The sequence below is a fragment of the Narcine bancroftii genome, chromosome 2 (assembly GCF_036971445.1).
Source record: "Narcine bancroftii isolate sNarBan1 chromosome 2, sNarBan1.hap1, whole genome shotgun sequence".
Classification (NCBI taxonomy): Eukaryota; Metazoa; Chordata; class Chondrichthyes; order Torpediniformes; family Narcinidae; genus Narcine; species Narcine bancroftii.
Window position 1 is genome coordinate 278331024 of NC_091470.1, and position 121896 is coordinate 278452919.

Here is a 121896-nt window from a genome sequence, read left to right on the forward strand (position 1 = left end):
CATTGCTGGAGGAGTCATTGGTAAGGTGAGCACTCTACTTAGAGCAGGACCATAGTATCGTGTAGGAATACATAGCATTCAGCCACACCCCTTTGGTCCAGGAAATCGGGAGTGTGAGTTGAAGTTCCTGTCTTGTAAGAGTGGGCTAGATAGCTAATATTACTGTATGTGTGTCATAATTGAGAAAGTAGTGGTCACTCATATTGGAGATCACTGTATCGAATGTAAATGCCTATATACAGTAGTTTTAGTATCAGATATAATTTTGTCTTTCCCATTACGATTTCCTGTGTATGGGAAAGATCATCCTTTGTTAGCTTGTGTCTGGAATTGCTTCTCTGTGAATGCATTGAATGTGACTTAAATCTCACATAACACCCTTGTGTGCTTTTAAATTGCACACGGTCTATTCCTACTATTAGCCCAACAAACCATGCCCACCAGCACCACAGGTCGATCAGCTTCCACATGGGTATTTTGTTCAAGGGATTGGGTTTCATTTGTTCACTGACTCTTATGTGGCGAGTGATTGTTATTCCCCAGCTGACCCAGATAAGTGCAGTATACCAATCTCCATCTGTGAGCAGGTAGTCCAAGGCCATCTGACTGCTCATACTGAAGAACCACAGCCTTCTTGTTGGTCAGCATCTTCACCACAGTGACCATTCATTCGGGTGCTCCTTCAGATTTACAATGCAGGCGGTGGCGTGCATTCTGGACAGCATCCGCTGCAGCATCCCATGGGTAGCTAGGGATTGGCCTGGCAGCCACACCTCCTGGATGTATTACTTAACCCCAGGGGAACACTCACCTTTGCTGCCCTGTTGGCTGCAGACCCTATCGTGCCTAGACGCTGTTCCTGCTCACACTCTCAGTGTGCGGACCAGTTATGGTTATAGCATCCGCATAAACATTCCCAAGATCTGCTCACCATTTGAGGATTCATTCTGAGAGTTGGAACTTTGCATTGGCCAGATTGTGTACAGGGAAAGATTTCCCCTTGAGCCATACACCCCCACTAATGATCACTGTATGTGTGGCCTGCTACTGATGTGGGGAAAAGTTGGTTGACAATCATTACCTCCCCAACACAGAAATATCAAAACCTGCAAAGCTGGACAGTTTCCCGCCAGAGTCTGTTTGCAGTGTTGGCAGGGATCAGTGTTCACAGCAATCCTTCATGTTATTGCCTCTGTCAGAGTATTCATAACTACTCAATACCGCCATCACTGTTTCCAGCACCCACATATAGTCATCCTGTGGGTTAGCATTGTGCAAAAACACCATGACTGCATGGGTCCAGTCGAAACTCATTGAACTCTGTTCACTGGGCCAAATGTTGTGTTTAGAATAGGTTTGATAAGCTCAAAGGGAACCAAGCTAGACATGTGTTATTAATAAACAGTGGTCTTTATTTATGCACACATGGACGTAGAATGAGTACTCAAATAAACGAGGGTTAAATTTCCATAGAACCCATTCACCCACAGGCATAGTATACTGCGTAACAAAACATTGAAGGTTTACCCATCCATCCATAGGCAAGGTATACATTGTAACTAAATGAGTTACATGAACCTGATCTTCGGTGTCACTGCTGCTCAGGATCTGGGACAGGCCCATTGCAGTCAGCTCTCCAGAGCTGCAGTTGGCTCGCAGCCTGGAGTTCATAAAATGTCATGACTAATGAACACGTACACAGCAATAATACACAAATAAGCACATATAGGGTGCAAATAAATCACTGTTAAATATTCTTAACTCCTGATTGGGAACATGAGGGTTAAACACAGTATTCATCTACTTTCTCTATCTCTAACAGACACAGCACACCAATAAACAGTAAATTAATACAGTTAACAAATATATCAAATAAACCTGGTCTCCAGCATCGCCCGAGGCTCCAGGCCTGGGATGGACCCATTGCAGTCAGCCCTCCAGAGCTGCCTGGAGTTCAGTAATGGTCTCCATGCAGCAGCAAGAGCAGAGAGCTGGTTTAAAAAAAATTCCATGTGCTGCTTTTTCAATTGTCTGTTAACTTTACCTATGGGCAGACCTAACTTCGATTGGGTCACTTTCAATCTCAGGGTCACTTTCAATCTCAGGCTCACTGGAGAGGTCACATGCCCATTCACCATCCACTTTCTGACCAGGTTCCAGATGGAGAGGTCACATGACCCTCCACAATCCACTCTACAAAGGTCTAAATATTAAATGGAATAACAATGAATTCTATAGAACTTATAATTTTTTTCAAATTGCAGGATCTTAACCCAAATGTTAACCATCCCTTTGCCTCTAAATTAGGTTAGATATTATTAATATCATATAATAAATTAGATGTGTAATATTACATGAAATTGTCTTTAGTCTGCCATAAAGCAGACAAATGTTTTCCATTAGCATTTGCATTGCCCAGTGCCACTTAAATTCAGAGAGAGAAGCAAAAGAAAGTCCCCTCAGTCACTGAATGTCCATGGATTTGCCTGCAGCTGCATAAGACTCCAGTTTAGTTCAAACCATTGGTAACACAAGCCAGGTTCCAAACCTCTGATATGATGAGAAAGCCTTCAGCACCCAGAGCCCTTCAGGAGACCCTCTTACTCTCAGCACTCCCTCTCAGATCCCAATTCCAATACCTGGTTTTCATGGGCCAGCCTCCGGCAGCCTGCAACCTGGTGTGTGTCCTTTGCCCTTATCACCTGCAGCCTGTGTGGGTTCTTCATCCACAAGCCACCAACAGCTCACAGCCACAGATCCCCTCGCTGGTCCACCACTGAGGTTATCATTCTGAGGGTTGTTCCCTCTGCTTCTCCTTCTCAAAAGGGGGGTATTCTTCGTGTTACTGGTGCCCTGTGCCATTCTACTGCTCCTCAGAGTCTTCAACCCCTCATGACCACTGCCAAACACAGGTGCTGCCATTTTGGGCTCAGACTCTGCAGTCACAGGATTTTAAATAAAACACCGTTGGCTCCTTTAACTAGCCGCTTAAAGCTTGTACAGAGTCTGAGCAGTAGGACCCTGCAGGGGAGTGCTGTGTCTCTGCTTCATTCTCTCCCTGGATCCACACCAGCAACAGCTTTACTGTTACAGCCACTCTGGCTGTGGTGATATGGTTATGTGCACTGGCTGGCCAACCCTCTGGGTGTCTTCCTGTCCTTGACTCCTCCCTGGTCCTTCCCATGTGACCCCGAGCCATAAAGGTCGAGTCCCCTCTCCTTCCCGCTCATTTTCCTAGCCTGGACCTGGGCCAACAGTCTCTAGTACAATAAAGCCTATCGTTCCCCTCAGCCTTTTGTCTGTGTTGTCATTGAGGCTACAGGTAGCGCCCAATACTGGCAGTGTGTAGAGCTCGTCGAAAGAACCAAAGACTTGTTGATCCAAACCAAGGCTTTTATTAGCAAAAGACCGGAGCTCTTCACAGGTGGCCGACCAGTCCGGAATGATCCGACCTGGCTAGGGACACAACCCTTTAAGGCCCAAACAATAGGTGTGGCTTAGCTCTCAGCCAATCGCTGTAAGCACAGTCTAGATACAGTAACTATATACACTATGTACATTGGTGATAGATCTGTACTATCACATTCACCCCTTCTTGGAGAATTGACCCGGGAAAAAAAAAAAAAACAAAAACGAGGGAGAGAATGAAAAGGAAGGGGTAGGTCAAGGACTGTAGCGGTCAGGGGGTCTGACCATCCGGCGTGACCGCCGTGGTGCCGGGATTGGGGTCGCTGGAGTGGTGTCACCAGCGGGCTCATCGGGTGCGACTGCTCCGTCACTCAATTCCCCAGTCGTTTTGTCGGCAGGGTGGCCCGAGTCATTGGGGTGCTGTTGGTCCTTCTGTTGCGGCACGGGGCCTGGAGCATAAGGAGTTGGGGGGTTTGCTGGGTCTACCGCGTCCTGAGCTAGGTCCCGCACCGAAACAGTGTCCTCCCGCCCGTCTGGGAACTCCACGTATGCGTAATGTGGGTTCGCGTGGAGTAGAGTCACTCGGTCGACCAAGGGGTCGTTCTTTGAGTGCCGGACGTGGCGTCGCAAAAGGACGGGGCCAGGGACGGTGAGCCATGCCGGTACAGTGGTTCCCGATTCGGATTTCCTCGGGAAAAGGAACATCCTTTCGTGGGGGGTGGCATTTGTTGCAGTACATAGGAGGGAGCGGATGGAGTGTAAGGCACTAGTGAGAACCTCCTGCCAGTGAGAGGTGGGGGTTATCCGTGGTTTGGATCAACAAGTCTTTGGTTCTTTCGACGAGCTCTACAATTTTATTAGCAAAAGACCGGAGCTCTTCACAGGTGGCCGACCAGTCCGGAATGATCCGACCTGGCTAGGGACACAACCCTTTAAGGCCCAAACAATAGGTGTGGCTTAGCTCTCAGCCAATCGCTGTAAGCACAGTCTAGATACAGTAACTATATACACTATGTACATTGGTGATAGATCTGTACTATCACACAGTGCCACCATTTTTTTTTGCTGCCTGTTCTTCTAACAGTTTATTGTTTGTTTTTTTCTAAGCCATGATTCCTTAATGACTTCCTGACATTGAGATTGTCTATGGAAACTCATTACTAAAATGGTGTTCTCTAGGAGACTCCAGCTTGTGGCTGATGGAGTAACACATTTTTTATGTTGCTCCTGAACAACTAACCTTTCTCCCACTACCTAACAGCTATTTTAATCTATAAAAGCTATTCTTTCTGGGAATCTTTTTAAATTTCTCTCTAAATGGCAGAATTGTGAAGTGGAAAGGCTGTTCCTGAACCAATGCAAGGGAAAAATGAAAGAAAAGGCTCCAAAGCAGAAGCTTCAAAATCTGTTGAAGAAATTCTCACAAGATTGGAAACTAAAATTGATAACTTGAACTTGTATTACACGGCACTGGATCGAAAGATTACAAAGTTTCAAGGGGTTTTTGAAGATTTAGAAAACAACTTTCAATGGACTATCAAGATCAGTCAGAGTGTATTTATATTTTGGAAAAGAGTTGATGCTTTTACAGAACAGTTTCAAGAGACTGCAGCTGTCTTGCAAAAATATAAACATAAAGCTTGATCTAGATAGCAGAAACTAAGGAAAGATTTTGTGTATTTTTGTATTTCTTGAAAGCATTGAAGCCTCTGACTCAATTAAATTCTTTACAGACATGTTGTTTGAGTTGTTTAAAGGAGTTTTGAGTAAACCTCCAATTCTGGAACAGGCACATCATGCTCTGAGATCAAAACTCCCAACCGAAGTTAAACCTCAACCTGTTATTCTCTGCCTTCACTATTTTCAAACAAAGGAAGCCATAATCAGAGGCTCACAGATGAGGTATGCTAAAATCTTGTGATATCTCTCTCCGCATTGTGGAAGATTATGCACCCGAAATCTTGGCAGAAAGAATGAAATTTAAATAAGTTATGTCTAAACTCTATCAAAACCAACTTTGTTTCCCTGTGTGGCTGAAGATTTCCCCTAAGAATTGTTCCCTAAATGGTTTATTACTCTGGATCAAGCTTGGCAGTTTCTGGAAGAAGGTGCATCTTCTCTGCAGCAACCTACATTGTTTCCTGGTTATGAGATGTAATCACTAAAGATATTTTTGGATTCATTCCTTACTTTCTGTTTTTTTTTTCTTTCTCTCAATATTCTTTTGTTTAAATAAAAAGTAATATGGGGATTTCTCCCTTTTTTATATACATAGTTTAATTTTATAGGTTGTTACCTTTGGTTATTTTATTTTTCTTATTATTTAATTAATGGTTGATATTGCACTGAGTTTGTAAAATGGCAATCATTTCTTCTTCAGCCTTGTAATTTCTAGATGGCTAATCTTGCTTTTTGCTGGTTTGTTATGCAGGATTCACTTTGTTTTGTCTACAATGAGTGGGAATGAGCATAATTTTGTAATTCATGTTTGGAGCACACCCAGCTGGAGATGGGGGTTAAGGGATGTGTAGCTTTAACTTGCTGCTCTCTTATTGAGTAGTTTTTGGGTTTGGAGGGATGGGGGTGGGGTTAGTTAGTTAACTGGTTTCTCCATTACAGTTCATGCTATGTTCTATTACCAACTCTGGAGTCTGCTTGTATATGCGCAACCAGCTTTCATTTTTAATTTTATTAATATTAATATGGCTAATTTTATTTATTGGAATTTGAATGGCCTTAATCATCCGATTAAATGCAAAAAGATATTTAATAAGTTTAAAAGATTTCAGGCTGATATTATCTTTATGCCAAAGCAAAGATACACTCTTGTAAAGAGGACTAATATATTTTTTTTAATTTTGGGTTTACAATTCTACTCCTTTTCTCAAGCTAAAGTTAGAGGTGTCTCAATTGTTATTGATTCCAAGGTTCCATTTGTCCATTTTAATACAATATCTGTTGTACCTGGAAGATTTTTTAATAGCTACTGGTTCTTTAGGAAATTCTTCTTCTTCTTTCTTCTTTGGCTTGGCTTCGCGGACGAAGATTTATGGAGGGGGTAAAAAGTCCACGTCAGCTGCAGGCTCGTTTGTGGCTGACAAGTCCGATGCGGGACAGGCAGACACGATTGCAGCGGTTGCAGGGGAAAATTGGTGGGTTGGGGTTGGGTGTTGGGTTTTTCCTCCTTTGCCTTTTGTCAGTGAGGTAGGCTCTGCGGTCTTCTTCAAAGGAGGTTGCTGCCCGCCAAACTGTGAGGCGCCAAGATGCACGGTTTGAGGCGATATCAGCCCACTGGCGGTGGTCAATGTGGCAGGCACCAAGAGATTTCTTTAGGCAGTCCTTGTACCTTTTCTTTGGTGCACCTCTGTCACGGTGGCCAGTGGAGAGCTCGCCATATAACACGATCTTGGGAAGGCGATGGTCCTCCATTCTGGAGACGTGACCCATCCAGCGCAGCTTTAGGAAATAAGAAGGTAGTAATGATTAATATATATGCTCCTGAATTTTTTCAAAAAGTTTTTAATTCTCTACCTAATTTGAATGAATACTTGCTGATTATGGGTGGAGATTTCAACTATTGCTTAAATCCTTTGATTGACAGGTCTTCTGCCATTCAGATGCTTCCAAATAAATCAGATAGTCATATGAACTCCTTTCTGTTGGATTATGGTTTAGTCAATATATGAAATTTTTACACCCAAATAAAAATTAATTTTCTTTCTTTTCTCATGTATACCATAAATACTCTAGATTTGTTTTAATTGATACATGACAGGTGCCTTTGAAAGGGAAATGTAAATACAACACAATCGCTTTTTCTGGTCATGGACCTTTAAAGTTTTCTCTTGAAATCTTCAATGTCATTTCTGGAGTTCAACCATGGTGGTTCAACTCCACTCTGCTTCAGGATGAGAAAATTATTAGCTTTATTAAAGATCAGATCTCTTTCTTTTTTCAGACAAACTCTACTGAAGGAATGTCCAATCTGATAATTTGGGATGCACTGAGATTGACAAATTATATTCTATGATGCCTAGTATGGATCTTGAAAGGAAAGAACTTCAAACTCTTCATGATTTATTGTTAACTTACCCTATTGAGAATCAACTACTTAAACTTAAATCTCAATTTTATTCACATGAAGAGAAATCAGGTAAGCTATTAGCTAGTCAACTGAAGGCAGTGGCATCTAAAAGACAAATTACAAAGATACGTAACAAGGATAGAAACTTTACTTTTGATCATGCTGAAATTAATAGTCTTTCAGGAATTCTACTTAGATTTATACAAACCTTAATTTCCCGATAATTCTACTTCAATGGATAGATTCTTGCAATGATTGAATATTTCCAGAAGATCAAAATCTGTTGGAAGCTCCAATTTCAGAGTTGGAAGTTTCCAAAGGTTTTTCTTCTCTTCATTCTTGCAAGGCCCCAGGTCAGAATGGTTTTATGGTGGGTTTTTAAAAAATAATTTATTAACTACTTGCCCTTCAACTATGTAAAGTATTTGAAAATTTCATTTTTTTCTGGGGCCTTACTGGGAACCTTTTATGAAGTGCCAATTTCATTGATTCCTAAAAAAAGATAACGATCTGACTAAATGTACTTCCTATAGGCCAATTTCTTTATTGAATGTAAATTTTAAGGTTCTTTCTAAGATTTTGGCCAGTATGTTGGAAAATATCCTTCTTTCTGTTGTATCTAAAAATCAGACTGGATTTATTATAAGCAATTATTCACATTTCAACATCCATAGATTATTGAACATTATTTATTTCCCTTTGGACATAATTCCAGAATGTGTAGTTTCTCTAGATCCTGAAAAGGCTTTTGACAGAGTAGAGTGGAACTATTTTCTGGAAACATTAGGATTTAATTTTGGTATGGGCATTATATGATGAATTAAATTAATTTATAGTACCTATTTAACTAATAGTAACAAATCCCCTTTATTTAGGCTATTTAAGGGGAACTAGACAGGATGTCCCCTTAGCCCCTTGCTATTTGATCTAGCTTTAGAACCTCTGGCAATAGCCCTTAGAGACACTCATGTGGTTGAAGGGATTGTCAGAAATGGAGTAACTCATAAGATTTTTTTGTATGCAGATGGCCTGTTAAAATAATAATATTACCTAAGTTTTTTGTATCTATTTTAAGTGATTCCAATTTTCACTCAAAGTATTTTTTTTTTATAACATTGACTCAAAAGTTTCTTCCTTTATATGGAAGAATAAAAACTCTAGAATTAGTAAATTTCATTAACAAAAATTGAAAAAAGATGGAGGTATGGTCCAACCTAATTTTAGATGTTATTTCTGTTTTGTTAATATTCATTATCTAACTTTTTGGATTTTTTTTCTTCTGACAAATTGGATTGTTCATCATGGACAGATTTAGAATTGAAATCTATACAACAGTATTCAGTGGCCTCTTTATTGGATACCTCTCTTCCATTTAATTTTTCCAAGATCAATAAGGATATATCTAATCCAGTACTCCAACATGTATTGTGAATCTGGTTCCAATTTAGGAAATTTTTAATTTAAAAAAATTTTGTTTTATCTCAATTATTTTTTTTAGATCATTAATAATTGATCAATCCTTTTCTATATGGAAAATCAAACTTTTATTTCTTTTGCAAATTTATCTAAGGAAGGTTGTTTAATGTCTTTTGAATAGTTGGCAAATAAAATTTGACTTACTAAATATTCATTTTTAAAATATTTACATATTAGAGATTTTTAATACCATATTACCAAATATTCCATTTGTATATCCACGAGTTCTAGTTGATAATATTTTTCAATTGAATCTTTCTCAGAAAGGATTAATTGGAATTGTATATGATAGATTATTGAAGTTACATCCAGTACTTCACGATAAGATTATATGATAACTTGAAAGACCCTTATTGGAGGATCTATGGGAGAAGATTCTTAAACTGGTGAATACATATAACCATATAATAATTTACAGTATGGAAACAGGCCATATCGGCCCTTCTAGTCTGCCCCGATTTATGTGAAACTCCTCTAGTTCCACCTACCCACTCCCTTGCCCATAACCCTCCAACCCCCTCACATCCATGTACTCATCTAACCTTGTCTTAAATGACAGAATTGACCCTACTGCCACTACCTCTTCCAATAGTTCATTCCACTCAGCCACCTCTCTCTGAGTGAAGAAGCATCCTTTTATTTTACTCCTAAGGTTTTCCCCCTAACCCTTAACCTATGACCCCTTGTTCCAATCTTCCCTACTCTCAGGGGAGCCTATTCACATCTACTCTATCTATTCCCTTCATAATTTTAAATACCTCCATCAAATCCCCTCTTAACCTTCTATGTTCCAATGAATAAAGTCCCAGTCTACTCATTCTTTCTCCATATTCAAGATACTGCAATCCATGCAACATTTTCGTAAACCTTTTTTTTTGCACCCTCTCAACCTTATTTATATCCTTCCTATAATTTGGAGACCAAATTACTCCAAACTTGGCCTCACCAATGCCTTAAACAGTCTCAACCACCCCCCCCCCCCCCAGCTCCTATATTCTATTCTATGATTTATAAAGTCCAGCATACCAAAAGCCTTCTTCACCACCCTATCTATATGGGAATCCACCCTCGTTATTCCAAGATCCCTCTGTTCCTCTGCATTCCTCAATGCCCTCCCCTTCACTGCATACGTCCAATTTTGGTTATTCCTCCCAAAATGAAGCACCTTCAATGTGCCTGACATTCATTAATCCATTTCAAAGTGGTGCATTGTGTTCACGTGTTCAAAGATAAGCTGGTTGCATCTTTTCTAAAATTAACCCTACTTGTGACAGATACATATCTGATATTGTTACTGGCACATGTTTTGGTCTTATCAATCCTTAGAAATCTATTGGAAATAAATTTTAATATTTTCAACTGCATTTCAGGTGGAGCTTCCACTCAATCCAATAACTGTTCTTTTTCAGGTTATTAAACCAGACATCGGGAGTTTTTCTGTACCTGTGCAATGGGTTGTGGCCTTCTCTACATTGTTGGCTAGAAGAGCCATCCTATTCAAATGGAAAGACTCTAGACCTCCAACATGTTTCAATGGATTTCTCATATTATGTCCTGTTCAAGTTTAGAAAAAAATTAGATATCACGTATTTGCCAGTGAAATTTGAAGCTACATGGCGACCATTTTTATTTGATGTAAATGCTTTTAATGTGATTAGATGTACTCACTCATTCAGATGAAATATAGTCTTACCTTTGTGTTTTGATCCATGGTATGAATCAAAAGCTACAAAAGATATGTAACCCTCAGGATAAGCTGTTCAGATGTGGGTTTTCATTTTGGTTAGTTTTTTTTTCAGTAGAGTAGGTTAGGTGGGGTGCAATATAATATTTTTTTTGTTTTTTTCAGCCAGTACAGTGGAGGGAGGACTGATTATTTTATATATACGTATATGTATATAAATAAATGAATAAATAGATAGATAAATAAATAATTAAATTGATGGATGAATGAGAATATATATATATGTAGATAGTCAGTTTCATTCCCATTTCTTCATTGTACTGTATTTATTATAAAAACCAACAAAAATTATTGAAAAAGATGGTGTACTCACAAACTCATATTCTATCTCTGAAGTATATTTATCATGATGTGACATCCAAATGCCCAGAACAGTGTATTTGATTTGGAAAGTAAATTAACAGTAATTAATTCAAAAGCAATATTTATTGAACATAACAAATCAAGTTCTTAAACTAGAACAACAAGGCAAATACAATTCACAAATTATTTATACCTGTGAACAAATATCAGGTCTTTATAATACATATTGCAAATTTATTATGGAACCACTGAGATTTCTTTGTTTATTTAGTTTGGCTATTTTCTTTGTAAGGCCTTGAATGTTGTTTACAACTAATACAAAATCGTATACTGTAGTTATTTTATTCTAGCTCAATAATTACCTTGTCTTGTCTATTTTCTTAATTTCCAGAACCTCCTTGAGAATGCAAAAGTTGGGTGGCAATATGCAGGTTTCAGACAAGTTGAGATTTGACAAGAAACATTAATGTTGGGATCAATTATAATATTAATGACAGATGGCAGAGGGTGTATTTTAAGGTTTCTTTAATTGGGAGCCATGATCTTGGCTAAATATATTAGAAATTGTAATCAGTGCTAGATTTGGATGTTAGAAGATAGCTGTTAAGGTAATTGAAAAGCTATGTTCAGGTGAAAATTGAACATAAAGTAAAAATACAAAATCTGGAAAGTTGAAATAAAAGCAAAAAATAATGCAAAAGTTCAGCAGGTCAGTCTGCATTTGTGGAAAGAGAAACAACATTTCAGGTCAAAGAACCTTCATCTGCAGAACCTTTCATCAAAATTTGTCCAGGACCTGAAATGCTAATTTTTCTCTCTCTGCATGGAGCCTAACCTACTGAGTATTTCCACCATTATCTGTTCCAGATTTACCAGGAATACTGGCATCAGATCATTTATCAGGTTATTTCTGTGATCCTGTCATCAATGCGTTTCAGAGAGAATAGATGCATCTTCATTGCCAATAATAGTAACTGCATTCGGTACAAGAATATCTTCAGTTCTCGCATCAGGACTTTCAGTGGAAGCAGATGTAACTCCATCATCAGCATGAGGTACTTCATTAGGAGCAGGCATGCCTTCACTGCTAGCTTCATCGATATCAATGGGAGTAGAAATATCTTCTTTACCAGAATCAGGTATTTCAAGAGCTGATGTACCTCCAATATCAGCACCAGGGGCTTCAACAGATGTATCTCTAATGCTGGCATCAGAGTCTCCAGCAGGAGCATATAAATCTTCTGCAATGTCATCAGGAGTTTTAGAAGACAAATACTCAGATGTGGCATCAGGAGCTTCAAAATGTAGAGGGATGAATTCAGAACTGGCATCTGAGATAATATCAGGAGTAGAAATAACCTGGGTAATAGCACCTGAAGCTTCATTGGGAGGAGAAACATCTTGAATGGTGAAATCAGGGGCCTCACTCAGAGCAGATACATTTTGGCTATCAGCATTAGGAACATCACTAGAGGAAGGTACATTTTGAATGGCAGAGTCAGGGGCTTCATCAGGAAGAGATATGTCTAGGGTATTGGCATCAGGACCTTCACTAGGAATGGATATATTTTGGGAGATTGAATTTGGGGCTTCATCAGGAGTGGATACATCTAGGATACTGGGATCAGGACCTTCACTATGAATGGATATATTTTGGGAGATTGAATTTGGGGCTTCATCAGGAGTGGATACATCTAGGATACTGGGATCAGTTCCTTCACTATGAATGGACATATATTTGGAGATGGAATCTGGGGATTTGCCAGGAATGGATATATCTTGGGTACTGGCATCAGGAGCTTCATGAGGAGCAGACATACCTTTTGTAGTGGAATCAGGGGCTTCTCCAGGAATGGATACATCTCGGGTACTAGAATCTAGGGGAGTGGCATCAGGAGCTTCACTTGGAACAGATATATCTTGGGAGGTGGAATTAGGAGTTTCACCAGGAGTGGAAACATCTAGGATACTGGCATGAGTGGCTTCATGGGGAGCAGACGTATCTTTTGTGCTGGAATCAGGGGCTTCATCATATGCAGCTATATCTTGGATGCCTGGGTCAGGGACCATTAGTTTGTGAAAACCTATATCAGAAACTTCAGCAAAAACAGATCCATCTTCTGAACCAACATCAGAGACTTCAGCAGGAGAAGCTACCGCTTCTGTGCCAATATCATGAATTTCAACAGCTGCAGGTATGTTGCCAGTGCCAATAATAGGGATTTCACCAGGATCATTAATGTCTCTGGTGCCAGAACCAAAGTCTTCAACAGGTGCAGATACATTTGTGGTGTCAGAATCAGCAAATTCCCCAGCAACAAATATATCTTGGGTCTCAGGTGTAACCTCACCAGATGAATGATTAATTTGTTGCTCTTCAGTGGAAGCCTCAGAGTCCATTACTTCTGTAGATAGAATAGCGGGTGTAGTAGGTTCAAGCGAAGGAGATACAGATAGTAAAGCTGTACTGGAAATAGTTAGTCCTTCATCTGAAATTATAAATAAACATAATAATTACATTTTGAATTAAAATTACATGATTTATTTGTTATTGTTTGTTTAAATAATACAATATCTTAATTTATTAATGATGAAGTTGTGACCTTCATTTTATGTCATTGAGTACCTGTCTTACTTTGTGCCTCTGGGGTTTTTTTTTAACCCCTATTGCTGCATTAGTCAGGAATAAACCTTAAGTTTTGTTAAGTAGCCCATGGCCAAATCAACCAGAATTTTATTGAAAGGCGGAGTAGACTCAATGGGCCAGATGGCCTCCTCCTGCTCCTATTTCTTATGTTGTTATGTAGCATAGGAATTAAAATAGAGAATATTAATATTGTTCCTTTGTATGTGTAAATCATAGCGCTCCAATGGATGTTGAGGATGGAGCGGAGACAACGCTGGTGGAAGCGTTCTAGGAGCCGTAGGTGGTGCCGGTAGAGGACCCATGATTCGGAGCCGAACAGGAGTGTGGGTATGACAACGGCTCTGTATACGCTTATCTTTGTGAGGTTTTTCAGTTGGTTGTTTTTCCAGACTCTTTTGTGTAGTCTTCCAAAGGCGCTATTTGCCTTGGCGAGTCTGTTGTCTATCTCATTGTCGATCCTTGCATCTGATGAAATGGTGCAGCCAGCGTTGTCTCTGCTCCATCCTCAACATCCATTGGAGCGCTTTCATCCCTAACGTCGAAGTACTTGAGATGGCAGAGATCGACAGCATCGAGTCCATGCTGCTGAAGATCCAGCTGCGCTGGATGGGTCACGTCTCCAGAATGGAGGACCATCGCCTTCCCAAGATCGTGTTATATGGCGAGCTCTCCACTGGCCACCGTGACAGAGGTGCACCAAAGAAAAGGTACAAGGACTGCCTAAAGAAATCTCTTGGTGCCTGCCACATTGACCACCGCCAGTGGGCTGATAACGCCTCAAACCGTGCATCTTGGCGCCTCACAGTTTGGCGGGCAGCAACCTCCTTTGAAGAAGACCGCAGAGCCCACCTCACTGACAAAAGGCAAAGGAGGAAAAACCCAACACCCAACCCCAACCAACCAATTTTCCCCTGCAACCGCTGCAACCGTGTCTGCCTGTCCCGCATCGGACTTGTCAGCCACAAACGAGCCTGCAGCTGACGTGGACTTTTTACCCCCTCCATAAATCTTCGTCCGCGAAGCCAAGCCAAAGAAAGAAGAAAAGAAAGAAAGAAAAAATGTGTAAATCATACATGAAGTATTTGCAGGTTTTGTTGCGTTTGTTGGACTTGGTACTTTTAACATGTTGTACACTAACCCAGGTTTAATTACTCATCTATACTGACTTAAAGATCATAATCTATAACCGATGTTGTTTGATCATGATTGAACATTCAGAAATCATACAAGAAAGTAATGCTCTGCCCTGCTATGCTTTAATAGGGTGACACGATTGGGATAGCAGTTAGCACAATGCCTTTACAGTGCCAGCAATCAGGACTAGGGTTTGAATCCTATTGTTGTAGCCGTGGCTGAAATGTTATATGAGGAACTGAACTCCCACTCTTAGTTACCCAGAGTAACGAAAACACAGACACAGATGTTTCCCTTAACACCGTGCTCTTTACTACAAGATCTCCAGACATTGACTAACATGCAAAATGGCGTAAACTATTTATAATATTTACACAATGCTTGTGACTTGAAAGCACAAGGCAACCTCGTGAGTCCTGGTCTCCCTGGCACCTCCCCCTTGAGTTGTTACTCATACAAGTGTAGACTTGGATGCACTTGGAAGGGCTTTACTGGTTTGCCAACTCTTTGTGAAGTTCGTACAGGTTCCTGTGGTGCAGCAGATAAAATCTCGTTTTCCTGTGATGGTTGTTCTTGGTTGGTCACTGGTTTCTGCGGTTCAAAAGTTTCCAACAGAGCATCCAAGTAGAGTTGCTCAGATGTCTCAGCAAGATTATTCGGTTGGTCGCAAGTGGTTGGCATGTCTAGTCCATCAGTCCAGTCCAACTTGCACATGATAGAGAACCTCCCTGATCTTCATCAGGATTCTCCCCTGCTGCCACTCACCCGACTTCACCCTGTAGTCTCGCACCAGCACACGTTGTCCATCCTGAAATGTTCTTTGTTTTGATCCATGCCAAATCTCTGAGTCCAGGTTCTGACTTTTGTGGGAAAATAACATCAAATGGTGCTCTAATTTTCCTACCGAAGATGTTTTCCGCAGGCGAAGTGCCACCAGGACTTTGTGGGTTTGGAGTGATCCTGTAATTTAACAAGAATGTCTGTAAGATCTCCTCTGTTGGACCCTCCCCCTTGGCTTTGTTTAGAGCCCATTTGAATGTATCCACAAAGTGTTCTACCTGATCATTGGACTGCGGATGGTATGGAGATGAGCGAATATGAGTCATGCCATATTGTTTGCAGAATAAATCAAATTTGGCTGCCGTGAATTGCATCCCATTGTCCGAAACTAATGTTGCAGGAGCACCAAAACTATTGTACATGGACTTGAGTTTCATAATTGTAGCTGATGCAATTGGTCAGGTTACCTTGATGATCTCCAGCTGTTTGGAGAATGCATCCACTATGATTAGATAGTACTCACCATTAATTGGTCCTACATAGTCTACATGGAGACGATTCCATGACCTACTTGGTTGTGGCCAGGAATGTAAATTCATCTTGACAGGGAATTTTGCAGCCAAGGCACATGTGATACATGACCGTATTAGTTGTTCAATCTGGTAATCCATCAGTGGCCAATAAACATGCTTCGTGCAAGGACTTTTCCGCGATTTGTTCCAGGATGGCCCCTGTGAAACTGTTTTAAGATTGCTGATGGCAGAGTCTGTGGTACCACAATCCTTTCTGCAAACAAACGACAGCCATTAGAGATCGTTAATGATCCTTGTCTTTTAAAAAATAGTTGAATTTCCATTCTTGGATAAGTTATTGGCCACCCTGTATGATGGTAATGCATTATTTCTTGAAGAATGTCATCTACGCTTGTTGCTTGTCTGACTCTTTCTGCTGTAACAGGCAGTGAGTTAATAATATATTTAAATACTTGGTTGACTTCTGCCTCTACCGAGACTTCTGCGACCAGAATATCTTCCGGCTCTGTTTCTTGTTCACTAGTGAGTCATGAAAATGCATCAACTTGTCCGATACTTGTAGTTGGCAGGTACTTAATTTTAAAATTATACCCAAGAAGCAGGATTGCCCATATTTGCAGTCGGTTTGCAATGTAAATTGGAATTCCTTTCTTTGAACCAAATACTGCTAATAGCGGCTTGTGATCTGTCAGAAGAGTGAATTGCCGTCCATAGAGCATTTTATGGAATTTCTTCACTGCAAAAACAATTGCTATTTGTCCATAGTTAAGCCCTGCGGTGGTTAGAGAGCATGCTGTGTGTGCTATGGCTTTTTGCTTCCCATCTGGGAATATATGTGAAATTACTGCACCCACCCCAAACTGTGATGCCTCTGAACCCACAACAATCTGCATGTTTGGATTGTAGTGCATCAAAAGAAGATTCGATTTTAACATTGCCTTAACTCGATTAAATGACTCTTGACATTTAGAAGTCCAATTCCATTTGCTACCCTGTGTAAGAAGCTTGTTGAGTGGATCACAGAGTTTATGCATCTCCAGAAGGAATGAACTCATAAGACCCAAAAATGAACGTAGCGTGATCACTTCTGTGGGTGCAGGCAAGCACCTGATAGCATCAGTGTTTTGTGGATCTGGACGCCGTCCATCTTCGTCAATGATGAAACCCAGATATTTCACTGATTTCATGAAAAATACGCATTTTTCTGGACGCACTCAAAACCAATAGTCTCTGATGCGGGACAAAATGCAATCAAGACGATCAAACAATTCACGACCGTGCACTCCCATGACCAGGATATCATCTCGATACACTGCAACTCCCGGAACACCATTCAGCATAGTCTCTATGATCTGTTGAAAGATAGCTGGAGCAGTCTTCACTCCGAATAGTAGATGGGTGTATCTGAATAGTCCTCGATGCGTGTTGATGGTCAGCAATTCTCTGGATTTGGTATCAACCTCCACCTGTAGATATACTTCTGTTAAGTCGATCTTCGCAAAGCATTTGCCCCCATTCAGTTTTGTGGAAAGGTCATCAGGCAATGGCAGTGGATATTGATGGTCGTCCAATGCTGCATTCAAACCAGTTGAAAAATCAGGACACAGACGTATGGATCCATTAGATTTCTTCACCACCACGATAGGTGAAGCCCATGATGAGTAGTTGACCGGTTCAATCACTTCTTCATCTTGCAGCCATTCCAATTCATGTTCCACTTCTTGTAGTGCTGCATATGGAACAGGCCATTTCGTCTTGAAAGTCGGTTTCACATTTGGCAAAAGACAGAATTTTGCCTTTGTTTTAGTGCACCGTCCGAGGCCTTCAGAAAATACCTGTGCGTGGCATTGCTTCAACTTTATCAGCAACTCTTGTACTGTATTTGCCGCTGTTGGGGTATGTACCACTTCCAACTTTTGACAAATATCATTTAGTGGACAGTCAAGAAGGTTCAACCTTTCGATCCAGTCAAGGCCCATGAGATCGAGGTTAGGACATTTTACCAAATAACATGATCCATTCCCTTCTGCACTGTTTAAGCTGATGGAACAGTCAACTGAACCTAACAACTCCAGGATCCCCCCAGAAGCGTTCCGTGCCGTGTGTTCAGTTGGAGTCACCTCTGGCTGACCAATCTGTTTTCATGTTTTCTTTGATATTATGGTTATATCAGACCCTGTATCAATTTGCAGCCTCACTGGAATGCTGTTAATGTGCACCTTGATGTATTTCCTGCATTTGTCAATTACCTTAAAAGTCGCTTCGATTGGTTTCACTTTTGTGTGTGAAGTTAACTTAACGGGTGTTTTCCCTCTGCAGCATTCTGGTTTGTGTCCTCGATGCTTGCATTTACTGCAACACTGCCATCTGTACTGGCAGTCATAAGTGTAATGCCACTCACTGCAGTTCCAACAGGTGCTAGGCGGGTCACACTTTTATTTGGTCTAGCAGGGTCTGCTGACTTGACTGTCTGTACACTGCTTGAAGATGAGTGTGCCGCTTCCACCATTTTGCAGTTGTGTTTCAAATTAATTAAGCGTTGGCATTTGGTGATTAATTTTCTAATGCTCATGTCAGATTCCTGTTCAATCTTCGCCAGTAACCACGTTCTGAGGTCTACATCTTGGTGTGACCGCATATCTGCTACAAAAACTAGACACTCAAACTGGTCTTCAGTCAGCGTAGAGAGTTTAAAACGCTCGCACTGTTGATTTACCCTACTCGCGTATGCCACAAAATCTCCGGTATCTTTCTTTGTCATTTTTAAACACTGATACCGAATGTTGAAGAGTGATATTTGTTCACCGAATATTTCTGCCATTACCTCAAGTGTTTCCCTGAAACTGAGCTCCTGGGGAAGTTTTGGCAGAATGAAGTTTATGTAGCGCTCATGTTCTCGAGTGCCTAACTTCCTCAACAACAGCCTAATCTTCCACGCTTCACTGAACTTGGAAAAGTCTACTGAAAACAAGTCTTCCTACTTTCTATACCAAGTTTCAAAAGTGCATGACTCCGAGTCATAATTAAACTCAGTGATAGAGTTCATTAATACGTCTGCAGAATTTGTTTTAAGTGCAGGCCCACCTTCCTCAACGGTTAAAGCTGCCAGCTGGTGCATTAATTTTGATTGCATGAGCTCAAAACTCTCTTGTTGCTGTTCTAGGATGGCCTTGAGCTGTTCCATTGGTACTGACATTGTTGTTAAATTCAATTATCCAAGGTCCTCGTCACCAAAATATGTTGTAATCGTGGCCGAAATGTTATATGAGGAACTGAACTCCTACTCTTGGTTACCCAGAGTAATGAAAAACACAGACACAGAGGTTTTCCTTAACACCGTGCTCTTTACTACAAGACCCCCAGACAACGACTAACATACAAAATGGTGTAAACTATTTATAATATTTACACAAAGGTTGTGACTTAAAGTCACAAGGCAAACTCGTGAGTCCTGGACTCCCTAGCATCCGTGCTGTCTGTAAGGAGTTTATATGGTCTCCCCGTGTCTGTGTGGTTTTCCCAAGGGGCTCCGGTTTCTTCCCACTGTTCAAAATGTACTGAGGGTGTAAGTTAATTGGGTGTAAATTGGACAGCACGGACTTGTGGGCTGAAATGGCCTGTTACTGTAATAAGTCTAAATCTAAGTTTAAAATTTTAAATATTTTAAAAAGCATTGCTTTTAATATTTTAATTGGCTCTTCCACAATGCATTGCAAGGGCTTTTGAATTGTATGAGGATTACATTATCAAAGGTTGCAGAATCTGTACATGAAATGCTTGATCTGTAGTCCTGATGACTGCTGTTATGGTGCCTGATAGGGTAGTTCCATTTTGAGGGTCCCAGAACATTGTACTTTTAATACAAATTAAATCCTAGATCGCAAAGTAATCACTCTAGACAGTACCATAAAGCTGTTGGTGTTCGCACTGTAACAGCACCAACATTTAAGTATTTGGAATTAACCTTCCAAGAAAATAATTCAGGATATGGATAAATCTTCTCAGCATTATCAAATTAGACAAAGATTCAAGAAACATTATAATCTTTTAATTGGTGCAGCGGCCAATTTTATCCATGTGTACCTTTAAAACAGATTGAATTTCCTTGTGCTTTACGAGTGTTTCTAAAATTCCCTTTAGTTTTCTTTGCAAACACCATAATGAGTTCCTGTGGTGCAACAGTTGCACACTTCTGTGATTTGCACTATTGATGCACACTGGATAAGTTAGGAGTTAGTCAGTCTGAGGAACTTCAGTAATAATTTCTGCAACTTTGGGGCAAATTTATCACTATAACTGTGCGTAATATTATCAGACCCTAAATGAGCCTCTCATTTTAACTGTACCTTTCTCTGTCCCCTGCACTTTTGTCTTTGTTGCACTATGCCCTGCACTCTTTGACTCACTGTAGCATGGACCCTGAACTTTGTTTTATCGCACTACCTGACTTGCCAGAATACCAAAGATTTATCAGTATCTCAGTACATGAGACAATAAACAATTAATTTAAATTTCTATGATGGTTTCTCATGTGACTAGCCACATTAAATAGTCAGAGACATACTGCAAAACAGACCCTTTGGGCCAACTTGTCCATATTGTAAGGTAAAACATCATGAGATGGGAATGTGTAGGGAGTTACCCTGTACAGGGCAGTAACAAGAAGGGGAGGTGTCCTTGTACTCCTGTTAGGTAAAACATCATGAGATGGGACCGGAGAAGGAGTCACCCAGTACTAAGGAGTAACAGAATGCATCCTTGTACTTACAAGATAAGAGAGACATTGATGGATTGAGAGGCAGGAAGCTAGCAGGGAAAGGATAGCAACAGTTTAAGAGAGACATTGATGGATTGAGAGGCAGGAAGCTAGCAGGGAAAGGATAGCAACAGTTTTAGTCATTGGACAAGTAATGATATGATGATGTTCTAAGCATGTATCCAAGGGTATAAAAAATCACCATTTTGCTGATAACGGCAGAATGCATTCTCCGACTAACCTGGTTGGTCGCAAGTGTTACAATCCGGTAATAAAGAACAAAGAACCCTGATTTCGACTCAGTCTGGTGTTTGTCTCACTCATTCATGAACAATGCAGACCTAACAATTTGGTGACCCCGACGTGATGGGTGAGTGAACACTGGACGACGGTTTCTGTTTTTTCTGACAATCATCTCAGCCGGCTGATAAAAAGGTCCAGAGAAGCCTGTTTTAACAAAATTCTCTTTTTTTTAAAATCTTTATGATTGTCAGTAAGAACTGGAGATCGGACAAATTAGACGACCACAATTGAAGGTCGCATGCCAGGATTGTAACACGTAAGTGATTACAGACAAGATAAAAGTCCTTAAGGTGTTTGAATGACATTTATTAAGTGCTTCGCAAGAAACTACTAGAGTTTAAAAGTCTTTATTGTGTCGTTGCAAAGTCCAATAGAGTGAGAAGGTGGTCTATAAACAATTGAGGACCTGAGTTTTCTGCCCTAAACTGGTTATTAAGAGGAGAAATCTCCCACGTGAAGGTTGGGCTTTGAAAGAAAACAAAGGTTCAGGCTTATTGGCCTCAATTGTATCTGAGAGACTGACTTATAAATGTCCGGTAGGTATGATAATGTCTGTACACTTGAGAAGTTAAGAATTTATTTCCCCAATTCGCCGTGGTGGAATACCACAGCAGACACTAGAGACCTTGAGACAACAAAAAAAGTACTCAGGGACGCCTGCCTGGTGAACAAGAACGACGACAGAAGGCTGCGACAGCTGTGTCCGGATCAGGTAGGAGATATTAATGAAAAAGTTGACAAACTCCTAAGAGACACCCAGTTTATTCGAAATACTTTTGATAAGTTAAATGAGGGTATTCCCAACATCACCAAGGAGATAAAGTTACGTAAATTCATAGATTGGTACAGGGAAACAGGACAAAAGTATAGCCCAAATATTTGGTTTTCTAGTTGTAATTTAACTTTCAGACCCCTTTGGGAAAACAGAGAGTGGAAAACGAGCAATCAGAGTATACAGGACAGTCTGAAGTCAATTGGAGGACAAGACTTAGAGACTGTTCTTTTAAAAGATATTAGTCATCCAGCTTGCAAGGAGACATTTTTAAAAGCAATTTTCGTTGACATAGATCCCCTAAACGGACAAGAACCTAAATTAAAACAGGCATTAGAAAGCGGTCCCGCAGCTATGGCTGTACAGTTGCCTGCTAAGACTTTTGACCAAGTTATTAAGGAAATTAATCAGGAATTAGAGGAGCGAAATACCAGTAATGCGGCATTGGAAAAACAAAAAATGCTCCGAAAATGTGTAGACCGCTGGAGGAAGAGGGGTTGGTTACCCGGGGGCACTGAGATGTTCCTGACAGGTGAGGAAAAAAAAATTTTAAAACGTAGAGGCTTAGATAAGCTGGAAGAAACAAAACACAGAAGGGAAAGGAAAAGTGCCTGTTTCCAGTTTCCAGCCACGAAGTGTCCGGGTTTGCTCTCTCCCTCCCTCCTTTCACCCTCCCCCCTCTCTCTTCTCTCCCCCTCTCTCTCTTCTCCCCCCCCTCCTCTCTCACCCACTCCCCCTCCCAATCCCAATCTGTGGCGGTGCTGCCCTGAAATCCCCAGGTTGGGCAGGGCAGAGAAATACAATTTGGTTTTAATTTTGTGCCCACAATTCCAGCTCCGCATCAAATGGGATCCTGTTTTATCCTCTCTCCCTCCCTCTTTCCCGCACCCCCACCATTGCGGGATCAGGGCAGACATTGTGGGCTGACGTGTAGCTCACTCGAGGTGGGAGGGAAGGAAGGAGTGATAGGTGGTGGGAGACCCAATCTGATCCAGACCAGTGATCACAGGATGAGAACCTTTTAAAACCTTTGAAACGAAAGTGTTAATCTGAAGACTTTTCTCCCAGTGGGGCCAGTGCAAGGCATTTTCTCTCTCTATCTCTTGTGCTCTGTGTATCTGCCTCTCTATCTCTTTCTCTCGCTATGCTCTCTCTCTCTCTCTCTCTCTCTGGCACCCCAGATGGGACACTGGAGTCACGTCCCTTATATTCAGATATTGAGACACTGGGGTGTGACAAGAACCACGGGAATAGGGACACATCAGACGAGGTACAGGCCCCTTTAATAAAAATAGAAGGGGGAGTAATAGATGTAGAGACCCCTCTAGAGTCCAAGAAAATAGAAAAGGAGTTAGAGATACAGAAATGGAACATTAAAAACTTAAACAGAGATATTAATGTGCTGGGGCAGATCAGTGAGGATCAAAAAGAATTAATGGTAGGTGTATTTAAGGAAGTGGAAAAGATAACTACAACACTGTCAGGAGAAATTAAAGCTGAAGGAATGGTAATAGGAGTAAAGGACGAAAAGTGTAGTACAGATGAGGAAACGAGATACGATCCACCATGGGAGGAAAGTAAAAGGAAAAGACTCGGGAGGGAGAAAAATAGACATGCCTACCTGGACATAGTTAGAACAAAAGAGAAAGATGTGAAACAACTAAACTATGGCCGAAAAGATTATCTTAGAGATGAACGTGACCAATATACCTTTGACCCTGAGACATTGGAAGCTGATAGGGACAGTGACAGTGACGAAGAAGAGTCAGAACAAGGTGGGATAAATAAATGCATGCCAAGAGTAAAGAAGGAGCAGAAATCCCCAAAATTGAGATATCAATGCCCATTACTGATCACGGGACGGGGAACTCAAAAATATGTACCCTGGTCACGAATGGACTTAGAGAGTTTAATGAAAAAACTACCTCAGTTGAGTAATGGGGCTAGTCCATGGATTTCTTGTTTTGAGCGAGAAACCTGCCAAGAACAATTAGCACTCGCAGATGTCAGAACTATCATGATAAAATTAAAGGCAGAAGGGGCCCTGAAGCAAATAGAGAGAATTGTAAGAAGCAGTAAATTGGGGGATGAAATAGAATTTAACCCACTTCGGAATAAATTTTGGGAAGCACTTAGAGAAACATTTCCTACACCCTATAGTTTGGATGCCTTGGTAACCCTTCAACTAAAGGAAGGAGAGACTGCACACGAGTATTTCACTCGAGCATGGGACTTATGGGAAACAGGGACTGGAGAAAGACCCGACCACAGCCCCTTAGGAAGGGCTCACTTTCGTAATGGGATAATAAACGGACTACCTGCTACGGTTCAAGCAAAATTAAGGGACATTGTGGGAGTAGAGACAATGTCAGAAGATTTGTGGAAAAGACACCTGACACATGCAATCAAACGACATCGTCAATCAGAGCATGCTAAGTCAGAAAGTGCGTCCCAGAAGGAGGTGGACAAAACAACCGATAAATTGGTGAGAGCCATAGAACATATAGGGGTTAAATTTGCGGCCCAACAGATAGTCCCACAGGTCATGGGGCCAGTGATAAATCCGGGACCCCAAGTAAGAAATGGTTGGGAAAGACAGCTAGGTACAATGTATAGAGGGGAACATGCAGTATGCTGGTACTGCCAAAATCCTGGACACTACCAGCGGAACTGTCCGGAGGCTGGGAGAGCAAGGGGAAAAAGATTACCCTCTATGAGAGGCTATCGGGGAAGAGGAGGAAACTTAAGAGGACAAGCAAGGGGTAGGGGTGGACACATTGATGGGCCCCAGAGAATCGGGGGGTGGCAGAGTGATCAACAAGTCCAGGCACCTCAGTGTAATGACTATATTGAGGAAGGTGCTGAATTTGATTATTGACGGTGCCCAGGAGAATCAAAAATCACGCCTCCCTGGGAGCCACCAAAAATTTGGGGGACGGTAAATGGAGAAAAAATTGAATTTATGGTTGACACAGGGGCAGCAGTTACGACAGTGATTAAAAAACCCCCAGGCAGCACATTTTCGGGCAAAACATTATCTACAATAGGATTCTCCGGGATAAGGGAAACACAGCCCTATACAGATAACATCGACATGACATTTGGACAACAAAGGGTTAAAACGCCTGTCCTGGTTGTGCCAAGTTGCCCCATTAATTTATTAGCAAGGGACATTCTTACCAAACTAGGAATAACCATACAATGTTCTGAGAAGGGCCTTCGGTTAACATACCCAGGGGATACAATAAGAAGGGAAGGACAGTTTATAGTAATGACCCCATCTAACGCTTCAGAAGACTCTGTGGAGGTTAGTATTTTCTGGAGTCGGCTACTGTATGATGAACCAGGCCCAGGGCTGATTAAACAGTTTTTTGAGTGGAGGGCCAGTATTCCACGGTATGGGGATTACCATTATCCACTAGATCCTATGCATGTTACATTAAACTACACCATCCACCCGGACCAGGAATATGAGGAGAGGTGGGACTCTCTAAAAGAAGGGAAGACAGAAACGATACATTGTCCATTTATCTTTGTAGGTAAGGAGGGAATAGCTGCTATGGTTGTCATGACAGAAGAACAAATGGAGTGGTTCTGCTTAGGAGTAGAAAGTGTGCCTCATGTGACCTTGGGTATTGCCAAAGATCATCACGCTCGACAGCTGGGTCCGATGGTAAAGGAAGCGATAGGGTGTGAATACAGGTAGACAGAAATCCCGGGATATTCCACCTCGGAGGGAGGAAAATTTGTCAGACTGAATATTGAAGCATGGGACCAGGTAGTGAATGAGAAAGTAGAAAGAGACCGAGCCATAGAAGGAGAAAATATTGATCACAGAGACTCAGACAAATATCTTTCTAATCTGAGTCCACATATATGGACAACGGGGCCCTATGATGTGGGAGTAATAAAAGGAGAGGTATTTCTAGAATTGGCCAACCCCGGGCAGAAACCAATATGGAGAAAACAATACCGCTTGTCGCCCAGTCAGGAGGAGGGTATTAAAGGAACGATAGAAGGGTTAATGGAGTCAGGGGTTTTAAGGGCGGCACCTGACAGTATGTGGAACACGCCCATCATGCCTGTTCCCAAACCGGGTAGAAAAGACTGGAGGATGGTACACGACCTCCGGGAGATTAACTTGGCTACCAAGACCATCGGGAGACCAGTCCCAGACCCATATGTAGCACTTAGGGCTCTGAGTCCGGAGCACGAATACTATACTGTCATTGATCTGGCAAACGCATTCTTCTGCTTGAATTTAGCTGAGGAATGGCAAGACTGGTTAACTTTCACTTACCAAGCACATCGGTACACATACACTAGATTACCTCAGGGTTATAAGGACAGTCCAGGACTGTTCAATCAGGCCCTTAGCGAAATCCTAATGAAATTAAAGCTCCCGGAAGATGTTACACTGATTCAGTATGTAGACGACCTACTATTAGCAGGGAAAACGCCACATGCGTGCCTGACAGGGCAGCCAAACAGGTTACTGGTTATCATGAACATATACAGGGGATGATTTTGAGGTCCCATAACAAAAAAAATGAATCTGAAACTAAGGAGACTTGTAGCAGATTGAATGACTACACAGATGAGTTTTGTGGAGGAAGAGTGCTGTACAACTGGCTCCCCGCTAACTGGGATGGTCGGTGTGCTCTAGTAACCCTTAATGCGCCAGTGCTGATTGTCAAAAGGCAGGAGGGAGACGAGGATTCCCTAGAATTGCGCCACACAGAGAGTTGGCTGTGGAGAAAAAGGAGGAGTGTTGGACTCTTGGGGCCGGGAGGAAGGAACCCTGATGGGGTATGGATTGATGCCATTGGCCAAGCCCGGAATATTCCGGACGAATTTAAATTAGCCGATGAGATTGCAGCTGGGTTTGAAAGCTTTCCTGTTTTTAGTGCAATATTTCCCATCACTGTAAATAAGAATGTTAATAGGATCAACCTTATTCACTATAATGTCCAGCGCCTTGCAAATTTGACCAGGGACGTTGTTGAGGCAATACATCAACAACTGTCAGAAACTTCCCTTATGACACTTCAGAATAGGATAGCGATTGATATGGTCCTGGCAGAGAAAGGTGGAGTGTGTGCTATGTTTGGAGATCTATGCTGCACTTCTATCTCTAATAACACAGGGCCAGATGGATCACTCACTAAGGGGTTAACGAAACTTAGGGCATTGGCGAAAGAATTAAAAGCCCAGTCTGGAGTCTCCAATCCTGTTTTATCCTGGTTACAGGGAGTGTTTGGGAGATGGAGCACATTTTTAGGACAACTTTTGCTGGGTTTGTTCATTTCTGTATCAATTTTTATCACTTGTGGCTGTTGTTGTATTCCATGCATTCGAACGCTGGTCACGAGGACCATAGAGACAGCCCTTGCTGACCGTGATGAACTGCCTCCGAAATATCAAGCTGTGCAGGCTGTGGAGCAAGACTATCTCACATTACAGGAGACGGAGAAAGTTGCTGAGATCGATCTGGAGTCTGATGGGGAATGTGATGGAAAGGAGGGATTGTGAATTAGATTGTTACACATATAATTTTAACCTTGCTTGTAACCTAAATATTATAACCTTGATTGTAGAACAAATATTATAACATTGATTGTAACACAAACATTATTAATCAGATTGTAGACCATATGTTAACTTGGGTATTTACTAATGTACGGGGGGTTAGCTAGTTTTTTGCTTGGGGGCAAATGGGATGAAACTTGTAAACGGGCAATGGGATCGGGGTGACGGATGGGGGGTGTACGCAAAGGAGGGTTGGGGGAGCCCTCGCCCACCAGCCGAACTACCCTGTGAACAGAACCCGTATAGAGCTTGGCAATAATAGGCGAAATAATGTAACGCGGTGGTAGCATAGTCAGGGCGAGATTGTCCTCTAAAGAGGACAAAGGAGGGATTGTAAGGTAAAACATCATGAGATGGGAATGTGTAGGGAGTTACCCTGTACAGGGCAGTAACAAGAAGGGGAGGTGTCCTTGTACTCCTGTTAGGTAAAACATCATGAGATGGGACCGGAGAAGGAGTCACCCAGTACTAAGGAGTAACAGAATGCATCCTTGTACTTACAAGATAAGAGAGACATTGATGGATTGAGAGGCAGGAAGCTAGCAGGGAAAGGATAGCAACAGTTTAAGAGAGACATTGATGGATTGAGAGGCAGGAAGCTAGCAGGGAAAGGATAGCAACAGTTTTAGTCATTGGACAAGTAATGATATGATGATGTTCTAAGCATGTATCCAAGGGTATAAAAAATCACCATTTTGCTGATAACGGCAGAATGCATTCTCCGACTAACCTGGTTGGTCGCAAGTGTTACAATCCGGTAATAAAGAACAAAGAACCCTGATTTCGACTCAGTCTGGTGTTTGTCTCACTCATTCATGAACAATGCAGACCTAACAATATATTCTTGGCTAGTCCCATTTGCCTTTATTTGATCCATATCCCTCTCAGTCCTTCCCATCCATATATTTGTCCAAATATCTTTTGAATGTCATAATTGTACCCTCTTCTGTAGTTTTCTCTGGCAACTCATTCTAGATATGTTCTGAGAGGAAAAAGTTTCCCCTCATAAATTTCTCCCCTCTCAGCTTATTTCCCTTTAGTTTTAGGATTATCTACCCTGGATATAGACTGTGTGTGAAGAGTAACAACACAAATGTGAGTGTTGGCAGTATTGAGTGTTGAGAATTAAAATGATTATCAATGAGATCTAACACACTGAAAACCAAGGCCTTAAGGCTACAAGAATCTAGTCATTAAAGTAAAAGTGTGGAGAAATTTGTGTGTCGAGGGGGGCGAATCTGTGGAATTCTCTGCCCATGAGGGTGGCGGTGGCTAGATCACTAGATTTATTTAAATCAGAGATGGATAAATATTTAAAAGATCAGGGAATTGAAAGTTAAAGGGAACTGATATCGAAAAAGAGATGAGCAATAATCATATTGAAAGGTATGGCCTTATATCTGTTTTTATTTTCTTGTGTGATGCAAATTAATTTTTGGATTACATTTTGGGAAATGTTAACATATTGCTGAATAGATGCAAACACAACACTGGACTTTGAAAATGGAATCATAATAAAATTACCTAAAACAATTCCAAATGAATTTAGGAGAGAATCTCCAAAAAACAGCTTAATGTAGTTCTTAGCATGTTTTACATTGGAAGAACTGTGAAGCCCATTTTTCAAAATACTGGACTCAAGCTGCACCCTAAGAGAATTTGGAAAAGATGTCTTTGCCAGCTCAAGATCTGCAGGTCCCATCAATTCATTCCATTCCTTAACAGCATTCTCCTTAGTAAGAATCATAATCACTAATGGACACCTAAAACAGCAGAAAGAACATCTTAACAAACGATATCCAAAAATGTGATACCATTTTTTTTCAGTATGTTGTGATAAAAGTTCAACTTCTACAATCAACAGTTTTTTTTAAGTGAGAAAATCATAGAACACTATTCTAACACCACTGTCTCCATATTAAAAATATATTTCATATTAATAATAACATGAAATGTCTACATCAGGTGATCTGTTTAAGATTCTTTTATTGTCATATAATAACACAAAAAATTTAATATACACAAAATTTCCTTTTGCCTGCTGTAAGACAAACAAAGACTCCCCGTTAGCATTGCCTGGTGCCTCGAACTGTTAGAGAAGAAGCAAAGGAGAGTCCCTTCAGAGACACTAAATGTCTGTAGATTTTCCTCCAGTCCTCCTACAGCTTCAAAGACACCCAGTTTGATTCTTTGCCAACCCAAGCTCCAGATCTAAACCTCCGATACAATCAGGAAGCCTTCAGCATCCAAGTCCCTTCGGAATCCCTTCTGGGCCTCAGGACCTCTCGAATCCTGGTTTGCATGAGCCAGGTCTCCACAAGTCCACAGCCTGCGTGGGTTCTTGGACTGCAAGTCACCAGCAGCCCACAGCTTGTGTGAGTCCTTCGACTGCAAGTCTTCAACAGCCTGTGTAAGTCCTTAAGCCGCTGAACCCCTTGCTAGTTCGCTGCCATGGTCACCTTCTCTGTGGAGTCGTCTCCTATGCTTCTTAATGGAGGAAGGGGTGATGGTGATGTCCTCCACATTTCTGGTTCCCTGCGCCATCGACTGCTCCCCCAGGGTCTGCAACTGCTTGCGGCCTACTGCCCAGCACAGGTGCCACCATCTTGGGCATATACACCATGGTTGCAGGATTTTTTTTAAAAAGCACACCGTTGGCTCCTTTAACAGATCGTTTAAAGCTTGTCTGAAGCAAACGGCATGAGAACTCCACAGAACAGTGCTGTGTCTTTCTTGCCCACTCTCCTGGGTCCACAGCAGTGGCAGTACTACAGTTACAACAGGTTTGGCAGTACCACTATTTTTGTTTTGGATATGTGTGAGGCAAGTTTAGGTATAGATGATGAAATATATTTGAAAATTGAGGAAAATAGTAAGTTGTGTTATATAAATTATATATGTAACATAATATTTAAATTAATAAAACAATTGAATTTTGTATTGGATAGAAAGATAGAAAGCATAGGCCACTTTTCCATACGATCAAAGCTGGTAATCCACATGCTGTTCCTCCCTTCATTCCAACTCCTTAATCCCATTAATATTGTACCATAGCTAACTTTTAAAATACATATGATACAGCTTTGTGCTTTCTGTGGCAGAAAAATCTACAGGTTTACCATTCAATGGAAGAAGACATTTCTTCTCATCTCAACTATACATCAGTGGGAAGGAAGTTCCTGAGGAGGATTCTCCATGACAGGAATTACTAGCATAAATTTATCAGGGATAGTCAGTATGGCTTTGGATGGTTCAGATCTAACACAGAGTGGAGGGTCTGCAGGATGGCATCCACTGACCTGTTTTGATGATGGGTGATTTGAAGTGGGTCCAGGTCCTTCCTGAGATTAGAGTTGATTTGCACCATTACTGACCTCTGGCTGATAGTCATTCAGGCAGGTCACCTTGCTCTTGGGCTACAGCACAATGGATGTCCATTTGAAGCACATGGGACCTTCAGATCATTGCATTGAGAGGTTGAAAATGTGTGCAGAAATTCTAGCCAGTTGGTTCACAAAGGTTTTAAGGACACAGTCAGGTAAACCATCTGAGCTGGACTTATTCTGAGGATTAATTCTCCAGAAGATTCTTTTCACATCAGCTTCCTTAAAGATGTGATGGCGTGCAAGCACTGCCACAGCTGTCGAGCACAGCTTCAGACTCCAGCTAAGTTCAGAATTGTCTTTTTAAGTCCAGCTTAGTCTGGAATCATCTTTCTGAGGGCATTCTGCCTCTGGCAAGAATATCCTTTCTTGGGTAAAGATAACAAAGTATTCTCACAATACACTGTGTTGTCTCACCAAGAGGCCTGTATAATTGCAGCAAAATTGATACATTATTTTCTTTCTTAACTTCTTGCTGCAATTGAATGTTTGCTTTCAGAGACTGGAATACAGATAGCTTTGTCCATCTCAATTTCCCAATCTATCAGTATTCATAGATGTGTTCAAACTCTCCCTACAACAGGCCTCAATTCCCATTTACTTCAAGAAAGCCACCTTCATGCAAGTACTAAACAATAACGAGCCTGAATGACTACCGATTAGTGGCTCTGATATCCATCATCATGAAGTGCTTTTAGAGATTGATCATGGCTCACATCAACTCCAGCCTGCTACCCAGCCTTGACTCCTTGAAATGTGGTTTTTGTCCAAACACATGTATGGTAGATCCTATATGCCTTGCTCTCCACTCAGCCCTGGAATACCTGGATGCAAAGGACACCTATATAAGACTACTGTTCATAGATTACAACTGCATCATCATTACATTCATTCCCAAACATTAGGATCCAGGCGTCAGTGCCTCCCTCTGAAACTGGATCCAGTCTAACAGGCCACAGACCATGAAGAATATTCATCCTCTATCCTGCCTATCTCATAGTTCTGATGAAGGGCTATCAACCTGAAAAGTTCCCTTTTCTCTCTGCACCTTAATCTGTATTTTCAGAATTCCATAAAATACCTGAAATTAATGAGCCCAACACATAATTTCAACTGTGTTTAATTTCAGATGCTCACTACTTTTTGGTGTTCATAATTCCATGACTTGCAATATTTTTCTAACTTCCAATCTTTTTCATGTGGAAACTTTGTATGTAAAACCAGCAACAATGAAGGAAATATGAACAGTGATGTTAGTTGATGTATTTGTTCTTGATTTTTTGCTAATATTGACTGAAAACAGGAGATAAGTTTTCTCACAAAGATATTTTCAATTCTTTATCCTAGGCTGGATTCTAACTGGGTACTAATGGTAGAACCATAGAACACAACAGCACAGAAAACAGGCCATTTGAACTTTCTAGTTTGTGGTGAAATATTATTCCGCTAGTCCCATTGACCTACACCCAGTCCATAACCCTCCATCCAGACCTCTCCTATCCATGTATCTATCCAATTCATTCTTATAACTTAAGAGTGAGCCTACATTTAATGTCAGCTGGCAGCTCATTCCACATGCCCACCACTCTCTGAATGAAGTTCTCTCTAATGTTCCCCCTAAACATTTCCACTTTTACCCTAAAGCAGGGGTCCCAAACCTTTTAGGCCATTGACCATAGAATTCTTGATCCCTCATAGACCCCCAGGCATGGAATTCCCACACGGTGACATTCTTTGTATGTTAAGGGGGGTGCGGTGATGTCTGGGGATGAAGGTGACGCTGGCCAAGGGTGGGTGGCAGCATTGTCTTGGTGGGGGGGGGGTGGCGGCGGTGCTCTCCAGGTGTGGGGGGGGGAGCAACATACAAATAAATCTCACCTATTTCTTCTCCACTCTATTCACCTTCCCTCATCTGAAGCCAAACATGGCAGCCACCAAGGCCAACTCTCATGAGAGGTTGGGAACCCCTGCCATAGACGCTATTTTCTGCAGATGCGCACCTGCTTTCAACTGCAAAATTCAATTGACTTCCCTCTTCTGCCATTTATTGACCCCTTCCAAACACCAAGTATTTACCTTAGATAGTTCCATCGACCCCCTGGGGTTGATATTGAATACTTTGGAGATTCCTTCCCTAAAGCCATGTCCTCTCATATTTATGTCTTATAAATCTAAGTGGAAAGAGCCTACTCGCATTTACTCTCTCTATACCCCTCATAATTTTGTAAACCTCTATCATATCTCCCCTCATTCTTCTATGCTCCAAGGAATAAAGTCCTAACCTGTTTAATCTTTCCCTGTAACTCAACTCCTGAAGACCTGGCAACTTCCTAGTAAATCTTCTCTGAACTCTTTCAATCTTACTGATAATCTTCCTTTTGATAGGTGACCAGAACTGCACACAATGCTCCACATTTGACCATACCAGTGTCTTGTATAACCTCACCATAACATTAACTCCTATACTCAATACTTTGATTTATGAAGCCCAAGATGCCAAAAGCTTTCTTTACAACCCTGTCTACCTATGATGCTACTTTCAGGGAATTATGTATCTGTATCCCAGATGGCTTTTTCCTCCGCACTCCTCAGTGTCATACCATTTACTGTGTATGTCCTACCTTGGTTTATCCTTTCAAAATGCAACACCTCACACTTGAATGCATTAAATTCCATATACCTTTTTATAGCTAATTTTTCCTGTTGGTCCAGATTCCTCTCCAAGCTTTGAAAGCCTTCCTTGCTGTCCATGGTCCACAATGCCTCCAATCTCAGTGTCATCAGCAAACTTGCCGATCTAGTTTCCCATATTATTATCCAGATCATTAATATAGACAACAAACAACAATGGTCCCAGCGCTGATTGCTGAGTAACACCACTAATCACAGATCTCCAGTCTGAGAAGAAATCATCCACTATCACTCATTATCTTCTCCCATTCAGCCAATTTCAAATCCAGTTTACAATTTCTCCATGGATACCTAGTTTCTGAACTAACCTCCTATGTGGGACCTTGTCAATGGCCTTACGAAACTCCAGGTACACAAAATCCACAGCTTTTCTTTCATCAATGTTCTTGGTAACCTCCTCAAAAAACTCTTTAAGATTTGTTAAACATGACCTACAGATCAGTAGCTGGTGATATGCAGCTTTCAGGTCAATGGTCAAATAGACCCTGTACTGTGCAATTTCATTCACCATGTCCGAGATTCGGGGAGGGGGTATGTGTCCAAGATTGTAAAGTGATTATTAGTTTGACTATAGTCAATCACTAGCCTGGATTTTCTCCCCCTTTCTCAAGACTACCACCTGGGCTCTCCACAGCCATTGCTAGGTTGAATGATTTTTTTCTTTAAGCAGCTGCTGCATTTTGGCTCTAATAAATTCTCAGTCCCCTGCACCGTATCGCCTGCTCTTTGCGGCTATCGGCTTACAGTCGGGGGTTAGATTCTGAAACAAGGTGGGGGGGTTCGATATTCAGCGTGGAGTGTCTGGCTTTTGGGACCTTCCTTTCCACACCGTGATTGGGGGGAGTGGGCCTGAGTATTCCATGGTCACACTTATAAGGTGACACAGGAAGTCGAGGCCCAGCAACACAGAAGCACACAAATCCTCCAATACATACAATCGAAACTGACAAAATTCTCCCCTCTTTTACAGTTAAGTGTTCTGTACAATACCTCTGAATGGTCACCAAATATGATTGTGATGCTAGATAAATATGGTAGCCCGTTAGGTAAACTTTTAAGTTGCATTGACGAGCAGTCGCAGTTTATAAAGCTCTCAGTTGGGCCAGTGTTTATTATGCAATCCGTCAGATGACTATTTACCCTCACCTCCATCGCAAAGTTGTTCAGCTGGTGGGGTTTTGCCTAGTCGAGAACAGCTGATGCCAGCACTCCAGAGGCTGCATCGCTCTCCCTGCTGACATAGCCTTGATCCGAGAGCTGGGAAGATGGCGTTGACCACGAGGAGCAGAAAGATGGCCGCCTTTCCCGCCATTGCTTCACTTCCAGATTTCCTGAATGCTTCACTTCCAGTCATGGTTCCCACCGCAAGGTGCAGCAAGATGGTAGCAGTGTGCAGCAAGGAGAGGCAGGGACCCGCACTTCTGGGCTTGAGCACGGGAAGTACAACAGTTCAGGGGTCGTGCCCACAGTTGCCTTCCTGGGGTTCACCTTAGCCTGACAGACTTTCACCCAGTGTCCCCTCCTATTGCATCCTGGACACATGGAATCCTTCGCTGGCAATGTGGCGTGGGGGGTTTGGCCTGTCCACAGAAGTTGCATCTCTGGTTGTGTATGGCCACAATAGTTGGAACTGGGGATGGCTGCGCTCCGCAGGCCTGGTCTTCCGAAAAGGCACCACTTTCGTTAGAGAGATTGTCTACACTCAGTTGGGTCTGTTTAAGAGATTTTGCCAGATTGAGGGTACTGGCAAGGTCCATCTTCCCCAACTCTAGCAGTCGCTGCTCACATACCTCTATTTCACTCCTGCCATTAATGTATCCCAGACTTGCTCTTCTTCTCTCACCCAGGCTGAGATAGATTTGTAGTAGCAGGACGGTGTCCGGTCGACCATCCTGATACTCCACGTAGGCATATTAGAGGATGGTGTGGAGGAAGTGGACCTTCTCTACCAGAGGGTCAGCTTTGTGGTGTCTGATATGCCTTTGGAGCAGCGCTGGACCAGGGTTCGTCAGACAGGATGGTAGTGTAGTTCCAGAAGCTGACTTCCTGGGGAAGGAAAAGAGTCTTTCATGTAGTGTTGCATTTGTGGCCTTTCAGAGAAATGACCTGGTGGCATGGAGCATGTCGTGGAGAGCATCTTGTCATTGGGAGGTGGGTAGTCATTTTGATTTAAGAGATAAGGGAACCGCCCTCCAAACAGTGGCATTTTCAGGAGTACACATACCTGTTGGTGGATGGAAGGGGTCCCTTAAAGTTTTTGCTCAGCCATTTGAAGGTGGTTTTTGCTTGGCTGATAGAACTGGGGTTTGCACTCAGTGCAGACCGGACAATTGCGTGTTAACTCCCTGAAGTCTTCGACCTAGGAGGGGAGGTGCGGGCTCTAAACAAAGTGGTAGAGCTTGGTGACTCTGGGGTGGCTGAGGTTGTTGTGGAGGACTTGGAGGTGAATCAGCTGTGCATTAGCTCATGTCCCCCGGGACAGGGCATCAGGAGGCTCAATGTGCTTCCCGGGCTGGTACAAGATCTCGTTGTTGTCGGTGGACAGTTCAATTCTCCACCTCAGGATCTTGTCATTCTTAATTTTTCCCCACTGTTTGTTGTTAAACATAAAAGTGACTATACCTTGGTTAGTCAGCAGTGTGAACGGTTTTCTGGTCAGGTAGTGCCTCCAATACCACACAGCTCCCACTATGGCTTGGGCCTCTTTCTCAATGGTTGAGTGCTGGAGCTCGGGGCCTGCCTGCCTGGTTGAGCATGGCAGCCAGGGCAAAGTCGGATGCATCATTCTCCTCTTGGAAGGTGATGGATTCATCTTTAGTGTGCATTGTGGTCTTGGCATGTGAACACTATTTGGGCTTCTGCCGACAAGGGGAAAGTGGCCGATTTTATCAAGGGGTGAGCTTTTTAATTGGGGACCCACAGGGCATATAGAAAAAGAGACCCAAGCATCTATCCACTTTATTGAAGCCTCTGTCCACTTGGATGTATCGTCTGCTCCTAATGGCTACTGGCTTGCGGTCGAGGGTAAGGTTCTCAAACAGGGGTGGTTATGGGACCCGAAGAACAGGGGGTCGGCCAGATGGTATTACAGACCATGAAGTGGGGGGGGGGGCATTGAACTGCATGCAGACACTCTGCAGCTGGCACTGGAAATCCAGTCCCAGTATGACTGGTGCGCAGAGGTGTGGCATGACCAGGAGTTTAAAATTCCTGTACTGGTGCCCCACACCGTCAGCATCAATGTACAGCAGTCACTGATCTCAGCCGAGTGGGATTGGGAGGACAGGGAGACTTTAAATTGCATCGGGGTCACTACGAGGGAGTATTGGTATACAGTACCCAGCTGGATAAAACTCTCAGTGCTTCTGGTGTCGAATAAACAGTTCACAGGGTGGCCGTTTTCCTTTACATCCAATCAACCACAATTGGATATAGAGTCGTGATTAATAGGCTTTAATCACCTTAAAGTGTCAGTACAGCTTGCATATTGTTGACCCAGTTCCAAGGCAGGTACTGAGGGAGGGGTTTGGGTGTAACAGCCTTTATGGGGATATCTGGGAGTGAGGAGTCAGAGGTTCAGTGGCATACAACACATATATACATCTATACACATAATGGTAGCTCCATAGTAGCCACACAGCCAGTTGTTCAATGGTAAAACCAAGCTCACCTCTTTGACCCCCTGGTTCTGAATCCCCAAAGTATTAGGAATCAGTCAGTGCCCAAGGCCTCTAAGGAGTCCTGCTCGCCATCGCATCATCACAAATACTGGACCTGATTCCTGTTTCCCAGAAGTTGGTCATCAGCAGCCTGCAATCTGGAGCCTGATGTAGCAGCCATTGTCAGCTGCTGGTGTTACATACAGTAATCTGGCGGGACCGACAGAAGCCTCCCCGGATGTATTTCTTTGGCCTCAGTCTCTTTGGAGTTTCTGCTTGTTGTTGAGGGCCAGGGGTGGGGGTGGGGTGTTGTTTTCCTGAACTGGTACCCTGCGCTGATTGGCCACTTCCTCTGCACCTGAAACAATTAACATCCAGCTACTGCACATGGATAGATGAGGGACCTCTGAGAACATCGATGGGAATAAAACTGCCAACTGCCCTGCATGGGGTGATGATTAGGCAGGATGGGTGTGCAGTAAGACCTTGCAGAGATGTGCTGAAATTCTGTGGCCACGCACCTCCTGGGTCTACAACAACAATAGCAATGCCACCATTTTATTGAACAAATATAGCTAAATTTCCTTTGTTTTATTCTTTAACAATATTATGTTATCATACAAGTCATGGACAATCTGAGGATGACTATTAAATTGTATATCTGTACGAAAAACATTTCACATCTTCAGGGTACCACAAGGGTCAATGAACTCATTTCTAACAGGTACTTACTGAGACACTTGTTCTATCAATTGATTAAAGAATGACATCTTTTCATGATCTTTGTAAAACTCTGCTGCTATCTCTTGGGATATCTCAACTGATTTAATTGCAGAGATTGTAAAATTTCCTTCATGGATCTTGGCAATAATCACATCTAGGGTTAAAAATTTGATACATAAAAACATAAGATAACATAAGAAGTAGGTACACAACACAAACAGCATTCACTAAGGTCATCTTCTACCTCAACACCACTTTTCTATCTATCTATCTATCTATCCTCTCATCCTTTATTTTTTTCACACATAGAAATATATCAATCTCTATTTAGAATGCATTCATGGCTCAGCCCTCCAAGGAGAGAATTTCAAAGATTCACAACCTGCTGAGTGAAGACCTTTCAGTGCTAAATACTCTATTTCTTATTTTGAGACTGTGACCCTTAAGTTCTAAACTCCTTAATCCGAGAAATATTTCCTTACACCTATTCTGCCAGGTCCTCTAAGAATTTTGTTCATTTCATAAGGTCATTGTGTCTTCTTCTAAATGCTAGAGAATCGAGCCAAAGTCAATCTCTGCTCATGTTACAAACTCACAACCCCAGGTACTCACCTGATCCACCTTTACTTTGTGTATTCTTTGTACAGGAGAAAATGATGCACCATGACCTTGATATGGACTCACCAAAGCAGGCCCTATGGTCCATTAAGTGCATACTAACCATGAAACACCAATTTACACTAATCCTGCCTTGGCTTCCCCACATTATCAACTACCCACCCAACCCCACCACCAACCTACACTAAGCACAATTTTCAGCAGCCAGTTAACCAACCACCCAGCATGTCTTTAGGATATGGAAGGAGAGCATCCGTGGAAATGCATACCAGGTCCAAATGTGGGTAAATGTGCAGATATGTGCAACAGGTGACTATGGGACAAAGAACCTGTTTCTGCACTGTATGTGTCAGTCTCAAACTCCACATCAAATTCCACAAGTAAAGCAATAGAGTCAAACAGCATCTGTGGAGGGAAAATGATGGTTGCTGGGGTCACGAGGCATCAGCTCTCCTAGCTGCCACCATCTGAAGTGGACTCATAATCTATTCTAATAACGTGTTTTAAGATGATATTACAATCTATATTAATAAGACCATAATATATAGGAGCAGAAGTAGGCCATTTGGCCCATCGGGTGCTCTATGCCATTCCATCAGAGCTGATCCATTCTCCCCCTCAGCCTCACTCCCCTGCCTTCTCCCCATAACCTTTGATATCTTGACTATTCAGATACCTGTCAATCTCTGCCATAAATATACCCAACGACCTGGCCTCCACAGTCGCCCATGGTGGCAAATTCAAGAGGTTCACCACTCTCTGGCTAAAGAAATTACTCTGCATCTCTGTTTAAAATAGGCAGCCTTAATAATATGGATGAAGAAATCAAATACAATATATTCACATGTCCATGATCAAACAATTCTACCCATTCTCCCAACTTATCCAAGTCCCTCTGCAGACTCCCAGCTTCCACAACACTATCCACCCCTCCACCTGCCTTTGTATTTATATATCTACAAACTTGCCCAGAAAGCCATCAATTCTGTCATTTACATATAATGTGAAATGTAGTGGACCCAACACTGAGCCCAGCAGAGTTGGCAGATATCCAGAAAAGGTTCCCTTTATTCCCATTCTTTGCTTTCTGCCAGTCAGCCAGTCTTCTATCCATCTGAATACCTTTTCTGTAATATCAGTCCATGGGTTCCTATCTTATTCAGCAGCTATATGTAGCACTTTGTCAAAGGCCTTCTGAAAAGCCAAGTAAATCACATCCACTAAGTCTATCCTACTTCCTCAAATAATTCCAACAGATTTGTCAGGCAAAATCTCCCCTGAAGGAATTCATGCTGACTTCAGCATATTTTACCATGTACTTTCAAATATGCTGAAACTTCATTCTTAATAATAGAATTGTATAATCTTGCCAACAACTGAAGTTATACTTACTGCCTCATAATTTCCTGTCTTTTGCAATTTTACAATCCTCTGGAACTACTGCTGAAAGATCATTAGTTCACAACCTCTTCTGCTATAGTCTACCTAGTCCAGGTGACTTATCCATGTTCAGTCCCTTCTAAAGATATGGGGTCAGCTATTCAAAAAGTAGATGGGGAGAAATTATTTCAAGTAGGTCATGGTGAATCTTTAGACTTTATTGCCCAAGAGGGATGTGGAGGTTCAGTTGCCAATTCCTTGATTTTTGAAAAGGATATGTTACTACAAAATGATTTTAGGTATGGACAGATTAAGTGGATGGCAAGAACATTTAGATGGAATATAAGATACAAAAATGAGGTCAGAAATTTTGGAAGAAAAATGGAAACCTAGAGTATTTTTTAATGTGGGGGTTTGAAAGACAATAGTGTTCAGAGTTTCATGGTCACATACATCACTGAAAGTTTGTACAATGCATTCAGCTCCAATTATAGATTCCTGATGTGACTGCATCTAGAATATTGTGTACCAATCTGGTCTCAGCACCTAAAGAAGTATATTCATGCAGAAGAAGAGCAAAGAAAAGGTTTACTAGATTGATTTGAAGTGTGATGGTTTTGTCCTATGAGGAGAGGTTGAAGAGTCTTTGTCTACACTTCTTTTGAAGAATGTGAGATCTTACTGAAATGCAAAAATTTCTTACGCATCTTGACCAGGTTGAAGGGAACCTTAGGTTTTTCCCAGCTGATTGTGTTAAACTGGAAACCATGGCTGAACAACAAGATCCACTCACTACTAAAGGTCACGAACATGATGTACAAGACAGGTGACCCAGACCTATACAAGAAATCCAGGTAGAACCTGTGAAAGGCCATCAGGAGGGTAAGGTAGTACTGAATCAGACTTGAGTTCCAGATGAACATCTTAGACACCAAATGCTTGTGGCAGGGTACATGTTATACGAAGCAAAACTGGGCAGAATAGCTTCTACAGTAAACTGTATCCTTTCACTCCTTCCTGGTTTATGTACGGTATTTGTATGTCTTCTCCAACAATATTAAGAAATTACTGTTTTTTCCTCTCCTATGATACTTTGTGCCTACCTTTGTATTGTCGTACAGTATCAGGTTTAATTGCTACCAATGTATGTTCAACTGGGAAAAAAAATTGTAACTCCTTCACTGCAGTTTCAATGTCCTGACTTCCGTGTAGTTGGTTAAATGGAATATCTTCGAATGCAAACCTTGCACGCAGGCTATGAATAGAAGTAACACATAAATAGTTAATCTGTTCTATGATTTAATCAAGTGGTTAAAAGTATAATGTTCCCTGAATATGGAAAATTTGGACTCATACAAGATCAAATACGAGGCAGATATCTTTGGTACAGTCATCCCAATGGGCATGATTGGTGAATGTTTTTCAAACTACTTTTGTTTCATCAGCAAATGTGACTCCAAGGTACCAGTCATTTGTTACTTTAAATCTCCTTTCAACTTGCTCTCTGATTTCTCTGCCCTCCTATGTTGTTGTTCAATTAAAGATCACAAAAGCTCAGGGAAAAGCATTCGATCTTTTGACATCACGCAACACAGATTCCTGCTAATCCCATTTCCACATCCTCTAGATCATCAAATTTTAACAGGGGAACCTACCCCCCCGCCAAAAAAAAAAACAGGGGCCATAGCACATTTAAGTAAAAGCCTTTTTTCTTTTCACCTCATGTAACATAAATATTTTTAATATTTTTTTTAATGTAGGTCTGTAGAAGTACAGAAGAAACCAAATCTTGGCTGCTTCACAGGGGAGGGACCCCATAAACTTTGAGCAGAACCCTGGGGGAGCCATAGCCAAAAAAAGATTAAGAATGGCTGTTCTAAATCCATCATTGCTTCTTTACTTTTGCTATTATAATCCATTTGGTACATGTATCATTCCTTTTGGAAATATTGAGGAACAGAGGGACCTAGGATCCCCAAGGTAGGGTACTGATAGGCAATGTAGTGAAGGAGACATGCTAGTCGTCATTTACCAAGATCTAGAATATAAGAGCATTAAGGCCATGGTACAACTTTATATGTCATTGATTAGGCCACAGCTGAAGAATTGTGCATGGTTATGGTAACCACACTATAGGAAGGATATAATTGCACTGGAGAGTTTTCAGAGGAAACCTAGGATGAAACAGTTCAATTCTGAAGATAGACTGGATAGGATGGGTTTGTTTTCTTTGGAGGGAGGAGGCTGGTGGTAGTAAGTGGTCTTGATTGAGGTATACAAAATTGTAAGGGGTATAGATAAGGTGAAAAGTACAAAACTTTACCCCATTATAGAAACATTTAAATCAAAGGGGATAGGTTTAAAGTGAAGAGAGAGGTGGATGGAGGGGAGCTGAATAAATTGTTTTCACTCAGATGCAGGTTGCAATCAGTGTGGTTGTAATCTGGAATACACTGACTGGGAGGATGATGGAAAGAGGAACTCACACAATATTTAATATGTATCTGGATGAGGATCTGAATTGCCAAGGCTTAGACTATATGGACCAAGTGCTGGCAAATGGGATTACTATAGATGGTTGGCATGAACACAGTGACCCAAAGATCCTACTTCTGTGTCAAATGACTCTATGATTTAATTACCTTCCCAATAGTTAAGGGAGTTAAGAGCAAAATATAACTTCAAAAACTTCCAATGGAGAAAGCAACACAATTTCACAGCCAGTGAAGTCAGGGGGTGACTAATCCTGACAAAACTCAATCTAAGCATTCATCTACAGTCTTGACCCCATGAACCAAATGGCGGAAGACTCAGAGTGGAGATCTCAGAAAGAAGTGAGTTGGATCATCTACTGGGTATTTCTGATTGAGTATGACTGAAAGCTTCAGACTTATCCTTTTTGCGACTCATGAGTGAATTATGAATTGTTTATTTATTATCATATGTATTAAGATACAATGTAAAACTTTGTTTTGTGGACTATCCAGGCAAGCCAACCTATATCCAGGTTCTTTTGCAGCAATCATATCAGATTCTTTGTTCTTCAATAGATCAAAATTCCATTGTGATCTAATATGTAACAAGATTGCAATTTGTATTCACATGGAAGCTCTGTTTGAGTCTAGAAAGAGAGTCTTCCCTTGCCAAATGTCAGCAATATTAAAACTGCAGAACTATAAGAATGGAACACTCCATTTTTATCTTGTACAGGTATGTGAAGCTTAACGTCCATGATACATTCTGCAAAATTGGGTGTTATGCGATGTGGACGTTGTGCAAATACCATATTATATATGGGATACTGAAGTGTACCTGTAAACGTTTTATTTGTAAGTAGGGATCAGTGTGGGGACTGATATAGGGCTGTGGGGAGAGAGGCAATTGGATCAGTTTGGGTATATAGTATACAATTTCCTATCGCTAGTGATCACTTTTTCTCAATTGCTAAGGACTTGCTCACGGTAACTGAATAATTATGGGGCCATGGATGTTGCCTGAATGGACATTAAGCGGCGTATACCTGTATATTAAGTGCAAAAGAATTAATATTATTCAGTAAAGGATCATATCTATATTTTAAATTATATTTATATACAATAAATTATAAAAACACACATTAAGGTATTTAGACTTGTTGTCCCAATTTTCTTTCTCATAGGATTTCACATTTGAAAATAAACCAGGATATAAGTATGTACAAATAAATATTGATTCAGCCTGTGAAGCCCACATTCTTTGAATGAATAAAAAAATTAACATTATCCTAATCAGAGCTCCTTTGATTTCTATTACTACATAGCTGATTAGTAAGTTAGAGTTCTGATATAAAAATGGGACTGGCGAAACAATTAATGCAATTGTATATCTATCTAATCTTTCTGTCTGCCAGTTAGAGAAATATAGGAAATAAGAATCACTTTAACAATCACAAAACATTTAATTATCTGATTACCTTGCTGGATAATCCTGCCTTGCTCGTTCAACATCTTCAGGTCCCAGTAAATTTTGCCAGTGTTTTATTGCATTGTCTCTAAGTAATGCTAATGCTAATATTGGACCACTGTAATGTAAACATATTAAATATAAATCTTTGATCTTCAAGAAAGAGCAATGTAATAATAACTGGATAATTTGCACAAAAATGACCATATTTATTTGGTGCATGTGTGCATGTTTGCAGTAGGAATTTCAAAAGTTGTTAAAAGGGAAAGTAGAAAAATATTAGTGGTGATACTCTTGCATGGTGGGTATGTAGAATATGCAGAATGTGACATCATTGTGAAATATAGAGAATTTAGACCTAAATGAGGAGACTAAAGCTACATATTTAACATTTTTGTAACTGGGTGATTGGCAATATTTTTTTTCCTTTTTAAAATATTTTCAGAGCAAGTTATTTGACAAAGTCCCTCCTGGAAGGCTGATAATAGAAGATACAGGTGCATGGAATCCAAAGTGAAGTAATAGTTTAGATTTGAAATTGGCTGACCCATAGAAAATAGAGAGTAGTGGTGGAACGATGTATTCTGGCTGGAGGACTATGATAATAGGTGTTCCACAATCAGAGTTGGGGCCTTTATTTTTTTCTGCTATATACAAATAACTTGGATCAAGAAACAAAGAGTGGGTTAGTCAATTTGCAGATGGCACTAAGAGTAGTGGTGCTGTAAACAGGATAGAGGGCTTTCAAATAATGTACCACGTTACAGATCAATGACAGATATAGGCAGAGAAATGAGATATGGGCAGAGAAATGGCAGATGGAGTTTAATGAGGACAAGTGTGAGGTGTGGCACTTTTGGAGAGCAAATGTAAGGGGAAAATATATAGTTAATGGCAAGAATCTTTAAAGCAATGATATGCAGAGGCATCTAGGGGTTTAAGTCCATAACTCCTCAAAAATGACCAGGTAAGGCTGGTGAAGAAGGCAAATGACAGTGACCTTCATTGGTCTGGTCATTAAGTATGAGACTAAGTAAGTCATGTTTCAGCGATATGAAACTTTGAAAAATCTGAAGAGAGTATTGTGTATAATTTTGATTGTCCATTATAGGAAAGATATGGAGGCTTTGGAAAGACTACAGAAGAGATCGACCAGGATTCAGCATGGATTAGAACTTTGGGATTATTAGTTGTTTCTTTTGGAGGATTGGAGACTGAGGGGAGATCTCATAGAAGATGATAAAATTATGAAAGGCATGGTCAAAGTATATGGTCATAATCTTTATCCCAGGGTAAAAATGGGGGGGGGGGGTTTAAGAAGATATGCAAGAAACTTTTTTTTTAAACAGAGAGTAAAAGATGCCTGGAATGGATTGCTGGGTTAGTGTTGGAAGCAGGCAGAAATATAGCATTTAAGAGGCTTATATAAAAACATGAATATGCAAGAAATAGAGGGACAGTTATGTGCAAAAAGCAGTTTTAGATTAATTTAGATAGCATGTTCAGTGCCGGCATTATGAACCAAAGGGTCAGTTACTGTTGTTCTATGTCCTATGGGTGAACATCATTTCAAGATAAGGGGCACTAACTTAAAACATAGAAAATTTTTATTGCAGAGGGTTGAGAATCTCTGGAATTTTTTTACCCAGAGGGTTGCAATGGCTAGATCATTATAAGTATTTAAAGCATGCAATGTACATATTCAAATGATCAGAAATGGAAGGCTATAGAGAAGAGGAATTGAGGGCTGGGATAGATCATCCATGACCATTTTAAATGCCAGGACAGGCTTGAGGGGCCAGGTGGCTTATTGCTGCACCTTATGTTTTTATATCCAAAGTTAAGAGGGGTGCATATATGATATTTGTAGGAAAATTTTCCCTATAGCTGATGTGACTAAAATTAGAAAGCATAGGTTTTGTGTAAGAACTGTAGATTGGATTAAATGGAGTACATTTTCACCAGAGGGAGGTTGGAATATAGAGTGTATTGTTTCATAGGACTGTGGAGTCAGGTTCTCTCTATCACGTAACATCTTAAATAGTGGGATGATAGGTTAACTCCAGTTATGCTGAGCCATGCTGATTTTGCGCAAATTTATGTTGGATCTTAAGGATATAGATCAATACTTGGTATAGGTAGGGTCTTGAAGGAGGATGTTTCATTCAGTATGGTATGTCACCTACTTTCTGTTCATGTTTTGAATCTCTTGTGGATCTAATTTCATCCAGTTTTTGTCACAAACATTACCTGATCATATATTCCACAAATTCTGGAGGCAAGTCATTTTTCTCACTTAAGATGTAAAATGCTATCAATTGCCGTTTTGAGAGTTTAATTTCTTTTTGTCGACCAACAGTAAATCGAGCATTTGCAATCTCCTCCATTATCTCACCTGAATGGAAGATTACATAAATCACATATCCGCTGCATTCAAAGGCCTAGTGTGCATGAAAATATTTTTGATTTTTACATTTAGTATTCATGTTACTGAAATATTTGAATTATTTGCAAGCTGAGCAATGATATTAGTTATATTAAAAATGATCAAATCAACAATTCTCAGAAAATTTGATGAATAATTTTGCTTTTGCATTTTTATTAAGGATGTTAGCCAGCAAAACATACAAGATTCACAAATGTACAACTATTGGAGCTAAGCTGGTGATGGTAGACTCGTTTTATAAAATCATACGGCACTGAAACGGGACTTTTGTCCCAATTCATCAGTGCCAACCAAGGTGTCTACATGAATCAGTCCCATTTTTCTGTTTGGTCCATATCCCTCTGAAGTTTTCCTTTTCACCTACCTGTCTAAGTGTCTTTAAATACTTCCATTGGTTGTTTGTTCCATGAAGCCACCACCCTCTTGAGAAAAACTTTCCCCTTAGATCTCCTTCAAAGTTTTCCCCACTCATATGATTTTCCTTCCAATCATAGTTTGAGTCATTACACCAGAGTTCAAAAGGTCATTCATCAATTTCCAACACCAAATTGATGGCAAATGCTATTGTTTTTCAATTGCTTTTCCATCCATTCGTCAGCTTAATTCAGCAATCTATGGAATCCCACAAATTGAAAAAAAATCTATTTATCCATTAGGACACCTGCAATGTCCACCTTGAAGAGGCTTTGAGATAGGCACACAAAGTGCCATCCATAATATTTGGGACAAAGACACTTTATTCCTTTATTTGCCCCTGTGCTCCTCAATTTTACATTTATAATCAAACAATTCACATGTAATTAAAATAAATATACCAGAATTTATTGAAGGTTATTTGTATACATTTTGGTTTGATCATATAGAAATTACAGCACTTTTTATACACATCCCTTCATTTCAGGGCACCTTAATGTTTGGGACATTTGGCTTCACAGATGTTTGTGAGCACTCGTTTATGTTAAATTGCTTCATTAGTACAGGACCAGAGTTGTGGCAATGAAAGTCAATTGCCAATAATGAGGCTGAAGAGACATCACCTAATCCTTAGGTTTATAAAAATCAGCATTTTAGAACATCGTTAAGAAGAAAGAGCACACTAGTGAGCTCAGTAATCGCAAAGAAACTGGTATTCTAAGGAAGACCCTCATTGCTGACAAGAGAATATTTCTCATCATCATGAATAAAAATCCCCAAATGCATGTCCGACAGATTAGAAACACTTTTCAGGAGGCAGGTGTGAATATGGCAATAACTTCTGTCTTCGGAAGATGTCATGAACAGAAAAACAGAAGCTACTCTGCAAGATGCAAACTGTGGCAAAGGTTGTATGCTTTTGATCTTGGGCAATTCCTTTACACCTTCACACTTTGCTCTTGCTATCAGTTTGATACAGGTTCATCTTGGCCTCATCTGTCCATGACCTTTTTCCAGAATTCTGCAGGCTCTTTTAAATACCTCTTGGCACACTGTAATCTGGCCATCCTTTCTATGGCCAACTAGTAGTTCTTGCAATGTAGCTTCCATAATTCTGTTCAGTAAGTCTTCTGCAGACAGTAATCATTGGCATATCCACACCTGCCTCCAGAAGAGTGTTACTGATCTGTTGTACATACGTTTGGGGATTTTTCTTCATTATGATGAGAGTTCTTCTGTCATCAGCAATGGAGTCTTCCTTGGAATACCAGTCCTTTTGGAATTACTGAGCGCATCAGTGCGCTCTTTCTTCTTAATGATGTTCTAAAATGTTGATTCTGATAAACCTGAGGATTAGGTGATGTCTCTTATTGTTTGAAGCTATTATGGCTTCTTTGACATTCATTGGCACAACTCTGGTCCTCTTGTTGAAAAATGGCAACTACAGACTCCAAAAGTGATCAAAAGCTTCAAAGCAAACCTAACACCTGCACCAATGAAACATAACTGTGTAATCACAAACATTAAGTCAAATGTCCCAAACATTATGGTGCCCTGAAATGAGGGGATCTCTCTACAATTTTGTCTATTGGGTGGTCTATTTTACAATCCCATTAGTCTGGTTACATCTTTCCTATTCCTCAGCATCACCCATATAACTTCAGTAGATGAGCCCTCTGGTCTATCCAGCCTGAGCACAGCTGTGATATTTTCCCTGACAACCACTGCCATTCCTCCTCCTTTTATTTCCCCCTCCCCCCCAACCCTTTGTTCTATCACGAATAAAGCAACAGAAGTCCGGAACATTGAGCTGCCAGTCCTGCAACCAAGTTTCATTAATGGCCACAATGTCATAGTTCCACGTACCAATCCATGCTCTAAGCTCGCTTGCCTTTCTTACAATACTAACATTGAAACAGATGCACCTAAGAACATTTCCACTATAGTCAACCTGTTGACTTCTAATGGTGCATGCAATTTTCACATCATCTTTTCCCACCTCCACTCCTCTAGATGCTCTTATACCTGTAGAAACCCTTAAGACTTTCCTTCACATTATCTACCAAAGAACTTGTTTTCTAACTTTTTCCTAGTTCTGATGAAATGACATCAACCCAAAGATTTTTAAAACAAAACACACATGTTGGCTGACTGCTGAGTATTTCCATAATTTTCAGTTTTTATATTTGAACGTGGCCGACAGGTTAAACATGTTGTGTCACTATTCATTGGTGTTTTGGAACAATGACTCACAATTTAATTGAAATTTACAAGACTCTTAGGGGGTAGATAGGGTAGCTGCTGAGAGAGTATTTCCTCCATTACGATAGTCAAGAACAAGGGGACATTGTCTCAGAATAAGGTTTAAAACTGAGTCAAGGTCAAATTTTGTCAATCGATTTTGTGACACATTAAACACCTTGTCACAGAGAACTGTGGGGGCAGAGACCTTGGAAAACAGATTCCTATTCAACAATGGAATCACAGGTTATGTGAAAACTGGATGTGAATAGGGTGTGAGGGACTGAATCCTTAAGTCACATACAATCTATTGTAGGAACTCAGTGGATTGAGCAGCATCATTTGAGTTGAAATTCTTAATTGAGTCTGAGGAAAGTATGGGGCTGCAGTGCAAAGCAGGCAGTAGGAGGGGTGAGGCAGGGCCTCCACAAAGGATTGGCCAACCTGGCATGGGTGGAATATGATATTAGAAGAGTGGCAAATGCCAGACAAAGGGAGAGGCCAGAGAAACAATGAGGTCATATGAAGGAAGATGAGTCATACAGGGTGGAGCAGGTGATAAAGGCTGCCAGTGCTGGAATCTGTAAAAGTGAGTATGGTGGTATAAAGAGTGATCAGATGGAACTGAGGGGAGGTGGAGATGGTCAAAGAGGAGAAAGTGGAAGAATCCAGTGGGGAAATAGGTGTAGGGGAGGGAAGAATAGAACAGGGCCAGATTGGGTGATAGAAAAAGGGAATAATATAGGAGAAAGGGAAGAACTGACAGGGTACAAAAGAAGTAGGGGACTGTTACCTGAAATCAGAAAGGAGTATGACATGTTTACCTTCATTGGCTAGATGAGTATAAAAGTCAGGAGGTCATACTCCAGCTATATACAACTGTGATTAGATCAATTTTGGAGTATTGTGTGCAGTTCTGTTTGCCGTAGGAAGGATATGGAAGCTTTGGAGAAGATGTGGAAGTGGTTCACCATAATGTTGCTTGGACTGGAATGTTTTAGCTACAAGGAGAGGCTGGACAAACTTGGACTCTTTCTCTCCGAGGATCTTTGGTGCATAATCTGTCGCTGGCCCTTCAATGCAGGCAGTTTAAAACAGCCATCCCGCCCAACAGGTACAGGAAGTAGCACCAATGTAGTCATCCATGTTGCAGAGGAAGAGTTGAGAAATGGAACTTGAGTAGGATTGGAAATATCCTGTGCCCATGCAGAACTTCACAATTTCATTAACTTCATGACCAACTTCCATCCAGCCCTTATATTTTCCTGTTCCTCTCCCCTTCTTTGACATCTCTGTCTACATCTCAGGGACACCTATTGCAAACCCACTGACTCTCATAACTACCTGGATTATACCTCTTCCAACCCAGTCTCTTGTAAGGATGGAATCCCTTTCTCCCAATTCCTCTGCATCTTCTGCATCTATTCACAGCAGTAGTCCTTTGACTCCAGGACATTTGAAATGTCCTATTTCTTTAATAAACATGAATTCACCCTGTTACAAAGGAACAGCAATGGAAAATTCACCAATGGTAAATTTAAAATAATATTTTTTATTAAACTGTTAGTAACATTTCTTACTTATCTTAAACTCTTTCTTAAATCTCACTGTGTGTGTGTGTGTGTGTGTGTGTGTGTGTGTGTGTGTGTGAGAGAGAGAAAAATTAAATTCCAAACTATTACAGTTTCAGCTTGATTCTGAAGAAGTCCATTTTTAAGTTCGGTTTCAAACATCTTGTTGAACTCAGGGATGTTTTAAAATTGCAGTTCAGAAATAATTATGAATCACTTTTCAACATTATGTCTTCAGATCTGTTTAAACTCAAGTCTTCTGATGAGTTGTCTTTGAGAGATATTCTTCACTCAAGTGTTCTCCTCTCCTGCTTGGAGATTTAGGAATGTGTTCCAAACAATGAATCTGCCCTTTATGACTTAAAAAGACAGTCAGAAGTGGACTTACTTATTTTAAAGCCACTTATTTTTGCATTCCCCTTTTTCAGGAGTAACACACAACAGTACCTTTTCTGATTACTGTATCTTCAATTCTAAAACTATTCAAAGAGACAGTGAAGTGACTCTTCTTTGTGGCCATTTAGGTAACCCCACTGCCATTTGGTTCCACTGTTTCCATCCTTTCTTCAGCTCCTCCTGAACTTGTTTTTTTTCCATCTCTCCTAACTTTTCTTCCCCCACCCCTTGTGGTCTCTCCCTCCATCTGTCTCTCCACCTCACTCCTTCTGTCCAAAACCTATCACCTCTTGGCCCTTCCTCAGCTTCTTTCCCATTTTATTTTATCTTGATAAAGGTCTACCACCCAAAATGCTGACCATTGTTGCCAATAAATCCTGACTGCCTTGCTGAGTTCCTCCAGCAATTCTTTATTTAGGCTTTTGCAGGGTCTTTGACAATGCCTTCCATGACAGGCTGCTCAGGAAGAGATCCAGAGTGAGCTACCCAACTGAACACAAAATTGGTGTGGTGGGTGATGCGCTATCCATGACTCCAAAGATTAGAAGTTACCTCACTGATAAGCTTTTATTACCATAAACAGAAGGCACGTCTCATGTTGCTGACTTGAGACCTGAGCTTGTTCTGGGGGAGGGGTTATGACATTGCCACCTTTATTAGGGGAATGAAGTGAGTGAGCCACGGGTATAATCAACAAGGGGCAGGCTGGCCGTAACATACAAACAGTATTAACAGTCGTTCCACCATAGTGGTAGAAGCCAAAAGGTGGTAGAGGACGGTTGCTTGTCAGATTTTTCAGAAGTGGTATACTGCAGGGATCTGTTCTGGATCCACAGTTGTTTGTCATCTGTACTAATGACTTGGATTTAGTTGTCAGAATTAGTAAGTTTGCTGACGATACCAAAAACCAGTGCTCAAACTGGTTAAAACAGTAGTACTTCCAGTGATGTGGTCATCCATTTACATTGTAAGAAGCATCTCAAAATTCCCACAATCTGCAAGTCGTACAACATAGGCTGAGTCCTCCTGCAATATTTTTAATTTTAAGAAGAGCATACTTATTTCAAATATAATCCAAATAGAAAAAAATATCCTAAATTAAGATCCAAGTTACTATCTGTAATTAAAGAATATATATTGTGTAAGGGGTCTTATACATACATTACTGTACCTTTTCGTAATTCGAGCAGTTGAGGTCTGATGATTGCTAGTGTCCTTTCAATCTTTTTATATTTTTCATAAATTGTGGGAAAGAAGAAACTGAATAGTCTGTGGGCTAGGTCTCTGATGTCACTAGGAAAAAAATTGTTATTTATTTCAAAGTTGTATGCAAATCCTAGCTCATAAATCTACAGAATTAAATTCTGATGTAAAAGAGACTGAAAAAGATAAATATCCAAATATTGATCTGCCAATCCAGAAGTGAGCCACAGGCTGATTAAGCAGAAGACAATAGTTGAAATGATATCTTAATGTGATATTTCAATACCTTTTTTTTAGACAGGGCAAGCTCCATAGGATGTAAATTGGACACTTCAAATGATAATTTCAAGAGGCATTCGTCTCAGAGGTAGTCTAACAGCTGTTTGATTTGAAGCTTGGTGTTATAAGTAAAAGGGTCATGGGTATTTCGCCACTTATTTTCAACATAATGTAATCATGGGTCTCTTGGTGATAAACTACTTCCCTGATACTTCATAATGGTTGGTGTCTGTAATACTGCAGGGACAGGGAAAGTAACCAGGTGATGAGGGTGCCTATCGCATATTCATATCTTGTTCTTGATATTTAGGTCATGAGGATTAAGGAAAGAATGAATATTTTGCACTTTTGTCTTTTCAGAAATGCAACTGAGATCTGTAATCACTTGACTCAAAACTAACCATGTAAACCAAACAAACAAGTATGGAAATTAGGTTGAACACTGAACATATATAGGCTGAAGAGTAAATCACAGACCTGAAAAGCAAAACATAGGAGAGTTGAGGAGCATTAATGCAACTGCCTTTTGCTTGCAAATAAAATGGCCTTTTACTGACCCAATTAACTTTGTCAGGATTGAAGCACTCAATTCTGAGTAAATATACCTTAATCTTTCACTTCTAACAAAGAGGAACTTCATGGGAAGCAGAGGCTAAAAGATCCTAATTCTATAGATTAGTGGTGAAGACAACATACCACTTCTCAGTTATAAAAAGAGGTGTTAATTTGCAAAAGGTTTCAGGATGTACAGTATAAAGTTAACCTTGCAAAATTATCACATCTTGCCTGGAGAGAACACAAAAAAGATTTTCACTATATCTTGGCAGAGGAACAATAAATAAACAAATGAAAAGAATCCACATTCACAGCAGTACAACTTGATTCTCTAATGAGTCAATCTTCTTCAATAATTCCTTCTTCTGTATCCCCCCAGTCCACGAAAGAATCCTCCACTTTTTCCATTTTTTCTCTATTACGATCCACTTGGCTTTTACATTCAAAAAAAGCTTCTTCAATTTTTTTAAATTATCCTATACAGTGTCTACTGTTTTTATACATCTACTAACATCACTTTTAAACTCAGTCATATCTTTCTTCATAGAAGTAATCTCTTCACACATACTGTTCATTTTAGTTTTCACTTCCATGAACCCTTGATTTATCTGTGGAGACATCTGCATTGACATATTTTCCATTTGATGAGCAATCCCTTCCAATATTGTAAACACAGAATCCAGTTCAGGTTCCATCACTTCCCCTTGAGGCCTACCTTCTCTGGTCCCAGTCCCCATATATTCTTCCTGTGTTGGTTCCAATAGCGCTGGGCTCTCTTCCTCTTCTGACTCGATGATTCCTCTTCCAGTGCGGCTGCGGGTCTGGATACTGGTCGACAGCATGCCGACCTCATCAGCCCTCTGTCTTTCGGGTTCCCCCACAGCCCACACCTTCTCTAATAATTTGTGAAATTGCGACAGCGCATGCTCGGAAGTCATCGACCGCGCAGGTGCATTCTCCGACGCTACACTGCACGTCCCTAGACCACCAGGCACTACTGCGGGCTCGCGCGTCTGTCCCCACTCAGCCGATCCGCATGCGTGCCCAGACTCATGGGGGCATGAGTCAGGGCCGGCTGAGCTCATCACAGAACCAGCGCCATCTTGCGGATATGCGATTGGTGGCGGCGTAATACTCAGACGAGCAGGGGTCCTTTGAGGCTTGGGAACTCCAGTCAATGACTCCATGGCTTCAACCTGGTAGGTAGGCCTCTATTCTTCAACATTTTTATAAGGTAATTTCTTTTGTACTGAGTGTTTGATTTCTTCACGTTTGTACCCATTTCAATCCTCCACTATTCCAAAGTCTGTAAAAACTATTTTTAACCACTTTTACAACTTTTAAAATCGGGTATTTATAAGTCTAACTGGGGAAAGGTGGAACTGCACATCTTCCCTCTACGCCAGGGGTGTCAAACTCAAATTCACGGAGGGCCAAAATTAAAAACTTGGACTAAGTCGAGGGCCGAACTAAATATTTATTGAAAATTTTCAACAACATCTGCATGTTTTCTCTTCTTTCAACATATGTAATGTTAAACTTTTTCTTATTAAAATAAATGTTTAATAATAGTTTTGGATAAACTCTTTCCAGAAGCATTAACGAATGAGAAATAAAATATTCAATAAATAATATTTCTCTATAGAGGATTTGCCAAATGTTGCTAGTGTGCTGTGGAATAGTAAAATCTGAGGGCTATTGAGAATGTGGGAGAATAACATGATTCCTGAAACAATCAAATGGGTGACTGATTGTGGGCATGAACTCTAGCAGGGTTATTTGCCATGCCCTTTTTCCATTGGTACAGATATCCTTTGATTTACACACTTTTCAAGTTTTATGCCTAATGAGCTTGTATCCAGGTGCAGGACCATTTTTAACCAGGAATATATTTATCACTGTGACATGAAACTATTGGAAGATCATTTTATCCTGAGATTAAAGTTCATAATACTTACTCAGGCCTGTGTGCGGGAGGGCGGGGGTTTGCGGGCGATCGGGTTGGACAACGACAGTGCGGGGGCATCGGCTCTCGCTGCAGGGCGGCATCTCGGCGGATCAGCGGCCCCGTCACCGTGAGTCGCGGGTCGGCCTGCAGCAGGGAAGGGGAGTGGGCAACGGTCCTGGTGAGGTTAGGCCCAAGGCCTCCGGTTCCGGGCGCTGGGAAGCAGCCTTGGCTTCCCCTGACACCGGCCAGGCCGCGCTGCGGTGGGGGGGCGGGCGGGGGGACACGACAGTGCGGGGGCATTGGCTCTCGCTGCAGGGCGGCATCTCGGCGGATCAGCGGCCCCGTCACCGTGAGTCGCGGGTCGGCCTGCGGCAGGGAGGGGGAGTGGGCAACAGTCCTGGCAAGGTCAGGCCCGAGGCCTCCGGTTCCAGGCGCTGGGAAGCGGCCTTGGCTTCCCCTGACACCGGCCAGCCCCAAAACCAGAGTCCACGGTGAGACCCTGCAACGTAAACAGAGGAGGTGGGGGCAATTAGCGGACTGACGCCAATGCATTCTTGGATTTGTTGTATTACTGTGCATGCACTATACTGGCGCGGTGGCCAGCGGGCCACCTCTAATACATTTTTGAAATGATCTTGCGGGCCGCGGGCCAGAGTTTGACATGTGTGCTCTACGCCATCTTGCCACGCCCCCCCCCCCTCCCACAGTAGTACAACTTGAGGTGATACAAATTTACCAATACACATTCCATGGCATTACATGAATACACCAAAGGTTAGGTATCAATTATGGATTAAAAGATCCAACTTGCTTCAGAATTTGAGTTTTGCTATGATTCTGGCCTCAACAAAATATATGAAATTTACTTATGAATTGTAAGATTTTACATAGTTAATATAAGACTAAGGAATATTTGTATCAATGAGGAAGGAGGTGAGGTACAGATTCGAAGTGTCAGTGGGAGTGCTAACAATGAGGCTGGCAATCAGCAAGGATTATAAAGAGAGGCAGATAGAGTGGGAGTGATAACTTGGGAACGGACATTTTATGAGGGATTGTAAGGTCAAAGTGTGGGCTTTGCTGAACATTGGGCTTCAGTAGAGAGAGTGAGGAGTGACCAGGTAATGTTTTCTTTTTCTTTCTTAGTAGAAGGGACAAGGGATAAAGTTTATGGAAGCTGAAACGGCACTGATTTCCCCACAGCCTACAGAAAAAGAATACATTTACTTGTTTCTTTCTTTTATTTTCACTAGACACAACAATGCATTCTTTAACTCCCCAAACACCACCCAGCTAAACTCATCTGACCTTCTCATTGGCAGGTGATCCTTATACTCACTTTCCTCCTCTTACATCTGAGATTCATCACCCATATACCAACATGACCATGCCAGCCACCCCCCCACCACCCACCCCCACCTTCAGCCTCCGAGTCATGCAAAGACGCAGCTGATTGAAACTGTCCAGCTATGTAATGGATGTAGGAAATTCTCAAATCTCTCACACTTTTGATTCACCAAGCAAAATACCATGCCCCAAAAGCCTAAGTTCAACAGTGCCAAAAACACATTTACTGGGATTGATCGCAATGCCCAACTCATTAAGCCTCTGAAACAACGAGATAAGGTGGCACTTGTGTTCCTCTTCATCCAGATTTGCGACCAGAATATTGTCAATGTAAACAAACACAAAATTGAGGCTGGCGAATACGTGGTCCATAAACCACTGTACATTCCATACTTACTATTGGATTCTAGTTGAGCCTTCTGACATCATGAAGATGGCAGTAACTAGCCCTTTCAGCACATTCAGTCTACAGAATGCAGCTCAGACATCCCAAGACGGCCCTCATTACCCAATTCGGCCTATTCAAATTCCTGCAGATGCCTTTTGTACTCAAGAACATAGCACAGATGTTCCAGCTGATCATGGATTCAGTGGGGCGCGGCTTGGATTTCACCAGCTGCTCGCACCAAGACCTTTTGATGCACTTGCACCAACTATGCCACCACCTGAGTGAATACGGCCTGGCCATCATGAAGTGCTGTTTAGGGTGTTGGCCACTGATTTCCTTGGGCATCACATCAACCAGCATGGAATGGTTCCCTTGCTGGCAAATGTTGAGGCCATACACTAGTTCGCCAGGCTTAGTACAGTCAAGAACCTACAGGAGTTTGTGGGCATGATAACGTTTACTAAAAATTCCTAGCATCAGTGGCTCAGATCATTGCAACCCGTTTGGCCTGATGTCTGGCAAGACCAAAGAAATTACTTGGGACACTGAGTCAATGGTGGTGTTCGAGCAGGCGAATGATGCCCTGGCAAATGCCACCCTCCTGATACACCTACGGGTGGATGTGCCCACAGCCCTCATGGTGACACTAGAGCAACTAATTGAGGGTCAGTGGAAACCACTTGTGTTCTTCAGTCAGCACCTGTGACCCCTGGAGCTGAAATACAGCCTTTGACAGGGAATTGCTAGTCCTTTACCTCACTATCTGGTACTTTTGGTACTTCTTGGAAAGTCGGGAGTTCATGACCTTCATAGACCACAAACGCCTAACCTTCACATTTGCCAAAGTGTCAGATCCATGGTTGGCATGGCAGCAATGGCACATGTCATACATCTTAGAGTATACCATCACCATCAAACACCTCTCCAGGAAAAACAACGTCGCACTCTATCCACTTGATGCACTGCCAAGGCGCAGCAGCTGGACAGAGATGCCGGCTTACCACATCACAACCTCAGGCCTCCAACTTGAGGACATACCTATCGGCCCAACAGGCAACAAGCTCCTCTGTGACGTGTCCACTAGCCAAACTTAGCCAATCGTTCCTGCTGCTTGGAGGCATCGCGTTTTTGACGTACTACATGGTTTGGCCCACCTGTGCATTCAGGCTGGTGGTAGATAGATTCATTTGGCATGGCAGGTCAAGCACTGGGCCAGGACATGCATACATTGCCAAACCTTCAAAGTCCAGTGGCACGTGAAGGCCCCTCTTCAACTTTTCCAGCCTAACCACGAGGTTTGAGCATGTCTATGTGGACATTGTTAGTCCACCGTCGGTCTTTCAAGGGCAAGGCACTTATTCACCATGGTCGACAGATTCGCCAGAAGCTGTACACCGCTCACCGACACGTCCACGGGGTCCTGTGCCAAGACCCTCTTCGCAAGGTGGGTTGCACGTTTCAGCCTGCCTACTAACATCACCTCATACAGGGGGTTGCAGTTCATGTCCAGCCTATGGTCGGCACTGGCACAGCTACTTGGGATCCAGCTAAACCACACCATGGCCTACCATGTGTAGTCCAACAACCTGGTACAGTGTTTCCACTGGCACTTGAAGTTGGCACTGATGGCATGCGTTTGAGTCCCAGATTGGGTGGACGAGCTCTCGTGGGTGCTTTTTGGCACCCACATGGCTCCCAAAGAAGACTTAGCCATGTCGTCAGCAAAGTTGGTATATGGCACCACTCTGACGATTCCAGGCGAGTTTGTGCTGATGGCTTGTGGTACAGAGAAGACCCCCACAGCAGAGTTCACAGACCCTGGAGAAGGTTGGAACACTAGCCCCTGTCCCAAACTCATGCCATAGCCCGAAACCTTCTTTTGTTCCCCAAGGACCTTTGGGAATGCGACTACATTTTTGTTCACAGGGGAATGCAGAAGACACCACTGCAGTAGCTGTACGAGGGCCCATACAAGTTGTGCATCAGAATGAAACCACATGCATCCTCAACAAGAGCAGCCATAAGGAGACCCTCACCATTGACCACCTCAAGCCGGTGCACCTCGACCTGGAACACCCTGTGACTGTGCCATCCCCCATGCCAACAGGATTGGGCACCCAAACAGACTAAAGAGGTGTTGGCCGTGGACTCCAAGCCTCCTAATGCCGGTTCTGGGGGTGGTGGCTCACCCATACAACATGGGAACTGGCTCACGAAACCGCAGGCAGATCCGACTGGAAGACCTTTGAGTGCGGGGCAAGACCACACAGCCTGATGGCTGGTCAGTTCCGCCCCGCTGGTCACGGGGATTGCTGAGAGAGGGTACCTAAGTACATGGCTTTTGAATCAGTAAAGCAGTTGGTTCAAATCACCTTCAATTCTGCGTGGTGTTTTGCTCGTTGCATGACTAGAGCAACTACAAAACTCAATTATCTCCCTTTGCTCCGGAAGATCGAGGAACACCTTGGTAGATGGAGAACTCTGCCCATAATTTTGGTGGGCAGAGTTAATTGCATTAAAATGAAGGTGATACCAAGACTACAATATCTATTTCAGTCCTTTCTCATTCCATTGTCCCAGGGTTTCTTTAAGATGCTCAACGGATGTGTCAGAAAGTTCTTGTGGAATGGTAAAGTTGCTAGGATCTCCATGAAAAAGTTGAGTTGGAATTATAAATTGAGAAGACTGAAATTGCTGGATTAAAAAAAAATATTATTAGTGGCCCATTCAAAGTTTATCACCTCACTCTTTGAGGGAGGTTGTACCCCTCCTGGACTACTTATAGTAGGAGAAAAGATAGCAGGAGAGTTTATACATCAATGGGACACTAAATTGATATCAAAGAAAATGGATAATTCCATATTAAAAAATGTAATACATATGTGGCAAAAAAAATCAATGTATTGGAATAAAGGTGGAAGTTTCTCCTAAAGCACCCTTGACCCAGATCAAATTAATATCTATGACTCTGGATAATAAGATCCTGGACACCTGATGCCAGAAGGGGATGAGGTGTAACAAGGATTGTTATGACCAAGGGCAGCTTATGTAATTCGAACAGCTAAGGTTTGTCTAATAAAACTTTCTTTTGCTATCTTCAGCTAAGATCTTTCTTAAGGGATAAGTTAGGACCGTCTATGGCCTTGCCCGTGTGTAGTGACATGGAAATTCTAATTTGAAAGGGAAATACATGTAAGCCCAAAGCCAGGCTTACACAAGTCAAGGGAAAGTTAGGAGACGGACTTGGCCACAGCAATTCATGAGTAGTGCTGGTCAGACTTATGTCTGGACAGCATGACAGCAGTTAATAATGCCAGGTACAGATTGGTGCAATACAATTTCCTGCATCAACTATACCTCACACCACAAAAATTACATAAATCTAAATTAGAAATTTTGGAAATGTGCTTTAAGTGTGGTGTGAAGATTGAAATCTTTATCCATTCATCCTGGCTGTGTACAAAGATGAGATCCTTCTGGGGGACATTCTGAAAAAAATTCTAAAAGTGTGTTTTCCACACGATCTGGAATTGTATCTTCTGGTAAACATTATGGACATGAGTCTAGATACCAAATTCAGTTTGTGAAAGCCGCTTTGTTGGTAGCTAGGAAGTGTATAGCGGTTACGTGGAATATTACACGGTAGAATGTGGAAATGCAGAGTTGTATTCCCCTGGAGAAAATCATGTACAATTTAAGGAGGAAATTATGGCACATTTGTTAGGGTGTGGCAACCCTCTCTGCAACACATTGGTATGCAGATTTAATTATACCCCTTCTGAATAAAGGAAATCCAGTAATCTGAGTCAGTAATGAAATGATTGAGATCAATGAAGTGAGTCATGGTGCAGATGACGTGCTCTTGTATTTTGTTCCTCATCTTTTTTATTTTAGGCTTATTTGATTTTTTTAAAAAGTTCCCTTAAGGGGTTGTGACTTTACTGATATTTGGTTTTTTGTATATATTTAATTTATATAATCTTTTCTTTGTTGTGGTTCTCAACCTTTTTCTTTCCACTGTCATACCACTTTAAGTAATCCCTATGCCATCGGTGCTCTGTGATTAGTAAGGGATTGCTTAAGATGATATGTGAGTGGGAAGGGAAGGTAGACCCAAATGTTACTGAATTATTTCACTTGAGAAAAATTGTCATTGGCCCATTTCCTTTGGAGTTACGAAACCGTGCACATAACGAGTCAATTAGGTACAATTAAAACAGTGTTCTTCAAACTTTTTCTTTTCACCCACGTACCTTAAGCAATCTCTTACTAATCACAGAACACCTATGGCATAGCGAATACTTAAAGTGGTATGTGGGTGGAAAGAAAAAGGTTGAGAACCTCTGTATTAGGGAATGGGAGGGAGGGGAGAGGGATGGGAAAAACTAAACTCTGTATGTTTATATACTATTGTTGAAAGAGATTGTGTTGTTTGTTTGGATTTGTAGGAGTTTTTTAAAATTCAAAAATTTTCAAAAAAAAAGAAATCCACTCCCAAAATGGAATTTGGCACGTTTGCAGCCATGAAAACCCACTGAAAAGGTTTCTTGAGACCAAAATCCAACATGAGTGACCTCTGACCATGAGAGAATCATTTGCAGCTGAAAGAACATACATATTGGGGTGTCTATGTTCTTCTGTGGGCGGAGGGATCACTGAAATCTCTGCACCAGAATTGACAAGAGATGGTTTTTGAGGATAAGACAGCGGCTGATGTTCCCATAATCAGCAGTTGCCTCTACTGCTGGGCCTGGTTGTTTTCAGCTGCCATTTGTAGAAGTCACAAGGTGGCTGACAGGACCAGGCAGCAGAACCAAATTTCTGATGCTTTCAACAAATACGTCATCCATCACCTCTACCACATCCTCGACCACCTTGATTCCAACCAGGTCGACGAAAAGAATTCTGCTGCACGCCCAAAGCCTGGACTTGAGAGTCAGTGCTACCATTTGCTGCTTCAACTCAGTTATCTTTGATTGATAGGGTGCTGGTGCTATCTTCGATTGAGAAGGTGCTGGCATTACCTTTGATTGATAAGCTGTTGGTGCTTCACAAGGCACAGTAAGCAGTTGTTCTAGTTCCATTTGCTCTAGTTCCATTTGCTCCTTTTGACTTGGGGAAGAAGTCAATCCTCCTATCTTCAATGTACTGACAAAGTGAATTGTGAATTGTTTATTTATTGTCACATGTACTGAGATACAATGGAAACTTTGTTTTGCATGTTATCCAGGAAAGTCAATCATATTTAAGTACAGCAGATAGTGCAAAATCACTGAAAAAAAGTTCAGTTAAAACAGTGCAAGGTTGCGGTGTAAGTAGGGTTACAGAGATTGAGAGACCCCATTTTACTACTGAGAAATCTATTCAAGAGTTTGATAACAAGAAAGAAAATGTTCTTGAATCTGGTAATCCATGTTTTCAAACTCATGCATCTTCTGCCCGATGGGAGAGGAGAGGAGAGAAGAGAGCATGACCTGGGTGGGGTGAGACCTAGTGCTATTGAGAAGAACATCTGAATACATTAAGGAAGAATTGGAAGACATGGAGGCAATAAAAAGGCTTAAAAGTAGCAGCAAACATCTATCCAAAGCAAAGAAATTAAAATGTCTGGTAAGGGAAGAGGATTATCTTGGTAGTGGGAGTTCAGAAGCTTTTTCAAGCTTCTATAGAATTTACACCAGCTCTCAGCTGGCAAGATTTCTGCTGAGTACAAAATGGTGAACTTTTCATTTTGCAATGGTTATCCCAATGACATAAGATTGGCATTAGGGCTGGGGTTAGGAGTGTGAAGGAGTGGCAGAATACCTCTTAATAGAGGTATTCCTCATGTAAAGCATAGACAGCAAATTACCAGAAATATTAATCATGTAATTGAATGAATGATGTTAATGCATTTTATATGACTCATTTGAGTTACTTTTAAATTGTCTTAATTACCAATGACATCAAAGTATATTTTTTTAGTTTACAGAATGTAAATGATGATCAATATTAAAAGTTAAGTTAATCCAGTTATCATTGCTCATCACAATTATAGAAGTTCATACCTGTCATCATCATTTGTTTTAGCCATTTCAGCTTCATCCACATCAAATTCAAAATCTTTTATTTCGTCAGAGAATAACAGTACATCACAAACACCACTTGACATTGTTTGCACAATCTCTTCATAATTACGCTGTTCAAGAGAATGATTCATCAGGAGAATTAGGAAGACATCATGTTGCCATCATCTTCACAGATTTTAAATGTGTTATAAATGTTGTTGTGCGAAGACTTCAGTGTCCACAAACCCTCCCATCTCTTCAAAAATCCTCAACGTGTGCCACTGTCCCAAAATCTCTGGTGAAATTGTTTTTCTCCTTCTCAAATGTTATCATTTTTCCCCATGACATCTATCCATCCCAAAGGATGATGATGGTTCCTTTCAGTTAGTTTGTGGGATTTGATATATGCATGCTAATTTCTCAAATTTTCTCAGTTTTCCCCATGAATGCCAATATAATAGTGTTCTCTTTATTCTATTCTCCTGAGTTCTATGCCCTTATTAACTTTCCTACCCACACATTCATTTCTATACTATAGAACATTCTCAAGGGTAAAGATTGGACATACTGGTGCCAACGACGGATAGAAAAAGAGATGTGGTCCTGCAGGTTGAATATAGAGAGTTAATTAGAACATTAAAAAGGTGAAACTCAATGGTACTAATCTCTGGTTTATTCTTAGTCCATACATTAGTAAGAGTAAGAATAGGTTAGTAGGGCAGAGAAATTCATAGTTGAAAAGCTGGTGCTGAATCCTGGGAGGGCTTCAATACTATTGGGATTTCTTCTGAGACAGAGATCACCTGTACAAGAGGTACAGATTATACTGAAATGGAGGGGTCTACAATTTTGGTGGTAAGATTTGTTAGAGTTACTCAAGTGGAGTTAAATTAGTTTGGTTGGGAAATGAGATCCAAAATAGTAGTGTGAGAGATGAAAAAGTTGAGGAAAATATAGAGGTTAGGAATCTGAATTCAGACCTTGAGGTGAAAATTAAGTGACTTGACCACTTACACCTATAACTATTTACTGTGGAAGTACGATTTTTTTTCTAAATTCCTTCTTGATATGTATTCTTTTGTTGATCTCTAAACACCTTTTAATCATCTACTTTTTTTCTCTTTTCCCCTTTTGTCCTTCAGTTTTCTCATTTAATGTAACTATCCATTATGTTGTTTTCCTCTGATAATGAGGAGACAATCACTGTGTGCAGCTTCTTAAACAGAACTTCCAAAGCCTTTAATATACACAAATTATTTGCATTTTTACAATATAATTTGGTGTCGAAATGCTATGCAACCTTATTTTCTGGAAAAGTGTTTACCTGATGCTTTTTATGTTCATACAATTCTTTGGCTTCTTCCTCAGTCAATTGTGCTGTTTCTTCTGCCAAAATTTGTAATCCTGTCTCACTAATCTTTGGAAAAAATAAACAAATACTTCTTGAGATATTATCTGGGACTTGTAGTGTAAATGGGTTGGATGGCTGAGATTTGGTCAAATGTGTTCAGGAAAGTTTCCTGAATTGTTATATGGAGGTCACAACGAGAGAGAATGCAATACTGGATTTCCTATAGGGAATGAGACAGTGCAGATGATGGAAGTGTGTGTGTGAGGGAACTTTGGATCTAGTTCAAGATAAGATGGGAAGGGATAAGTCTGGTCCTCAGATTCTAAATTAGAGAAAGGCCAAATTTGATTGAATCAGAAAGGATCTGGTAGAGGTGTGCTTGGTAAGTGGGATGCCTTCAAAAATTAAAATTTGAGTTTGTATGCAAGAATTAAAAGCAAGACAAACAGCAAGACAAAAGTAAGGAACCTTGGTTTTCAAAAGATATTGAGGCCCTGGTTAAGAAGGTGCATAATAGATATAGGCAGAAAGGAACAAACAAGATAGATACTTGAGAAGAAAAAAAATGCAAGAAAACGCTTAAGGAAATCAAGAGGGCTCAAACAAGGCTCCACCAGACACAGTAAAGTATATTTAAGATCAAAAAGATAGCAAGGGAGAAAAAAATTGTCTTGAAGCTCAGAGTGGTTGTCTATGGATGGAGCTAAAAGAGATGGAAAAAGATCATAAATGTTATTTTTTGCATCTCGGGTTACTTGGGATATGGACACACAGTCTATTGCAGAGAGGCAAAACAGCAATGAGGTGATGGACTATATACAGAGTACAAAGGAAGAGGTCTTGTTGCCTTGAGGAAAATAAGGGTGGATAAATCATCAGGGCCTAACATGATATTCCCTCAGAGTGAGGCTCATGCAGAAATTGTAGGCACCCTTGCATATACTTAAAATGGCCTCAGCCACAGGTGAGGTGGCAGTGAGATGGAGAATAGCTAATGTTGTTCCATTGTTTAAGAAAGGCTCCAAGAATAATCCAGGAAATTATACGCCAGTGATCTTGTCATCAGTAGTGGGTAAATTGTTGGAAAGTATCTTAAGAGACCAGATAGATTAGTACTTGGATAGATAGGATTTGATTAGGCACAGTCAACATGGCTTTGTGTGTGGTAAGTCACGTCCAATCAATCTTATAGTTTTTCATGGCGTTTACCAGGAATATAGATGAAGGAAAGGCAATGGATGATGTCTACATCAATTTAAGTAGGGCCTTTGACAAGGCATGGGAGGTTGGTCAAGAAGTTAAGTCATTTGATATTCAAGATGAGGTAGTAAACTGGATTAGACTAGTTTTGTGGGAGAAGCCAGAGAGTGGTAGTAGATGATTGCCTCTCTGTCGGGAGACCAGTGACTAGTGGTGTGCCTCAGGGAATGATGCTGGTTTCATTATTGCCATATATATATATTATCCATCTGGGTGATAGGGGGCGTGACCATGTGAAGGACTTAGACGTTTTGATTGAACTCTCTGTGAAGAGTACTAAATAAATGGTCAAAACTTGAAAATCGAGATTTTATTCATCAAAAATGGATAAAGCTAGTACAAAGTCAAGGCAGCCAAGAACAAAGACTGAAGAGCTCCTATTCAAATGGGAATATTGGGTGAAAGTCTGAAAGGGAGTGGTGCAAAAATGGCGATGGGACTGTCAGATCCAGATAAAACTGGGGAGTCAGGCCAAAAATTGAGCATCTTCCTGGAAAAAAATGGAGGATCTGAGCAACCGATTCTCAGCTGTTGAGACAGAAATGAGAAATATGACTGAGAAAATGACTGAAATAAAAGAGATTGTTGAAGACATGTTGGAGAGAATGGGTCAAACAGAGATAAAACTGTTGAAAACACAGGAAAAACGAGGCTTTTGAAAAAGCTAAAAAAATGGGAGTCAGATAAATGGACTGCTGGACATGATTAGATCAAAAGTAAAAGTAAGATTTTAATTAATAAAAATGTACCAATAATAATAGAAGAGACATTAACCAATCAAGCTGGAAGTTTTGTCATGGCACATTGTAAAAATTATGCAGAATCATGGATGTTTCTGAATATTTACACCCCAAATTATGATGATGAAGTCTAAGCCCCCAGGGGAAGATGGGTTCCCTCCTGAGTTCTATGAAGGATTTAAATCTAATTGATATATTGTTGTTTGGGTTCATGTGGGTCCCACAGGTTAAGAACCAGACCAAAGTGCAGGTACAAAGCATACTTTTATTTCAGGGATGGAATTGGAACAACAGGATCAATACGTAAACTTCTACACATACACAATATGCAGGGGGACAAATATACACTTTTTGATGACGATGGGGAAACCAACAGAAACATGGGAATTTACAAAAGCATACACACTCAACAATCAGATCAAGATGATATTACGTGCCCCCACTCGTTGACCGGTATGGACACAGCTCTGCTCCCTAGCCTTGAGACTCACCCCAACCCAGTACAGAAGGTGATACTTACATGCCACGAGGAGTCCAAAGAGACAGAACAAAGGGGCCAATGGTTCTTTATAGTTCTTGAGGGAAAAGCTAGGAGGGGCAAACGTAAAGGTCAGTGTGGGCCCCGTTGGTTGCTGTGGCCAATAGCTCGAAGCCAAGTGCATGGACTCAGCAGGGTGAACTGAGGTGATTCAATTAGGCCAATTGTAAGGGTCACCTTGATGGCTTGGGGTTAGTCCTTGACCTTGATTGGCAGATAGTGTGACCTCCAAACAGGAGCGTAGCAGTGCCACTAGGTGGTGGATGCTGCCTCTCCATTACATATATGGAGACAGCTCAACCCTTTAGAAAGAGACTATTTAATCTACTCAAGAGTACACGATTCACATACAAGGATTGACTTATTTTTAATATCTAACCAGTTACAAAGTAGAGTGGTAAAAACGGAATATTTGGTAAGACTTTTATCAGACCACTTGCCATTACTATCACGCTAATGGAAAAGCAAGTATGTACATATGGTGCCTTAATGCTACATTATTAAAAAAGAATGATTTTTGTGAATTTATTAAGAGACAGATAGAAATATTTTGTGAAAATAATCTTCCTTCCAATGATCATAGGTTTTTCATATGGGATGCGCTTAAAGCTTATTTGAGAGGACAAATTAATTCTTACACTAAAAATCTTGAGAATATGAAAGAGAATTAGAAGGCCTAGAGAAGTATATAACAAAATTGGAAAAAGAGTATCATATATCAGGAACACAAGAAAAATATAGAATATTAGAGAATAAAAAGTTACAAAAGTTACAAGAAGTTACACTACAAACATAGAATAAAAAAAATTATATTAAAAATTAAACAAAAATATTATGAACTAGGAGAATGGGTACATAAAATGTTATCTTGGCAGATTAAAACAGAGGAGTCATCCAGAATGATAAATGCAATAGAAACAGAAGTTGATACTATAACATATAATCAAAAAGGCCCATGATGGCGGTCTTGAAGACCCTCGTCTCCTCATCAGATTTCTGGTCCCAGGTAAGCTAGTCGAAGTTGAGGCCGGGCGTCAGTGCACAGATGGCTGGTTGCGAGAGCGCATCGGCAACCACATTGTCCTTCCCCACCTTGTGCCAAATGTCGGTGGTAAACTCCGACATGAAGGAGAGGTGACACTGCTGGTGGGCCGAACAGGGATCCTTTGCCATCGTGAGTGCCTGGGTGAGGGGTTTGTGGTCGGTGAAGATGGTAAAAGTCCTCCCCTCCAAAAAAAAGTGGAAATGCTGCACCACCAGGTGCATGCCCAGTAACACGCAGTCGAAGGCACTATACTTGTGTTTCGGCAGGTGGAGCAGGTGGCTGAAAAATGCCAAAGGCTTCCATTGTCCATTCACCTGCTGCTCCAGGACAGCACTGACGGCTGAAGCTGAGGCATCGACCGAGAGTGCGGGTGGGCGAGCACATTGGCCTTTGTGAGGGCATCCTTGGTGGCCTCGACTGTGCTGCAGGCTTCTGGGTTCCAAGCGTGCGTTTTGTGCTTGGCTCTGATGAGAGCGAATAGTGGCTGCATGATGCGCGCAGCTCATCAATTGATTAAGCGGTTGTACAAGTTGACCATACCCGCGAACTCCTGCAGCCCCTTGAGGCTGTCCAGGTGTGGGAATTCCCTGATAGCGGCAACCATGATGGTATGGCCCAGGAACTGCAAGGACTCTTTCCCAAACTGGCACTTGGCCTGGTTGATGGTAAGGCTGAACTCGGCCAGCCGGATAAAAGGGCACGTATGTGGGCCTTGTGTTGCGCCTGGTCCTTGCTGGCAACGAGGATGTCATCCAAATAAATAAAGACAAAATCCAAATCCCTGCCCACAGAGTCCATGAGGCACTGGAAGATCTGAGCGGCGTTCTTGAGCCCGAACAGCATGCGTAGGAATTCGAACAAGCCAAAGGGGGTGATGATGGTCATCTTGGGTATGTCCTCAGGGTGCACCGGGATCTGGTGATATCCACGCACCAGGACAACCTTGGAGAAAACCCTCGCACCGTGCAGGATGGCTGTAAAGTCTTGGATATGAGGAATGGGGTAACAGTCAGGAACTGTTGCCTTGTTGAGCCGACGATAGTCTCCGCAGGGACGCCAGCCGCCGGAGGCTTCTGGGACCAGGTGGAGTGGCGAGGCCCACGGGCTGTCGGACCGTCGAATGATCCCCAGCTCCAACAGGTGCGAAAATTCCTCTTTCACTGCCTGGAGCTTGTCAGGCGGGAGCCGGCATGCCTTGGCGTGAACCGGTGGGCCCTGGGTGGGGATGTGGTGGAACACCCCGTGGTGCGGCGAGGCAGCGGAGAACTGTGGCTTGAGGAGTGTTGGGAACTCCTCCAGGATTCACTGGAACTCGTCTCTGGGCATGCTGATCGTGGCCAACTGCGGTTGATCTGAGCAGGAGTCGTTGAGGTGAATGGCATGGAAGGTACGGGCGTCCACCAGGTGCCTACCTCGAATGTCCACCAGAAGCCTGTGTACGAGGAGGAAGTCTGCACCCAGGATGGCGGTCGGGAGGGACGAGTCATTCAACCTCCATGTAAAATTTCGTTGGCCAATCTGGAAATGGACTCTCTTTTCTCCATACGTCCGGATTTCTGTTGCGTTGGCCGCACAGAGGGGAGGTCCACGAGGTCCGATGCTGGACCCGACGGCCATGGCTCCAGTGTCAACGAGGTCTCATGACCTGCTGGACCGCTGAGCCCTCCGGGAATTGTGCGAGCCATGGCTCTTGGGCCTTCTGGGCGACCTTCCTTGGATCGGAGAAGCTCTCCTGGACCAGCAGCGGCCGGATGTTCCTGGCATATGGTCGAGGAAAATGTGCTTGAAAAGTGGGCAGTTGGTGTGCTCACCCATGAGCGTGAGCATCTCGTCCACCAGCTCCAATGGGGACCTTCCCCCAGGGCATCGCGGTGCAGCATCCAAGCGGCACACTGGTGTCTGGATAGTCAGAGGGATCCGGTAAGCACTCAGTTGATGGTCTCATATTTGTCTTCAGCGGGTGGGTGCTGAACGAGGTGCAGCATGTGTCTGGTTGTGGCCTGGGTCAGGGCAGTGACCACATGGTAGAATTTGGTCGTGTCGGACTAAATCTGGCAGAGGTGAAACTGAGCCTCCGCGTGGCGAACCAGGTCTCAGGCAGTTTCACGGCTATAGCACTGATCCCAGGCTAGCTCATGATGGTTCAAAAACATTTGAACCTGTCAGGGTCACCAATTGTAGTGGTAACTACACTACTCCTGAAAGAACACAACCAGACGGGTTGAGGTCAGTGAGCAGACTGGTTTATTGCAGGCTACTGGGATGTACTTATACTCCCAGCCCGGACCTGGCTGAGAACCGTGCTGGAGAGCGCTGACATCACCTGGGAATCACATGATCCCCCAGCATGGGCTTCTGATGCCTGTGCTGGGAGGAAGGGAAAACCTCTGACAGCGCCATCTTGGCTTGCTGCCCCACTGCGTGGCTTACAAGTGGGGCTGGTTCACCTGCCTAGTGGTGAGCCGCCACAAGAGAGTAACAGTTACTGTTAGAGATGTAAATAAGCTATTGAGAGAATTTGTGAAAAGTAAATGGTCCAAGAGGGAGTGAAGGTGGAGAAGTGTGGGAGGCAGATAGGTGCAAAATGCAACCTTTAGAAATGAGGGGGATGGTGACAATATAGAGGGTAAAATCACCAGAGGTTGGGGGGAGGAAGGGTTAGAGGGAATTAGATGAGGGAAGGGAAAGGATATGGGTAAGGGGCTAAAGTTTTGTGTAGCATTTTATGCTGTTCTTCATCGGTTTTCTCTTTTCTTTTTCTCCCTTTAATCAAATCTTCATTTTTTTTAACTTACCTCTCTGGGGTTTGTGGCCCTTGTCTTTCATTTATTTTCTCAGGGGTTTTCGCGGGCCCAGTAGGCTAGAGCTGACGGCTGGAGGAATAAAGGTTGGGCGAGGATAGACATGGGGCAATACAGACATGAAGGGAACACGGATCTGGAGGTCCCCAAGGCACTGACCAAGAGCATAAAATATGTTAGTTTTAACGTTAATTATTTGAATGGGATGATAAAGAGGTAACAAGTCTTGGTGCACATTAAAAAAATGGGAGAGGATCTGGCCTTTCACCAAGAAACACATTTAACGTAGTGGGAACACCAAAACCTAAAAAGGGGATGGGTGGGTCGGGTAATATCCTCCTTGTTCAGTTCGCACACAAGGGTGGAGTGGCAATTTTGATAGGAAAGAGTATTCCGGTGAGAATGCAGAATGTGACAATAGACAAATCGGGAAGATTTGTAATGGTGCACTGTCAGATATATTAGGAATCCTGGACCCCAGTAAATGTATACGCCCCCAAAATTGATGATGAGAAGTTCATACAGAGCAATTTCCTAAGATTGGCAGAAGGAAAGGAGATTTTAATTTTTGTCTGGATCCTGTCTTACATAAGTCAACAAAGAAAATCGATAAAACACAGATGGCGAGGGCTACCATTGACTATATGAAGAGCTGAATTTGATAAACATGTGGAAGCGGAAACATCCAAGGGAAGAGGGATTATTCCTTCTACTCAAAACAGCATGACTTCTATTCTAGAATAGACATTTTCCTGGCTTTAGCCCATATAGAGGGTAGAATCATGGAAGCTGAGTACAGCAAGACTTCTCTCAGTTCACTCACCCAACACTAACAATAGAAATGCCAGATAAGCAGGATATGGCATAAAAATTGCATCTTAATGGGTTGCTGTTAAAGAAGCCAGAGATTTGTAGTTTTACAAGAACACAGGCATATTTTGTAAGGCCAATTCTACCTCTTCCTCCTATGGGATAGCCTCAAAGGATATTTGAGAGGCCAGATAATTGGATACACCAAGAAATTGAAGAAAGAATATATGAGAGAGGTGGATGAATTGGAACAAGAAATCACTCATTTAGAAAAGGATTATCAAATATTAGGCTCAGAGGACCACTACAAGGCTCCAGCAAACAAAAAATGAAATATAATACACTTTAAACATATAATATGAAAAAGGCCATAATATGGTCAAAACAAAAATACTATGAATTTGGGGAGAGAGAGCCCATAAAATCCTCTCTTGGCAGTTGAGGGCAGAACAAGCCTCAAGAATGACTAATGCAATACAAATTGAGAATGGCAGAACCATGTATAAACCAAAAGAGATCAATGAGACCTTCAGATAATTTTAAGAGTGTTAAGAGCTAACAGGAGGGTCTGATAAAGTCAATAGGTTCCTGTCCAAATTAGAGCTTCCAAATTTGGATCCAAAGAACAGGATAGCCTAGATTTTCTTTTCACGGAGTAAGAGATAAGGAAAGCATTGAACTCGCTGCAGATTAACAAGTCTCCAGGGGAGGATGGGTTTCTACATGAGTTCTATAAGGAATTTAATATTTACTAATAGCTCTCTATAGGGTGGTGGACCAGGCAATGGAGACCCATACCCTCCCAGAATCTTTTTCTACAGCAATCATTATGGTGATACTTTAAAAAGACAAAGATGTGCTATTGCTGTCCTCCTCTAGACCTATCTCACTGTTAAATGTAGACTATAAGATAATTGTCTATAAGAAAAAGCCCTGGCAAATAGATTGATGAATTATTTGCCAAAACTAATAAACAAGACCAAGCAGGCTTTGTGCAAAAGAGACAGGCAGCAGACAATATTGGCAGACGGTTGAGTATAATGCATCTGGCACAAACCAGGAATGAGAGGGGTCTGGCTGTGGCCCTGGATGCAGGAGAGGCATTTGATAGGCTAGAGTGGGGCTTTCTATTCTTTAGTGTCCTGTGTAATTGTGATTACTTATACATCTAGTGTCAAATATGGGGGTTGGGGAGGAAGGGAGATATAAAGAGCTTGAACTCTACAGAAACTGTATAAAGACAATTGTAAATTGTTGTTAATGCTAACTATGTTAACATTGGTGCTGATAATGTTGGTAACTGTTTGAGACTGGAAAATCATAAATAAAATATTCAAAAGGAAGAGTAAATGCAAATAGGCTTTTTCTACTGAGGTTGGGTGAGTCAAGAATTAGAGGACATGGGTTAAGGATGAAAGGTGAAATGTTTAAGGGCAATATTAGGGAGAACTTCACTCACAGTGTGTAGAATGAGCTGCCAGCTGAGGTGGTGGATGCAGGTTTGATTTCAATACTTAAGAGAAGATTGCATCGGTACATGGATGGGAAGGCTATGGACGACTATGGTCTGGGTGCACGTCAATGGGACTAAGTAAATAAATAGTTCGGAATGGTCCAGATGGGTCAAAGGGCCTGTTTTTGTGCTTTATTGTGCAATGATTCTGGCAGAAAAATATTAGAATCGCATGAAAACAAGACAATATTGTGAATAGAACACAAAGAGGCTACATGGGGATGTATGCCAGTTAAATTGGTGGGAAAATATCTGATTAATGCAGTATAATGTTGGAAACAATTACATTTTCAGAGCTCTGAGATGCAGAGGGAACCAGGCATCCCAATGCATAACTCCCAAAAAGCTACCATCCAAGTGCATCAATTAATTAAGAAAGCTAACAGAATATTATTCTTCATTGCAAGGAGAGCTCAATACAAAATAGATATGTTTAAATATTACATTGTGGCAGCGCACTCTCTCATGGCAAACCGGCCCCGCGTGTAACGCCACGTGGCGGGGCAGCCATGGGAAGTTGAGCTGTCAGGATTTTCTCCCTGCCTCAAGTCTCCTGCCTAGCGCGCGCATGGGGCAGCGATTATGATGTCACAATGCAAGAGGTGACTGAGCTCATTCTGCCCTTAAAAGAGCACGTGCTGAACTTGAATAAAAACAGTCATTAACGACTTTAAATGTGGTGGCTGAGTCTTTCTTGGCTGTGTCCAGCACTACATGGTGATCCCGTTGAGCCCAGACGCCTCTCTGGTCTCAAGAACATGGATTCGGCAGAGATCAACGCCATTGCCATCAAACTGACCCCTTCTGGATCCATCGCCCACGTGCGTAGTTCGGGCAGGAGGAGGCACAGTTTCAACTGAGGAACATTTCAGCAGACGCCACGATGTTCTACCACGTTGTGAGTGTGCAGGATGAAGAAACAGCAGCCAGGTGGACGATCTAATACACAACCCACCGGCCGAGGGTAAATATCCTGCCCTCAAGAACCTGCTCCTAGGCACTTTCAGGCTCTCTCCTCAGCAACATGCCTCCAGGCTCCTGCAACTTGACGAGTTTGGGGACCGCACACCATCGGCCCTAATGGACGAGATGCTGGTGGAGGATCACAAACCTGGTTTCCTATTCCGTCAGATTTTCCTTGAGCAGATGCCCAGGGACATCCAACTACTCCTGGCAGATGGGGACTTCATGGATCCACGCCGAGTCGCAGCCCAAGCGGACACTCTCTGGCACAACAAGAGGGAGAATGAAGCAGGTGGCGCGACTAAGAGTCAGCCAGCCGCAACACTCCCCCAAGCACAAGCAGGAGGAGCACTATTCCACCTGGTGCTTTTACCATCAGCACTGGAGAGTGCAAACTCGTAAGTGCCGACAATCGTGTGACTACCAGGGGAAATGACCCGGCCAGCCACCATTGATGGCTGTGACGGCTGGCCATGTGGACAGCCTCCTTCACGTTACCGACAATCCAGCGGCCGACATTTCCTGGTGGACAAGGGCAGAGCTGAGCGTCCTACCCCTCACTGCCCTCGAGACACTCACTCGATCTCGTGGTCCCACCCTGCGGGCAGCCAACAGTTCTGCTATCAAGACCTTGGGTACCCACAGGGTGCAGATCCAGATTCGGAAAGAGAAATTCCACTGGAAGTTCGTGTTAGTCTCATTGAGTACTGCGTTGTTAGGGGCTGACTTCCTGAGGGCACACGGACTGTTGGTCGACATGAAGAGCAAGAGGCTGGTCAATGCTTGCACCTTCCATTCGGTGCACTTGGATGCCACAAACTCCTGCAGCCCAGAGATCACCGCCATCGCTATTTCCAGGGATGAGTATTCGAACATACTCCATGAGTTCCCCGCCATCCTTTAACCACGATTCAGTGCCACCTTATCCTAGCATGGGGTGTACCACCATATCTCCACACAGGGCCCCCCGCTGCATGAGAAGCCAAGACGACTTCCGCCCAAGAAGCTGCGGCTGACAGAGGAGTTTACATAGCTGCAGGAGTTGGGGATCGTCCGTCGCTCAGACAGCATCTGGACATCCCTTCTCCACATAGTCCCCAAATTCTCCGGGGGCTGGAGACCCTGCGGCGATTACCGGCATTTAAATGATGTGACCACACCGGACAGGTACCCAGTTCCACACATTTAAGATTTCTCGGCCAATCTCCACGGCGCACAAGTCTTCTCCAAGGTTGATCTGATGCGGGGGTATCATCAGATCCCGGTTAACCCCGAGGACACTGACAAGACGGCGATCAATACCCCCTTTGGCCTCTTTGAATTCCTGTGTATGCCTTTCAGCCTCAAGAATGTGGCCCAGACTTTTCATGGACGCAGTGGATAGGGACTTGAAACTTGTGTTTATCTACCTGGACAATATCCTTATCTAAAGCCGCAACCGCGAAGAGCACAAGGCCCACCTCCGTACCTTGTTTGCCTGACTGGCGGAGATTGGCCTCACCGTCAGCGTGGCCAAGTGCCAGTTCAGCAAGCAGACATTGCAGTTCCTGGGGCACACCATCTTGGCAGCAGGTGCTGCCCCAGTGCCAGAGAAGGTTGCGGCCATCCAGCGGTTCCCCAAGCCAACCACCCTCAAGGGCCTGCAGGAGTTCGTGGAGATGGTGAATTTTTATCATCAGTTCATCCCCGGCACCGCCCACACCATGCAATCGCTGTTCGCGTTGATCACCACTAAGGAGAAAGTCCTGACCTGGCCGGAGGAGGCAGAGACTGCTTTTGCTGCAACAAAGGAGGCCCTCGCCAATGCAACTCTATTGGTGCACCCACACCCGGTGGCACACACAGCGCTCTCGGTGGATGCCTCAGCCACAGTGGTAGGGGGCGTATTTGAGCAGTGGCTCAATGGACAGTGGTGCCCACTGGCCTTCTTTAGCAAACACCTGTGCCCGCCTGAGCTCAAGTACAGCACTTTCAACTGGGAGCTCCTGGCGCTATACCTGGCCATCTGGCACTTTCAATACTTTCTAGAGGGCAGGCCCTTCGCGGTGTTCACGGACCACAAGCCCCTCACACAGACACTCGTGATGGTCACAGATCCGTGGTCAGCTCGCCAGCAACGCCACCTCTCCTATGTGTCTGAGTTCACCACCGACATCTGGCACAGGGCAGGCAAAGACAACATCATGGCGGATGCGCTCTCTCGTCTTGCGATGAACGCACTTGCCCCCGGCCTTGACCAAACACAGTTGACACAGGCCCAGAAGCTGGACACAGAGACGCAGGCTCTCTGGTCTGCCATCTCTGGCCTTGATCTCCAGGACATTCAGTTGCCCAACAGCCCGGACATGCTGCTCTGCCACGACTCCACCGGCTCGCCACTCCTGGTAGTCCCACCACAGTGGAGGTCAAGGGTTTTCAGCTTAGTCCACGACCTAGCCCACCCCTTGGTGAAGACTTCAGTGTGAATGGTAGCAGAGCAGTTTGTGAGGCTTGGGCTCAAAAAGGTGGCCGAGATGGCGAGGAACTGCTCCAGGTGCCAGCCCCCAAGGTCCACTGGCATACGTGGGCCCCAATCCAGCAGTTTGACCCAGCATTGCAGAGATTTCAGCACATCCATGTTGATGTCGTAGGCCCCCTGCTGGTGTCCAAAGAAGCGCACTACCTTCTCACAATAGTTAATCGGACCATGAGATGGCTGGAGGCAATTCCCATCAAAGAGGCTTCCACAGAGACATGCACCAGGAACCTAGTCAGTTATTGCATCACTAGGTTTGGAGTCCCGGCGCACATCACCAGTGACAGGGGCGCCCAGTTCAACTCCGCACTCTGGGCTCAGCTGGCAAACCTCCTGGGGGGTTAAACTCCACCACACCACAGCCTACCACCCGCAAGCAAATGGTTTGGTGAAGAGATTTCATCGTCATATGAAATCTGCCTTCATGGCTCACCTCACCGGCCCAGTTTGGGCAAATGAACTGCCCTGGATCCTCCTCAGCATCAGAACAGAACCCAAGGAGGACCTACAGGTGTTTTCTGTGGAACTAGTCTATGGCGTGCCGCTCTCGCTGCCCGGTGAGTTCTTTGCCCCGGAGCCCAACGTCATGCCTGAGCACACAAACCTTTTGGCAGATCTCCGTAAGAAACTATCCTCGCTAGTCCCCCCCCCCCATCACCGCCTCCCTCGCATCATGGCTTCTGGACGACACATCCTCCCAAACATCTGGACTTGGCAGAATTCGTATTTGTTTGGCGCAGCACACATACGGCACCTTAACAACGCCCGTATGAAGGTCCATACAAGGTCCTCCAGCGGTCCGGCAGGACTTTCACTTTAGATATAGGGGGTAAAGACGAACTTTTCACCGTGGACCGTTTGAAAGCGGCGCACTTAGACCTATCACGACCAGTGCAGACGGCCATGCCCAAACGCTGGGGCCACCTTCCCAAGTGGCGGGACACGTTGCTGATTCTGGTGGGGGGGGGGGGGGTTGTGTGGCGGCGCACTCTCTCAAGGTGAACCGGCCCCACGTGTAACACCACGTGGTGGGGCAGCCATGGGAAGATGGCGCTGTCAGGGTTTTCTCCCTGCCTCAAGTCTCCTGCCCAGCATGTGCCTGGGGCAGCAATTATGATGTCACAATGACTGAGCTCATGCTGCCCTTAAAAGGGCACACTCTGAATTTGAATAAAAACAGTCATTAACGACTTTCAATTTGGTGGCTGAGTCTTTCCTGGCTGTGTCCAGCATGACAACATATAAATTTTAAATTTATATTTTAAATTTAGACAATCAGCACAGATCCAGGTCCTATCAGTCCATGAGCCCATGCGCCCAATTACATTCAATTGAGTTACAACCCCCGGTATATTTTGAATAGTGGGGAGCACCCAGAGAAAACCCTCATAGACACAGATAGAATGTACATACTCCTTACAGACAGCGTGGGATTCAAACTCCGATCCCAGTTGCTGGCGTTGTAACATTGAAATTGCATCTGGAGTACAGTGTACAGTATCAGATTTATAAAAGGAAGGATGATAATGTTGGAAGCATTTCAGAGAAGTTTTACTCCACTAATATGTGATAAGATTGAGTAATCTTCTGGAGAAAAATTGAACAAGCTGGGGTTATATCTACGGAGTTCAAAAATGTGAATGGTAACTACACAGTAATAAATAAGATCCAAAACTATTGGGTATTTCCACATTCTCTTTTGTCCTATTATCCTTATAAAATCCTGAGGATAAATATGGGAATTATGTTTATCACATGGAGAATCTAGAGGATTTACTATTTCATAGGAGATATGGTGTTTTTTTTTAAGCTCTTTTCAAGGGAACATGACTCTTTGGAATTCTCTTCCTCAATGGGAAAGTGGAAGCAGGGTCTTGAAATATTTTTACATATAGATATACACTTGATAAACAAGGGATATAAGAGTATCATGGACTGGTAGGAATGAGGTTACAGTCAAGTCTGCCATGTCCTTGTGAATTAGTTGAACAGTCTTGAGGAGCTGAGGGGTCTGCTGTTGCTAGTATGCTCATCCATCACTTACCTGCTCTTTGATATTATTATCATTTCCAGTAATGACTGCATTTGGTTTGATTACTACGACTGTAAAAATTTTGTCTGCAAAATAAAAATTCAAACATCTTGTAATGTTGCCGAAGTATACATTGGATAAAACCAAGAGACTACAGTCCTTAGTAAAGGTAAAAATATTATTTTGCTTTGATATATACATAGGTTTGGTCTCCCTACCCAAGAAAAGATGGGCATGCCAATGAAGAAGTGCAACATCGATTCAAGGATGGGATTGTATTTTCTAAAATTTTGTAAAAAGAGCTCATTCAAATATGATAAAATATTAGACTTTTTTGAATATTTTATTTAATTAACATATATAAGAGCAAACAATTGAGAATAATATACCAAGTTACATAATAGATTGCTAACAAATATATTCTGAAACTATATAAAGAAAAAAACTAAATCTAAAAACTAAGCTAAAACTAAAACCCCTCCCACTCTCCCCCCAACAATTGATTAAGAAATTAATTCAGATTGCATCAGGTGACACTCAGAAATCTCAAAAATGTCAAGCACAAAATGTTAGAAGACTTGACTGGTTAGATGCAAAGAAGTTTCACCACGCTGAGGAAAATAAGATGTTAAAAACCTTTGGAATTTTCTACTCGGCAAAATGTAGAGGTTCTGTTGTTTCCTGGTCTCATCAAGGTTATTGTAGTCCATCACGTGGAGGTCTACTATTGCCTGTGAAATCTAAAATTCCAATGTTGGAAGAACTTGGTCTGGATTCAAACCTTCCTTAAAATTGAAGGTTATCCTTTTTTTGCTGAACCAGCTGTCCTGCACCTCAAAGATTTTTCTGCGCCTTTCTTCTTGTGATGGCAAAGGCATCTTTCTTGGCTAGCGACGTGGGGTCATTCTGATTTGTTCTGTGTTGTTGATGTTTCTCTGTTAGTAGTGCCTGTATTTCTTCATCATTCTTACTGAACCAGTCTTGGTTTCTTCGGGTTGCTGGTCTAAGATGTTTGAGGGCGGCAATGTAGACAGTGTCTCTGAAGGCCGTCCACTGTTCCTCAACGCTGGTCCCGTCTTCGTGTGGTGTGTCTGGCAGTCTGCCTTCAAGGTCAACAGCGAATTCTTCTGTAACCCTGCTGCTTTTCAGCTTGGAGACATTCAGCCTCTTTACAGGCTTCTGCCCTTGGTGTCTTCTCATGGACAGAATGCGAAGCCTGGACAATGAGGCGGTGAAACTAAGGCTACAGACAATGGCCTGGTTGCCAATTCTGTGGGGGGGGGGGCTGTGTAGCAGCCCGCACAGAGACACGGACCGACCCACAAAATGACCGACGAATGTGGAAAGATAGGGAACGCTGGAGGGAATGCTGACCAAACCCAGGCCGGTGCTATGATAATGCAGGGCCCTGATATCAGTGCCAGGGGCCCATATAAGTGTGACGGCCAGAGCAATAGATCATTCTCATTTTCCAAGGCTTTGGTGTGCATGTCGTTCTTCTCCACACTCGCGTAGTGCATACTCGACAGACCATTATTTTTCTCCCAATGACATCAGGATCCTCCAGCAGATTGTTTTTTGCTCCAGATTCCAGTATCTGCAGTTTCCTGTATGATCTTGAAACTTTTGAAATTTAGAGTTTTATCTTGGTGCAGCTGGAGGAGCCACTACTTTCACAGCTCCAGTGACTTGGGTTCAATGCTGACCCCGGTTTGTTTATGTCAATTCCTCCCACATTTAAAGAATTTTGGGATGACAGAGTAATTAGTCACTGTAACTTTTCCCTATTGTGGAGATGAGTGATAGGATCTAAGGGAAAATTATGGGAATTTGGAGAGAATAAAAAGATCTAGGGATGAATTCTATAAAAATCACTGCTTGACGATCAGTAGAACTTGGAGGGCTGATGGGTCTGTTTCTATGCTGCATTTATCTGTTGTTCTTCTATATTTTCTTTCAAGTAATATATTTTATTCACTCAGGATCACTTACCAACATGTCTGGAAGTTGCCACTTGTATAAATTCTTCTATTTCATCTTCTACATCATATAACTGAACTGTTTGGATCTGGTTAAATATAAAACAAGACTTTAAACTTCATTTCCATTCTGGATATTTCAGACATGTTATTCTGCTCATATAGTAATGTACTTTCTATAGGGCTGGGCTATATTGAGGGTTTGCTAAAAACTCAGTGTAATGATATGCAAAAACAAAACCATTGTTTCAATTACCATTTTGCTTATCGGTCCTTGCTATAAATTTGCAGTCAAGATCCAAAGCCTAAAACAGAAATGCAGAACATAGAACACTATAGGACAGTACAGGCCCTTTGGCCCTCAATGCTGTGCCAAACCATATAGTTCTTTAAAAAAAAGTACTGAACCTTCCCTACCCCATAACCCGCTATTTGCTTTCCATCCATGTGCCTTTCTAAGAGTCTCTTAAATGCCTCTAATGTTTCAGCCTCCACCACCATTCCAGGTGAGGCATTCCAAGCACCCACAACTCTGTCTAAAAAAAACTTACTCTTAATGTCTCCCCTAAATTTCCCACCCTTCACTTTGTACATATGTGTTCTGGTGCTTCCTATTCCTGCCCTGGGATAAGGCACTGGCTGTCCACCCTATCTATGCCTCTCATAATCTTGTAGAGCTGGGACTTTTCTCTTTGGAGAAAAGAAGGATGAGAGGAGATTAAATAGAGAAAAGTCCCAGCTCTGCTAATCCTGCCTTATAAGACTTATTTTCCAATCCAGGAAACATCCTGGTAAATCACCTTTGCACCTTCTCCATAGCTTCCATATCCTTCCTATAATGAGGTGACCAGAACTAAACACAATACTCTAAGTGTGGCCTCACCAGAGGTTTGTAGAGTTGCAGCATGACCTCTTGACTCTTGAATTCAATACCCCTATTAATGAAGCCCAACATCCCATAGGCTTTCTTAACTATCCTATCAATCTGCGTGGCAACCTTGAGGGATATATGGATTTGGACCCTAAGGTCCCTCTGTTCATCTACACTCTTAAGTAACCATCCATTAACCCTGTGTTCCGCATTCTGATTTATCCTTCCAAACTGCAGTGCCTCACACTTACTGGATTGAATTCCATTTGCCACTTTTCCGCTCTACTCTGCATCCTGTCTATACCCTTTTGTAACCTACGAAAACCTTTGGCACCATCCATAAATCCTCAATCCTTTGTATCATCCGCAAACTTACTGGCCCATTAATCCGCTTCTTCGTCTCTGTCATTTATAAAAATCACAAAGAGCAGGGGTATGGAGATACCTCTGTGATGCTGTATTGCCATTGTTACTGTATCTCCACCCCCTGGAATTCCCCAATAAAGACAATGACGCCTGAGTCCTCCCTCAGTACGAATCCTGGAATCCTGGCAGCAACAGGAGTATGTGTCAGTCTTATGGTAATAAAAGCCTGTCGTAAAGTAGCTTCAGTCTTTTGGCATTATTGATAGGGTATCAAGAGATCTCAGAAAAGATCCCTGCAGAACATCTGGGAAAAGCACATTTTTGGACTAAAAACATGTGTATGTGTCTGCTGGAGGGTGGGGAGGAAGAGGGTGGACATTATGACAGTCATGGACCTTTTTGTCCTCCCAGCGCTGTAGTCTGTGTCTAGGTTTCTTTATAGCTGCAGTACATTACCAATGATACTCACTTCTTGACGCGCGACTCCTTTCTCATAGTATTCTGTTTCCATTTCCAAATATTCAATAATTTTGTTATTAATAACTGGTCCATTGACACCTTTCACATAATCCACGATCTTACCAGCCTGATAAATAAGAACATTGATTCAAAGTTTCAGAGAAGGGTTCATACAGAGGTTCTCATTCAGCCTTTCCTGTCTGCTGGAACTCCAACAATCCAGCCAATCCTGCTTCCTTGCTCTTTCTCTATTGCCATGCAAATTCTTTCAGATACTGATTTATAAGAACTCTGTGTGTTCCAGATACTCTCTGCCTGCTATGTTTTCATATTCCTTTTGGTTATCTTTGCCAATCACCCATGTCTTTTATTTTTTAATCCTTCCACCAAAAGGAACCACTTTTCTATTTGTGCTCAGTTTATATGTTCTTCATATGTTAAAAAATCCCCATCAAATCCTCTTGCAATTTCCTTTGACCCAAGGAGGACAATAACAGCTTTGCCAGTCTTTAAACATAACCAAAGTAACACATCTTTGGAATCTTTTGAGTAAATTTCTTCTGCACCATCTCTTTTTTTCCCCAAATTTCATTTTATTGGCACATGTAACAAAATTGCACAGAGAACCAAAACTTCTATATATCAAAATCAATACATACTTTTTAAAATCATTTTCTTCCCGCCCCCTCCACCCACTCCCTCCCACACAGAACACCCCCCCCCAAAGAAAGCAAGAAAAAAGGAAAAAAAACAAAGAAGGAAAAAAAAGACTAATTTTAAAACAATACTTTGTATCGGTGGCTACACTGCTTCTGCAATAACACACACAACCAGACCGGTTGAGCTCAGTGAGCAGACTGGTTTATTGCAGGCTGCTGGGCTGCACTTATACTCCAAGCCCGGACCTGGCTGAGAACCGTGCTGGAGGGCGCTGATGTCACCCGGGCGTCACGTGGTCGCCCAGCGTTTCTGAGCCCCGTGCTGGAAGGAAGGGAAACCCCCGATGGCACCATTTTGGCCGGCTACCCCGCCGTGTGGCTTACAAGCGGGGCCGGTTCGTCAACCACATGGTGAACCGCCACACAGCCCTCCCTAGAACCAGCGTCAATGTCCTTTTTTGCCGGGTGGCCTCGCTTCTTGGGCTGGGCAATGACCACGGGCTCAGTGGGATCAAGGTGCGCTGGCTTCAGCCTGTCCATGGTAAACAACTCCCGCCTGCCGCCCATGTCCAGCGTGAACGTTGAGCCAGAACACTGTACAATCCTGTATGGCCTCTCATACGGTTGCTGCAAAGGTGCCGCGGTCGGGCCCCGCCGAATGAAAACATACTCCACTGAAAGCAGTTCGTCAGGAAAGTGAGACAGGCGGGTGCCATGCCTGGGCGACAGTGGGGTTTCGAACAAGTCCAGGCGTGCCCTGAGGTGAGGAAGTAGTTCGTGTGGTGACCGCTGGGGATTGTGAGGTGCGTTGACGAACTCACCACATAGTGCCAGCGGCGCACCGTAGACCAGCTCAGCAGATGACACCTGCAGATCTTCCTTGGGGGTGGAGTGGATGCCCAGGAGCACCCAAGGCAGTTGGTCTGCCCAGTCAGGACTGGTGAGGCGGGCCATGAGATCCAACTTAAGGTGGTGGTGCAGACGTTCGACCAGTCCATTGGCCTGCGGGTGGTAGGCCGTGGTGCGGTGTAGCTGGATCCCCAACCTGTTAGCAAGCTGTGCCCAGAGCGCAGATGTGAACTGGGCGCCCCAATCACTGGTGAGGTGACCCGGGACACCGAACCGGGAGACCCAATCATGCAACAGTGCTCGGGAGCAGAAGTCGGTGAAGGCATCTGGCATCAGGATCGCCTCGGGCCAGTGAGTGGTGCGGTCCACCACCGTAAACAGGTAACGATTGCCCCGGGAAACAGGTAAGGGCCCGACGATGTCCACGTGAATGTGGCTGAACCGTTCCTGGATGTGCTCGAACTCCTGTGCACCTTGGACATCTGGCAATGGGTACATGTTCTGGCCCAGTCCGCGATCTGCTTCCGCAGCCCATGCCATATGAACCATTCTGCCACCATCCGGACCGTGGACCTGATGGACGAATGTGATAGGTCATGGATGTGACGGAAGACCTGCTTGCGCCACTGCTGGGGATCCACTGGCCGCGGGGTGCCCAAGGAGATATCACACAGGATGGTGCCTTCACTGCTCGGAGTCTGGAGGTCTCGGAACTGCAGACCCGTGATGGTGGTCTTGAAGGCCCTCGTCTCCTCACCAGATTCCTGGTCCCAGGTGAGCTGGTCGAAGTAGAGGCCAGGCGTCAGCATGCATATGGCCAGTCGTTAGAGTACATCGGCAACCACATTGTCCTTCCCCGCCTTGTGCTGAATGTCGGTGGTAAACTCCAACACGAAGGAGAGGTGACACTGATGGTGGGCCGAGCATTCCAATAGCAATGTCCCGCCTTGTCCCGTGGAGCCCGAAACAGGCGGGGTATAAAAGAACATTGTAAAACCTGAATAAAATCAGTCTTGAGTGGACTAATCAGGCATGTGTGTTTGTATTACTTTAGTAGCTCTACCGTAGTAGCCGCTACATGTTAATCCTTTTTTTGACCAGTTAATAAAATTTCTATTATTCAACATAAACAGGATCAATTTATTTTGCACCAGTGGCATCCTCACTAATCCATCCTCTTAACTCCCATCAACATATGTACCTTATGCCACATTCCAACCAAATGTCTTAATATTGGTATGCCTGCTTCTTCAGTTAATAATACCTCATTCCATATATAAAAATTTTTCATTCTTTTCCTCCTATCTTACTCATTTCTATATTAATTCAAGCTACTTTTTCTCCCTCCTCAAAAAAAGAAATCGTAGTTGAGCTGTTTTATAATAAATACTCAAAATTTAGAAGTTGTAGACCTCCAAATTCAAATGTCCAAGTTAATTTTTCACTAGAAATCCTCAACATCTTGCCTTTCCACAAAAATTTCCTTAGAATTTTATTTAGATCCTTAAAAAACTTTTTAGGAATATCAATGGGTAAAGATTGAAATAAGAATGCTCATTTTAATACAATTTACTTGGCCAATTAATGTAATTGGTAAATCAACCCATTTCTTTTAAAATCCTCTTCAATTTTCTTAAACAATGGTCCATAATTATTTTAAAAAGATTCTCTAACTGGTTATCGATTCTAATTCCCAAATATTTTATCCCACATTCAGGTCATTTAAATTTTGTATTTTGTCTACATTGGTTATAGTAGTCACCAAAAGCCAATGGCATGATTTAACTTTTATCCCAATTAACTTTATATCATGAAACTGCTCTGTATTGTTCTAATTGCATATGTAATTTACCTAATAAATTTTCCTGGTCTTTCAAATAACCAACTACATCACCTGCAAATAAACTAATTTTATGTTTGTTAACCCCTCTTTTAATACCCTTAACATCTAGAGTCTGTTCTAATTAATTTAGCTAACGGTTCAATTACTAATACAAAAAGGGCAGGTGAAAATGAACAACCGTGTTAATTTAATATAATCAGACACAAGACCATTTGTCAATACCATTGCACTTGGATCAATATATAATGCTTTTATCCAATTTATAAATGTTTGTCTTAAGCCAAATTTAGCAAGTGTCTTTATAAGAATGTCCCATTCTACTCTATCAAATGCTTTTTCTGCATCTAAAACCACTGCTACAATTAAATTATCTTTCTTATGGGCTAGATAAATTAAACTAATCAACCTAGTTACATTATCTGCCAATTTTCTTTTCTTAATAAATCTTGTTTGGTCCTTGTTATTTAGTTTTGGTTAAAAAAAATTCCAGCCTATTTGCCAATAATGGATTAATGGATCTTTACTTTTTTTGGAATTACCGTTTTAATTGCTGTCTTAAAAGAATCAGGTAAATTTCCAGTTTCTTCCAATTGTATTATAACTTTCATAAATACAGGAATCAGCATATCTTTAAATTTTTCATAAAATTCTGATGTAAATCCATCTTCACCAGGGGATTTATTATTTTGTAAAGAAGCTAACTCTTGCAACCTCTCCAACTGCAAAAGAGGTTCCTAATATTTTCTGTTCTTCCATATTTAATTTAGACAAATTTACTCGAGTTAAAAATCGATCAATTTTGTTATTATTCTGCATGGATTCTGATTTATACAATTTCTTATAAAATTGCTTAAAACAATTATTTATATCCTGGGGTTTATATGTGATCTGTCTCATCTCTAATTGCAACAATAACTTTTGATTCCTGTTCGTTTTCAATTGCCACGCTAAAACTTTATGTCCTCGTTCCTCCAGTTTATAATATTTCTGTTTATTTCTCATAATCATTTTTTACATTCTACAACATTGTAATGTGCTATACTGTAACTTTTTATTCAAAATAATTCATTTTTCTTCTGATGACTGCTTCTGTAATTCCTTTTCTAAAGTCGATATTTCTATCTCTAAATTATTAATTTGAGACATAAACACTTTTTTAACTTTAGAAGGAAAACTTACTATCTGTCCACGTATATATGCCTTCATTGCATCCCAGATAACAAACTTCCAGAGTCAGCATTAAAGTCCAAGAATTGCTTTATCTTATCTCTAATAAACTGGCAAAAATCTTTCTTTTTCAACAACATGCTATTAAACCACCATCTAAAACTCGTATCCTGCTTGTCTTCTGAATAATACGCTAAGAACAAAGGAGAATGATCTGATATAAGCCTTGCCTTATATTGAACCTGTTGTACCCTACCTTGAAGTCTTGCTGATAACAAAAACATATCAATTCTAGAATATGAATCATGTCTGTTAGAAAAAAATGAATAGTCCCTTTCTCTAAGATATATCCTTCTCCAAATACCAGCCAAATTCAAGTCTTAGATTTTGACAGTTAGATTAATGACAGTTATTTTTGTTGTCTTAGATTTTGACACTCTTTGTAGATCTATCCAATAAAGGGTCAAGGCAAAAATTAAAAACTCCACCTACTAAGATATTTTCATTAGCTTCCCCCATATTTAAAAAGGTTTCTTGTATAAATTTACCATCATCCACATTTGGTGCATAATTATTCATTAATGTCCACTGTTCGGAAAAAATCTGAGTTTATTAAAACAAACTGACCAAATTGGTCTAAAATTGTATTATGCATTTTAATTGGAAGATTTTTATTTATCAAAAGTGCTAGTCCTCTAGCTTTTGTATTAAAATGCGACGCTACTACCATTCTAACCCAATCCCTTTTTAATTTTTGATGCTCTTTTTCAATTAAATATTTTTCTTGTAGAAAAGCAATTTTTTTTAAACACATGTCAAAACTCTCTTTCTCTTTATAAGGTTTTGATGCACATTTACATTAAAACTCACGAATTTTAATCCTTTACTCATTATAAAAACTTGAAAATTCTTACACTTTCCCCTTTTTCATGATTTCCCTTCAACAGACCCTGGGTCTTCACCAACTTCTTAAATATAAAATACACATTAAATCAGTAAAAAAATACTTGATTGAATACTTGAAAAAAAAAGAGATAGGAAAGAAAGTCCCCCCTCGAGCATTGTCATAAAGTCCCTGACAATGCTACCACCCTCCATTTTTCAGGTTGCGACTAAAGCCACAAAATAACGTCCACTGTTTGGCAGGAACCAGTCAACATATCTCCAGCTCCTCCGAGTGTATTAAACTCATCTCTGCGATATTGAAAACTGCTTCCAGATTTATTTCACCACAAGAATATAACTTTCCAGATTCAAGTGTCCACTCTTTGGGTCAATTCTTGATGCATTTCCAGAAAACTTTCTTCATATTCTTGAGCATGTTCCAAATTCATAAAAAACTATTTAGACCTCCTTAAATAAATATTTTCAAAGTTGTAGGAATACACAGAATAAAAGTATATCTTTTCTTCCATAGTATATTTTTTAACTCAATTTAAACTCTTCATTTTGTTCCCTCCAAATTCCAATGGTGCTTTTCTTTCTTTAGCCTGTTTGGCTGCTAATTCCAAGATTTTTTTCCTCACTTGATAACGAAGAAATTTGACCAAAATAGACCTTGACTTTTGATCTGGCTGAGGTTTAGGTCTAAGGGCTCTATGGTCTTGCTCAATCTCAATATCTTTTTTAAAATTCTCTTGTCCAAAAGTCTGAAGGATCCAACGTTGTAACAATTGAATAATATCTTCTTCCTCTCCTTCTTTCAGGCCAATAATCTTATTTCTTCAACTAAATTTTAATAATGAATCCACTTTTTCAGACAGTTGTTTATTCATCACCAACATTTGCTCTAATCCTTCATCCACTTTATCTATTTTTTCTTGAAGAAATTGATTTTCCAAATTAATGCTTTGAATTTTTTATTCCACTTCCTGATGTTTTTTCTGGATCTCTTTAACAATTTCACATACTTTATTAACTTTAGCCTCTGATCTCTTAATATCATGTCTTATTAATTTTAACTCTTCCAAAATCAAAATATCTTGAACTTTAGGGATAGCTTTAACTTTCTTTCTTACCTCTTCATTTTCTTCCAACATTTCCTCTGAGGTTTGTTCTTCTTCCTCCTCCTCCACTTCTTCCTCTCCTTCTTCTTTATCTTCCATAATAATTTTCCCTTCTCAGACAGCGTCTTGGACTGCCCGGGAGCCTGTCTAGAGGGCTTAGTAAGCCATTCTGACAGGGCCTCCAGTTGCTGTCGTCTGTTCATGTGCAACTCTCTGTTGTTGCAGGGACACTGCAGCTCGCTGGGAGGCGAGTCAGGAGGCCCTCTTTGATTGGAGAGTAGGCTTCACTACAGGTCCTGGCTTCTTCTCTAAGGTAGGCCCTTCTTTTTCTTCTGGTTGTTTTTCTTCCATCTTCTCTATAATTTATTCTGCTTCTTTGTCTTTCTTCGATGGCATTGTTTTTTTTCTCTTTGGTTGTTTATAATTTATTCAGATGAATTTCAAGCTTTTCTCTTCATTTTCTTTTTAAACTTTTTCCTCGAAGGAGCCAGCTCTCTTGTTCTGGCCCTAGATCATCACGTGATGACCCCAACCTTCTGCATCTTCTCTTGAGCCATTATATCTTTCTTATTTGGAGCATCTATAATTGGACACAGTTTATGGCTGAACCTGTGCTTCCTCATTCAAGCTCCACATGAAGATATTGTGCCATGCTGACCACTCTATTACAAAAAGGATATGGCAGCTTTGGAAAGGGTTCAGAGAAGATTCAATAGGACGATGCCTGGATTAGAAGGTTTGAACCACAAGAAGAGATGACAAATGGGTTGCTTTCTCTGAATATTGGATGCTGAGGGGAGATCTGAGAGAAGCTTATAAAGTTATGAAAGGCATTGATAGGGAAGATAGTCAGAATCCTTTGCACAGGTAAAAATGTTCAATACTAGAGGACACACATTTAAGGTAAGAAGGGAAAAGACTAAAGGAAATGTGAATGGCAAGATTTTTGCATAGAGAATGCCGAATGTCTTGAACAAGCTCTCAGGGGTGCTGGTGGAAGCTAATATGATAGTAGTATTAGAGATTCCCAAAGTAGGTGGTGGAAAGGTCCAAGGGGATGATGAGGAAAAAGAGGGCAGTCAAGGGGCAGTGAGGAAAAAGGGGGTGGTCTGAATGTTTGTATCTTGATGACATGGTCTGGATTATTGAGGCTTGAAATTCCCAGCCAGGAAATGATGGTTGAACGAATTCATTGGGAGACCTTGCCATAATCCTACTGCAGTGGAGTGACTGTCACCATACACTGGTCCACCTTTTTGACACTGCAGCCCCACTGTTGCTTCCTGTAGGGTATCAATGGATGCATGCAGGGCCTTGATATGGCCTGGAGGAGGAGCCTGACCCATGCCCTTTGTGGACGTATCCCGTCATCGCTCAACTTCCCTGCACAATGCTCCTTCCAGATTCTAGAAGGCGGAATTCACATTGATCCAGTCATAAGTTAGCCCTACACACTTTTCTACCTTCCGGGCCCGAAAATGAATGGCCCTCTTCAAGTACGCCACCAGTCTCCTTCACTATCTTACCAACCACTGAACAGTTTAAAGACAGCACAATCCCTTTCAGATAGGGAAGGACAGTGGTAACCAGGTGTCCTGCTATGGCAGCAGTAATCCGCAGCCCTTGTGGCTGTGGATGCCCTCATATAGTCCAGTAACTAGAGCCAGTCACTAAGGGCCCTAATCACATCCTCTACTATACACCACTCTGCCCGCAACTGTAAATCCCACTGCAGCAAGGAGAAGCTCATCACCCAGACAGAAGCTTCTTCCAGATCCAAAGGGATATGTTACCCTCCATAGCCTTCCTGACTATATAACCCAACCAGATACCTACTTCTAATGGGGTATGCTCATGCCACTACCAACCACATCCCAGATCTGGAGCAGCCATATGGCCATAGCTTAAACTACCATACATTGACCAGTCTGCATGCCTTTATTCTCTCTGCCCCAGGTTTCCCCATCGAGAAGCAATGTTGCAGCAGTGCTTACACCTCAAATTTTAACTGGATGATCTCATGTTCCTTTCGTCACAAAGCTTCATGTTGGTGCCACAGGAAGACTGTCAACAGCCAAACAATCCCTCTATAGCTCCCCTTATATCCCATGAACTCTGATTATTTGAGGAGAAACACAAGATGGTGGTCATTCTCCTCCCCTTACAAGTCCACACTATCTGACCATTCCACCAGCTTGCAATGCTCCTCCATCACGCTGGCTAGACTGCCAAACCCAGCATATCTTTGATTGACCATGATACTCTGTCCCCTGTACCCGTGGAGCCCTTTTACCAGAACATCGATCCCATTCAATTGTCCAGTTGTTTTTCCTTGAACCATTCTCATAGTGCCAGTCTGTGGTAGGAAAACAAGTTTGAAGGGTTCAAATAATGACAATGCTCGTTGTGCAAATACAAAATGGTGAACTTTATTTACACATGATACCAATACATAACAGGAGACACACATCACACATACACCTGCATGCAAACTAGTAATGTTCAGAGACAAGTTTGCAAACAATATGCAAGTTCATACCAACAGTACCTATGACCCGCATCGTGACAAACAGGCATGGCACACCAATTAACAAGGTGATGTGTACCTAAAAGTTACAAGGGTGAGACACAACAGTTGTTTTAAATTTGCAGTAGACCCAATACCAAGAAAGAGGTGAGTACTCGTTGTACGTGTTTTGTTTAGTGTTGGGTGGGGAGTTTGATGGCGCTAGGGATATGGCCTAACAGCCAGAAAAAGTTTGGGAACCAATGCTATAGACAGACACATGAATATGCAGGGGCTGGAAAGGCATGGATTACATTTGGCATTGTGTTCATTGCACAAATTGCAGGCTAAAATATTGGTTCCTTTACCGTTCTGTACCATGTTATGTTCTACTTTAAAAATTCATAAATCTATAACTATTTGTGTAAACTTAAATATTTTAACTTACCAAAATAAACAGGAAGGCAGGTTCACACTTGCCAACAAATCCTTGCAGCAAGGGAATGAGACTGGCTTCAACCTAAGAGTAAACATTAGTTGTAACAAGTAATTTCTGATTTGAATGAAAATTTTCTAAAATAATATTGATATACCTTAAAAAATTACTTACTGTGTGAAAATGCAACAGTTCATCCCCAAATTCCATTTTTAATTTTCTGAATATACTGAAGATTGCTTTACATGGTCCACACCAGCCTTGGTGAACATCCACAACTGAAACATTGTGCATTGGATTCAATAATTACATGCTCACATAGTAACAAAATGACAACATTAAAGTAAATGGGAAAATGAAGATAAATGATCTTTATAATCTATTTGAATCTACTATGATAATCCATAATGTAAAATAGCTATGATTATTGTTAAGCGACAAAAGTTGTTGCATTCTTTAACAAAGTTTTAGAATTTATTCTTGAAATAAATGAGGTCATACTTCACTTTATCAAGCCTTCTTGATGCTGCACCCTATAAAAAGTTGCATTGATGTTACTTACGGAAAGCCATTCTTACACCATCCCTGGAATTCAACTTGAGAAACACAATCTATAGATGATCGAATCGTAAGCAGACTAAGAGCAGCAGGTCAAACATGAAGAGGAATGGTCAGTTAAGGTTTTGTTCACTCTTTATCAAAACTAAAGTGGTGAGGACAGATAAACAATATCAAAGGGGAGTGTTATATAGTCAGGATAATGTGAACTATTTTGTAACTGCGCAAGAATACACCCTTCTCACTGTAGTAACTGTAGTTCACCATTGTGGGGCGTATGTATACATGCAGTAGAAGGCATCAGTAAGTAAAGTCTCTTTTGTTTTTTGAACCTTGCATCTCTCAGTTATTTAATACGTCTCCCAAGTAACAGAGACACAACATGGTGGCAGCAGTATAAGAGAACAAGAATAAAGCAAAACAATTGATTGTAAGACACTGAAATACAAAGGGGAAGAAGAGGAAAAACATTACTGAAAAAAATGGCTGCAGCAACAGCAAGGCACCAGTGATGAAGACATTGCTGAATCGTTAAAAAAAAATTTAGCATTCAAAAGCTATTTAAAAAATGCAACAGCAGAGGAGAAGGTCAGTTAAATACTTCTCTGAACAGAAGAGCGAGGCCTTGACTTACTTAATTGCTGGGAGCTTACAGAGGTGAAAAATGATCCAGAGCAGATATTTCTTACCTTGAACTCACGTATAATCATAGAATTAAACACCATGAATTTCAGGGCTTAATGCAAGAGACTGATGAAACTGTTGATAATTTCCTCACTAGCCTAAAAATTGTTGCTGCAAAATGCAGATTTAAGGATATAGAGGAAAGATTAGTTGATTGGCTAATATGGGGAATGCCCAGCCCAAAGTGCAAAAGGATAGAGAAGGATAGCTTAAAGCTGGCCAAAGCTATAGACACAGCCTTCGAAGCCACGAGGATGTAAATGAAATCCCTATCTATGCAGACCCACTCACAGCAAAGAGAAGGAAGGGTGGATGCTATAAAGAACACAAACCCCCAAGACCTGCAGGAAATGTGGCAGACCACACCCCTTCAATGACCAAAACAAATGCCCCACATACAGTTCTGAATGTAGAGCCTGTGGTAAAGCAAACCACTAGGCGAAGATGTGCAAGTCTGGTATGAAGAAAACAGTAATACCAGTGAAGAGAAAAGACAAGAAGATCCACCACATAAAAGGAAACAACAATGAGGACTCTGACACCCATATACTGGACATAGAATCCCTAAACTTTCACGAGACGTCAGGTGAGATGAAAGAAGGAAGCGAGTTGCACACAAGGATCCAAATCAGAGGACAATCCAGAACAAGCTTATGATACTTAACCTAAAGTTGAAGCTGAATACTGGAATACAAAGCCACAACCTTCCATTCGGACTCTCCTGCCAGACGTTCCCAGAGAACATAATAAAAGGGTATCCAAAAGACAGTGCATTGGAAACAGCAAATGTCACATTAACTGCCTATGGTGGACCAATAATCAAGCAGCTAGGGAGAGCCAAGATCAATGGCTGCCATAAGGGAAAGAACATCCTCAGATGGACCAGAATTCTAGGTCTGGATAGCTGCTGGGAGTTGCAATTGATCTCTGTCAATTTTGAGATCCAGACGAAGAAAATATTCAAAAGGATCAACAAAAACAGACAACAAAAAGAGGAAATGATTTTCACTCAATTACTTTCCAGCCCATGTCACACAGTGGGAGCAGACTTGTTCACCGAGATTCAAAAGTGGTATTTAATAGTAGCCTGTTACTACTCTAAGTTTCCATTCGTCAAAAGGGTGAAAGACCTGAGACCATCAATTATCACCTCAGAAATGAGAGCGCTCTTTGGTGAACAAGGAATACCCGAGCAAGTAATGTGTGTCAATGGAACACAGTTCACGTCACAAGAATTCAGAGAGCTGGCTAAAGAGTATGGGTTTTTCATTACTACAATTATACCCATACTACCCCAAAGGTCATGGATTCATTGGAAGACAAGTCCAAATGGTGAAAAGTTAAGTGTCATGAAACAAAAGAAGGCCCATACTTGGCTCTTCTATCATTACGAGAAATACCTTTAAGGGCTGACATGAAGTCCCCGGCAGGAGATATAAAACAACTCTGCCAAGCAAAATACACCCTCCAAAAGACCAGGAAGAAACCAGAAGAAGACTGGCTGACACGCAAGAAAAAGGACGCCAGCATTATAACAAACAGGCACAAATATTGCCAGAACTCTTCAGAGGGCAGCATGTGCATATTCAAGAACCGATGTTAAAAACATGGACCCCAGCAAAGGTCATCAGAGAAGGTGAGACACCAAGATCATACATTGTCGAGACAGACTGAAGAGGAACAGAATTCACATCTGGCTGACACAAGATGTGATGAAGCAAACAGATTTAATACCAACAAAGCCTGCAACACCAATATCAAGTGAAGAGACCACAACCACCAACACCGAAACATCAGCATAGCAGTTGTCAGATGAAGCACCACAAGCTACAACACCTACATGTGTACCAGCAACACAAGAGCCTAAAGGTCGCGGCCAAATCCATAAGATGGTGAAGGAACATACTGCTGCCAGTGCAATAGCAATAAGAATTATTTAAAAATTTTTGTGTAAATAAACTAGAGTACAAGTTCAGTTACTTAAGTTGCACTGAAAAAAAGTCATAAAGAACACTAAATTTTTCTTTATCTTGACAAGGAGAGATGTTATATAGTCAGGATAATGTAAACTATTTTGTAACCATGTAAGAATACACCTTTTTCACTTTGTGTATCTGTAGTGCTCCACTGTGTGTGTGTGTGTGTGTATATATAGTTTCCTGAAATGGTGGAAGGCATCAGTAAGTAAAGTCTCTTTTATTATTTGAATCTTGCATCTCCAAGTTATTTAATACGCCTCCCAAGTAACACAGAGAAATAACAGGGAGGAAACGAAAATGGCTGGGAAGGAACCAAGAGGTGGGAAACATGGAGAAATGGGGAGAGGAGGAGATCACGGGGGTGGAGTGGGTTAGGGTTCTTTAATAAGACTGATCAGAGAGAAATTAGATTTATAAAAGGTAAGTTATATCTGGAGAATCTTGTTAAATTTATTAAGTTGCAACTAACATAGCTGATAAGAGAATTTTTACTGATGTTACTTCCAATGAATGGAATTCCAGATTCCACACAAAATATTGTAAAAGTTATTGAGAATGCATAGAATCAGAGGCAACTTATCACTATTGAAGAGAAAACGAGTGATGGGTATGAATATCATTGTCAGGATGTCATCATGTGACCAGTGGCAACCTCCGGCATTCTATGTCGGGCTAATTTTTTTTCTCTGAACAGGTAATTGAAAGGAAGAATGTGAGGAAGAACAGAAAACTGTTGAACAAAATTTGGCCATGACATCAAAGTTGTGTGCATAATAAATAGTACCTGTGAGTAGAAAGTTGAGAAGCAAAATGACAATTACAGATTAAATTATTTTCTAAGTGGTGAGATGAAAAACAATGATTGAACAGTGAAATTTATGATTGAAATGTTTTGTTAAGCTGTCTCCTGTCTAATATTGTAAAAAGCTAGTAGACAAATAAAAGGCCTTTTTTGAAAGAGGTGAAAGTGGAAGTTGTTCTGGAATTGCACAGAGTTCAATTCAAGTAAAGTCAAGTTTATTGTCATTTGATTGGACAAGTACAACCTGAAAAAACAGCATTCTCCACTCCTCAGTGCAAAGTTCTAGTGAAACTCCACAAGGGGTAATGCAAGTTGTTCAGCGTCAAAAAAGACCTTAGGAGAGGTTTAATATTGATTCAACATATAATCCTAAGGCCAGAAAAGCTAAATTATGATGAAAGGCTACATAAATTATGCCGATAGCAGTTAATCGAAACTCATGTTTGAAATTCAGCTCTTTGATCACCACTTAGATCAAGATTGTGATGAAGTATGGAGCCAAGTGAACCTGTCAAAATCCAAACTTGGCATTATGAAGCAAGTTGCTGGTGAGTAAGACTCACTCTATCGTACTGCTGATAGATATTTTCTATCAATTTGCTGATGAATGAACATGTACTACTTGGTTCTTAAATTTTAAACTTTCAGATTCCTGGCACCTGTATTTCTCTTACTAATACTAGATGGGCTCTAATTAACATGTAAGAATCACAGGCCAATTATATTATTATAACTGGAATCCAAGGCAGTTCTAACCCATTTACAGCCTCATAGCAGAATCATGAAAGCAATAGAGGATTAGTTTAAAGAGAGAAGACATAGTTTGAGAAATCTGCTTTGGTTTGAAAGAGCAGAAGTGCCCTCCCCAATACTACTCCACTCCCTCACCCCCACAATATATCTCCCTAGATTTTTTTAAAATATATTATTCAATTTTTAATAAAATGTAGGACTCAATGAATATATATATATATATATATACGAATATACAAAAATAAAACCTTCAAAACTCATATTAAGACTAGAAATAACCCCCTCCGTACCTTATAGTTTCCCTAGACTTAATCTTTAATCAAACCAAACCAACCTTTGCAAGTTCATGGCTGTAGCGTTATGAATGAGATCAGACAGACCAGAAGTGGAGGCTTTAATCACTATAAACTCACAGATATATCTTACATGTGGTTGGTGTGATTTCAAGGCAGAAATGAGGGAGGCGATTTGGCAGTACCAACTTTATTAGGGATCGGTTGGGGGGGGTTACAGTATCAACTAGTACAATGCATATATTATAGTGTTCCATCACATTCACCCTTCTTTTGAAAAAATGTCCGGTGGGGTGGAGTGTCAGAATCCATTCAGAGTCTATTTACAGGTTCAGCCTGTTTGGTGGTTTTGTCCGTTGAACCGACTGTTGCAGTGCCAGCTGTGGTGTAGCTGCTTGCTCCTAGGCATTGCTGGGTGTGATGGGCTGTGATTCAGATAGCTGAACAGAACCAGTTGGGGCTGGATTGGGGGGGGGGGTTAGTGTGGGTTGGGGCAGTGCAACTGGTACCAATGATGGGGTCTGATACCCAACCATGTCCATGGTAGTTGTTGTGGAAAGGGAAGGGTTGCTGGTTGGTCGGTCGTGGTCGGTCCAGCGAGTGCCTCAATTGCAGGGGCTCCTGCATGTACCAGGTCCCAGACAGAGACAGTGCCTCTCCGCCCATCCTAGTACTGGCTGTAGGCAACTGGGGGTTTGTGTGGAGAAGATGGACCTTCTCAACCAGGGGGTCTGCTTTATGGGTTCTGGTGTGGCTCCGGAGTAGCACGGGCCCTGGGGTTGTCAGTCTGACTGGTAGCGTGTTTCCTGACGCCGACTACCTGGGGAAGGAGAATAATTTTTCATACAGGGTCGCATTTGTTGAGGTATAGAGGAGGGACCTGGTGGCATGGTGTGCCTCTGGTAGGACCTCTTGCCACTGGGAGAGAGGCAGTCCTTTTGACGAGGGCCAGGAGAACTGGCCTCCAATGGTGCCATTCTTCCTTTCCACTAGGCCATTCCCTCAGGGGTTATAGCTGGTGGTCTGCTCATGGCTATGCCTTTAGCCAGCAGGTATTGGCACAACTCCAAGCTCATGAATGATGACCCCCGACCTCCGTGGATGTAGCTTGGGTATCCGAAGAGCGTGAAGAGGGTACGCAGAGACTTAATAACTGTGGCTGTGGTCATATCTGGGCAGGGGATGGTGAATAGGAATCGTGAGAATTCATCCACAATGTTGAGAAAAATACATGTCCCGGTTCATGGAGAGAAGAAGGCCCTTGAAGTCCATACTTACCTGTACATATGTACTCGAAGTGACAGGTGGCCTTGATCAGATGAGCTTTCTCCGGCCGGTTGAAGTACAGCTTGCACTCTGTGTGGACTGGGCAGTTGTGGGTCAGCTCCCTGATATCCTCGACAGAGTATGGGAGGTTGCGGGCTCTCAAAAAGTGATAGAGCCTGATGACACCAGGGTGGCAGATGTTGTTGTGAAGGGGTTGGAGGCAGTCTGCTTGCGCATTGGTGTAGGTACCCCAGGACAGGACATTGGGAGGCTCATTAAGCTTCCTGGGCCGGTACAAAATCTCGTAGTTGTAGGTGGACAGTTCAATTCTCCACCTTAGATCTTGTCATTCTTAATTTTACCCCACTCTTTGCTTTGTTACAAGCCCAAAGGACTCCAAAACCCAGCAGCAATAGAAATTCACCAACACAAATGGTTACTTAAACAAAAGTTGCTTTTAATGTTCTTTAAACATAATAACAGGATCAATCTTTAAATTATTACTATTAACTCAACTTAACCCCCTTCTAATTCTAAGCACACATGTATGTAATGTGTACATGTTCAGGTAAGTTCTTTGTTTCACAGTCCACTTCTCCAAGCTCACTGGTATCAGGCAATTCTTATATTGTGCACAGAATTTAATATTTATGAATTTTCACCAGGCTCTGCTGCTTAAAGTTAAATGGTTACTGCTCAGCAAGGTTCTTGTTGGTTTCATTAAACACACACAAACTGATTTCTTCCAACCAGCCACTTCAGTGTCTTGCCAAAGAAACTTGCCCCATCATAGGTTTTCCAAATGATAACGTCTTCTTCCAGGTCACCACAGAGTTTCTCTTGCTTCCCTAATTTTAGGCGATACACTCTAATCAGCTATTTCCTCTTGTAAGGACTACAAGGGTTTTGAACAGGCTGAACTCAGAACTCACAACCTGTCTTCAAATGGGGTTTTCAACAAGCCTGCCAGCTTGCTATGCTGCAGCCTCTATTGCTACTGTAGAACTGACTTCTCTCCAAGAGAAAAATCCTGTTTCTTCTTTCCTCTCTCTCTGCTTGCAAACACCTGAAACCCTTACAGGGCTCCAAACTCAATCTCTGAAAGATCTTTATCAGCATTTGAGCCCAGACTTTTCCATTTGCACTGTCACTGCAAAGTCACAGAGCCTGAATGTCTAGCTTCAGCAAACCTCTTGCATTTTAAATGAGATGTGAAGTGTAAATATCTGTTTGTGAAGTGACCTACCACAATCTCTTTCAAAAACATATTTATATATAATATATAATATAACCCGTAACAGTTGTTAAACATGAATGCACATTGGACAGTCAGCAGGGTGAACAGTTTGCCAGCTAGATAATGCCTCCAGTGGCACAAAGCTTCCACTAGGCCTGGGCCTCTTCCTCAATGGCTGAGTGCCGGAGTATGGGAGTCTGGAGGGAGAAAAGTACCACCGGCCTGCCCGCCTGTTTAAGAATAGCAGCCAAGGTGAAGTCAGATGCATTGCTTTCCACCTGGAAAGGAATGGATTCGTCTATGGCATGCATTGCCGCCTTGGCAATGTTGCCTTTGATGTGATTGAAGGCAGCTTGGGCTTCTCCCAATGGGGGAAAGGGCAGGCTTTATCCGCATAATTAGGGATCCATTATGCATAATATGAAAAGAACCCCAGGCACCTTTTCAAGGCCTTGAGGCTAAGGGGGAGTGGGAGCTCCAACAGGGGCCGCATAAGCTCAGGGTCAGGGTCCAATGACTCCGTTCTCCACCATGCATCATAGTAAAGCAAGACATGAAGTGTGGAACATGAATTTCTTTTGGTTATACGTGAGGGTTTTAGCTGTCTGGAGAAATTTTTGCAGGTAGCATCATGATCCTACTAGTCATGGCCACAGATGGTCACATTGTCCAGGTACGAAAATGTGGCTTTCAGTTGCTGGTCATCCACCATTTGGTCCATCTTCCACTGGAAGTCCAAAATCCCATTCGTAACTCAAAAGGGGACCCTGAGGAAATGGTAGAGGCGGCCGTCTGCCTCGAATGCCGTGTATGGGCTGTCCTCTGGGCAGATCGGGAACTGGTGATATGCCGACTTGAGGTCAATGGTGAAGACCTGGTACTAGGCAACTTCATTCACCATGTCGGCTATGCGGGAAAGGGGGTAGGCATCCAAGTGGATTAACCGATTGATGGTCTGGCTGTAGTCTATTACCATCCTGTGCTTCTCTCTGCTCTTTACCATCACTACCTGTGCTCTCCAAGGGGTGGTGCTGGGCTCTATGATGCCCTCGGCCAGGAGTCCTTTAACTTCAGCATTGATTAAGGCTCTATGCCTGAGGCTGTATCGCCTGCACTTAGTTGCCACAGACTTACAGTTGGGAGTGAGGTTTTCAAACAGGGGGTGGAGGGGGAGGTGGTGGGACCTGGAGGGTGGACTGACCACAGGTCGTGAACAGTGGCCGATGTGACAGGCAGATGCTTTAAAAGTTGGTTATTATGGACTGTGGGTGGTGGGGGGGATGGGGGGTTGGTTGGGCGTCATATTCCATCAGAACACTCAAGTTGGCAGTGGAAGTCCAGCCCCACTATGACCGGTGCACAGAATTGTGGCATAACGAGCAACTTAAAATTCTTGTTCTTGGTGTCACCCATGGTTAGCGTTACTGTACAGTTACTTCTGATTTCAGTCGAGTGGGACTTTGAGGCCAATGAGATTTTACACTGGACTGGAGTCACTGTGAGGGAGCAGTACTCTACAGTGCCGGGGTGTATAAAATGTTCAGTGCTTCCTGTGTCGAACAAACAGTTTGTAATGGACCGTTTACCTCGATGTTCATGGTGGACCTTGCCAATTGATGTGGGCTGCTCTGGTTCAGAACAATAGATGCCAGTGTTAGCTCATTGTCCCACTCACTATTGCTCTATGTGTGCGTTGGCGACCTCCAACATGTCCCCCCAAAAATGCCTGCCTCCATGGTTTGCACGCAGTCACTGCTGGAAGTGAAGATGATCCAGGCCATCATACCCGGTTCCTGCCGTGTTGTCCTCCATGACCAGAAGTGGAGCCGGACATGACACGGTCCAAGATGACAACAGCTGATGCCACATGTGGCGCTGCAAGGGGAAGGTCTGGACATATATACCCTGTCGTAGTGTCCTTTTCTTCCACAGCTGGAGCAGGTTGCACTTCTGGCAGTACTTCGGCGGGTGTTTTGTCTGGCCACAGTAATAGCACTTCGGGTGCTGGGCAATAGCGGCTGCTGTTTGGGATCGTGCATCCAAAGATGGCAGCGCCCGTGTTCCCCATGTGATGGCCACATTGCCAGTGGAGTAACCCTCCATGCTCTGTTGGGCTGTCTCTAATGATTTGGCGAGATCTATCACGTCCTGCAGGGTCCGGTCACCCTTCTCCAGGAGCCTTTGTCTGATATAGTCAGACCTGAAGCCAGTCACACATGCATCCCTGATCAGCTCCTCCTGGAAGACTACTGCTGTAATGTCTGTGCAGCTGCAAACACATCCCAGCTGCTGCAAGGCCCATACTTATTTGTCAATGGACTCACCAGGTGCTTGTTGGGAGCTGTCCAGGAAGTATCTGGTGTGGATTTCATTCTTTGTGGCACTGTACTGTTTTTGCAGGAGCCCCATAGCTGCTGAGTAAGTGTCACAGTCTCTATCTGGAAAATGTGATGGCCGACCTGTGTAAACACCAGGTCTCTCTTGTCGACTTCTTCCCAAATGTCATGTCACCTCAAAGGCATTCACCACTGGTTGAATTTTATGGAGGCCTCTGGATCCTTAGGGTCAGGGTCCAGCTTTTCTGCTCGAATAGTCTTGTCCATGGCATGAAAAGTATATTGATTAAATTGTAATGCTATCAATTAGACCCGACAGACTAGAAGTTGAGATTAATAGGCTTTAATCACTATAAACTCACAGGAATATCTTACATGCTGTTGGCACAATTTCAAGTGAGGAAGGGGATTTGGCAGTACCGCCTTTATTAGGGATCCTGAGGGGGAGGAGTTACAGTATTGGGGCAGGCCAACTAGTACAATGCATATATTGTAGTGTTCCACCACAATGGCTAATGTTATCAAAATTAGCCTTGCCACAATTTAGGACTTTAACTTGTAAACCAGTCCTATCTTTCTGCATTCAGTGCCCTCTGACTGACACATCAATTATATGTACACCCTAATTTCCAAGGAAGAAGTAAAATGTTGCTCCCTTTCTAGTAGGGCTAACTACATCTTGCTTCAGAAAACTTGTGAACAATACTTAACAAATTCTGACCCACCTAATTCTTTAACTCTATTGCAGTCCCAGTCAATATCAGGGAATAAAACAATTCTAAAGGAAACAATAGATCCCTTTTGGGAGATGAAGGGCCACTACTGGATACTTATTTATCTCCTCTGATCTAAAAAAATTACATGTCCAGGGGTTTAAAGTGAGAAGTACATTCATGAATGGTACAAACAATACATATTGAGTGACTGCTTCACCAAACATCTGCACTGTTTGAGGCTCTAAACTGTCTAGAGTCAACCATTTCAACCTCCAAAACCACTTCTTCTCAGATATATCTGTCTATTTCTTAGTCAAGGTGGGACTAAATGTAAATTTGAGCAACAACACATCATATTTCTCCTGAACATAACAAGAATATTGGTTTTTTTTTCAGTTTTATGTAACTTGCACCTCCATCTTGTTCCACTGTTTTTATTCTTTACTTACGTCTGAACTACTTTTCATCCCCCTACGTTTCAGTGGCTTCTTCCTCTGCCTGATTCTTCTATCCAATTTCCAATCACCTCTCAGCCTCATCTCCAGATTCTTTACTACTTTACAGTGGCCGATGCACTGTCATGACCGGCAATTCAGGACAGCCATACCCTGTCCTGGGGATAGACTACGCAGCCCTGGCCAAGGCACCGCAGACAGACCCTGAGATTCCCGAGTACAAGATGGCAGTCTCAGGACTAAGACTAGAAGACATCACCATCAGCCTGGGTACCCAGACGCTCCTGTGCGACATGTCTACCGGCAAACCCCGCCCTTATCATACTGACATCCTGGACACAGGTTTTTGACACAGGGCACAACCTGTCACATCCAACCATCAGAACCATTGTCAAGATGGTAGCTAGCAGGTTCGTCTCGCATGGCCTCCGAAAGCAGGTCAACCAATGGGCCAAGACCTGCACACTCTGCCAGGCATGAAAGGTGCAAACACACATTAAGGCATTTCTTGCACCCCCTCAAACCTTTGAAACAGCATGATGAAGGTTTAGTCACGTCCACATTGACATCTTAGGACCCTGTCAATCTCCCAGGAGGCAAGATACCTTTTGATGATGGTCAACCACTCCATGAGATGGCCAGAGTCAATTCTACTGGCAGAAACAACAATCAAGACCTGCGCCAAAGCCTTGATCAACACCTGGGTGACAAGGTTTGGAGTTCCAGAGCATATGACTTCAGATAAGGGTGCACAATTCACCTTGGGGCTCTGGTCACTTTTGGGATCCCAACTCCACCATATAACAACATATCACCCCCAGGCCAACGGATTGGTGGAGCGGTTCCACAGACAACTGATGGCTCAGCTCAAGGGACCGCATTGGACAGATGAACTACCATTGTTCCTCCTGGGCATCTGCGCAGCACCAAACGAGGATTTCGACATCTCAGTGGTGGAAATTGTATACAGCACATCCTTGGTCATACCAGGGGAGTTCTTGGCCACTGCCAAGACCCAGACGAACCACCAGTGGCGATGTTTGAAAAGCTAAGGGACCAACTAGATATTCTAGCCCCAACACAGCCTTCATCACTCGGCCAACCTAAGACATTTATCCCCAAGGGGATGTCTTTGTGTGACAGGAAGCACATCGCACGCCTCTGCAACAATCATATGAAGGCTCCTACTGAGTGAACAGACACAACGGATCCACATGCCTGCTCGACATTGGCGGTAAGGAAGAGACTTTCACTATTGACCGCCTCAAACCAGCATACATAGACACTAGTTAGCCAGTTACTAGGCAGCCCCCGCGACATTGGGGCAAGCCGCCAAAATCAAAGGACTACACCCAGATCGCTGGTTCTGTGAGAGTAACACCCCGCTACCCAGGAGGCAACCTGATACACAAAATGCCAGACGAACGCAACGATCCTGCAAGGACTGTGCAGACTAATGACCTTTCTCCCCGGCTGACTGCCCGTGCAGCAGGAACACCGACCAATCAGCGACTGGAATACTGTTGATGTCACTTCTGTCATCAACACTGGGAAAACTGGGCCCAGTAGCGACAAATTGGGCTTATATAAGCAGGAGCAAAGAGACCAATAAACCAGTTTTTAACTATAACCACATCAAGTGTGTGTAGTTCTTCCACTCTCTACTGTTGTGCCTACTATGCATTTACATTAATTATGGAGAATAAAATGGAAGTTGAAATGTTCAGAAATGAACATTATGAAGGAAGATATGTTGGAGGTTTTGAAACATATAAAAGTGAATAAATCCCAGGCCCTGAGTAGGTGCATGTGGGAAGCAAGGTAAGATGTAAGGTACTGTAAAACTGAAGGATGACTTTATTTAAGAAGGGCTGCAAGGACAAGCCTGGGAACTACAGGACAGTAGAGAGAAATTTGATGGAAGGATAGGATTTATTTGCAAATGTAAAGGCAAATGTACATTGATTATGTATCGCAAGCATGGCTTTTTTTGTTATTTCCATTATAATATAAAGAAAACCAATTTACACAGCAATTTCATTTAATTTTGATACACAGAAATGGTAACAGACCCTTTCAGTCCATGAGCCCGTGCTGCCCAATAACACCCAAATGACCTACAACCCTGCTGGGAGGAAACTGGAGCATCCAGAGGAAACCTAAGCAGGTATGGGGAGAACATACAAACTCCTTATAGACAGCGCTGGATTTTAACCCCCGTTCTGATCGCTGGCTCTGTAACAGAATTGCACTAAATGTTTTGCTAACCATCCAACACAATTGTTAGGATCTAGAATGTACTGCCAGCAGGTGTCCAAAAGAGTAATGGAGAGGTACTTGAAAGGGCCTGGTCAGAGGCTAAATTGAGTCTATCTGTGTTACTCTTACAAAGAGAATGTACTGCCAGTAGAGTCCAGGGAACTGGAGAGGTACTTGAAAAGGCTTGGTCAGAGGCTAAATTGAGACTATCTGGGTTACTCTTACAAAGAGTTAGCATAGATATTACCTGACAGAACACCCTCCCATCTGTGCAGTGTCCTTTCTGAAACTATTTTGGCCCTTTCAGGTAGCCTGAAAACTCTAGTGTAAAGCTGCATAATCTCCCCCACTTGCGGCTAAAGACATACTCACCTCCAGGAAGGATAATTGGCAGAGCACTGCGATCCACCAACACACCTGAATGTGCAGCCATTGTAAGCAGCTGCCTGGGGGCGGGCTGATGACTCCATCAGCCAGTGACCCAACTCCCCACTACCCGACAGACCCCCCACCCGGCTACCCGACAGCCCCCCCACCCTGCTACCTGACAGCCCCCCTGCCCGCCCTGCTGGGAGGGAAGGTCGGCAAGGGCCATCGGGGCAGGGGTGCCCAGTGGAGGACGTCGGGGAGGGGCAGCCGGTGCAGGCTGTAACAGCCCAGCTTGCCACTCCTATACCAGAAACGCTCTCTGTGGCTCAAAACTGCATAGCATTGATGGTCTTCCCTACCCATAATCGTCCATGGAGCTATAACTGTTGTGGGAAACATAGAGCAGTTCCACCTGCATGGGGGGTTATGGGTAGGAAAGACAGCTATTGCTATGCTGCATATTTATGATGGGTGGAGCTGCAGCACCAGTCACCCCGCCTCCATCAGATCCAGAGGTGCCACTAGGCGCCTCTGGATATGAATAGGCCTTTTCAGGTGGGCCAGGCAATACTGCAAGCCTTTTAGGGCTGCCATCTGAAAGGCGAGTCCACAAGTTAAGATCTGCTCCTGCTGCCACCCTCAAGGTGGAGGGTCTAAATGAAAAGGCCTTGTGAAATGAGGCATTAAAATAAAGAGGTAACATTTGCATATTACAGGATTCTTTATTTCATGCGATCATTTGAAATGATCTGTTATTTTCAGCCTGTTTTAAGAGAAACCAACTAAATAAAAGTGAAGATAAAGACAATTATATTTTAACAATGAATTATGGAAATTTTCACCTAAAATTGGAATCAAACCTGACAAGCCTTGAGCTTCAAACATTTCATCCCATTCAGCTTCGTTGTGTATCGGTATCTAGCAGAGAAAAATACTGGTGCTTAAAATTTATAATGATTTTAAAACTTAATTTAAATTAAAATAATCTATTCATACCTCAATTTGAATCTCTTTTTTCTTTCCAGCCATTTCACCTGAAAAAAATTTTGAAAATTGCTAAATTAATTTTGTGGCAATTAATATTTTTGAGATCATTAAGGTTGAGATTGAAGATCATACATGATCTTAATAAATGCTAGAGCTCCTGCTCCTAGATCTTATTTTCTTATATTTTCAAAGATTCCTTAAAACAACTCATTTTTTTTGCAGTTTTAATGTAGTAAACATTTTAATATCGTTAATCTGTCTTTGACAATGTTTAGAAAGGACCATTGATCAATAAAAGAACTGCAAGCTCTTTATTGAGTTTTGATACTGGTACTGTGACATTTCATGGTGGGGACAGTACTTGTTAAATTCTTCAACATCAATAATATCATGGCACACTGCAGCAGATCAGCATCTTCTGTGGGAAAGTGAAGGGGGAAACATTGCTTACTATAGGATATTGCGGCAAGGTTGTACTGTGCTCATTTAGCCAAGCCAAAATCTCATTTACACTTTCCTTTGCTGAGACTCCAACAGCATTTTCTTCCTTGGTAAGTACACATCTAAAATCACAGTACACATCTAAAATCATAGACCATTTTGGTCTCTTCTCTTTTAGGTCATATGCATTAAATGGTAGGCTATTGAGATGTGCAGAGCAACAAAGGGATTTAGGAGTTGTGGTAAATAGTACCCTCAAGGCTGATACTCAGGTAGATGGTGTGGTGAATAAGGCATTTGGAATGTTGGCCTTCATAAATCGGAGTATTGAATTCAAGAGTAGGGAGGTTATGATAAAATTGTACAAGGCATTGGTGAGGCCAAATTTGGAGTACTGTGTACAGTTTTGGTCACCAAATTATAGGAAAGATATAAACAAAATAGAGAGAGTGCAGAGAAGGTTCACGAGAATGTTTTTCAGGATTTCAAGGTTTGAGTAACAGGGAAAGGTTGTGCAGATTGGGGCTTTTTTCTCTGGAGCGTAGAAGATTGAGAGGGGACTTGATAGAGGTGTTTAAGATTTTAAAAGGGACAGAGAGTAAACGTGGATAGGCTTTTTCAATTAAGAGTGGGGCAGATTCAAACTAGAGGGCATGGTTTAAGATTGAAGGGGGAAAATTATAAGGGGAACATGAGGGGAAATTTCTTTATGCAAAGGGTGGTAGGGATGTGGAATGAGCTTCCAACATACGTGGTCGAGGCAGGATCATTGGTTACATTTAAGCAAAGACTGGATAGTTACATGGATAGGAGAGGACTGGAGGGGTATGGACCGGGTGCTGGTCAGTGGGACTAGGAGGGTGTGGATTTGTTACAGCATGGACTAGTAGGGCTGAACTGGCCTGTTCTGTGCTGTAAGTGGTTATATGGTTATGGTTACTGCTAACTTGACGATGAAACAATATTGGATTCACTTTTATATTCACTGATGACACCAATCATAGAATGAATAGCAAATAATGATAAGACGAAATACATAAAGGTGATTGTGAATGGAATGGTGCCAAGATAACAATAGCTTTCTCTACATCAGTAAATCAAAGGAGCAGATCGTAGACTTCAGGAGAGGGGATAGAGCTCATGCTCCTGTCTGCATTTATGGTGTTAAAATGGGGACGCTCCTGGGAGTAAACATTTCCAATGATTTTTTTTTTCAGATGTCAGATTTATTCTCAGAGTGCATACATGCCATCACATACAACTGAGAACCTTTTTTTCCCTGCGGGTGAAGCAGAATTACCACTTATTGGTAATGAAAAGAAAAACTGTATAGAGCGTATACATGTAAACAAAGAAAGAACTGTAAACAGATAATGAATGTAAACAAACTGTACAATACAGAGAGAATAAAACAAATCAATAAAGTGCAGAAGTAAGAGTCATTAAATGAGTCCAAGCAGACTTGGATACTGTCTGTGCTTTAGAGGATAGGGAGGTACAAGTCAGGAATCAGCAACTGAGGCAAGAAATTGAAATGAAGAATAAGCATCTGAAGTTACAAATGGCTAGTGAAGAATAAAATTGATCATAGAATAGATTTTAAAAACTAGCACTTGAAGAACAACGTGCTATGAATATGGCCAAAGGATCTTCCCAAAAAGAGAGTATTTCAAAATAATTCAACCATGCGAGTTAATTATACTCAACCATTGATGCCTCTTCATGTTGCTGGAGAACCAGCCAGTCAAGAATCTCCACCAATTCCATCACTTATAACCCAAGGATTCCCATCAATGCCATCACTTACAACTCAAGGTACTACACCTATGGCACCAGTTCAAGATCAGATTTTTCCCATTCACCTTAAGACCACCAGTTGCAAGGCATGGTAGACAATAAAATATCACTCATAGAAAAACAAAATGAAATCTCTGCTATTTTAGCGCAGCAACAAGGTTCATGAGGTTTACCTAAGAAAGAAATTCCAGTTTTTAAATGGAGATCCATTACAATATCTGACATTCATGAAATCTCTTGACCATCACAATGAAAGTAATAAAAACGCTAAAGATCATTTTTATTACTTGGAACAGTATACTGGAGGACAGGTGAAAGAGTTAGTCAAAAGTAGCCAACATATGAATCCAGAACAATATTTGAAAAGGGCAAAAGAATTATTACATTATCATTATGGCGATGAACAGAAAATTGCAAGGGCCACATAGACAAGATTCTTTCTTGGTCAGCAATAAAATCAGAGGACACAAAGGCTTTACAAGTATATGCACTCTTTCTGAGAGGATGTAGTAATGCAATGGGAAGTGGTGTACATTTGCAAGAGCTGAATTTGCTTGCTAATTTGTCGATTATTATAAACAAATTGCCTTATAGATGGAGGATTTATGGAAAAAAAAATTGCAGAGCTTAAGATTCGTACCAGAATGGATGCCACTTTTGAGGATTTTGTACAATTTTTGCAATGGCATGTGCATGTTAACACTGTACCAGTATTTGGAAATATTAAGGATACTTAAGGATAGTTCCTAAACATGTAAAAAAAAGTCTAAGTCATTGCTCAAAAGAAACCAAAAGAAGCCTTTTGAATACTTGCTGCCAGTGCTTTCCACGTTCATTGACGATTGTTTCAAGTTCTTTGTCCACTACAAAGTCTTTGATGTAACTCCCAGAAACTCAATGTGGCTTTCAAATGGTTTTTAGAATTTTCATGCTTACACAACTGTGAGAGATAATAGAATATAGGAAGTAAAGCTAGTATGAATGAAATAAGGAATACTAGACTAGATTAGAGGAAGTTAAGTAAGTGCTGAGTAGGGATGAATTCCGATAAGAGTGCGAGGAAGGGTTACGCAAGTATAATAGAATAAGATAGTGATGGAAAGAATTAGCAAGTTCTGCACATAGTAAGTCCTGGGGGTTGAGATGTGTGAATAAGGACAAAGGCAGATTCATGAATAAGGACAATGACATGATGGGACCCAGACAGGATACCCCATGGTCTTTCAAGTTTACAGAATGCACGTAGGCAGACAGAATTACCAAATGCCAAACCAATCCAGGAGGCAGAAGAATGTTAAGGGGGGGGAGGGTACCTCTTCTTCTTCTTTGGCTTGGCTTCGCGGACGAAGATTTATGGAGGGGGTAAATGTCCACGTCAGCTGCAGGCTCGTTTGTGGCTGACAAGTCCGAGCGGGACAGGCAGACACGGTTGCAGTGGTTGCAAGGGAAAATTGGTTCGTTGGGGTTGGGTGTTGGGTTTTTCCTCCTTTGTCTTTTGTCAGTGAGGTGGGCTCTGCGGTCTTCTTCAAAGGAGGTTATTGCGCGCCAAACTGTGAGGCGCCAAGATGAACGGTTTGAGACGATATCAGCCCACTGGCGGTGGTCAATGTGGCAGGCACCAAGAGATTTCTTTAGGCAGTCCTTGTACCTCTTCTTTGGTGCACCTCTGTCACGGTGGCCAGTGGAGAGCTCGCCATATAACATGATCTTGGGAATGCGATGGTCCTCCATTCTGGAGACGTGACCCACCCAGCGCAGCTGGATCTTCAGCAGCGTGGACTCGATGCTGTCGGCCTCTGCCATCTCGAGTACTTCGACGTTAGGGATGAAGTCGCTCCAATGAATGTTGAGGATGGAGTGGAGACAACACTGGTGGAAGCGTTCTAGGAGCTGTAGGTGATGCCGGTAGAGGACCCATGATTCGGAGCCGAACAGGAGTGTGGGTATGACAACGGCTCTGTATACGCTTATCTTTGTGAGGTTTTTCAGTTGGTTGTTTTTCCAGACTCTTTTGTGTAGTCTTCCAAAGGCGCTATTTGCCTTGGCGAGTCTGTTGTCTATCTCGTTGTCGATCCTTGCATCTGATGATATGGTGCAGCCGAGATAGGTAAACTGGTTGACCGTTTTGAGTTTTGTGTGCCCGATGGAGATGTGGGGGGGCTGGTAGTCATGGTGGGGAGCTGGCTGATGGAGGACCTTAGTTTTCTTCAGGCTGACTTCCAGGCCAAACATTTTGGCAGTTTCCGCAAAACAGGACGTCAAGCGCTGAAGAGCTGGCTCTGAATGGGCAACTAAAGCGGCATCGTCTGCAAAGAGTAGTTCACGGACAAGTTTCTCTTGTGTCTTGGTGTGAGCTTGCAGGCGCCTCAGATTGAAGAGACTGCCATCCGTGCGGTACCGGATGTAAACAGCGTCTTCATTGTTGAGGTCTTTCATGGCTTGGTTCAGCCTCATGCTGAAGAAGATTGAAAAGAGGGTTGGTGCGAGAATGCAGCCTTGCTTCACGCCATTGTTAGTGGAGAAGGGTTCAGAGAGCTCATTGCTGTATCTGACCCGACCTTGTTGGTTTTCGTGCAGTTGGATAACCATGTTGAGGAACTTTGGGGGGGCATCCGATGTGCTCTACTATTTGCCAAAGCCCTTTCCTGCTCACGGTGTCGAAGGCTTTTGTGAGGTCAACAAAGGTGATGTAGAGTCCTTTGTTTTGTTCTCTGCACTTTTCTTGGAGCTGTCTGAGGGCAAAGACCATGTCAGTAGTTCCTCTGTTTGCGCGAAAGCCGCACTGTGATTCTGGGAGAATATTCTCGGCGACACTAGGTATTATTCTATTTAGGAGAATCCTAGCGAAGATTTTGCCTGCAATGGAGAGCAGCGCGATTCCCCTGTAGTTTGAGCAGTCTGACTTCTTGCCTTTGTTTTTGTACAGGGTGATGATGATGGCATCACGAAGGTCCTGAGGCAGTTTTCCTTGGTCCCAACAAAGCTTGAAAAACTCATGCAGTTTGACATGCAGAGTTTTGCTGCCAGCCTTCCAGACCTCTGGGGGGATTCCATCCATACCTGCTGCTTTGCCACTTTTCAGTTGTTCAATTGCCTTATATGTCTCATCCTGGGTGAGGACCTCATCCAGCTCTAGCCTTAGGGGCTGTTGAGGGAGCTGGAGCAGGGCGGAATCTTGGACTGAGCGGTTGGGACTGAAAAGAGATTGGAAGTGTTCTGACCATCGGTTGAGGATGGAGATCTTGTCGCTGAGGAGGACTTTGCCGTCTGAGCTGCGCAACGGGTTTTGGACTTGGGGTGAGGGGCCGTACACAGCCTTTAGAGCCTCGTAAAAACCTCTGAAGTCGCCAATGTCCGCGCTGAGCTGGGTTCGCTTGGCGAGGCTAGTCCACCACTCATTTTGGATCTCCCGGAGTTTGCGCTGAAGATGGCTGCATGCGCGACGGAAGGCTTGTTTCTTCTCTGGACAGGACGGCTTTGTAAGGTGAGCCTGGTGGGCAGCTCGCTTCTTTGCCAGCAGCTCCTGGATTTCCTGGCTGTTATCGTCGAACCAGTCCTTGTTTTTCCTGGAGGAGAAGCCCAGAACCTCTTCAGTATGGTAGTCTTCAGCTGTTCCCAGAGGGTTTCAGGGGACGAGTCCGTGAGGCGGATTGCATCCTCGAGCTTTGCTTTGAGGTTTGCCTGGAAGTTTCTTCTCACTTCGTCTGACTACAGGTTTCCAACATTGAACCTCTTTCTGGGGTCTTTACTGTTCCTGGGCTTTAGCTTGAAGTGAAGGTTGAGCTTGCAGCGAACCAGCCGGTGGTCAGTGTGGCATCCGCGCTGGGCATGACCCTGGTGTGGAGCACATCTCGTTTGTCTCTTTCTCGCACCAGGACGTAGTCCAGGAGGTGCCAGTGTTTGGATCGGGGATGCATCCAGGCTGTCCCTCTGCTGAAAAAGGGTGTCTGTAATGACAAGCCGCTGTTCTGCGCAGAGCTCCAACAGGAGGCGCCCATTGTCGTTGCACCTGCCGACCCCATGCTTGCCCAGGATTCCTGGCCAGGTTTCTGAGTCTTTGCAGACGCGAGCGTTGAAGTCGCCAAGGATGACAACCTTGTCGACTGTAGGGGTGCGTTGAATGAGGTTGCACAGGTCAGTGTAGAACTTGTCCTTTTCTGCTGGTTCCGCCTGGAGGGTTGGAGCATAGACACTGATGAGGGTGATGTGACGCTTGTTCTGAAGGGGGAGTCGCATGGACATGATCCGGTCCAAGTGGCCTGTCGGGAGGTTTTCGAGTTTGGAGGCAATGGAGTTCTTGACCATGAAGCCTACACCAGATAGGCGTCATTCATCCAAAGGCTTGCCAGACCAGTAGAGTGTGTAGCCCGCGCCACTATCTTGAAGGCTGCCTACATCTGCCAGGCGGACTTCACTGAGAGCGGCTATGTTGATGTCAAGTCTGAGGAGTTCATGTGCAATGAGGGCAGACTGACGTTAAGGTCGGTGGCTGTCAGCCTTGTCTAGCATGGTTCTGATGTTCCAGCGTGCTAGCTTGAGTTTGTGAGCATCTTTTGAGGGGGAGGACGTGGAGGGGGAGGACGTGGAGGGGGAGGACGTGGAGGGGGAGGACGTGGAGGGGGAGGACGTGGAGGGGGAGGACGTGGAGGGGGAGGACGTGGAGGGGGAGGACGTGGAGGGGGAGGACGTGGAGGGGGAGGACGTGGAGGGGGAGGACGTGGAGGGGGAGGACGTGGAGGGGGAGGACGTGGAGGGGGAGGACGTGGAGGGGGAGGACGTGGAGGGGGAGGACGTGGAGGGGGAGGACGTGGAGGGGGAGGACGTGGAGGGGGAGGACGTGGAGGGGGAGGACGTGGAGGGGGAGGACGTGGAGGGGGAGGACGTGGAGGGGGAGGACGTGGAGGGGGAGGACGTGGAGGGGGAGGACGTGGACCTGTCCTCGGGCCTGCGCAAAGGAGCTTTTAGGTGGAGTGCAGTGCGCGCAGTACTGGCCCCACCCTTTACACCCATGGTTTGTGTGCCGTGGCCAAGCAAGGTGGGACGTGGCAGCGAGGTCCTTGGGTCGTAGGTTTTATATCGGAGTGGCCTTCTCCTATGCAAGTTTCTTACCCGGGCTGGAGGGGTCTGCCTCCCCTCCTAGGTCGGTCCATACTGCCCAGACCGGGGCCAAGGCCGCCGCTGCTTTCCCTGTGCCCGGACTGGGGCCGCCGCCTCCAACTTTCTGCCCGGACCGGGGCCTCCGCCTGCCTCACTCGACCGAGGCCAGGGTCACCGCCTCCCCTTTGCTCTTGCCCGGATCGGGGCCGCCGCTGCTTTCCCTGTGCCCGGACTGGGGCCGCCGCCTCCAACTTTCTGCCCGGACCGGGGCCTCCGCCTGCCTCACTCGACCGAGGCCACCGCCTCCTCTTTGCTCTTGCCCGGATCGGGGCTGTCGCCACCTACCCTCTGCCCGGACCGGGGCCGCCGCCTCCAACTTTCTGCCCGGACCGGGGCCTCCGCCTGCCTCTTATAAAGCTTCAATATTTCCTTTTTGCTTTTAATATTCTAGTCCACTTGAAATTAATTGCATTTGCCTTCCTCACCACCAACTCTACACTGAAATGAACTGTATAAAAGTTGGGTGAGCCCAAGTATGTGTGTGTATTCCCATGGTCAGGGGAAGCACCCAACTATGCACTGTTTTACAATAAATGTTCTTTGTTCTAAATTTTCGTCTCGAGCAAAATCTGTGAAGGTACTTTTGTTTCTCACACAACCTTGTATGAAGATTAGACCAGTTATTGAATCCACTTGTTGATAATGCACTGGTTGTGTTCTTACTAAAAAGTTTATAATAAAAGCAATAAATTCTATCAGCAGACTTTCAACAGACTCCCCATTTGAAAGTTTCCTCTTACAGTGAAACTTTGAAAAACACAATCCCTTTTCATTTTTTTAAACTTTATTTATTTGTTCAAAAAAATATGACATATACAGCAATTAAACATGAACTTTTTTTAAAATACACTATCTCAATCTCATTAAAGTACAAGTTCTCTTATTGATTAGCCTATAGCCTGTTTTGTTCATGATAATAATAAGAGATGCTTCATCAGCTCCGGAATACATCTATCTTACTGGGTCAAATGAATACGAAACATGGAATTTTGGGCTCAGGAGACAAAGGAGGCCTATAGACAGTAGTTTAATCGAAGACATATTTCCTAAAAATATTTCACTGAGATAATACGATCAATTAAGGGCAATAACTTCACTGACAAATCCCTCAGTTTATAAGGCCTATAGTATGATTTTCTTACCAGTTTAAACGAAGTCCGTCAGTGTTCTCTGCTCAAAGCCTGGGCTCAAACACGTGCGCGGTGCCCAATGTGGTCAAATAGGCTTAAAACCGGCCCTGACAGAGTTCTGGTCATTCATGAGTGAACGAACTCTGCCGGGAGGTCAGGAGACTCTTCCTAAAGATCGCGGGGTTTTATCTTCAGGAAGAGTCTCCGTTCACTCAAGTCTATGTAAAAGAAACTAGAACGAGTATAACTTGCAACCGTGCCCGACCCCCCCACCACCCTTGACTCCAAGTATGGTCGTGCGCGATATTGCATTGCATGGATGACTTCCTTTAGCATTGTCCGAGTGACGACGTGGTCCCAATTTGCCCGGGATTGTGATCATTAATATCCGCAGTGGAAGATTATGTCACCTCAATGCTGTGCGGTAACGTGTCGCTCGTCCTCATTCCCCTGCTGTCGGTTGTTGTGAGAGTTATTATTGCAAATTATTGAAGGTTTACTCTGAGTAAATACCTCCCGGAGGGTAGTTTAAGTCAACATTTGCAATATAATTTGCGTACATCAATACCTGTTCTAGGAGAAAGAAATGGTATTGAAATGGGTTCTGTGAGGGGGAGGATCAACCGGTTGCCACCCGCTCGCGTCGGCCTTTCAAAAACGATTGGATCAGATGATGCCGGCAGGATCACGTGAGCGGCGGGTGTTACATCACGTGATACGTCCGCGCGTTCCCCCCCCAACCCGCGACTGCGTACTCCGACCTCGCTGGAGAGCTGGTGGATTTTCGTGTGACCTCTTTATTTGCGAGTACGAGATTGAAGTGGCGCTGGTTTTCCAGGTTCTGATTGGTGTTTGGGAGGCGTCTCAACGTTGAATGGAGAGTAACTAAATGTTGAAGGAACTCCCATCGGGCTTACAAAACTCAAATCGGTCAACCAGTTTACCTATCTCGGCTGCACCATTTCATCGGATGCAAGGATCGACAATGAGATAGACAACAGACGCGCCAAGGCAAATAGTGCCTTTGGAAGACTACACAAAAGAGTCTGGAAGAACAACCAACTGAAAAACCTCACAAAGATCAATCAGCGTGTACAGAGCTGTTGTCATACCCACACTACTGTTCGGATCCGAATCATGGGTCCTTTACCGGCATCACCTACGGCTCCTAGAACGCTTCCACCAGCGTTGTCTCCGCACCATCCTCAACATTCATTGGAGCGGCTTCATCTCCAACATCGAAGTACTCGAGATGGCAGAGGCCGACAGCATCGAATCCACGCTGTTGAAGATCAAACTGCGCTGGGTAGGTCACGTCTCCAGAATGGAGGACCATCGCCTTCCCAAGATCGTGTTCTATGGCCACTGAGACAGAGGTGCACCAAAGAAGAGGTACAAGGGCTGCCTAAAGAAATCTCTTGGTGTCTGCCACATTGACCATCGCCAGTGGACTGATATCGCCTCAAACCGTGCATCTTGGCGCCTCACAGTTTGGCGGGCAGCAACCTCCTTTGAAGAAGACCACAGAGCCCACCTCACTGTCAAAAGACAAAGGAGGAAAAACCCAACACCCAACCCCAACCAACCAATTTTCCCTTGCAACCGCTGCAACCGTGTCTGCCTGTCCCGCATCGGACTTGTCAGCCACAAACGAGCCTGCAGCTGACGTGGACATTACCCCTCCATAAATCTTCGTCCGCGAAGCCAAGCCAAAGAAATGTTGGAGGAACTGCAGACGCTGGGCTCTGAAGCAAAGCACCCTCGGCTCGACGAACTCAGCCTGTCGGGAAGTCTCAGTGGGAGAAATAATGGTCGTCGTTTAGGATCAAAACTGGCGATGTGGGAAGAGAAGCTCGGGCTGGGAGGGAAGTCAGAGACGCATGTGGATTGGTAACCCATGGAGAGGTGCAGTATGCTGGAAGAAGCAGGACGCGGGGAGGTGGAGGAAATGAATTATACAGAGTGGAGTGATTAAAATAAAGGTTCTCGGTGTTGGAAAACCTCAAAGTGCTGGTATAAAGAGAGACCAGATGGAGCTGAGCCAGTGAGGGTAGGTAAGAAATAGGGAGTGTTGAAGATATAACCTGAAATCAGAAAATTCCATATCCATGCCATTGGGCTAGAGATTGCACAGGCTGAAAATGAGATATTGATCCTTACATGTATTTGTCTACCTCATAGGCACATGTCCTACCCTTCCCACTGTATCCTCTTTAGACTTGCTTCTCTATACATCCCCAGTCTTGGTGTGTTGGCCTGAAACCTCACCCTTTTTTTCTCTCACTGATGTTGCCTGACCTGCTGAATTCCTTTAGCAATTTATGTTTGGGTGTAAAAGATGGAGGGTTGGGGAGAGTCCTTTCAGAAGAAAGGCAGAAAAGTTAGAGAAAATTATCGGAGCAAGTAAAGAAGAAATGGACAGGATGGGGGTTCAGGAGATGAATAAAACCGGAAAAAAATGATGGTCATGCTATTAGGTTGAAGGCTGTAAATAAGAAATACGTTCCTCTGATTTACGTTTGAGTCCTTCCTTGCCCTGACAATAGATGAGGCCAAGGATTGACATGTCACTTTTTTTTTAAATGGGTTGGGGAAGGTGAAATTATAGGCCACCAGAAAGCTCAAACTTGTGTACAGACTGAAATAGGTGATTGGCAAAGCATAAGTGTAGAGGAGGTCAATCTGAGCACACCATATGCAGTGGATTAGGTTAAACAATGTCATTGTGAAGTCCTGCTTCATCAAGCAGGTCTGTTTGTTGCCCTGTGTGGAAGTGTAGGAACAAATTTTGTACTTTTTGCAATTTATATTGGCCTGCCTAAGGAGGTTGAAGAGTGGATAGGGAGGGAGAGTAACAAGGGAGTCTCAAAGTTACATCCCTGTGAAAGGAGGAGAGGGGATGTGCTTGTGGATGGCAAGTGAGGACCAGAGGGTCTCTTTTTCTGCCTGGGGAGAGGTGGGATAAGGACAGAAATACAAGAAATAGAGGAGATTGGGTATGGACTTTATCAATAACAGTCAAGGGGAATCCAGTTTTGTGAAGGAAGAAGGATATTTTGGATATCCTCGAATGGAAGGCCTCAAATTCAGAACAGATAATGCAAAGGTAGGTGGAAGAGCAGGTGGGCCTATATTATCATATGCCTCCATTAACTCAGTAACCTCATCCTTGACAATTGACTCTAATGTCTTCCCAACCACTAATGTCAGACTAACTGGTCTGTAATTCCTTTTTGCTGCTTCACTCCTTGAATAGTGGAATGACATTTGCAATTTTTCCAGTCATTCAGTACTATGCCAGAATCCATTGATTCCTGAACGATGATTATTAATGCCTCCACAATCCATACAGCTACTTCTTTCAGAACCAAAGGATGCAATCCATCTGGTCCGGGAGACTTATCTACCCTAAGACCATTTGACTTTCTGTGCACCTTCTCCCTTGATATAGTAACTGCATTCACTTCCCTTCCCTGATACTCTTGGACATCCAGCACACTGCTAATGTCTTCCACAGTGAAGACTAATACAAAATTCTCATTTAGCTCTTCTGCCATCTCATTATTATTATTTATCCAGTCTCTTTTACCTATATCTACTTTCGTGTTTTTACTCTTTTTTAAAAAAATTTTTTTTTTTCACACTATAAACCACATTGATCAAGATACATACATTTTCCTTTTCCAATATATACAGTGTCGTTTTCTCCCCCCTCCCTCTTCCCATCCCACCCTCCCTACCTCCCCTCCCATTCGTTTAAAGTTCAGAATCTAAGATACATTAAACCCGTCAAACAATGTTGTCACTCAATAAAAATAAACAAGAAATTCCACTGAGTCAGTTCTTTTCATTCTCTTCTCCTTCTGTCATTTTAGATGGTAGATGTCCCCGGTAGGTTTTCTCTGTTATGTTTCATGTATGGCTCCCATATTTGTTCAAATATTGTAATATTATTTCTTAAATTATATGATATTTTTTCTAATGGAATACATTTATTCATTTCTATATACCATTGTTGTATTCTCAAGTTATCTTCTAATTTCCAGGCTGACATAATACATTTTTTTGCTACAGCTAGGGCTATCATAACAAATCTTTTTTGTGCACCATCCAAATCAAGTCCAAATTCTTTGTTTTTTATGTTACTTTGGAGGAAGATCTCTGGGTTTTTTGGTATATTGCTTTTTGTGATTTTATTTAATATCTGGTTTAGATCTTCCCAATTTTTTTTCATTTTCTCACATGTCCAGATTGCATGAATTGTTGTTCCCATTTCCTTTTTACAGCGAAAACATCTGTCAGATATTGTTGGGTCCCATTTATTTAACTTTTGAGATGTAATATATAGCCTGTGTATCCAGTTATATTGTATCATACATAACCTCGTATTTATTGTATTTCTCATAGTTCCTGAGCATAACTTCTCCCATATTTCCTTCTTTATCTTTATGTTTAGATCTTGTTCCCATTTTTGTTTCGTTTTACCATTTGTTTCCTCATTCTCCTTTTCTTGTAGTCTAATATACATGTTTGTTATAAATTTTTTGATTATCATTGTGTCTGTAATCACATATTCAAAATTACTTCCCTCTGGTAACCTCAGACTGCTTCCCAATTTGTCCTTCAAGTAGGATTTCAGTTGGTAGTATGCCAACACTGCATCGTGAGTTATATTATATTTATCCTTCATTTGTTCAAAGGATAATAATCTATTTCCTGAAAAACAATTTTCTATTCTTTTGATCCCTTTTTTCTCCCATTCTCTAAAGGAAAGGTTATCTATTGTAAAAGGGAGTAACTGATTTTGCGTCATTATTAGTTTTGGTAATTGGTAATTTGTTTTATTCCTTTCTACATGAATCTTCTTCCAAATATTGAGCAGATGATGTAATACTGGAGAACTCCTACGTTGTACCAATTTTTCATCCAATTTATATAATATGTGTTCAGGTATCTTTTCCCCTATTTTATCTAGTTCTAATCTAGTCCAATCTAGCTTTTCCCTTGTTTGGTAAAAATCTGATGGGTATCTTAATTGTGCGGCTCTATAATAATTTTTAAAGTTTGGCAGTTGTAAGCCTCCTTGTTTATACCATTCTGTTAATTTATCTAATGCTATCCTCGGTTTCCCCCCTTTCCATAAAAATTTCCTTATTATTTTCTTTAACTCCTTGAAGAATTTCTCTGTCAAGTGTATTGGCAATGCCTGAAATAGGTTTAGTATCCTTGGGAAAATGTTCATTTTAATACAGTTTATCCTTCCTATTAGTGTTAGTGGAAAATCTTTCCAATGCTCTAAATCGCCCTGTAATTTTTTCATTAGTGGATAATAATTGAGTTCGCTTACTATGCCAATGGGTCCCCAACTATGCTGACAGGGCCTGCCCACTTATAAAAGCCTCAGTTTTCCCACTGTGCCCAGCAGCCACCAGAGCATTCAGGGACATAAGGGACCATATCACTAAAGCTACCATGTGGTCCATAGATGAGTCGATCCCGTTTCAAGTAGAAACGGATACATCCGATGTGGCTCTGGTAGCCACCCTAAACCAAGACAGACGACCGGTGGCCTTTTTCTCGCAAATCCTACAGGGGTCAGAGGTAAGACACTCAGCAGTAGAGAAGGAGGCCCTAGCCATTGTGGAAGCAGTAAGGCACTGGCGACATTATCTGGCATGCAAACACTTCACCCTCGTCACGGATCAACGGTCTGTGGCTTTTATGTCCAATAACCAGAACGGGGGGGGGGTGGGGGGAGAGAATTAAGAACGACAAAATCCTACGCTGGTGGATAGAATTGTCTACATTTAACTATGACATTCTATACTGCCCCAGGAGACTCAACAAGCCCCCGGATGCGCTGTCCAGAGGCACTTGTGCCATCCTTAACCACATGTCCCAGTTGCAGAACTTGCACAGTGAGCTGGACCACCTGGGGGTCGCTAGACTGTATTACTTCATTAAAACCCAAAACCTCCCATTTTCGGTAGAGGAAGTAAGGTCAGTGAACAAGAGCTGACCCATCTGTGCGGAATGCAAACTGCAATTTTACCGGCCAGACAAAGCCACCCTGATAAAACCTACCAAACCTTTTCAGCGCCTCAGCCTCGATTTTAAAGGCCCGCTCCCGTCCAATAATAGAAATGTCTATTTCCTAAAGGTAATAGATGAATATTCCTGTTTCCCCTTCGGAATCCGATGTTCTGATGTATCAGCAGCCATTGTTATAAAATGCCTCTAACCCATCTTCAGCATATTTGGGTACCCGAACTACATATACACAGACAGGGGTGCTGCATGCTTGAGTGCAGAAGTAAAGCAGTACATGCACGAGAGAGGGATTGCTACCAGCTGCACTACAAGTTACAATCCCAGGGGGAATGGACAAGTCAAATGGGAAAATGCCACTATCTGGAAAACGGTCCTCTTGACTTTAAAAGCAAAAGACCTACCTGTTACTAGATGGCAAGAAGTGTTGCCAGAAGCCCTACACTCTATACGTTCTTTGTTGTGTTCTGCCACTAACATGACCCCACATGGCCGTATCTTTTTCATAAGGAAAGCCACAGTGAGCACAGTGCTGCCTAAATGGATGATGACACCAGGACCTGTTCTCCTCCGGAAGCACTGCAGACCCCACAAAGCGAACCCACTGGTGGAGTTGAGGCATGCGAACCCTCAGTACGCCTTCGTCACATTCCCAGATGGAAGAGAAGACTCGGTGGCCACCAGGGATTTCGCGCCGGCCGGATGTGCGAACAACGCAGAGGAAACACAGATGTCTATGGGTCAACAAGGAGCGCAGCAGGAGTCACTAGAACAGTCATCCATCGAGTCACCCCAGAGTACTATACCACCCACCCCGGAAATCAGGACCCTGGGTACGCCTGCCCCACAAAATATCATCACCCTAGACTTGACGGCAGGACCTACTGCATACAAGAGGATCCCCAGCCCACATGGCCATCTAGTACTTCCCACTCCCGCACCTCCACCAAGAAAGGCCGAAAGGCAGACCACACTCCCCACCCCTATACCACTACAGAGGAGGTCCAGAAGGCAACGGAAGCCACCAAAAATTTTGGACTTATGAACTAACAAACAAGTGAAGGGGTGGGGGGGGGGGGAATAATGATTTTTTTAAAGGGGGGGTGAATGTGGTGATATGTAATTACACCACTAGGTCACCAGGGGTCATCCCAGTGACT

The 121896-nt window shown here is 42.7% G+C and overlaps 1 protein-coding gene across 1 annotated transcript; it reads right to left on the reverse strand.

The window, feature by feature from the left end:
• Positions 1-11119: 11119 nt before the first annotated feature.
• On the reverse strand, positions 11120-115358 carry LOC138755307 (thioredoxin domain-containing protein 3 homolog). The gene is made up of 18 exons (XM_069921067.1): positions 115257-115358; positions 106173-106210; positions 106037-106094; positions 91644-91747; positions 91482-91553; positions 82014-82130; positions 80321-80396; positions 78341-78414; positions 64085-64177; positions 62761-62891; positions 52165-52286; positions 46176-46320; positions 43936-44043; positions 41087-41238; positions 37995-38139; positions 31629-31736; positions 29054-29292; positions 11120-13504 (listed from the first exon to the last, which is right to left on the reverse strand). The coding sequence occupies exons 2-18, from the start codon at positions 106203-106205 to the stop codon at positions 11940-11942; spliced, it is 3342 nt and encodes a 1113-aa protein (XP_069777168.1). The 5' UTR covers positions 106206-106210; positions 115257-115358; the 3' UTR covers positions 11120-11939.
• Positions 115359-121896: the final 6538 nt, after the last annotated feature.

Excerpts from the sequence above, each read along its gene's own strand:
- LOC138755307 (XM_069921067.1), bottom strand. The coding sequence starts at position 106,205 with ATGGCTGGAAAGAAAAAAGAGATTCAAATTGAG. Across the intron at positions 106,095-106,172 it reads AAAAAGAGATTCAAATTGAG|ATACCGATACACAACGAAGC; the intron begins GTATGAATAGAT and ends TTTCTCTGCTAG. Across the intron at positions 91,748-106,036 it reads TGAAGCTCAAGGCTTGTCAG|TTGTGGATGTTCACCAAGGC; the intron begins GTTTGATTCCAA and ends ACAATGTTTCAG.